General features: G+C 39.2%; 1 protein-coding gene and 2 pseudogenes across 5 annotated transcripts; 2 read left to right on the plus strand and 1 right to left on the minus strand.

Annotated features, from left to right (window-relative positions):
• Positions 1-11,715: 11,715 nt before the first annotated feature.
• Positions 11,716-118,081, plus strand: MICU2 (mitochondrial calcium uptake 2). 5 transcript variants are annotated; one of them, XM_024580827.4, is made up of 13 exons: positions 11,716-11,977; positions 12,628-12,687; positions 42,144-42,288; positions 68,072-68,103; positions 68,210-68,285; positions 86,481-86,528; positions 87,343-87,425; positions 101,233-101,295; positions 102,155-102,252; positions 112,146-112,317; positions 114,933-115,041; positions 115,613-115,767; positions 117,426-118,081. In XM_024580827.4, the coding sequence occupies exons 1-13, from the start codon at positions 11,756-11,758 to the stop codon at positions 117,528-117,530; spliced, it is 1,368 nt and encodes a 455-aa protein (XP_024436595.1). In that variant the 5' UTR covers positions 11,716-11,755; the 3' UTR covers positions 117,531-118,081. The 5 variants fall into 5 exon arrangements, with proteins under 5 accessions (XP_024436595.1, XP_045044076.1, XP_024436593.1 ...); XM_024580825.4 differs by having other exon boundaries at positions 11,717-11,977; positions 115,610-115,767; XM_024580828.4 differs by lacking the exon at positions 12,628-12,687 and having other exon boundaries at positions 11,721-11,977; positions 115,610-115,767.
• Positions 49,588-52,181, minus strand: LOC112323187 (small ubiquitin-related modifier 1-like; annotated as a pseudogene).
• On the plus strand, positions 87,433-101,226 carry LOC128780473 (large ribosomal subunit protein uL6 pseudogene; annotated as a pseudogene).
• Positions 118,082-144,179: the final 26,098 nt, after the last annotated feature.

Here is a 144,179-nt window from a genome sequence, read left to right on the forward strand (position 1 = left end):
TTTTGCATAAGTAAAGAAACCATTATCAAAATGAAAAGGGAACCAACTGTATGGGAGAACATATTTTCTAATGAACATCGCACAAATGTTTAATCTCCAAAATGTATAAGGAACTTATATGGCTCAACACCAGGAAAACAAATAATCCAATTAAAAACTGGGTAATGGTCTGGAAAAAATACTTAGCCAGGAAGGACATACAGATGGCCCAGAGACATATGAAAAGATGTTCAACATCACTAGCCATTAGAGAGCTCAAAATTAAAACCACAATGAGGTATCACTTCACACCTGTCAGAATGGCCATCATTAATAAATCAAAAAGGAACAAGTGCTGGCAAGGATGTAGAGAAAAGGGAACCTTAGTGCACTGTTGGTGGGAATGCAGACTGGTGCAGCCACTGTGGAAACAGTATGGAATTTCCTCAAAAACTAAAAATGGAACTGCCTTTTGACCCAGCAATTTCCACTGCTAGGAATATACACGAAGAATACTGAAACACCAACTCAAAAGAATTCATGCACCCCCGTGTTCATAGCAGCACCATTTAAAATAGCCAAGATTTGGAAACAGCCTAAGTGCCCATTAGTAGGTGAGTGGATAAAAAACTGCATACACCTACACAATGGAATACTACACAGCAGAAAGAAGGAAGTCCTATCTTTTGTGACAGCATAGATGGAACTGGAGACTCTCATGCTAAGTGAAATAAGCCAGCAAGTGAAAAACATATACCATATTATTTCACTTATAAGGGGAATGTAATGAACAAAATAAACTTATGAGCAAAACAGAACCAGAGGCATAGAATCATGGAACAGACTAACATTTGTAAGAGGGGAGGGAAAGGTAGGGACTGACTGAAAGAAGGTGAAGTAATTAGTCAAAGAACATATATGAAGAACCCATTGATATGGACAACAGTGAGGGGACTGATTATGGAAATGGGGGGCGGGCTGGGTTGAGGGAGCAAAGAGGGGGAAAGTGGGATAACTGTAATAGCATAAACAATAAAATATTTTTAAAATATACAAACACAAGCCTCTACAAATACATTTTTCAACAATATTCAATATAAAACTTAACAAAATTTTACTATATTTAGATAAACAAGCTCCTTTTGAGATCTGTTCATCTCAAAGAACAAAGCCCCAAACCTTATACAGTAAAACTTAGTTTTTCCTATCATAATAAAAATGACCAAAATAACAGTCATTCACTTATTAAATAGACTGACTGCCTACTATGTGCTAGGCATTGTTCTAGGAATCAGGGAGATAAGAGTACACAAAACAGGACAAAATAGTTGCCCTCCTGGAGCTAACATTTTGAAGCAGTGGTTCTCAACTGGGTGAGATTTGCCCCCTGGAGTACACTTGGCATGGCCTGGAGACATTTTTGCTTTTCACGCCTGGGAGAACGGTGCTACTGGCACCTAGTGGGTGGTGGTCAAAGATGCTGCTAAACATCTTGCAGAGCACAGGACAGCCCCCCACCACAAAGAGTTATCTGGCTCAAAGTGTTAATAATGTTAACATTCAAAAACCACCCGTGCTGAAGTTCGTAAGCTATCTAATATATAGTAGAATCCTTACAGTACCCTGAAGGGACCTAGAATGTGATTATGGAACACCTAGTAAACTAACAGCAAAGTAATCTAAGGACTGTCACGTGGAGTTGTGAGTGATACACCTTTCTTTCACAAAATGAGAGGTGTTCTATATTTGTTGCCCACTTCTACATACAAGTGGCTGTTAGTAATATACTTAATTTAAAAACATATTAATCTCTTAAAGATAAACGTGATTTTTTAAATTTTTATTGACTAAAGTTGCTTTCGAATGAAACTTTTGCTTAGAGAGTACATTTTGAAAACCAGTATTTGGAGGCACAGCTGACCCTTGAACAACATAGATTTGAATTGCACAGGTCCACACAGTTCAAGTTGTTCAAGAGTCAACTATATTTTAGATCTGCGGATGCAGAGTGCCAACTATAGTAATGCTGTCCACAGATTTTCCACTGCAAGGGACATCAGTGCCCCTAGCCCCTACATTGTTCAAGGGTTAACTGTATTTGCATCACTATAGGATTGGTTGCCCAAAAATGATGTGTGACTCAGAAAAACTTATATCTACACACTTCAAAACGTGAACCCTAAAATGCCTAACCCAGCTGAAAATCTTTGAATACTTTTGGTGAGTTTTAAACTCAATTATTTGAAAGAACAAAGAAATGACATTAAGAAAGTTGATGATTTCAGGAGCCAAACTCCCAACAAAAACTCCTCCTAACTGGTGGGTAGAACTGTAATATAAATATTATTTTGGGCCATGCAGTCATGCAAGCTACCTACTGCCTTCACCACACCCCACACCCTACACCCCATGCCAAGGACCTAAGATCACAGCTCATCTACAGAACAAATGCATGTGAGCAGCTGAGAGGAGCCAAAGGCTTGAGGAAACACCACTGGCTAGCAGCCCTATGGAGCGAGGGCAGAAACTGTCAGAAAATTCCCATTCTCACCATCACCCCAACAAATAGCACAAAGATGGTGACCTCTCACATTCCACACGAAGGCTCAATGTTCACACTGTTTCCTCCCTGTGCTTCAATCAACTCCCCCTGCTGGTTCTGGAAATGGCTCCTTCCAGCCCACCACCAGCCCAGCCCTGAAAAATGTCTAACACTCCCCAGGAGGCCATCAGAACCTCCAAAATGTAATTACAAAAGCCACTTGGCCCTGGTGTCCAAGTTTAGAGGGTCTGGGTGGAACAGGAAGAAGACCTGTCATCCTGCTCTTTGGTTGTCTCCTTGAAGACAGACCTTCCATACCATCCTTTCCCCCCCAGGCAGCCCAGAAGTAGTCCCATCACTCCATCTAGGCTGGCTCTTCCACAGACCAACACTCGTACACTGAAGCCCATGCTCATAGAAGATGCTGTTCTGCATGTAACTCCAAATTCAGGTGTATTGGCTCAACTTCTGAAGATGTCCACCACAGTATGGCAGGAACTAGCTCTCCAAAGCCACATAGTTCATGCACAGATCCTTTTGTGTCCTACTACAACATCCTGGTCCATTCATCTTTGCCCTCATGTGAATCCCACCCTCAACACCCAAAGGTGGCAAATGAAGGTGTCACACTCGAAAAGGTCACTGTGATCATGGTCAGGAAGACATTAACAAGCCAGACTGAATTCTTCAAGGCCATCTGCATCACCTGTGAGCCAAGTAGGTGGCAAGTGGCCAGCATCCCAGCGATCAGTCTACTTGTGTTCAGACTGCAGATCTGAGATCTGTCTACACTGTGAGTTATTGGGGGAGGGGGTCTCCTATCACACCTAGCTCCCACCTGCCTCACCATATTTCTAACACCCCTCAACATATTATGATCCTCTTTGTCTCTGGGAGAGCTTCTAAATGAGACCATCCTGATGTATTTTTCTGCATTCCTGAAGCACAGAACAAATTCAGAGCAACCCAATCAGAAGGAGAAAGAAGCTCTTCAGAGGAACACAGATACAAAGGGAAAAAATGGTGAGTACCTATCAATAATAACCTTAAATGTAAATGGATTAAATGCTCCAAAAAAAAGACATAGAGTAACAAATTATAGAAATGATCCCTGAAAGAAACACAAATACCATATGATCTCACCTATAAGTGGAACCTAATTAACAAAACAAGCAGGCAAAATATAACCAGAGAGGACCTAGGAACCAAGATGGCGGCGTAGGTAGACACACTGCACCTCCTCGCACAACCAGAACTGACAGAAAATCGAATGGCAAGGAAGTCCGACACCAAGTAGATAAAAAAGAAACATACATCCAGACCAGTAGGAGGGGTGGAGACAGGCACCAGGGCGCAGAGGACTCGTGTGGCTGTGGCGGACCGAGACTGGCGGAGTGTGGGATGAACGGGGAAGGCAGTCTGACCACTAGCAGATGCTGCAGCCCTACAGTCGCCCACAGATAAACTGAGAGGGCCAGACTCAGAGTGGCTGAGAACGAGGCAGGCAGAGCGGCGGGTAGCACCCCGGGGCCCCACACTCGCGCACAGATAAACCAGGACGAAAGGGCGGGGAGTGAAGCAGACCCCGTAACCCAGGGCTCCAGCGTGGGGAAATAAAGCCTCGGACCTCTGATTGAAAATGCCCGTGGGGGTTGGGGCGGCAGCAGGAGAGACTCCCAGCCTCACAGGAGAGGTTCTTGGAGAGACCCACAGGGGCCAAGAGCGTGCACAAACCCACCCACTCGGGAACCAGCACCAGAGGAGACCAATTTGATTGTGGGTAGCAGGGTGAAAGACTGAAATCTGGTGGAAGGGGAGCGGGCGCCATTGCTCCCTCTGGGCCGCTCCCCCATGTACAGCGTCACAGTGCAGCCACCAGCGTTACCCCACCCAGGGGAACACCTAAGGCTCTGCCCCTTTAAGTAACAGATGCACCAAGACCCCCCCCCCAAAAAAAAAAAAAAGGCCCAAATGACAGAACACTTCAAAGCTCCAGAAAAAAATACAACTAAGCGAGGAAGAGATAGCCAACCTATCAGATGCACAGTTCAAAACACTGGTTATTAAGACGCTCACAGAATTGGTTGAATTTTTCAAAAAGTAGATGAAAAAATGAAGACTATGCCAAGAGAAACAAAGGAAAATGTACAGGAACCAATAGTGATGAGAAGGAAACTGGGACTCAAATCAATGTTGTGGACCAGAAGGAAGAAAGAAACATCCAACCAGAAAAGAATGAAGAAACAAGAATTCAGAAAAATGAGGAGAGGCTTAGGAACCTCCAGGACATCTTGAAACCTTCCAACATCCGAATCATAGGGGTGCCAGAAGGAGAAGAGGAAGAACAAAAAATTGAAAACTTATTTGAACAAATAATGAAGGAGAACTTCCCCAGTCTGGCACAGGAAATAGACTTCCAGGAAGTCCAGGAAGCTCAGAGAGTCCCAAAGAAGCTGGACTCAAGGAGGAACACACCAAGGCACATCATAATTACATTACCCAAGATTAAAAAGAAGGAGAGAATCTTAGAAGCAGCAAGAGAAAAGAACAGAGTTACCTACAAAGGACTTCCCATAAGACTGTCAGCTGATTTCTCCAAAAAGACCTTACAGGCAAGAAAGGGCTGGAAAGAAGTATTCCAAGTCATGAAAGGCAAGGACCTACATCCAAGATTACTGTATCCAGCAAAGCTATCATTTAGAATGGAAGGGCAGATAAAGTGCTTCTCAGATAAGGTCAAGTTAAAGGAGTTCATCATCACCAAGCCCTTATTATATGAAATGTTAAGGGGAGTTACCTAAAAAAAAGAAGATCAAAAATAGGAACAGTAAAAATGACAGCAAACTCACAGTTATTAACGACCACACCTAAAACAAAAACAAGAGCAAACTAGGCAAACAACTAGAACAGGTACAGAACCATAGAGATGGAGATCACATGGAGGGTTGTCAATAAGGGAGTGGGAGGGGGAGGGAGGGGAAAGGTACAGAGAATAAGTAGCACAGATGATAGGTGGAAAATAGACAGGGGGAGGGTAAGAATAATGTAGGAAATGTAGAAGCCAAAGAACTTATAAGTATCACCCATGGACATGAACTATAGGGGGGGAATGTGGGAGGGAGGGGGTGGGGCAGGATAGAGTGGAGTGAGGGGGGCAGGAAATGGGACAACTGTAATAGGATAATCAATAAATGTATGTTTTTAAAAAGACTTAAATATAAGACAAGACACCATAAAAGTCCTAAATGTAAACATAGGCAGTAAAATTTCAGATATCTCATGTAGCAATATTTTTGCTGATATCTCCTTGGGCAAGGGAAAAAAAGAAAAAAGAAATAGGACTACATCAAATGAAAACACTTCTGCACAGCTAAAGAAACCATCATCAAAATGAAAAGTGAAGTGACCATATGGGAGAACGTAATTGCCAATGATATATTGGACAAGGGGTTAATCTCCAAAATACATACAGAACTCAAACAATTCAAAACCAGGAAGACAAACAATCCCATTAACAAATGGACAAAGGACCTGAACAGACACTTCTCCAAGGAGGACATACAGAGGGCCCAGAGACATATGAAAAGATGCTCAGCATCACTAGCCATCAGAGAGATGCAAATTAAAATCACAATGAGATACCACTTCACACCGGTCAGAATGGCCATCATGAACAAATGAACATACATGTGCTGGAGAGGATGTAGAGAAAGGGGAACCCTTGCACACTGTTGGTGGGAATTCAGACTGGTGCAGCCACTCTGGAAAACAGTATGGAATTTCCTCAAAAAAACCAAAAATGGACCTGCCTTTTGACCTAGCAATTCCACTCTTAGGAATATACACAAAGAATCCTGAAACCCCAATTCAAAAGAATTTATGCACCCTCATGTTCATAGCAGTGCTATTTACAATAGCCAAGATTTGCAAGCAGCCTAAGTGCCTATCAGTGAGTGAGTGGATAAAAAAAAAAGTGTGGTACATCTATACAATGGAATAGTACCCAGTAAAAAGAAAGAAGAAATTCCTCCCTTTTGCGACAGCATGGATGAAACTGGAGAGCATTATGCTAAGCGAAATAACCCTGTGGTAAAAGACAAATAGCATATAATCTCACTTATAAGACGAACCTATAAACAAAATAAAGTAACAAGCAAAACAGAACCAGAGACATGAAAGCATGGAATAGACTGACAGTGACCAGAGGGGAGATGGGAGGGGGATAATGGTGGAAAGAAGGGGAAGGGATTAATCAAAGAACATGTATGAATGATCCATGGACATGGACAACAGTGTGGGGACTAACTGTGGGAGTGGCGGGGTGGGCTGGACGGATAAGGGCAAAGGGGGAAAATCTTTAAGAAAAGATTGGGACATCTTTAAGAAAATAACAATTAAAAATTAAAATAAAATAAAATGAGATTTTTGTCTTAAAAAATAAATTATATGAAAGGAATAATATATTTCTGAATGCCCAGAATGTAAATAAGCACACTAGACTTTCATTTGTGCCTTCTATTTAGTCACTTACTCATTCATATATTCATTTCATTGAATATCTAATATGGGCTGGGCGCTGAGAAAATAGAAAAACAAGATAGCCTCAGCCAGAAGGATTCCAAACTGTGAAACACAATGTTTTTATTTATTTTTTTTAATGAATGGGTTTTTATTTTTTTAATTTTTTTTAAATATATTTATTGATTATGCTATTACAGTTGTCCCATTCCCCCTCCACTCCATACTGCCCACCCCCCTCCCTCCCACAATCCCCCCCCCATAGTTCATGTCCATGCGTCATACTTATAAGTTCTTTGGCTTCTACATTTCCTACATTATTCTTACCCTCCCCCTGTCTATTTTCCACCTATCATCTGTGCTACTTATTCTCTGTACCTTTACCCCCCTCTCCCCCTCCCACTCCCTTATTGACAACCCTCATGTTCTAGTTGTTTGCCTAGTTTGCTCTTGTTTTTGTTTTAGGTGTGGTCGTTAATAACTGTGAGTTTGCTGTCATTTTTACTGTTCCTATTTTTGATCTTCTTTTTCTTAGGTAATTCCCCTTAACATTTCATATAATAAGGGCTTGGTGATGATGAGCTTCTTTAACTTGACCTTATCTGGGAAGCACTTTATCTGCCCTTCAATTCTAAATGATAGCTTTGCTGGATACAGTAATCTTGGATATGAGTCCTTGCGTTTAATCTTGGGTAATGTAATTATGATGTGCCTTGGTGTGTTCCTCCTTGGGTCCAGCTTCTTTGGGACTCTCTGAGCTTCCTGGACTTCCTGGAAGTCTATTTCCTGTGCCAGACTGGGGAAGTTCTCCTTCATTATTTGTTCAAATAAGTTTTCAATTTTTTGTTCTTCCTCTTCTCCTTCTGGCACCCCTATAATTCGGATGTTGGAACATTTCAAGGCGTCCGGGAGGTTCCTAAGCCTCTCCTCATTTTTCCAAGTTCTTGTTTCTTCATTCTTTTCTGGTTGGATGTTTCTTTCTTCCTTCTGGTCCATACCATTGATTTGAGTCCCAGTTTCCTTCTCATCACTATTGGTTCCCTGTACATTTTCCTTTGTTTCTTAGAATAGGCTTCATTTTTTCATCTGGTTTTCGAACAGATTCAACCCAGTCTGTGAGCATATTGATAACCAGTGCTTTGAACTGTGCATCCGATAGGTTGGCTATCTCTTCGTCGCTTAGTTGTATTTTTTCTGGAGCTTTGAAGTGTTCTGTCATTTGGGCCATTTTGTTTGTTTGTTTGTTTGTCTTGGCGCGTCTGTTACTTTAAGGGGCGGAGCCTTAGGTGTTCACGGGGGCGGGGTAATGCTGGTGGCTGTGCTGTGACACTGTACCTGGGGGAGGGGCCGAGTGGGAGCAATGGCGCCCGCCTCACTCTCCTCCGGATTTCAATCTTTCACTCCGATACCCACAATCAAACTGGGCCACTCTGGTGCTGGTTCCCGAGTAAGTGGGCCTGTGCACACTCTAGGCCCCTGTGGGTCTCTCCCAGAACCTCTCCTGTGAGGCTGGGAGTCTCTCCTGCTGCCGCCCCAACCCCCGGGGGCGCTTTCAATCAGAGGTTTGAGGCTTTATTTCCCCGAGCTGGAGCCCTGGGTTGCGCGGTCTGCTTCGATCCCCACCGTTCGTCCGGTTTATCTGTGGGTGAATGTGGTGCAGCAGGGTGCTACCCGCCACCCTGAGTCCGGCCCTCTGGGTTTATCTGTGCAAATGTGGGGCCGCAGGGTCTGCTAGTGCTCGGACTGCCTGCGCCATTTGTCCCACACTCCGCCAGTCTCAGTCCCGCCACAGCCAAGCGAGTCCTCTCCACCCCGGTGCCCGTCTCCACCCCTCCTACCAGTCTAGATGAATGTTTATTTTCTATTTCCTTGGTGTCGGTCCCCCTTGCTGTTCGATTCTCAGTTCTGGTTGTGCGAGGAGGCGCAGTGTGTCTACCTACGCCGCCATCTCGGTTCTCTCAAACACAATGTTTTTAAATATGCCAAATGTTCTAATAGGAATATGCACCTATTTGAAGCTTGGGGCCATGACTAAGTAACATGCAGCGTTTCATCAACTGGCTATAGAAACTGTGTGAATTAAGCAGCATTTGTATAAACAACAGTACCATTTTACCTGTGGTCTATGGAAATCAAGAATAAGCTACAAGGTAAGACATTCAGGACGTCCAAAGGTACCCTAGAAATCCTATAAACAGCAGGACACAAAAACAAGCTAGATAGCAACAATCCAGAAAAGTAAAGCATAGGTCAAGAGGTACCAGTCAGCAGAGGTGAAAAATAGACCAGAGGTGTACAAGGTCAACCAAAAAATCCTCAGGTTAATTGGGCTAGTGATCTGGAATCGACAGCCAACAATCAAGTTCATTTGTGATCAGAAGGCAGGAGTGAGCCAGATCTCAACGAGGGTAAAATGACATCTATGGTGAGTCGACCATGTGCCAGATCACGTCCCATAGAATTCTCATTTAATTCCCCAACCCTAAACCATGAGAGTTGTTTACAATTGAAAAAACTGAGACTCAAAAATTAAGTAATTTGCCCTAGATTCCAGGAGTCAGGATTCAAACCCTGTCGTTTGGTTCACATATCTGTGCACAGTGAGTCTGATGTACTTCCTCCATTGGAAGGCACTGAAAGTGGTTTTCAGCAGCTGGGGAGAACATGAGGAAGTTCCAACTGCAGACTGATTTAGTCAAACTGGCTAAGAAAAAGGGAGCAAGAACTAAGAGTGAATTATGATAAAATGATCTGAGGAATCAAGCAGTCAAATCAAATTTAGTATGGCCCTTGTGTTCAGTTGGTTTTGCAAAACTTCAAGATGGTAGTGCTTGTAAGAAAGATCAGGACTCTTTTTTTTTTTAAGATATTATTTACTTATTTTTAGACAGAGGGGAAGTAGGGGAGAGAGGGAAACATGGATGTGTGGTTGCCTCTCATGTGGCCCCAGCTGGGGACCCAGCCTGCAACCCAGGCATGTGCCCTGATTGGGAATGGAACCAGCTATCCTTTGGTTTGCAGGCTGGCCCTCAATCCACTGAGCCACACCAGCCAGGGCAAGGTCAGGACTCTTGGCACCTTTGACTTTGGCTCTGTTTCTACATGCCCTAGTAAAGTTTCTAATGTCCAGGGACACTTCAGAGGCTGAACAAAGTTTTTGAAGTAAACTGACACTGAAAAGTAAAGACCAAAGGGTGAGGGTCAGAAGCAATAAAATAAAGCCACTATCTGCCTCAGTGAAATAGCTTCTTATGACCAATGGAACAACCAGGACTGAGGTAATGTTCCGACTCACACCGGGGAAAATATCTGGGTACCTGATGATGACAGGGACATTGGGTAGAGGTGCTCCTGCATCTGACTTGGCCCCAGATGGTATAATAGATACCATCAAACACCTCATCAGGACAAAATCTAAACTCAACATTCAATAAATAGTGATTGCCTGAAATAAAGAGAGTGGCTTTGTCTGGGAGTTTTTAAGAATATACTTCATCTAAATGAGATGGCTGGGATAGGATACAATTTGGAAAAAACAAAAAAACAAAAGAGCAATCGAGAATACAAAGATAGGTAGATACAGAGAAGAAACTGCTTGATGGTCACCAGGTAGGAGGAGGGTTGGGGAGTTAGGTGAAAGAGATGAAAGAATTAAGAAGTACAAATTGGCAGTTACAAAACAGTCAGGGGATAGGCAATACCGTCAATAATATTCCAGTATCATGCCAGGTGGGTAGTTGAAATACAGGGGAGACCACTTTGTAAAGTATATGATTGTCTAACTACGTTGTACACCTCAAACTAATACAAGATAATATTGAATATAAACTGTAATTGAAAAACAGTAATATTTTTTAAAGAATGTGACCCTACACTAATTTTTTTAGCTTTGCTACATTTTTGCAAGATGAACAAAGTTCTGGATATGGATGGTGTGATGGTTGCACATGAGTGTGAAAGTACTTAATACCCCTGAACCTTAGACATAAAATTGGTTAGGATGGTAAATTTCATGTTATATGTATTTTACCACAATTAAAAAATTGAGTTTAAACAAGCTAACTTAGATGCTTAAGTGAGTCAAGTAGAAAAAATTCTTTATATCAAGGGTGCTCACTAGAGGCCGGATAGCTTGATTCACAGTATTTTAAACGGCCTGTGCGACAGTACCTGCAGACTTCTGAATAACTGGACAGCTTTAAGAAATCGTTAATACAGGTAAGCTTGAGGCATGGAGAGCAAATGTAGTTCTTAGGAATATGCAGAGAATTGAGCTCTGCGTCTCAAACCTTTCAGGAATGGGTCCACTGTTAGAACGCGCCCGTCGGAGGCGAACTGCACAACTGATCACAATTACTATCAGATAATTTTGCCGCTTACTATGCGGGGCGGAGCCCGCAACCCGGATCCCTCAGTGACCAACAGGCGATATCTCGCTTACGGACAAGAGACACATCCTCCAGGGCACTTCCTCCACCACAGGGATCCGTCTAGCCTTTGACTGTAGTCATGCCTGGCTGTCCTGGCGCATCTCCAGGTCCATCGAACCGCGGCAGGCGGAAGCAGTCCCTCCGGATCCGCCCCCACCCCACGGCCCCAAGTCAGCCGCAGTGCTTGCAAGGTTCACAGCCGGGAGACTGTACGTTGGCCGCAGATCTCGCGAGACCCACGGGTAAGGGGGTTCTCGCGTGATAAGGCGCGGGCGCTTCCGCAAAGATGGCGGCGGCGGCGGCGGCGGCTGCTGCCTGGAGTTCTCGGCTAGCGGCCTGGGGCAGTAGGCTGCTGCGTGGAGTGAATGCGGGCCCGCAGGCTGTTCGGGCCTCTGGATCCGTGGCCGCGTCAGTGGCCAGCGTGGCGCTGACAGGAGCGGGAGTGGCGTGGTACCACGGACACGTGAATGTGGCGGGGCCGCAGGGCAGACTCACAGTCCTAGCGCAGGTAGGGAGGGGCCCTTTTCTTGGGCGCCACCGAGCTCCTCAGACGACGTGGCAGGGGTGGGGGGAGCGGGTAAGGTGCGGGCAGCTCCGGGAAGTGTCACGAGCGCAACAAATTCAGTGGTGATGGCAGTGGGCATGTCTTAGTGCAGCACGGAATTTGTCCCTTTTGCGTGGTGTCTGGTCCTTCCTTCCAGGTGAAGGAAGGGGTTCTCAGGGCCGCAGGTCGTTTTTTCCAGTTGCCCCACCCAGACATACCAAACCACGTACCAGCCTGGTACGACTACTTTGGGGAAATTGTCCTAATAGATGACTTTTATTTAATCGTAAAAATGTCAACCGTAAAAATTAACCGGGTGATAATTTCCAGATTTTATGATCAACAGTAAAGAAATAGTACGCTATCATAAACTTTAATGCTTCATTGGACCGTAAGCATTAAGTAAAAGACGTTTCTCCTAAAACCTGCCTGTGTTAATGGTAAAGATTAAGATCCCTAGTTTAATATGAAATTGTTACGTAAAACATTTGAAAATTTGAAAAACTACTTTTTAAATATTTTATGAACATTTTAATTTTAACAGGTTTTTGTGTGGGTTTTTTTAAATTAAAAGTAGTATTTTATTGTTTTTCTGTTCGTTTGATTTACATTAGGCCATTCTCATGAAAACTCCAGGAACAGTCAGATACAACAAAAGAGAGGAAACAGGCCTTGTGAGTTAAAATTCTTGACAAATGATATCCTTTACTTGTATTAAATTAAGATGCCACATAGGTGAAATGTGCGATGAATCTCCTGCATCCTTACACAAAATCTGATCACAGGTGCAGGATCTATCTTCTAGTGTTTTATGGCATTTTTGTTAGTTAATCTGTGTCAAGCAGTTTATTATTCAACATTGGTTTCTCTACCTGTATTCTCAACCCTTTAATTCATCCTGGTTAGGATGCTTAGGTTAATTTTCTCAAAGGAAACCATTAGTGCCTTGATCTGCCTAGAATTTAGTCATTCAGAGTCCTCTGTAGTCACACTCTGCCCTGTCACTACTCAGACACACTTTCTAGTCAGAGTGGATTCACCCGTCCTCAGAACAAGACTTTCTTGTTTTACCCCTTCAGCAATTCATAGTTTGATTTTGGTTCATTTGTCTCATTGCTTTTTTTCTGGCCCACTTCCAACCTGTTTATGTTTTAAATTCCTAATGTGACATTAAAAACTTTATGCCATTGTGGTAGTTTGAATTCTCCCTAGCTCCCTCCCCTTCTTGAGCCTAGCTAAAGGAATACAGAAAACATTTTATTATCAGTTTATTTTTACAAGATCAGTTGACACAGGGTTGCTTGATCTGCTGTTAGACAAATTTGAAACAGGGGTTCTCATTCTTTGACCGCCATAGTGACCTTGAAGATGACCACACATTCCTCTCGGCAGCAGTGGCTGAGTACAACAGAGATTTAGAGGCCTATAGTTTGAAAACTTGTCCTCAGGGACTGATCTCCACAATATATAAAGAATTCACACGACTCCACTCCAGGAAGACAAACAACCCAATTAAAAAATGGGCAAAGGACTTGAACAGACACTTCTCCAAGGAAGACATACAGAGGGCCCAGAGACATATGAGAAGATGCTCAGCATCACTAGCCATCACAGAGATGCAAATTAAAACCACAGTGAGGTACCATCTCACACCAGTCAGAGTGGCCAACATAAACAAATCCACAAACAAATTTTGGAGAGGATGCAGAGAAAAGGGAACCCTAGTGCACTGTTGGTGGGAATGCAGACTGGTGAGGCCACTGTGGAAAACATTATGGAATTTTCTCAGAAAACTAAAAATGGAACTGCCCTTTGACCCAGCAATTCTGCTGCTGGGATTATACCCTAAGAACCCTGAAACACCAATCCAAAAGAACCTGTGCACCCCAGTGTTCATAGCAGCACAATTTACAATAGCCAAGTACTGGAAGCAACCTAAGTGCCCATCAGCAAACGAGTGGATCCAAAAACTATGGTATATTTACACAATGGAATTCTACACAGCAGAGTGAAAGAAGGAGCTTATACCCTTTGCAACAGCATGGATGGAACTGGAGAATATTATGCTAAGTGAAATAAGCCAGGCGGGGAGGGTCAAATACCATATGATCTCACCTTTAACTGGAACATAATCAATAGAAGAGAAAAAGCAAACAAAATATAACCAGAGATATTGAAGTTAAGAACAATCTAACAATAGCCAGGGGGGAGTGGGGTGGGGACAGTGGGAAGAGGGGATTACAGGAACTACTATAATGGACACATGGACAAAATCAAGGGGGAGGGTGGAGGTGGGGGAGGGAGGTGGGTTCAGCTGGGGTGGGGTGGAGGGATGGGGAGAAAAGGCATACAACTGTAATTGAATAACAATAAAAATTTTAAAAAAAAGAATTACATGTTTATGATTTTTTAATAAAATATTTTGTAATACAAAGGGGCTGTTATTTGTGCTAGACCCCTGTATATAAAAATATTTTTGCAAACAACAACAAAAAAAAAACTTGTCCTCCACCTCATCAATTTTGGTAACACTTTCTGAGGAGGGGTCTGTAGTCCCTCCACCACTGCCACCACCAGTACCACTCTGGAGTCATGTGCATAGTTGAGAGTCATTATAGATGTATATAAAATCTTGGTATGATTTTATTTTATGTAGAAATAGAGGGTTTTTTACTTAGTATTGCAAGGTAATAAAACTTTCCTCATAATTGATTTATAATAATAGTGATAATGTCCTTCATTTTAATCGTCACACTAAAGTGATTTTTCCAATAAAAATAGTGATTTTATACTAACCAAATCCTACACTTTTCTGGTTCCCACTGTGACAAACAGCTCGCATTTAGAGAGTTAGTCAGGAATTCATGGTAGAATTCAAAGTCAAGAGACAGTAATTAGGAATTTTCCTCCTTTTTTTCCCTTTCTTCCACAATTACTGAAGTACCTACTCTGTGCCACACACAGCATGCAAATAGTGGGAAGAAACAGTTAAAGTGCTTCCAGTTTCATGGTGGGGAGGCAATTTTCACACAGTATGCTGTGATAGGTAGTAAGTGTAGATGCTGTAGGCACAGTAGAAGTACATCCAACACAGTGTTGGTTTCCTGAAGCACTGATGGGAGTTTGCCAGGCAAAAAGTATGGGAAGAATGTTGCAAGCGCTAGCATTGCAGAAGTCTGAAGGTAAGGGTTTTACTCAGTCAAAAGTGAGCTGTAAAATAACGAGGTTCAAGATGGGGGATGAGTGGTGGCAGGCAGTCAGATCATGAAGTTCCACTTAAGCCATATGACAGAAATGTTTATCTGAGAACAACAAGGAGCCATTATAGGGGTTCTTAACCCTCATGTGTCCCAGGTAACAAAATGACAGGTAACTTGCCAGCATATGGTCAGTAATAATCTCTGAAATGTTAGACAAATGAGGGAAAAAGAGAAGAGGGTACCTAGAAAAGCAGCTTCTAGGGAGACCAAAGTGAACATCCTATCTCCCCCACTGACTTTAATGTTGTCACTTTTTTTTCTTGAACTGTATTTAAGTGTGTTTATTTATGCTGACCTTGATACTGAAAGGATTTTAAATGGCTTAGAAAAATGCTACTGCAGGTTTCTGGCCAAAATGGAGGCATAGGTAGATAAGCTTTGCTTTCTCACACAACCAAAAGAAAGAAAACAACCAATTTAAACAAAAAAAAAAAAACAGAACTGCCAGAAAATTGAACAGTATGGAAGTCCGACAACCAAGGAGTTGAAGAAACATTCATCCAGGCTGATAGGAGGGGTGGAGACAGGCATCCGGGTTGGAGAGGACTCGCAGCAAGGCAGCAGCTGGCAGACTAGGCTGTTGAGGCAGCAGCTGGAGGACCAGGTGGTTCCACATTTGCATGTGGATAAAGCAAGAGGGACATCTGGGGAGCAATATAGACCACGTAACCCAGGGTTCCAGCGTGGGAAAAGAAGGCCTCAAAATATCTGTCTGTAAAAACCAGTGGGGATTGTAGTGGTGGGAGAAACTGCCAGCCTCACAGAAGAATGCATTAGAGGGGTCCACCAGGTCCTAGAATGCACACAAGCCTACCCACCCAGGAATCAGCACCAGGACAGCACCTGAAAGGGCACAATTTACTTGTGGGCAATGGGGGAAGTGACTGAAAGTGGAGCGAGAGCCCACAAGCAGCATTGTCCCTTCTCTGACCTCTCTGCCACATACAGCACCACAACAAAATAAAGTGGGTTGCCCCGCACTGGGAAAACCTAAGGCTCCACCCCTTTCAGTAAAACAGGAGTGCTGAGACAAAGACATATGGCCCAAATTAAACAAGAGACTAGATCTCCAGAAAAAGAACCAAGCAACAAGGATATAGCCAACCTGTTAGATGCAGAGTTCAAAACACGTAATCAGGTTGCTAACAGAAATGATTGAGTCTGGCTGCAACATAAAGGAAGAAGTGAAGGCTATTCAAAATGAAATTAAAATGTACATGGAACCAACAGGGAAGCGAAGGAAATAAGACTCATATCAACGATTTGGAACAAAAGCAAGAAATAAACATTCAGCTGGAACAGAATGAAGAAACAAGAATTTTTTTAAAAATGAGGAGAGGCTTCAGAACCTCCGGGACAATTTTAAACATTCCAACAACTGAACCATAGTGGTGCCAGAAGGAGAAGAGAAAGACCAAGACATTGAAAACTTATTTGAAAAAATAATGAAGGAGAACTTCCCCAATCTTGCAAAGCAAATAGACTTCCAGGAAGTCCAGGAACTCAGAGAGTCCCAAAGACGTTAGACCCAAGGAAGCACACACCAAGGCACATCATAATTACAGTAACCAAGATTACAGATAAGGGGAGAATCTTAAAAGCAGTAAGAAAAAAGGAGACAGTTACCTACAAAGTATTTCTCATAAGATTATCAACTAATTTCTCAAAAGAAACCCTGCAGGCAAGAAGGGGCTGGAAAGAAGTGTTCAAAGTCATGAAAGGCAAGGACCTAAATCCAAGATTACTGTATCCAGCAAAGCTCTCATTTAGAAAGGAAGGGCAGATGAAGTGCTTCCCAGACAAGGTCAAGTTACAGGAGTTCTTCATCACCAAGCCCTTATATGAAATGTTAAAGGAACTTATCTAAGAAAAAGAAGTTCAAAGGTATGAATGGTAAAATGACAACAAACTCACAACTATCAACTACTAAATATAAAAAAAAGAAAACAAAAAACTAAGCAAACAACTAGAACAGAATCACATAAATGGAGATCACATGGAGGGTTATCAGCAAGGAGGAAAGATACAAGGAATAAGAAGCAGAAATGGTAGGTACAAAATAGACAGGAGGTGGTTAGGAATAGTGTAGGAAATGGAGAAGCCAAAGAATTTACATGTACAATCATAGACATGAACTAAGGGGTAGAATGCTGGAGGGAATGGGAGTACCGGGCGGAGTGGGAGAATGGGGTAAAAAAATGGAACAACCATAATAATCAAAATATACTTAAAAATGCTACTGCAAGTTATAATTTTTTAATGAAGAGGAAAATAATAAATACCAGATGAAACTTTAAAAAAGATTAAAATGTATGCTGTGCGTTCCTGTATTACACATGAGATAAGTCATGAATTTGATTGCAAACTTTGCACTTTAAAAGTTCAAAGAGGAGAGCAGGCCAATTATATGCTTCATAGTACAGCTGTGCCATGTCATGACATTTGTGTCAACAGACCTCATGCACTACATAGCATATGGCCCAGGTGTGTAGTGGGCTGTATCATCTAGGCTTGTGTAAGTGTCTCTGTGTTTTTCACACAACTACAAAAATCACCTAGTGACGCATTTCTCAGAATGTATCCCTGTCATTAAGGGACACGTGACTAAAGTCAGTTGCTCAGAAGCATAACTTTGGAAATAAAACAGTATTTTCTTCTGTTTCATAGAGTATATTATAGCATTGTTATACTAAGTATAGCAAGAAGTTTTTATAATGTCAAAGTAGGACATTTGCGTAGCTCCCCAAAAGTAAGATAAGTGTGCTTACCATGACAGCGTAATCATGAGAAAACCCTTCAAGAAGGAGGGAGTACCCACTTAAGTCTGTGCTGAAAGTATGAAAACAGAAAACTGAGTTTGGGTTTGGCAATAGGGAAGTTGTTGGTGACCTTGTTAGAAATTTCAGTGAAATACTGAGGAAGGACAGCAATTTAATTGGGGTGTGTTGAGAAGAGACTGTGAAGGAAGCAAAGAGAGTGAACAGATACTCCTTTCTAAAAGTGTTACTGAAAAGGGTATTAAAAAAATACACAGTAAGCAGGAGACATGAGACCAAGGATAGGTTTTGTTTTAAAATGTGCAACAATAGAGGATATTCGAATGCTGATATGATGTGATATGGATGCAGAATTTGTTAGATCTGCGGGGTGGGTAATTCTTGTTTGTAGTCTTTATGAAAAGTTAAGTGGAGTCTGGTAAAAATGTTGAACTTTGATGGTAACAAGTTTTCTTCCTCCGTTATTGGAGTAAAAACAGAAGAGAATGGTTAATCCTAAAAAGCTGGCTCTAGACCTAATTCCACACTTTCCTTCCGTCTTTTTTTTTTCTTTTTCTTTAAAAAAAGGCTAAAAGAACCTGATGGCAAACTGCTCTGGAAAACCAGCAGGTAGAATCAGGACATGGGCTATCTCAGAGGGATCTGTAATGACAATGCTACTGGAGAAAAACATATAGAGTAGGTCAGAGGAGGGGATGACTTAACATTAGTGAAGAATGAGAGCTTGGAAACAATTGTGGTGAATGTGGGACCAATTGCCAAACACTTCTAATGGCTTGCTTTTGGTGAGTTTTTCCAATGTTGCTAAGAAGTATTAACTAACATTATTTTTAAGAAACCTTGATATTATTAGTTTAATGTGAGTAATATGTTGCATCATGGCACTAAATTTTTTAAAATTACGAAAATGTTAAGAAAACATCAAAGATGGTTTGCTTTTTTTTTTTTATTTGAGTTCACATTTGAACTCATTTTTTGTGTGTATTTTGTTTTTATTCTCACCCAAGGACATTTTTTTTTTCATTACTTTTAGAGAAAGAAGGGAAAGAGAGAAACTTTGACTGGTTGCCTCCCATACACACTTGGACTGGGGATTGAACCTGCAGCCTTTCCGTTACAGGATGATGCTCCAACCAGCTGAGCCACACCATCCAGGTTCATTTTCTATTTTATGAGTACAACCTGACTAAAACAAATGGTCACAAATTTTAAATGAAAGCAAGGAATGTGAACCATCATGCTTAACAGTCAAACAGAAATATATTAACTTGGGAAGTGATTTTACAAGTTTCATTTGATGTAGGAATCTCTTTTACTTTTTCTATTGCATATCAATGAAGAGCCTAAAATAATGCAATTAATACAATGGAGCTGTTTTGATTTGCTGTAAGAGCTCTAGACAGTTCATACAGTAAAAGTGACATTGCTATTATTTCCAGTTGTCTGACTATGTTTGTACTAATTATTTTTGTGAAAAGGATGGAAAAGGACACTAAGAAGACATTAGCAGAGGGTAAAACTAGAGCGTGTTTGAGTGTACTTAGATCAGAGTGTATTTGTGTGCATTACATTGCGTTGGGTTTCATTATAGCACACTTAAAACTGCTATGCCAAGGTCAGTAAACTTTAGAACAAAAGTTTAATAAGCAGGAAATGTTGTAAACTTAATGAAGACTAAAGCTTTGTTGCAACAGTAAAGCAAGAACACAAAGACATTTTTACACGTTTATTGCCTCAGGTAAAAATGCCTTCAGAAGCTGATAAGTGATGACAAAGCTTTGATGTTAATAAACCTAAATAGAAGTCAAAAAAATCAAAGTGTATAAATGGTTAGATTATGAAAAGAAAGAGGACAAAGTTGAACCCTGTAATTAGATGTAATTTGTACTTTTGGCATAGCTATTTGTCCTGCATGAATGAGAGGCTGTCTTTCCTTCTTTGATAGACGAATAGAACATATATATCCTTCTGGGGGCGGAACAAGAAAGAAAGAAACACATATTGTAATATAAAAGCAGGAGCATATTTTAGTCTTTCCTTTTACAATTATATTTGTTTAGCTGAAATCCAGTAAACTACTATTTGCTCTTATTCTATAAAACATATGTTCTAGTAGAAAATTTACACAAATCGATGCTTTTGTTCCTGTGAATTTTGGAGTTTTGTGAATTACAACATAGCATGAATAGCTTTTAAGTCACCAATAACAATATATGAACTTAAAAGTTATAGTTTAAAAACTGGTAAGTACTTGATGAACAAATAGCAAATATATTCTCTTAATAACCTACTCTCCATTAATAAAATTGTTAAATGTTTCAGATTATAAATAACTTCAATATAGAAATGATATTTAATGAATCCTGTATTTAAGTGCAGCACGGTCTATACAGAAAATTTTCATTGACCTCATGAAAGTCCCATGAATGGGTGGTGTGTGGAATAAAATTTGTGATTACTATTAATTAACAAATATGGATTTATAAAATCTTTATCCACTTGTATATGGTATGGTTTATGTGTTATGTGCTAGAAACATAAAACCTTTCTTATTACATATCAGTTACTCATCACTTAGCTGGTATGTGCCTTGGAACTGCATACCATTTTTTAAATTAGGAAAAATGAACTTTAAATAGGAAAGTACAATCTTTTTCCTCAAATTGTTGTAGATATTCGGTATACCTCATATGTGCTGCTGAAGTGAGCCCTGTTCTAGATATTCAAAGCAAAATATGGTTGACAGTATATCTGCTGTTTGGGAATATGATGTCATTTTTCTCATTTGCTGATATGTACAATTAGAAGATTGTACTGACAGGAAATTACAAATCGATTGGTTCCATGTTTTGTGCGTGTGCAGTGTCAATGCCAATAGATTAATGTGCACTAGTTTTTTTAATTCATTGATTTTTTTGTTTTTTGTTTTTTTAAGTATATCTTATTGATTATGCTATTACAGTTATCCCAATTTTTCCCCTTTTCCCCTCTTGCACAGTGTCCCCCTTCCCTCCAGCAATCCCCCGCTTAGATCATATGCATGGGTCTTGCATATAAGTTCTTTGACTTCTCCATTTCTTATACTGCTCTCTCTTTTTTTTTAACTATTATATTGTAGTTCAATTGCAGTTGTCTGTGTTTACCTCTCACCACCCCACCACCCCAGCCAAACCCACCTCCCTCCCTTGCTTCCACCCCCAATTCGTTTGTCCATGTGTCTTTTTTACTTGTTCCTGAAAACCCTTCCCCTCTCCCCTCATTATCCTCTCCCACCTCCCCTCTGGTTACTGACAGATTGTTCTTAATATCAATGTCTCTGGTTAGATTTTGCTTGCTATTTCTTTTGTTCACTAGGTTCCAGTTAAAGGTGAGATCATATGGTATTTGTCCCTCACTGCCTGACTTATTTCACTTAGCATAATGCTCTCCAGGTCCATCCATACTCTCGCAAAGGGTAGGAGCATAGTATTCCATTGTGTATATGTATCATAGTTTTTTGATCTATTCATTTACTGATGGGCACTTAAGTTGCTTCCAGCACTTGGCTATTGTAAATTGTGCTGCTATGAACATTGGGGTCCATACGTTCTTCTGGATTGGTGTTTCAGGGTTCTTAGGGTATAATCCCAGCAGTGGAATTGCTGGGTCAAAAGGCAGTTCCGTTTTTAGTTTTCTGAGGAATGTCCATACCGTTTTCCACAGTGGATGCACCAGTCTGCATTCCCACCAACAGTGTACTAGGGTTCCCTTTTCGCCACAAGGATTCCTCTCCAACACTTACTTAATTTTTTTATGATGGCCATTCTGATTTGTGTGAGTGGTGTCTCACTGTGGTTTTAATTTGCATCTCTCTGATGGCTACTGATGCTGAGCATCTTTTCATATATCTCTGGACCCTCTATATGTCCTCCTTGGAGAGTGTCTGTTCAACTCCTTTGCTCATTTTTTAATTGGGTTGTTTGTCTTCCTGGAGTGCAGTCGTGTGAGTTCTTTATATATTCCGGAGATCAGGCCCTTGTCTGAGGTATCAAATATCTTTTCCCATACGGTTGGTTCTCTTTTCATTTTAAAGCTGTTTTCTTCAGCCTTGCAGAAGCTTTTTATTTTGATGAGATCCCATTTGTTTATTCTTTCCTTTATGTCCCTTGCTTTAGGGAACATATCGGTGAAGATATTGCTGCATAGAATGTCTTGAGATTTTCCTGCTGATGTTTTCCTCTAGAACTTTTATGGTATCATGACATATTTAGGTCTTTTATCCACCTTGAATTTTTTTGTGTGTATGGTATAAGTTGGTAACATTTTGATGATGTTAATTCATCCAATCCATGAACATGGTACATGTTTCCATTTGTTTGTGTCTTCCTTAGTTTCTTTCTTCAGTATTGTGTAGTTTTCTGAGTACAAGTCTTTTACTTCCGTGGTTAGGTTTATTCCTAGGTACTTTTTCTTTTTGTAATGTCAAATGGGTTTTTTTTCCCTGATTTCTGTTTCCAATATTTCATTGTTGGTATACAAAAATGCCTTTGATTTCTGAGTATTGACTTTGTATCCAGCTGTTTTACCAAATTCACTTATTAGGTCGAGTAGTTTTTTAGTGGAGTCTATAGGATTTTCTATGTACACTATCATATCATCTGTAAACAATGACAGTTTTGATTCCTCCTTTCCAATTTGGATGCATTTATTTCATTTTCTTTTCTGATTGTTGTGGCTAGGACTTCCAATACTATGTTGAATAGGAGTGGTGAAGGCAGACATCCTTGTCTTGTTCCTGATCTTAGTGGGAAAGCTGTAAGTTTTTGTCCATTGAGTATGATGTTGGCTATGGGTCTCTCATATATGGCCTTTATTGTGTTGAGGAATGCTCCCTCTATTCCCACTTTGCTGAGTGTTTTCATCATAAATGGGTGCTGTACCTTATCAAATGCTTTTTCCGCATCTATTGATATGATCAAGTGGTTTTTGTCTTTGCTTTTGTTTATGTGGTATATTATGTTTATTGATTTATGAGTATTGTACCATCCTTGCATCCCTGGGATGAATCCCACTTGATCATGTTGTATGATCTTTTTAACGTATTGCTGGATGCAGTTTGTCAATATTTTGTTGAGGATTTTAGCATCTATGTTCATCAGCAATATGGGCCTGAAGTTTTCTTTCTTCGTTGTCTCTTTATCTGGTTTTGGGATTAGGATAATGCTGGCTTCATAAAACGAGTTTGGGAGTCTTCCATCTCTTTCGATTTTTTGGAGTAACTTTTAAGGATAGGGTTTAGCTCATCCTTAAATGTTTTGTAAAATTCTATTGTGAAACCATCTGGTCCAGGGCTTTTGTGTGTCGGGAGTTTTTTGATCACTACTTCAATTTCATCAGCTGTTATTGGTTTCTTCAGGCTTTCTGCTTCTTCTTCATTGAGTTTTAGAAGATTATATTTTTCTAGAAATTTGTCCATTTCACCTAGGTTTTCAAATTTCTTGGCATATAGTTCTGTGTAGTTGTTTTTTTTTAAGGGAGAGAGACATCAATTTCTGGAGAGAAAGAGAGAGTCTGGGACATGGATCTGTTGTTGAACTTGGTCATACATCATTGATGGGTTCTTGTATGTGCCCTGACTGGAGATCGAACCTGAAACCTTAACATGTCAGGACGATGCTCTAACCAGCTGAGTTACCTGGTCAGTGCCCACTCTTACTCGTTTAAAGACAAAAATCTTTCTCAGTTTAATTTGGTCATAATTGCCCAATAAGAGCCCCTGTGTCCTTGCTCTGTAGGTTCTTCTCTTTAGTTGTTTCTCTATTAAAAGCTGTGTGAGTATTTATTATGCTTACTGTGGTGGTTGCTTCCTTATATAGAGGAGGGCCTGGTGTGGGGAAGGCAGCCTATCTACTGTGACTTGAGGACCACATCAGAGTAAAGATACAGTAATACAAAAGTCAAAACTGTGCACATAGACATATAGGATTTAATTAAGACCAAGTTTTTATTTGGAATTTTTCTACAGCATGGGTGTCCTTTAGCATTTTGCTTTATTCTGGCTAGACAGCAGTTGTATATTCTTTTATTGTAATTAATCTGCTTTAGTTGGTAGAAAGTACAAAACATTTTTAAAGGACCTGGAATTAATAAGTTTCTCATTCAATACTTTGTCCTGTTGGAGACGCTATTTTTTTCCTTTTAAATTTTAAGAGACCTCTATGGCAGTATGTTGAAAATGGATTGAATCTGATATTCATCTCAGTTGTTTAAAGTTAACTATATATACTAATATGGGTAGCACTCAGAACTGGCGCGTTTTATTTTACAAATCATTTTAACATGTTATCACTCAGGATTGCTTGTTCATCTTTGTTACTTAATGTTTGAATAGATTGAGAATCTGTTTGAGAATGTGATAAAAAGTACCTACTCTCCCAACAATGTGAGTAACACACATTTTCTTTTCATGTAATTTTTGAGAGTTACAAACACCTGGGAGTACAACCATGTAGTGTAGGGTTAAGAGCCTCTGCTGTAAATTCTTGGATTACAGCCTTTGTCCCTTCTAGGTTCTTAATATTTATTCCTCACATTATGAAATGTTTCAAATGCCACATCTAAAGTCTTCTGGTTCACTGCTTTGATCACGTCATTATCCTCACATCAGATAATGTACGCTACTCACTTCTATTCTGACCCTTGTCTTTCCTAGCCCAGTGTATGTTCTGTTAGCCCTATGGTACTAGATCATCCTAGTAGTTAAACCTTTGTAAATGCCTTTGTTCTATTTCCACATCCCTCTCCTTATAATCATAAAGGTTCATCATTCAAGGGAGCATCTTCAAGTTTCTTCTCTTTACCCTCGCACCTGTGCATGAGTTGGGTTATTGAAGTTTTCAGAGCCTAAGGAGTCTGCCTGTAAATTCTTAGGAATGTTATTAATACTGGCAATAATACATAGTACATATATAAAGTTTTTTTATTATAATTTAAAGGTAAAACAATAGCCAAAAATATTTAGGAACTAAAGTGACCAAATCCATCCAAGTCTTTTAAATATTCAGAGTTACTCTTTGGGACTTCACTAGCAATTCAAATTTGGAGATTTGTGTTGCCTGATTCATTTCAGAATGTCAGGTTCTTTCTATTCTGACCTGCAATCTGTTCCTTGTTTTTCCCAATATCTTCCCAGGATTTAACTAGGATTATTCTCTTGAATAGACTTTTATATAAAGAGTTCAGGGGCATATTAATCACCAAATAAATTTTAGAAGAAAAAGAGTTCCCAAGGGCTTGCTCTATCCATGCCTGCCCTTAACGTAACATTGTAACAACTCAACTTATCATAAACTACGTTTTCACTGGTTTTGTTTCTCATAAAAGATCCTAAAACTCTCAAGGGTCAAGATAAAAATTTTTCTTTAACATGCACCCACAAAGAACTTCATATTTGGTACAGATCCCACTGTTGCCTAGGTACATGGTAACAATTATGCTAACAGTATCAGATTCATTGGCAGTTTTATACTGCTGATTTCTTATACTAGAAGGTTAAGATGCAGGAAGTCATTCCTCAGTTGACACCAACTGTTTTAAAAGACAGAAGGGTGATTAGTTAAAGGAGAAAACTGGCCATTAATTCCAGTAGTTGTGGCAATTAAAGTAGTAAAGTGGAAATGCCTTTTCAATTATTAGCAGTTGCTTACTTCAGTTATGTTTGGTGCTACCTTAAAGCAAAAAAGGGGAAAAAAAAGTTTAGTTTTTTCAGTCTTTATAGAGCAAACTCTATGTTGGAACCTTTTTTTAAACCTTTACTGTTAAGCCTTGCCTGGCGTGGCTCAGTAGATTGAGTGCCAGCCTGTGAAGAAGGGGGTTGCTGGTTCGATTCCCAGTCAATGCACATGCCTGGGTTGTCGGCTGGGTCCCTGGTATAGGTTGCACAAGAGGCAACCACACATTGATATTTCTCTCCCTCTCTTTTTCCCTTCCTTCCCCCCTCCAAAAATAAATAAATAAAATCTTTTTTTTATTCTTCACTGTTAAAATATATTCAGAAATTACTGAATGAGAGCATTAATATTTTACCATGAAATAATGTCCATAGAAAAGGTAAATACGGAAAGGAAGATTTTTGTAAATCCATGCCAGTCTGAAATGATTTGTTCGAGTTTGTACTTAACAGATACAAAGTAGAGCTTTGCTTGAACAGTAAATTAATTTGCCAAAATATATAACCATCTCTGTATATAACTTTGCTGTTTGTATTGTATAACCTACGTATTGCTTCTTTTACTGGTGATGTAACTAATAAACATCAACAGAAGCACAAATGACATGTATCTTAGCACCTTTGTTAGGAAACTACCCATTTTGTCAATACTGGTGAACTGTCTGGATCATCCCCTGCTCATTTCCTACAAATACATTTTAATTGCAAAATTTTATCCTAGACATACCATACTAAGATATGTCCATGAACTCCAAGCTACAGCCAAAAAAATCCATTAAAACTTAAGCCAAACATGGTATGAGGCTTGAAATTCATTAGATCATTCAGATTTACAGAAGGAGAGTATGAAGCAGCTGTGTGATCCAGTTTGTGAGATTCTGTGATATCCATGATTAGTAAAAAAATAAACCAGTATCCTTTGAAACAGTTAATATGGCCACCACCTGTTAATGGCTTTACCTCTTTACTGTTGTTATGAAAGCATTTTTTCATCTAAAGTAATTAACTACATTTGTGGTTACAATAAAAGGAATATAATAAAAGGGCCTTTATTTCTATTTGTGCATACTTCTTTAGTTTTGTTGAACATGGTAGAATACATACCTACCTCTGTAAAGGTATTTTAATAAATTATTGACAGGTTTTAAAATAGATAATCACAAAAACAAGAATTTGTATATTGGTTCACAGACTGAAATCTGTTGTTAAATTGTTATTTTGTAAATATCACACTGAGTTTGGAATTGATTCCTGTTCATAGAGTCATTCATTCCTTCACACTTTTAATTGCCTGCTCCCATTTTTTTCTTAACCATTTAGCAATATTAACCAGTAGTAGGCACTGGGGAGACAGAAAAAAGATACTTTCTTTTCTTGGGGAATTAAGAATCATTATGGCTTTAATAAAGTTCTGTCAGGGTTCTGTGTGCTCGCACTGAGAGGACGTCAATCCAAAATGGGTACTTTGGAAGAGCTAAAGGAGGTAATTACTAGAATTTTTAACAAATAAGTTAGCCAAACAAAAAGTGGGTCAAGAAACAACCAAGTGTATGACACCATCAGAAGCAGTAAATGGCTATTTAATCTGGCTTCTGGAAAGGTATACAGTAGTGATGCATATACTGGCCTGCAGTGTCAGCGGCGTTATGGATGAGACGAGACAAATTCACATGGACTACAGAAATCCTGTGGAGGAAAAAGGATGACATGGCCGCTCTCTCAGTGAAAGAGAAAGCCAGCCCCATCCCTTGCCTGGACAGGCTTTTATTGCTTTTTTTCTGGGCACATTACATTGAGGATGGTCCTCATTTACTATGCACAGGTTCGCTTTAGGTGGTTACCTTTTACAGAAAACAAAGGAGAGGATGTTACTAATTGCATCAAAAAAGAAGGATATTTGCAAATGTAAAGGGAAAAGTGGTTGAACTGGTTACACTCATCCTTGGGAGGTTTAGCATAGATTTTAGGAAGTTAAAGATATGCAGTAAACATTTGCTGCCTCAATTCAGGGTGAGGGAGTTTTAGCAAAAAACAAGTCTCAAAGCTACCTAGGTACAATGCAGGCCTGATTCCCCATTGGAGAACCTGTCCATGAGTGTGGGTCCTGTGTGCCAGACCTTGCTTTCTATTGGCCTTTCCAAGTGGGAGCTGGGCTATATCTCCCATGCCATGCAAAATGGTCTCATACAGTAGAATTTTATTGAAGCTCATCAGAGGTGGCCAGGTGAATACTGAAGCTAAGAACACAAGCAAGCCATCATGTTTACAATGTACAAAACTAAGACTGACATTACTTTTTTAAGATTTTATTTATTTATTTTTAGAGACAGGGGAAGGGAGGAAGAGAGGGAGAGAAACATCAGTGTGTAGTTGCCTTTCACACACCCTGAACTGGAGACCTGGCCCGCAACCCAGTCATGTGCCCTGACTGGGAACTGAACCAGTGACCCTTTGCTTCACAGCCCTACCCTCAGTCCACTGAGCCACAACAGCCAGGGCCTAAGTCTGACATTTAAATCAGTATTTGTTTTGTATAAAGACCAATTCATAAATATAATAGTATCAATGTAATTTTTAAATAGAAATGTAATTTTTGTTTTTAATAAGAAATTACAAATCTTCTTTATTCAGGCGTTTATTATCTTTCCATTTACCTGAAGATTTTTAATTTTTTTTTCCATTTGCCCTGGCCAGGTGGCTCAGTAGGTTGGAGCATCATCCCATACACCAAAAGGTTGGGGGTTTCATTCCTAGTCAAGGTACATACCTAGGTTGTAGGCTTAATCCCTGGCCAGGGCATGTACAGGAAGCAACCCATCAATGTTTCTCACATTGTTTCTCTCTCTCTCCCTTCTCTTTTTTTGATTTTTAAAACTTTTTAATAAAGATTTTATTTATTTGTTTTTAGAGAGAGGGAGGGAGAAAGAGAGGGAGAGAAACATCAATGTGTGGTTGCCTCTCAAGTGCACCCTACTGGGGACCTGGCCCACAATCCAGGCATGTGCCCTGACTGGGAGTTGAACTGGTGACCCTTTGGTTCACAGTAAAGCACTGAATCCACTGAACCACACCAGCCAGGGCCCTTCTTCTCTTTTTAAGATCAGTAAAACATATCCTCAGGTGAAGATTTAAAATAAATGGTTTCATTTTTGTCTTGGATAAAATTTCTCTTTGTATACAGGCAACATATACTGCCTTTTTAAAAACGTAGTTCTTGGAGGTGGGGGTAGTAAAGGGTAAAGGGGGTCAAATATATGGTGACGGAATAAGATTTGACTTTGGGTGGTGGGCACAATGCAATATACAGATAATGTAGAATTGTACAATTGAATCCTATATAATTTTATTAACCAATGTCATTGCAATAAATTTAATAAAGTAAAAAATAATAATTCTACTATTTCACCAAATTTTGTGTAAAGGGACTTGTGCTAGAGAGGCAGACTGCCTTCAGTATTCAACCACAAGCTTTGGAAATCTATCATTACCATGAGTGTCATGTAAACTGAGGAAGCATATGTAGGGGACAGTCTTTTGCTGAGGATTGCGGATAACAAAGTCCACATAGACCACAAAATGTGGGAGCATGGAACAGGGGATGAGAAGCAGTGCAAAATACTATGTAGATGAATCACTTTCCTTCCTCAATCCCAACTATAAAATACAGTTACAAGCAGCAGCTGTTCACCAGGAAAGGGGTGGGAAGAAGGAAAGAGGGGTCCTTTAATCCATCTCTTCTTTGTGCCACACTGTCATACAGTGTTAGATACAATATCCTAAGTATTAACCCTCTCAGTGGCCTCTGACAGCAGCACTTTATCAAGCTTACTAGAAGTTCTTAGTTCCAAGGAGACCTGTTTTGCATGGCTGAGGTTCCTAAAATCAGATCATAGCTTCAGGTCACAAAAGGTTCCTTGTTACTGCTCAGTTGCACTTCTCTTAGTGTTACTGCCACAAGAAGAGAGACCACAATCTAGACAAACTTGTGCCAGACCTGTTACTAGTGTTCTAGTTGAATTTAATTAATATAAACTTAAAAAAATACTCATTTTGAAAAAAATAAGTCAAAATGTCACAACTGATAAATAACATTTAAAAAATAATCAGAGTTTGGCCCTGGCTGGTGTGGCTCAGTGGATTGAGTGCCAGCCTGTGAACCAAAGGGGCACCAGTTTGATTCCCAGTCAGGGCACATGCCTGGGTTGCAGGCCAGGCCCCCAGTAGTGGGTGTGCTAGAGGCAAGCACACATTGATGTTTCTCTCCCTCTCTCTCTCCTTCCCTTCTATCTAAAAATAAATAATTTTTTTTAAATAAAGTAAATAATCACTTTGAAATTTATTATAGTGGGACACATGTTTGCTGAATGCTGGGTGCTCTTTTCATACTTCTGTCTAGCACTGACCACCTTCTGTTGTGTTTCCCCCACTAGAAAGAGAGGATCTATCCATTTGTGATTTTATCACTATGCAGTGCTTGGTTGTAGTAGACATGTAATATTTACTCAATAGGCTGATGTTAAATAGCTGTATGAAGGAGTGCACAAAGTAGTATTTACCTTCTCCCATGTAGAAAAATAAATTAAAGTAACTCAGTCATTTCTTAAGAAAAACATTATTTAGTTACGATTTCAAAAAATGATTTTGGTCAAACTTCAAGAGGGTATTGAGATTTTAAGTTAAGGCTCTAGTCTCTTTTTAATCACTTGAAACTTAATTTAAACTTTCTGTTTATAGCATAAACAAAAATTTATGTAGTTATGATGTAACCCCTAAAAGGCAATTTTGGAAGGATCAATGAGTGTCTGCTCAGTGACCTCAGCAGGAAAGAGAAAGCAGTTACTAGAGGAGAAAATGTTACTGCTTTACTCATCAGCATTTGACAGTGGCCACGCTTCCTCAGACAAAATACAAGAGTATTTTTTAAGAATTAGTATATATAACCATATTCCCTTTCCTTCTGCCCATGTAAGGGGAGCCACACCACCTTCCTTCCAGTCTCTGGAAAGCGGTCCAGATGGTGTCATCACTATATGACATCATCTTCAGAAGCTGGTCCTTGACTAATATGCTGTCTTTTTGTAGAATTTATCAGGAACATAGCTTATGCAGTAAATATTTCTAACTAAGTCTGGCAGTATTTTGTTTCATGCACAGTCATATCTTCATGATCCAGAACAAAATGGAAAAGTTCTGTGTAATGACTGAAAATTTTCAGTTGAACAGTTTTCTTTAAGAAGAAAAAATACTCTTTCAGTTACACCACAGAAAGTTCAAAGGCAACAAAGCAATTACATTTTATCCAGATTATTACAAATTCCAAAATAAAGAATGTTCCCAAATGAATAAGGTTTTACACATTTTTGTCTAATGTCATATATATAGGATATATTGGAAGAGTTGTAAGAAAGGCCCTTTGTTTTTCCACTTTTCTTCCTGAGAACATAGAAACCAAAGAATGTTCAACAAGAACAGTGAACTAACTTTTTCCAATTTGTCATTTCATGGATAAAAAGTAGAGACAGAATGGTGAAGCACCTGTTACTTTAATGGCCGTAAACTAGTGAAATGTTTTAACAGAAGTCATCAGCTTTCAAAGATCTCTTTTATCCAGTTCACATCACTCATTGCTCTTAATTCCTTTGTCACAAATCTCACTGCATTACATGTAATCCTGGAAATCCATGGAGCATTTTACATATAAGCAGAACCGTGTGAATGATTGTCACGTGCTCAGTACAACATAGTCCCAGTTCTCCTGCCACTCCTTTCCCATGTATTTAGCTGTAGGTGCATGTTTCAGAAGCACATAGTTGTGGTAATAAGAATTTGTGCACTCCCATAACTTTCCGTCTATAGGACCTCCCATTCAGTGTGTCAGGTTGTTCAGGATAAAGCTACCAGCAGGCCCCAAGCAGGCCTTTGATCTCCACTACTGAATTCCTACCCTTCATCCCTAGGAATTGGTTCGCAGGCAGCTGTTCCCTTCTGCCAGCCCATCCATTATTTATATGTGACAATGCACGTTGGTCCAGAGTAGCTTTGTGGAATCTCATCATTCGGGTAAAGGTGGACTATTGTTTAGTCCACTTCCACATGAATAGTTCTCTTAAATTGCAGGGAACAAGTTGGGGTGTTGGGGTGAGGAGGGACAAAAAGATACTCTTCAGCCTTTCCAGTTGAATAGCTCAGATATCCTGTCCCCTATACTGCTTTCATCTCCACATACTGCAGAAGGGTGGTGCATGTCTTGAGAATAATCTTAGAAATCCTGTGTCATTTATCCTGTGTCATTTTTTTGTATAAACTCCTTAGAACAGCTTTTAGATGGAATCCAGCAATAAAGGCATCATGATTCTAACCTTATTTAGGTTTTCTGAAAGAGACTAAAATTGACATCTTTCCTGGGGGTTTCTAGAATTAGTCAAACCTAGAGTACACACACAGAGGGCAGTGGCAAATGGAGTAGAAAACACAAATTCTTGTGCATTTCAGTAAATGTTTTTCCCAGTATATTTTTGAAATAGATGTGGATTTGCTCTTTCTCTTCCTGAAGCACATCAGTTATTCCTATGTTGACTCCTTGGTGTCTGTCATATGCATGGACATTCCTTTTCCTGATTGGTTTTTCTGATGCTTTTCTTCTGCCTTCTATGTGTTTTTTCCCTATCATACTGTCCATAGATTTTCTGCAATGTTCACTCTAATCTATACTGTTTCTTAAAGTTTTCAACGTTTTACAGTGGTATTTTTCCTTTTTGTTCATTTAGTTCAACCAACTCTCTTGTCAAATATTTCTGTCCTCTTGTACCTTATTTTTGCTGCCTAATATTATAAAGGCCATTGTCTCTTCAGATTCTTTTCTGTTTTCTTTCAGAATGTGATTTTTATTTTTACTTGTTTCCTATTGCTCTTGCATTCATCATTCCTACAGAATTGGCATAGGCTCAACATTAGTTTTTAAACAGATGTTCTAGCCAAATGTGTTATTTGCCAAAAATAGTGTGAATATATATCCTTATTTCCTCTCCATCTTGATCTAGGCACTCTTTATGGTATTAGTTTTGAGGGGTTGGAGAAAGAGCTGCACCAAAATCTTCTGCAGTTGGGAACATATCCATGTCCCAGTTCTACTCCAGAAGATCTGCCTGTTCTGTGAAGTCAGATTTATCCTATCCTACATTATGACCTTTGGGTTTCACTTTTCCCCCCATTTTGGGGTGCCTACCTTTTTGGGGAAATGCCCTCCTACTTAGTTCATAGGTTTTAGGATACTATGATCATGAATACAGTATATTGCTCTGCCCAACTAAGCTGTAATTTGCCAATGCTGGTACCACCTACCTTTGAAAGGACACAGGTGGGAAAAATGGATGGTATTGGGCCTGTAGTGAATGCAGCAGCATGTGATGGGAGATTCCAGTGCACATTCTGTACTCTTCTTTACTTGGACTATCCGTGCAGATTGAGAGATATCAATGACAGCATTACCAAACACATAGGAGACCTTTGTGGAAATTAGGAAAAAGGTACCCCCTCCTCAGTGCACTGGACTGCCATTTGCTAGACAGTTGTGTGTTGACCAGTGTGGAAGATGCTCCTTAGATTTCTGATCAGCGAGGTGGTTCATAATTTCATCCTTTCGTTCAGTATATGGCAGAAGAAAGTGGTTTTCAGTCATAGTGTTGTCTTAGTCATAGTCATAGTCATAGTCATAGTGATACTGTTGTCAACTTACCAGTATCCAGAAGGGCCTTCTTGAACAAGCTCAAAGTGGTAAGTTAGGAGCCAGCATCAGGATGGATATGTGGGCTTCTTTTTGGTTTTGTGTTTTATCAGGTGGTAAGATGGTTTGAAGAACTTTTCTGTACTACTCTCTCATCAGTTTAGGGTTTTCTTATGACCCTATGATTTTATTAAGACTTAACTGTCTCAGGAAGGTACATTTATACCTTTAGGTATGAGGAGGAATTAACATAGAAAAAAGGATTTCCCAGATTTTATTTTAAAATGGGTTATTATATAGATTGAGACTAAAATTCAAAAATGCAAAGGAAAAAAAGAAAACTTGGTCTATGCAACAGATCCCGTAATACCTGGAGATTCCAACTTTCTCCAGTACTGATATTTTTTCTATAGCCTTGAAACAGTCCTTGGTACTTACAAGGGTTTTAGACATTAATACTAACATTTATAATGAAGTTTATGACCTCAATAAATGGCTTAAAATTACAGTTTGCCTTAATGATACTTTTTATTTTTCAAAGGAATTGATTTAGACTTTGGAGATAATAATCATGTTTCTCCTTATATCCTGAATCCTCCAACCTATGTGTCAGCTTACCAAATTATTATTTGTATAGATGCTTTCCCTGTAATTGATACCTCATTATGACTAAAAGTACACTAGAAGTGAGTTCTCTTAAAAGTGTTTGTTAACAGATTCCAAAGTGGCTGCAGAGTAGATGGAAGCTGTGCCCATTTGCTCCTAGCCCCAAACCAGATTTGCAGCTAAATTGCAAAGCTAAAAATCAACTAAAAAATCAATGGAAGGCTAGCTTTTACAGAAGCAGCTACATAGAGACTGGTAGGAATGGCAGAGTGGTGGAAAGGGATAGCCCATGCACACAGGTGCCATGGTGGCTGAGAAGCTGGACAGATATCATGGCTGTAGAACTCCCTCACCCTAGGAGTGTGGGGTCTCAACACCAAGCAGGGATCCCCAACCCAGAGCAACAGAGATGGAAAGTAGAGCCCAATAGCATCTGGCAGTGAAAATCAGTAAGGATTCAATCCACCTGGGAGACTTAGACCAGACTCTCCCAGGAGTGAGCACTCATTTTTGTTACACACTAGCCTGGGGAGTTCAGGGTCCAGACTCCCAGCTACTGGCGAGGCCATGCTACTGTACTTGGGTCTTGTGGAGGAATCTGCTAGTTGCACCCAGCAATAACTTTGAGAGGCACTCTATTTTCTGGAGAGGCTTTGGGCGCAGACCCAGACAGTGACTAAACAGTATAGTTTGGGAAAGAGGACCAGTCTCCCCCACTTCAAGTGCACAATGGTACCCCTCCCTCCACCTGTTGAGCTACTCAGCCAGCCATGTTTTGCAGAGTTCTGCCCCACAGGGGAGCTGCACAGGGCTGGAACTTTGGGCCCTGTCCTGCTAGGAACAACTCCACCTCAGTGGGCAGCTTCTGCACAGTGTCTCATACATGGTGATCAAGGTTTACCATTGTAGTCACCCACCTTGAAGGGTTAACTCTACCCATTAAAGGGCCAACAGCATTTAAGCCTCAACTACAGCAGGGGTTGCACATAACCCACAAGAAACATTCCTGGAGCACAGAGCTCAAGTGATCTCGAAGATTGTGCGGCTGAGCCTAACAAGACACCTTCATCATAAAACCATCATAACAACTTTGGGAATCATAGCAGATCTACCTAATACAAAAATGGGGAGACAAAGAAAAATGCCCCCCCAAAAAGGAATTAAGTAAAATTGATGAAATGGAAGCAACCAAAATAACAGATGCAGAGTTTAAAATAATGGTTATAAGGATGCTCAAGAACCTTAAGGGAAGAATGGATGATCTGAGTGAGAATTTAAAGAGATAGTAAACATTAAAAAGGACATAGAAACCATAAAAAAGAATCAGTCTGAAATGAAGAACACAATATCTGAAATGAAAAATACACTAAAAGGAATCAACAACAGGTCAGATGAAGCAGAGGATCAAATCAGCAATTTGAGGACAAGATAACAAAAACACCCAAGCAAAGCAACAAAAAGAAAAAAAGAATTTTAAGAAGTAAAGTTAGAGGTACCTCTGGGATGACATTAAGCATAACAACATCTGCATCATAGGGGTATCAGAAGGAGAAGAGAGTGAACAATGGATGAAGAACCTGTTTGAAGAAATAATGGCAGAAAATTTCCCTAACTTGGTGAAGGAAAAAGTCACCCCCAAGTTCAGGAAACAGAGAGTTCCAGTCAAGATGAGCCCAGAAACCCACATAAAGACACGTCATAATTAAAATGATAAAGGTTAAAGATAGACAGACAATCTTAGAGGCAGCAAGGGAGAGATAGTAAACCAGGAGCTTCTGAGAGCTCCTACAAGGGAGCTCTCAGAAGGCTTCCAGGTGATTTCTCAACAGAAAACACTTCAGACCAAAAGGGATTGGCATGAAGTATTCAAAGTGATGAAAAACAAGGACATGTAACCAAGACTATCTACCCAGCAAAGCTATCATTTAAAATTGAAGGTCAAGTAAAGAGCTTCCCAGACAAAGGCTAAAGAGTCCATTACCACCAAACCAGTACTGCAAGAAATGTTAAGGAAATTGCTTTAAGAAAAAGAAGAGAGAGTAACATAGTATAAAGAAGAAACTGGCAATAAATAAATACCTCTCAATAATAACCTTAAATGAAAATGGAGTAAATACTGCAATCAAAAGACACAGTTTTCAATGAGATCAAGGAATTAACCAAAAAGTACCTGGAAACAAATGAAAATGAACACACAGCAACACAAAATGGATGGGACATAGTAAAAATAGCCCACAGGGGGAAGTTTATAGCATTACAGACTTACCTAAGAAGCAAGAAAAATCTCAAATAAACAATCTAACCCTATACCTAAAAGGAGTGGGAAAAAAAAAACAAAGCCCTGAGTAAGTAAAGGAAATAATCAAGATCAGAGGAGAAATAAATGACATAGAGACTATAAAAGAACAACACAAAAGGTCAGTGGAACCAAGAGCTGGTTCTTTGAAAAGATAAACAAGATTGATGGACATTTAACCAGACTCATCAAGAAAAAGAGAGGACCCAAATACATAAAATCAGAAATGAAAGTAAAGTAACAACTGACATCACAAAAATACAAAGGGTGGGATTGTAAGAAAATACTGTGAACACCTATATGCCCAAATAAAACTGAATACCTGGGGAAAATGGATTAAATTTCTACAAACATACACTCTTCCAAAAACTGAATCAGGAAGAATCAAAAAAACCTGAATAGACTGGTTACAATTAATGAAATTGAAGCAGTAAGCAAAAAAAAAAAAAAAACAACCTCCCAGCACAGAAAAGTCCTGCACCAGGTGGCTTCACAGTCAAATTTTACCAAACATTAAAAGAACAACTAACATCTAGCTTCCTCAAACAGTTTCAAAAAACTGAAGAGGAGGGAGACTTCCAAACTCATTTTATGAGGCCAGCATTATCCCATTCCAAAACCAGATAAAGACCCTACAAAGAAAGAAAATTACAGTCCAATATCCCTGAACGTAGATGCTAAAATCCTCAAAAAATATTAGCAAACCTAGTCCAGCAGTACATTAAACAGATCATACACCATGATCAAGTGGGATTTATCCCAGGGATGCAAGGTTGGTACAGTATTTGCAAATCAACAAATATGACATCACATAAACAAAATGAAGGACAAAAGTCACATAATCATATCAGTAGACGCAGAAAAAGCATTTGATAAAATACACAGTTTTTTATGATTTTAAAAAAAACTATCAAAAAAATGGGACTAGAGGGATCATACCCCAACATAATAAAGGCCATGAAAAACCTATAGCCAACATCATAGTCAATGAGCAAAACTAAAAGTGTTCCTCTTAAGTGCAGAAATAAGGCAGCAATGTCCATTTTCACCACTTTTCAACGTAGACCAGGAATTCCTGTCCACAGTGATCAGACAAGAAGAAATAAAAGCATCCAAATTGGAAAGGAGGAAATAGATTATCATTACTCCCAGATGACATGGGATTGTACATAGAAAACCCTAAAGACTCCACCAGAAATCTACAAGATCTAAAACTGAATTTGGCAAGTAGCAGGATATATAATTAATATTTAGAAATTGGTATTTTTATATACCAATAATGAACTATCAGAAAGAGAAACTAAGAAAACAATTTCATTTACTATGAACAACAATAAAAGTAAGGTACCTATGAATAAATTTAACCAAGGAGGTAAAAGACCTGTACTCAGAAAACTATAGGACATTGAAAACATAAATTGAGGAAGATACAAATAAATGGAAGCATATACCATGTTCATTGATTGGAATAATTAACATCATTAAAGTATCCATACTACCCAAAACAATATATTGATTCAGTACAATTCCTATTACTTACATATTTCACAGATCTCAAACAGGTGTTCCAAAAATTCATGTGGAGCCAAAAATGATGCCAAATAGCTTCAGCAATCTTGAGAAAGAACAAAGTTTGAGATATCACAATATCTGATATCATACTATACTACAAGGCCATTGTAATCAAAACAGCATGGTACTGCATAAGAACAGGCATATGGATCAATGGAACAGAATATAGAGCCCAGAAATAAGTCCATGCCTTTGTGGTCAATTAATATTTAACAAAGGAAGCAAGACCATACAATAGACTAAATGCAGTCTTTTCTTCAATAAATGGTGTTGGGAAAATTAGACAGGTACATGCAAAAACAGGGCAAAAGAACCATTAGCAATATGAAAAGGGAACCTGTTATATGGGAGAACATATTTGCCATTGATATATCTGATAAGGGTTTAATATCCAAAATTTATGATGACCTAATACAATTCAACACCAGGAAGACAATCCAATTTAAAAAATGGGCAAAGGACCTGAATAGACACTCCTAAAGAAGACATAAAAATGGCCAATACACATGTAAAAAATGCTCAAGGTCCCTCATCATCGGATAGATGCAAATTAAAATCACAATTAAATATCACCTCAGGCCTGTCAGATGACTGTTGTCAATAAATAGACAAACATCAAGTACTGGTGAGGATATGGAGGAAAGGGAATCCTAGTACACTGATGGTGGGAATGCATAGTGGGGTAGCCATTGTGGAAAACATAGTTTCCTCAAAAAATTAAAAATGGAAATGCCTTTTGAGTCAGCATTCCCACTTTTGGGACTCTATCCTAAGAATCCCAAAACACCAATTCAGAAGGATATATGCACCCCACATTCATAGCAGTTTTTTCAGTGGCCAAGATCTGGAAACAGCTCAAATACTCATCAGTAGATGAATGGTTTAAAAAGTTGTACATTCAAACAATGCACTATTTTTTTTTAAAGAGGTGGGGGAAAACCTTACCTTTTGCAACAGCATTGATGAACCTGGACTGGGATTATTATGCTATGTGAAGTAAGCCAGTCAGTAAAAGATAAATAGCCTGTGATCTCACTTATATGTGGAATCTAATGAACAAAATAACTGAGGAACAAAATAGAAACAGACATAAATACATAGACCAGACTGACAGCTGTCAGAGGGGAAGGGACTGTGGGGACTGGATGAAAGAATGTGAAGGGGTTAGCCAAAGAACATATATGCATAACCCATAAGCACAGACAACTGTGTGGTGATGGCCAAAGAGCAGGGGTTCGAGGATAGAAGGGAGGTGGGCAAATGGGTATAGCTGGGGACATCTGTAATTATGTAAACAATAAAAGTAAATAAAAAAGTATGTTAACCATATTGGAATGAATAAAAGATTTGTATCTTGTGGTCTAACTTTATTTGACATGTAACAGTATTTATGAAAAGCCCCAATCTATGTCTATAATTGACCATGAATAACACGGTTTTGAACTGCATGGGTCCACTTACATGCAAATTTTTTCGATAAATAAATTGTAAAACTTTTTGGAGATTTGCAACAATTTGAAAAAACTTACATACAAACCTTCTGCTGTAGCTTACTTTATTGTAAGAATACAGTGTATAATATAACACAAAATGTGTGTTAATCAACTTGTTATGACACCGGTCGATGATGATAAGTGATTGATGGACTCCTTTTAGTTAAAGTTTGAAAAGTTTATTTATTTATACAAAAATGATTAAAATGTTGGTAAAGGCAGTTTTTAATCATTCATGGAAAACTTAGATATTAGGAAATAGAAAAGCATTTGGAAATATACTGTATTTCTGTATAGATTATTTACTTATTAACAAATCTCAATAGATTACATATTAACAGTTATATAATAAATAAAAATATTCTCTGAGCTAATAATATACTGTCCATGTTCACCTTCTTTCAGTTCTTTAAATGTACTGTGCTGTCTTTCATATCTAGGACTTTGCCAGGGCTGTGATATTTACTGAGAAGACTCTTAGTCACCCTTCTTCCGTATCCTGTAGTATGCTTTCTGTAAATTTACTGCCAGGGTACTTAGGACATTCCAATATTAATTAATGTTCATCTTATTACTGTTTTCTTATAGTCACTTATATTGTTTTGTTTAAAAGTGATGCTATATCTTCCTTATGTATAAAATGTTTAGAAATTATTAATAAAATTCAGTTTTCTGATGACTAGGATGGATATGGACTCATATAATTAAAATATACCCCTTGAGTGGTTTTTGTTAGTAATTTAAGGGGAAAGAAAACAAAAGACATAAACAGACAAGCTCTAGAGAAGATGGGTACAGATCATTGTATCAGTGAGTGTTCCATATATACCCAGTATTCTGGTAGGCACAGCACAAAACACAAAAGAGTTATAAAGCTAGCTGCTCAAGAAAGTCACTGTCAAATCAGGAGAGAGAACTGAGATTAGCCAAAAAGGAGCTTTGAATCTACAGAGGTTTAAGCCACTATAATTTATTTTTCCCTATTTCAGCTCCAGTGTACACTCAATGAACATCATTTGTGTGAATAACAGATCAATAGTTAGTGTGAAAGGGGAGTGGTGTGTCCAAGGAAGGATTTTACCCAAGTCAGAGCAACACCTTAAGGAAAGCTACGAGGTCTGTCTGGAAAAAGTCCAACCATTATTAATATAAGGAGAACAGTTTGCGTGACATCGTTGTAACCTAGCAGCCAAGGAGAGTGGACTGGAATGCCCATGCGTGAACAATGATGACTTCACTGTACTAGTCAGTGGGGGCAGTAGTTGCTGTTCAGTGAGCATGTGTACTGTGTGGCCATTGCATTCAAAATAACTGAGCAAGTAGAGCAACGAATCTGCATCCAATTTTGTCTTAAGCTTGAACATTCCTCCACTGAAGCTCTTCATATGATTCAAAGGCCACAGTTGTGGGCAGCTGGTGATTGGCAACTTCATCATGACTGTGTGCCTGCTCGTGCATTGCATCTCATGCAGAGATTTTTGGTGAAACATCAAATTACCCAGGTGACTCAGCACCCTCTACAGCTCAGATCTGGCACCCTGTGACTTCTGCCTTTTTCCAAAACTAAAATCACCTTTGAAAGGGAAGAGATTTCAGATCATTGATGAGATTCAAGAACATATGACCAGACAACTAATGGCAGTTGGGAGAACTGTGTGAGGTCCCAAGATGCCTACTTTGAAGGAGACTGAGGCATCATTGTCCTATGTACAATGTTTCTTGTATCTTCTTCAATAAATATCTCTTATATTTCATATTACATGGCTAGATAACTTCTGGACAGATCTCATATCTAAGATAAGAGTATGGTTTTGAATTTCACAGCTGACACGTTCTATGTCAAGGTTACTATATTGATAGTATCAATATAGTATCTTGGTATCAGTGTTAACTAGTATGTCATCTTCATCCATTGTGCTTGGGATGCAATGCCCAGCCATGAGTAGAATAGTATGCTAGTTAAGAGATTTATCCTGATTCTGCCATTTACTTTACAGCTTTCATATCTAATGTAGTATCTATTCTTAAGTTATTGTGAGGAATAACCAAATAATCCATGTAAGATGATTAATTAGTACAGTGCCTTGCACATAATAAGTGTTCAATGAAAGGTTAGCAATAAGTATTTCAACATTGTCTCTACCAGAAATTGGGTCAAGATCTAGATCCTGTTGGCTGGGCTGCAGACTCCTACACTTAGCAATATTTTACCCAGTTTTGTTCTTTTCACACTTTTCACCATAATATAAATATATTTCTCAATATGCTATATTTTATCTTTATGAAAGCACAGTTTTACATGGTCTTTTGCCCACCTATCTCTGATCTTCTGCCATACTGTTTCTTGAACACACAAAGCTTATTTTTATCTTTACCTCTTGCTCAGCATGCTCTTCCTTTTGAGAGCCCCATGGCTCAGTAGCTGTACCTCATTTAGTCTCCTTAATGTCACCTCTTTATAAAGGCCTTTCCTGACTGTCCTGTGTAAAATATTATTCCTTATTGGTTTCTTATCCTACTTTTTCTGGAGTCAGATGTGCTACCATTATGCCACGAGATCTGTTATCCTACTTTGTATTTCTTCTTGGCACTTCTCACTCTCTTACATTATTCTACACATTTATTCATTAATTATAAAATTATTCCAGAGGAGCTAAGTTGGGGCATAATACATTGCTGTTATTTTTTCTGTTAGGAAAATGCTTCCTGTGGAAAGATGATGGAGAAGTTGTCTCTTCGTAAACAGCGCTTCATGCAGTTTTCTTCACTGGAACATGAAGGAGAATATTACATGACACCACGAGATTTCCTCTTTTCAGTAATGTTTGAGCACATAGAACGTGAGTTTTTCTTTTAATTTAAAACACAAATATTGGGGCTGAAAAACCTCTGTTTTTCATAATTGGTACACAGGTTTTCTTCATTTAATTATCATCATTCCTCATGCCGTGTATTTTCTTATTGTTTAGATGTTTCAATCATTGTGACACAAATACCATTAGACTTTTACACATATGTACTTATCTAAGAAATAGTTGTTTTGTATATGGGTTTTTCTAAATAGGAAAAGGAAAAATAGTTAAGTTTTTAATGTCACCAGATGATTTATTAATATAATGATTATTTTACCTGGTATATTAGTGTTTGGTGGTATTAATGTTTTAAATTGGGTAAAAAAAATGAAACTAGCGCAATTAAGAGGGTCACATAATGAAGTCATGAGGCCATCAGTTAAAAAAAAACCCTGAAAAAAATAGACTAAGAAGGAAAAATCCAAAGGCTGTAATTACATGAACTTCCAATTTTCTGTTACTTCAAGTAATATCAGAAAATCTTCATTTTATTATCTAAACTAGTCTCTTCTTTGCAGAGAGTCGATATGTCCCCATCCTTTGGGCCTTATATTCAAGGAGTGGTCTATGACAATTTCTTGGCCTCCTGACACTTTTTGAAGTGTGGTGGAAGTACTGCCCTCTGGGTAGCTATATATGGAACAGAGGAAATGGGCTAAGACAAAGTACTTGGACCCCACAAGCAATTTATGTCCCAAGGCATTCTTGAAAATAACAGCCAATTGGAAATTAATGGAGCTTAACATCTTCATGTGGTCAATGAAGGAGACCAAGAGAGTACCAAACTAGTGTCAACCCCATGACTGGGCATTTCCAAAGCTGTGCTTCCCTGAGAAACAACATCAGAGTAAACAACTATAGCCAAACACTAGTCAACTGATCAAGCAAATAGGAAGTCCTGTGGTGAGGGGGAAAATAGTTCCCAAAGTTGCTACTATATATTATCTCAAATATCCACTTTCGAAAAACAATGACACATGCAAAGAAACAGCAAAGTATTGTTCTACTAGACAAAACAGTCAACAGAAACTGCTTGTGACTACATCCAGACCTCAGACTGAGCAGAAAAAACATTTAAAATATCATTATATATATCCTGAGAGAATTAATCATTATTAATGATATAAAATAAATTATAATGATAATGTCACATCAAATAATATGAAATAAAAGATAGAAATTATTTTAAAAGAACCAAATAGAAATTCTAGAATAACTGAATTGGAAATTTCACTAAATGAGCTCAACAGTAGATTAGAAATGTCAAAAAAGAGTGCCAGTGAATGTAAAGACATATTGATATAAAGATTATGTAATCTGAAGAACAGACAAGAAAAAGACTAAAGAAAAATGAAGTCTCAGAAAAATATGGGACACCATTAAGTATACCAACCTATGCTTAATGGGAGTACCAGGAGAGGAGAGAGAAGGGAGCGGGGGCGGGGGGGGGGGATATTAGAAGAAATAACAGCTGAAAACTTTGAAAATTTGTTGACAAACACTGGTTTATATGTATTGAGCAAGGTCACCAATTTCCAAGTATGATAAACATAAAGAGATCCACTAACAGACACATCCTAGTAAAACTACTGAAATCAAAGACAAGGCGAAATCTTGACAGCAGCCAAAAAAAAAGAAATGACTTGACACTTACTAGGTACCCACTTAACATAATGCCTGACTCAGAAGAAACAATGGAGGACAAAGGCAGTGCAATAGCATACTTAAATGGCTCAAAGAGAAGACTACAGGCCAATATGGAGGTATAGGTAGATATACTTGCCTCCTCACACAACCAAAAGAAGGACAACAACAAATTTAAAAAGAAAAAACAACCAGAACTGCCAGAAAATCAAACTGGATGGCAGTCCGACAACCAAGGAGTTAAAGAAGAAACATTGATCCAGACCAGTAGAAAGGGCAGAAATGTGCAACCTGGGAGAAAGGAGGTGTGGCTAGGCACAGGCTAGAGGACCTGGCAGTTGACATGGCAGCTGGCGGACCAGGCGGTCCCACATTCACATACAGATAAACTGGGATGGACAACTGGGGAGCAAGACAGACTGCACAACCCATGGGGAATTAAAAGCCTCAAAATCCTGACTGGAAAAACCTATGGGGGTTGAGGTGGCATAAGAAATGCCCAACCTCACAGGGAGAGTTCATTGGAGAGACCAACAGGGTCCTAGAATGTACACAAACCCACCCACCCAGAAATGAGGACCAGAAGGGCCCAATTTGCTTGTGGGTAGCAGGGGAAGTGACTGAAAGCCAGCAGAGAGATGAGCAAACAGCATTGTTCCCTCTCACTCCCCTCCCCCACACACAGCACCACAACAAAGCAAAATGGGTTGCCCTGTCCTGCCTAATACCCAAGACTCCGCACCTTATGATGTAACAGATGTGCCAAATCAAAGAAACATGGCCCAAATGAAAGAACAGCTGGCTGGTGTAGCTCAGTGGATTGAGCACAGGCCTGCTAAACAAAGGGTTGCTGATTCAATTCCCAGTGGGGACACATGCCTGGGTTGCAGGCCAGATCCCCAGTAGAGAGAGCATGAGGGCAACCACACATCGATGTTGCTCTCCCTCTCTTTCTCTCCCCCTTTCCCTTTCTAAAAATAAATAAGTAAAATCTTAAAAAAAGAAAGAAAGGCAGAAAGAAAGAACAGATCAAAACTCCAGAAAAAGAACTAAGCAATGAAGAGAGAGCCAACCTGTCTGATGCAGAGTTCAGAACACTGGTAATCAGGATGCTCACAGACATGGTTAAGTATGGTCGCAAAATAGAGGAAACAGTGAAGGCTATTAAAAGTGAAATAAAGAAAAATATACAGGGGAACCAACAGTGAAGGGAAGGAAACCGAGACTCAAATCAGTAATTTGGAGGCAGAAGAAATAAACAAACATTCAACCAGAACAGAATGAAGAAACAAGAATTCAAAAAAATGAAGAGGCTTAGGAACCTCTGGGACAACTATAAGCATTCCAACATCCGAATCATAGGGGGACCAGAAGGAGAACAGCAAGAGCAAGAAGTTGAAAACTTATTTGAACAAATAATAAAGAACTTCCCCGATCTGGCAAAGCAAACAGACTTCCAGAAAGTCCAGGAAGCTCAGAGAGTCCCAAAGAAGTTGGACCCAAGGACGCACACACCAAGGCACATCATAATTACGTTACCCAAGATTAAATATACGGAGAGAACCTTAAAAGCAAAAAGAGAAGAGGAGACAGTTCCCATAAGACTATCAGCTTATTTCTCAAAAGAAATCTTGCAGACAAGAAGGGGCTGGAAAGAAATATTCCAAGTCATGAAAGGCAAGGACCTATATCCAAGGTTACTCTATTCAGCACAGCTATCATTTAGAATGGAAGGGCAGATAAAGTGCTTCCCAGATAAGGTCAAGTTAAAGGAGTTCATCATCACCCAGCCCTTATTTTATGAAATGTTAAAGGGACTTACCTAAGAAAAAGATGATGATCTAAAATAGGAGCAGTAAAATGGCAACAAACTCACAATTATCAATAACTGAACCTTAGAAAAAAAACAAAATGAACTAGGGAAACAACTACAACAGGAACAGAGTCACAGAAATGGAGATCACATGGAAGGTTATCAGCAGGGATGTGGAGGGGAGAGAATGGGGGAAAAGGTACAGGGAATTAGAAACATAAATGGTACGTACAAAATAAATAGGGGTAGGTTAAAAGTTTTGTGATTTGTGTGAGTTTTCTCTCTTAAAGAACTCACACGACTCCATTCTGGGAAGACAAACAACCCAGTTAAAAAATGGGCAAAAGACACGAATAGACACTTCTCCAAAGAGGACATACAGAGGACCCAGAGGTGTATAGGAAAAGAAGCTCAGCATCAGTAGCCATCAGAGAGATGCAAATTAAAACTACAATGAGATACCACTTCACACTGGTGAGAATGGCCATCATAAGCAAATCAACAAACAAGTGTTGGAGAGGCTGTGGAGAAAAGGGAACCCTAGTGCACTGTTGGTGGGATTGCAGACTGGTGCAACCACTGTGGAAAACTATGGAATTTCCTCAGAAAACTAAAAATGGAACTACTTTTTGACCCGGCAATTTCACTGCTGGAATTATACCCTAAGGATCCTGAAACACCACTTCCGATGAACCTATGTACCCCATTGTGCATAGCAGCACAATTTACAATAGCCAAATTTTGTAAGTAAGCTAAGTGCCCATCAGTAAATGAGTGGATCAAACAATTATGGTACATATACCCAGCTGGTGTAGCTCAGTGGATTGAGTAGGGGCTGTGAACCAAAGGGTTTCCAGTTCGGTTTCCAGTCAGGGCACATGCCTGGGTTGCGGGCCTAATCCCCAGTACAGGGCGCATGAGAGGCAACCACACACTGATATTTCTCTCCTTCTCTTCCCATTTCTCTAAAAATGAATAAATCAAATCTTGAAAAAAAACGCAACAACAGTACATTTACACAATGGAATACTACACAGCAGAAAGAAAGAGTTCCTACCCTTTGTGACAGTATGGATGGATTTGGAGAGCATTATGTGAAGTGAAAGAAGCCAGGCAATGAATACAAATACCATATGATCGCACCTATAGGTGGATCCTAATCAGCAAAAGAAGCAAGGAAGCAAAATATAACCAGAAACACTGAAATAAAGAACAAAGTGACAGTAACCACAGGGGAGGTGGAAGGGGATAATGGAGGGAAAGTGGGGAAGTGTTTTCAAGGAACATGTATAAAGCACACATGGAGAAAGCCAAAGAGGGGTAGGATCAAGGGTGGAAGGTGGGGATGGCTGCAGTGGGGGCAAGTGGTGGTGGGAAAATGTAGGAAACTGTACTTGAATGACAATAGAAAAAAAGAGAGAAGAAAAAAAGAATACTAAAAAAAAAAAAAAAAGAAAAAATCCCCAAATAAGTAGAAACAAACACAGTAGGGAAGCAAATTCAGTAAGAAATAGAAAATGTAAATAGACCCAAACAAGTATGAGAATGAATCTGTAAATCAAAAACTTTCCAAGCTTCTGCATGGCTAAAGAAAACAGCATTAAAATACAAAGGGAACCAACAGTATGGGAAAACATTTGTCAATGATACCTCAGACGAGGGTCTGATCTCCAAAATATATATAAAGAACTTACACGATTCCACTCCAGGAAGACAAACAATCCAATTAAAAAATGGGCAAAGGACTTGAACAGACACTTCTCCAAGGACGACATACAGAGGGCCCAGAGACATACGAAAAGATGCTCAGCATCACTAGCCATCAGAAAGATGCAAATTAAAACCACATTGAGGTACTATCTCACACTGGTCAGAGTGGCCAACAGAAACAAATCAAAAAACAAATGTTGGAGAGGATACAGAGAAAAGGGAACCCTAGTACATTGTTGGTGGGAATGCAGACTGGTGAGGCCACTGTGGAAAACAGTATGGAATTTCCTCAGAAAACTAAAAATGGAACTGCCTTTTGACCCAGCAATTCCACTGCTGGGTTTATACCCCAAGAGCCCTGGAACACCAATCCAAAAGAACCTATGCACCCCAATGTTCATAGCACCACAATTTACAATAGCCAAGTGCTGGAAGCAACGTAACTGCCCATCAGCAAATGAGTGGACTTAAAAACTATGGTACATTTACATAATGGAATTCTATGCAGCAGAGAGAAAGAAGGAGCTCATACCCTTTGACAGCATGGATGGAACTGGAGAGCTTTATGTTAAGTGAAATAAGCCAGACGGTGAGGGACAAATAACATATGATTTCACTTTTAACTGGAACATAATCAACAGAAGAAAAAAGCAGAAATATAACCAGAGACATTGAAATTAAGAACAATCTAACAACAGCCAGAGGGGAGGGGGGAAGGGACAGTGGGGAGAAGGGTTTTCAGGAACTACTATAAAGGACACATGGACAAAACCAAGGGGGAGGGTGGAAGCAGGGGAGAGAGGTGGGTTTGGCTGGGGAGGGGTACAGGGGTGGGGAGAAAATGCAGACGAATGTAATTGAACAATAATAAAATAATTTAAAAAACAAAACAAACCAAAAAACTTTCCAATAAAGAAAATCCCAGGACCAGGTGGACTTACTAGTGAATTCTACCCATCCTCCTCAAAGTCTTCTAAAAACTGAAGTGGAGAAAACATGTCTCTAGTCATCCTAAGAGACCAGCATTATCCTGACACGAAAACTAGACAAAGACATTATAGGAGAAGACAACTACAAGCCAATATTCCCTATCAATATTGGTGTAAAAGTTCTCAACAAAATTCTAGCAAACAGAAGTTAACAACCCAATAAAAGGTTTATATACCATGACCAGATGGGATTCAAACCTGGAATACAGGGGTGGCTAAGATGTAAAAATGAATCAGTGCAATACAGCACATTACTAGAATAAAGGAAATAATCCACATGATCATCTCAATGGAGAAGGAAGCATATGACAAAATTCAATACTCTTTTGTGATAAAAACAAACTCTAAATAGAAGTGACCTTCCTTTCCATTATTACGGGCTGTATGTAAAAGAAGAGCCTAACATCATGCTTAGTGGTGAAGACTGAAAGCTTCTACTGTGAGATTATGAACAAGAAAAGGGTGCCTGCATCTGCTACTTCTATTCAACAAGTCACTAGAAGTTCTAGCTACAGCAGTTAGATGAGAAAAAGATCTAAAAGTCATCCGTACAGAAAAGGAGCAATTATTTCTGTTTGTAGAAGACAAGATCTTATATGTAGAAAATCTTAAGAAATTAAAAAAAACTGTAAGAGCTAAAATATTAATCAAAGTTACAGGATGCAAAATCAACACACTAAAAGATGTAAAGGTAAAAAAAAGATCTAAAAGTCATCTAAATAGAAAAGTAGAATTATTTTTTGTTTAAAAATCCTCATCTAAGGATATGTTTACTGATTTGAGAGAGAGAGCGAGCAGAGGCAGAGACACAGACAGAGAGACAGAGAGACAGAGAGAGAAATCGATGTGAGAGAAAACTAAATTGGTTGCCAATAATGTTCCCTGGCCAGGGATTGAACCCACACCTTTTTTGGTATATGGATTGACTGTCCAAACAATTGAGCCACCCAGCCAGGGCATAAAAGTAAACTTATTTCCATTCATAGAAGACATGATTTTATAAGTAGAAAATCTTAAGAAACTCACAAAAACCATTATAGTTAATAAATTAATCAAAGTTACAGGATACAGCATTGACACACAAAAATGAATTTTATTTCTATGCACCAGCAATGTGTTCTAAAGCTGCCTGTGAGGTCTAGTTCATTTACAGTGTTGCTTAAGTCTTCTATTTATTTTCTGGTCTTCTACTTAGTTTTTCTATCTATTAAAGTGGTACTAGAGTCTCCCACTATTATTATTAAATTACTTATTTTCCCCTTCATTTCTATCAGGTTTTGCTTCTTGTATTTTAGGGCTGTTATCAGATGAATATGAATGTATATCTTGCTAAGGGACTGATCTTTTTCTTATGATAAAATGTCTCCAGTTATCCCTAGTAAAATTTTTTTGTGTTTTAAAATGTATTTTATTTGATACTAGTATAGCCACTTCAGTTTTCTTGTGGTTGCTCTTTGTACAATATATCTTTTACCATCTTTTTATCTTCTATTCATATCTTTGCATCTAAACTGTATCTCCTATTAATAGCATGTAAGTTGGATCCTATTATTTTTCATCTAGTGTGACAATTTCTAACTTTTGACTGGATTGATTGATGCATTCATATTTGATGCATCAAATCATCAAATGGGGGTACTAATGATGCTGGGTTTATGTCTGCCATTTCACTTTTTGTTTTTTTTCTTTTTTTTGGTTATTTTTACAAATATTTTGTTTATTTTAATAAAGCTGGTACAGACAAAGTCCATTTAAAACCCATATCTCAGGCCAAGAAGTACAAATAAAATAAGAAAGAGCAGTGTTCAGTTGTATACACTTCTGCATGAATAACTTCATTAACTGCTAATGAAAATTAGAACTTTTCTGGGATCTTCTGCCAAGGTTTTTCTTCACTCTTAAAATGCTCTCTCTTCAGTGAAGCCATCTTTGGAGTTATCTCGCCTCATCTGTCATCTTGACTTCAACCTGATATTCCTCTTCTTTTGGTCCAGACCTTCAGATTTTAAAAGTAGCTTCAAGTTAAGGAAAGGTCATTTTCCACAGTTCAGTGCTCTGAAAAACTTCCATCTCCCACTGAAAGTCATAGTCCAGGAGGGAAGGAATCACATGCTAGGATTTTGGGGCCAATTAGAAATGTCATTATGAACACTCGGATTTGGTCGATCTCATTTATCACAAGCCTGAAAATGTACAGTCCTGAAAAAGGTGGCCTCTCTGTGCACACATGTAATATTTAAAAAGGAGAGGGCAGTATGAAGGGGGCTAAGGTTTGACCACGAAAAATCAGCACAATGACAACAAAACGATAATGAATGGGCACTAGAATTCAAATCACCAGATGTTTTAAAGACATGGGGAGAGGGGCAGTATCAGTTTTCAATTCAATTTGGAACACCTTACCAAAAAACTATTTTCAAAAGTAAAAAAGGACTGAGAGCAGAGTAAATAAAATAAAAGAGTATCTAAACTGTTGAATGACCCTGTTTGCTCCTGATAAACTTCAGTCACATCTTCTTCCTCCATTCCTAGTTTTTTGGGAGTGTGATTATCAGTAATTCTCTGACTTTCAAAGAAAAATATGAGTGAATTCTTTGGAACTCCCTGTCTCTGACAGTATGATTCTTTGAGTTTCTTGAGATGTGTTGTCATTTTCACTTTGAAGTGAATCTCACTGCGATCCTATCCAATAACTTTGAGTTTAATGTATTCCTTCGTTCTTATGGCCTAAGTCCTCAGTTGAAGGTTTTGCCTCCTGGTCACACATGGTGACAGTGGCTTCACCTGGGGTCTCTGCACAGCTGAGGCCTCTGGTAGGCAGAACCTTGCTCAGGGGTTCACAAATCTGTCTCTGTTCCCCTTACTTTTTGTTTTCTATGTGTCTCGTTGTTGCTGTTGTTCCCCTATTACTTCTTAACTGCTTTGTTTATACTGAGTGTTTACTAGTGAAACATTTAATAATCCTTCAGCTATAAATCTGAGTTATTTCCTTAGTGGTTTCTCCAGGCTTACCATATACTTTTTAACTTACCAGAAATAGCTTCAGATTTATATTCAAGTCCGATGAAACATGAAAATGTTACTCCTACGTTTTTCTATTCCTTGCCCTCTTTTACACATCATTTTTATATATATATCATACCCATTAATGTTACAAACTCCAAAATGTATTGTTATAACATTGTTATTTCTTTACCCCAATACAGCTTTCCTCAAATCCACCTCTTCTGTGCTGTTATTAGCAAATATACATTTCTCTGTGTTATGGGCAAAATAATATACCTGTGATACATATAAAAAATGTATCATATGTATGTGTGTATCATGTATAATATGCATGAATGTATACTATTGTGCATTTTTAATTTTTTAAAACAATTTGAAAAGATTTTATTTATTTATTTTTAGACAGGGGGGAGGGTGGGAGAAAGAGAGGGAGAGAAACATCGATGTGTGGTTGCCTCTCATGCGTCCCATACTGGGAACCTGGCCCGCAACCAGGCATGTGCCCTAAATGGGAATTGAACCAGCAACCTTTTAGTTTGCAGGCCAGTGCTCAACCCACTGAGCCACATGGCCAGGGCATGTTTTTAAAATTAGTTAACAGGAGAAAATATAAACACTTACGCAATCTTTTAAAGTTACCTAATTACCTTTACTGATGTTTTTAGTGTCTGTGGATTCAAATTATTGTTTGGAATCATTTGCTTTCCCTGCAATGCTTCCTTTTGCATTTCTTGCAACATGAGACTACTAGCAACAAATTCTCTTAGCTTTTATCTGGAAAAGTATTATTTCACCTTCAAGTTTGAAAGGCAGCTTTGCTGAATATAGGATTCTTGGTTGACAGTTTTTCTCTTTGAGCAATTTATTTTAATGTATGTTTTATTGATTATGCTATTACAGTTGTCCCATTTTTTTCTCCACTTTTTTTCCCTCCATCCGCCCCCCCCCCCCGCACCTCCCCACCCCAGTTTTCTCCCGCCTCAATTCACGTGCATGGGTCATACATATAAGTTCTTTGGCTTCTCCATTTCCCATACTATTCTTAAGTTCCCCCTGTCTATTTTGTACCTACCACTTATGCTTCTTATTCCCTGTATCTTTTCCTCCATTCTCCTCCCTTCACTGATAACCCTACACATGATCTCCATTTCTGTGATTCTGTTCCTGTTGTAGTTGCTTGCCTAGTTCGTTTTGTTTTTGTTATTTTTTAGGTTCAGGTGTTGATAGCTGTGAGTTTGTTGCCATTTTACTGTTCCTATTTTTGATCATCATCTTTTTCTTAGGTAAGTCCCTTTAACATTTCATAAAATAAGGGCTGGGTGATGATGAACTCCTTTAACTTGACCTTATCTGGGAAGCACTTTATCTGCCCTTCCATTCTAAATGATAGCTGTGCTGAATAGAGTAACCTTGGATATAGGTCCTTGCCTTTCATGACTTGGAATATTTCTTTCCAGCCCCTTCTTGTCTGCAAGATTTCTTTTGAGAAATAAGCTGATAGTCTTATGGGAACTGTCTCCTCTTCTCTTTTTGCTTTTAAGGTTCTCTCCGTATATTTAATCTTGGGTAACGTAATTATGATGTGCCTTGGTGTGTGCGTCCTTGGGTCCAACTTCTTTGGGACTCTCTGAGCTTCCTGGACTTTCTGGAAGTCTGTTTGCTTTGCCAGATCGGGGAAGTTCTTTATTATTTGTTCAAATAAGTTTTCAACTTCTTGCTCTTGCTGTTCTCCTTCTGGTCCCCCTATGATTCGGATGTTGGAATGCTTATAGTTGTCCCAGAGGTTCCTAAGCCTCTTCATTTTTTTGAATTCTTGTTTCTTCATTCTGTTCTGGTTGAATGTTTGTTTATTTCTTCTGCCTCCAAATTACTGATTTGAGTCTCGGTTTCCTTCCCTTCACTGTTGGTTCCCCTGTATATTTTTCTTTATTTCACTTTTAATAGCCTTCACTGTTTCCTCTATTTTGCGACCATACTTAACCATGTCTGTGAGCATCCTGATTACCAGTGTTCTGAACTCTGCATCAGACAGGTTGGCTCTCTCTTCATTGCTTAGTTCTTTTTCTGGAGTTTTGATCTGTTCTTTCTTTCTGCCTTTCTTTCTTTTTTTAAGATTTTACTTATTTATTTTTAGAAAGGGAAAGGGGGAGAGAAAGAGAGGGAGAGCAACATCGATGTGTGGTTGCCCTCATGCTCTCTCTACTGGGGATCTGGCCTGCAACCCAGGCATGTGTCCCCACTGGGAATTGAATCAGCAACCCTTTGTTTAGCAGGCCTGTGCTCAATCCACTGAGCTACACCAGCCAGCTGTTCTTTCATTTGGGCCATGTTTCTTTGATTTGGCACATCTGTTACATCATAAGGTGCGGAGTCTTGGGTATTAGGCAGGACAGGGCAACCCATTTTGCTTTGTTGTGGTGCTGTGTGTGGGGGAGGGGAGTGAGAGGGAACAATGCTGTTTGCTCATCTCTCTGCTGGCTTTCAGTCACTTCCCCTGCTACCCACAAGCAAATTGGGCCCTTCTGGTCCTCATTTCTGGGTGGGTGGGTTTGTGTACATTCTAGGACCCTGTTGGTCTCTCCAATGAACTCTCCCTGTGAGGTTGGGCATTTCTTATGCCACCTCAACCCCCATAGGTTTTTCCAGTCAGGATTTTGAGGCTTTTAATTCCCCATGGGTTGTGCAGTCTGTCTTGCTCCCCAGTTGTCCATCCCAGTTTATCTGTATGTGAATGTGGGACCGCCTGGTCCGCCAGCTGCCATGTCAACTGCCAGGTCCTCTAGCCTGTGCCTAGCCACACCTCCTTTCTCCCAGGTTGCACATTTCTGCCCTTTCTACTGGTCTGGATCAATGTTTCTTCTTTAACTCCTTGGTTGTCGGACTGCCATCCAGTTTGATTTTCTGGCAGTTGCGACCATACTTAACCATGTCTGTGAGCATCCTGATTACCAGTGTTCTGAACTCTGCATCAGACAGGTTGGCTCTCTCTTCATTGCTTAGTTCTTTTTCTGGAGTTTTGATCTGTTCTTTCTTTCTGCCTTTCTTTCTTTTTTTAAGATTTTACTTATTTATTTTTAGAAAGGGAAAGGGGGAGAGAAAGAGAGGGAGAGCAACATCGATGTGTGGTTGCCCTCATGCTCTCTCTACTGGGGATCTGGCCTGCAACCCAGGCATGTGTCCCCACTGGGAATTGAATCAGCAACCCTTTGTTTAGCAGGCCTGTGCTCAATCCACTGAGCTACACCAGCCAGCTGTTCTTTCATTTGGGCCATGTTTCTTTGATTTGGCACATCTGTTACATCATAAGGTGCAGAGTCTTGGGTATTAGGCAGGACAGGGCAACCCATTTTGCTTTGTTGTGGTGCTGTGTGTGGGGGAGGGGAGTGAGAGGGAACAATGCTGTTTGCTCATCTCTCTGCTGGCTTTCAGTCACTTCCCCTGCTACCCACAAGCAAATTGGGCCCTTCTGGTCCTCATTTCTGGGTGGGTGGGTTTGTGTACATTCTAGGACCCTGTTGGTCTCTCCAATGAACTCTCCCTGTGAGGTTGGGCATTTCTTATGCCACCTCAACCCCCATAGGTTTTTCCAGTCAGGATTTTGAGGCTTTTAATTCCCCATGGGTTGTGCAGTCTGTCTTGCTCCCCAGTTGTCCATCCCAGTTTATCTGTATGTGAATGTGGGACCGCCTGGTCCGCCAGCTGCCATGTCAACTGCCAGGTCCTCTAGCCTGTGCCTAGCCACACCTCCTTTCTCCCAGGTTGCACATTTCTGCCCTTTCTACTGGTCTGGATCAATGTTTCTTCTTTAACTCCTTGGTTGTCGGACTGCCATCCAGTTTGATTTTCTGGCAGTTGCGACCATACTTAACCATGTCTGTGAGCATCCTGATTACCAGTGTTCTGAACTCTGCATCAGACAGGTTGGCTCTCTCTTCATTGCTTAGTTCTTTTTCTGGAGTTTTGATCTGTTCTTTCTTTCTGCCTTTCTTTCTTTTTTTAAGATTTTACTTATTTATTTTTAGAAAGGGAAAGGGGGAGAGAAAGAGAGGGAGAGCAACATCGATGTGTGGTTGCCCTCATGCTCTCTCTACTGGGGATCTGGCCTGCAACCCAGGCATGTGTCCCCACTGGGAATTGAATCAGCAACCCTGTGCTGGTTGTTTTTTCTTTTTAAAATTGTGTTTCTTCTTTTAGTTAGATACCTTCTTTTGGTATCTACCTATGCCTCCGTCTTGGCCAGACGTCAATTTGTAGGCCCTTTAAGGGAACTGCTTGGAACTGTAGCAGTTTCTTCCACCAACTCAGTCTGCACTGTTTTTGCAGCCATCAGTTACGGTACTTATCATCCTGGCACTGGTAAAAGGCTAAAGATTTGTACAATGTGAGAAGAAACCAGAGTATTATCTTCTTGGCTGGAACTCTGGGCTTGGGGTCCTGATGTGGGGCTGGGACTCCCGACATATCCCTCCCAAATTTTTATCCACCACTTGTGGATGTGGGTCTAGCCCGTTCTGAGTCTCCTCCAATTTTACTAGACTGGATGGACGTGGTTCCTTTATTCCATAGACTTCCATTCAATGCAATTTCTGACAGTTCTGAGTGATGGATGTTCTATATTTTAGTTGTAATTTTGTTGTGGTCATGCAAGGAGGCGAGCCATGTTTACCTATGCCACTATCTTGACTAGAAGTATGAAATACAAATTTTTTAAGACTTTTGAACTATATTGCCAAATTGCCTGATAAATGTACTAGTAAACTGCCTGCTAGGATGTCTGGTTTCTACTTTTTTCTTAATTGGAACATTTATCATTGATTTTTTAAAATAATAAATACTTTATTACATTTGAGGGGAAATTTCTTTTTCCTTTTTTTTTTCTTGCTACCACCAAATTAATTAAAAGAAAATATGCTTTGCTGTCCTTTCTAGAATAAGAGGAAGGGCCAAGCAATATTCAGTTTCAGTTAAGGCTGTCAACCCATTTTCTTATGTTTCCTTTGATCACCTTTTAAACCTATCTTATTAACTCAAAACTATGGCACAGAACTTACCGAATTTTCTTCTGCTATTTAAATTTCTTCCTCAGTAGCATCTCTGAAATTTTTTATCATAGATCCTTTTTTGGTTAGTACAATGAATATATAATACAAAAGGAGGTGTTTAGATTCTCTCCTTTTACTAGCTAAATAATCCAGAAGTAATAGCTTCTGTAAATCTTTTTCACCCATCAGATGGGAATAAGAACAGTATCTGCTTCAAAGGGTCATTTTGAGGATTAGAGGATTAGATGAGATGATTTATAGAAAGTGCTTAGAACAGTACATGTGCTCAGTAAGTCTTAGCTGTCTTATTGTGTTATTACCGTATTTTTCAGACTATAAGACGTATTTTTCCCCCAAAATTTAGGAGGAAAATGGGGGTGTGTCTTATAGTCCAAATGTAGCTTAACTGGCTCACTGTCCGGGGCGGCGGTGGAGTGGGGTTTTTTTTCCTGTTTTCTTCCTCTTAAAACCTAGGTGCGTCTTGTGGTCCTGTGCGTCTTATACTCCGAAAAATATTGTAACTCACTGAATTGTTCCTAACATAAAACTTGTTTAAAATTGAAATTTATGTACCACAAAAGTAATCATTTTTAAGTAATTTTTAATATATTCACAAGGATATGCAACCATCACCACTATCTAATTCCAGAACATGCCATTATGCCAAAAAGAAATCCTGTATCCATTAGCAGTCACTTTCCATCTCCCCTGCTCCTGCCCCCTGGCAACTACTAACTACTAACTACATTCTGACTTATGTATATGCCTATTTTAGATACATATATGAATGGAATCATACAATATTTCTTTTTTATGTCTGGTTTCTTTTCACTTAACAGGGTTGTCAGGGTTCCTTATAATAATAATGTTTTTTACATTCCCACCAACAATGTATGAGGTTTCCAATATCTCCATATCTTCCCCAAAACTCATAACTTTTCGTATTTTGTTTTTTATTAAAATAGTCATCCTAGCAGGTGTAACATGTTATCTCATGGTTTTGATTTGCATTTTGTGTTGCTACCCATATAACTGTGAATAACTAAATTAAATTGGACAATTTATTTTTTCCTATTTTATTTATTTTTTTTTGAGAGTGGGGGAGGGAGAGAGGAAGAGAGAGAGAAACATCAATGTGTGGTTGCCTCTCTCATGCCCCCTACTAGGGACCTGGCCTGCAACCCAGGCATGTGCCCTGCCTGGGAATCGAACTGGTAACCCTTTGGTTCACAGACTGGTGCTCAGTCTACTGAGCCACAGCAGCCAGGGCTGAATTGTACAATTTAAACAGATGGATTTTATGGTTAGTGAAATATATCACAATAAAGCTATAAAATACATATGTAAAAAAAATACCAGTTAATTGTTCACACCTGAAAATATTAATATTAAAATTATTATACTTTAGAAAAAATAAATGAGATACCAACATAATAAAAACATGACTCTTTACATGCTTTTCTAATATCAAAAAACTCCTGTGGATCTGGGCAGATAATAAATACCAAAACATTCATCCAGTGCAGTTCTAACAGATACCTTAATAGATTTTTAGGAACCGGTTTTTATGTCATCAAAAGTTTTAAAAGCACAGATTGGAGGTACATTCATTTGCCAAAAACTTAGCTGTGTAGGTCTTCAAGGTCTCAATAAGAAGTCTCATTCCCACTCCTCCAGCTGAACAGAAGATGAGCACCTGGGTAAATCAGACCATGAGTAAGATCTGCTCTCATAGCATTTGAGTACTTTGCAAAAGTATCAACATTTCTGGTCTCTACACACACAAATGTTTTCTACTCTCTGGGCTGTCTTGTATATACAGACACACATACCTATGATGGAGCTTAGTGAGGGTTCCCTCAAAACTGCAAGATGGCAAATAAGACTCAAATGTTCCCCTGGCTCATCACTAACCCACCCCCAACTGGGAAGTGTTTTTCAGTGTGAGAATAGGTTTAAAGCTGACAGGTCATGCTTTTCACTCTTAAAGACAAATTGTTCCTCCTTGATTGATGGGGGTGGTGTTCAAGAAGGATTGTTTCCCTCTCCCCTTATTTTCTTCATATTCTGCTTAAAATCAACTTGCTCACTGTTGTTCTCTGAATGATATAAAAAGGAATCATTAAAAAGAAGGGATGGATAAAGCAGAAAAAAACATTTAAAAATACTATTCTATAAATATATCATTCTTTCAAGCACAAAGCATATTATTACTCTTCTAAAAGCCTCTATAAAATAACTCTAAACTTGAGATTGTTTGGAATTTCATCAGTTTGAGCGTCTTTTGTGGGATTTCTGTGCAACAAATAAACCAAACAAAGTAAGTTAAAAGCATGAAATTCTTAAATGATTCAACTTGTCAGTAGACTTGGATTCTTTTTTCTGACATTGATATACATATGATTTCTGGTGTATTTTTGTGATTGTTGTAATAAGAAACTGGAAAAACTTTACATTTTTAAAAGGTCCTTTGTCACCAGTTTGTATCGTTTTAGAATATGGCATCCCCAAGCTGTTGACTAAAAAGTCAACTAGGTACTGCACCATGTAAAAGAATTTATTTGGGGAAAAAGGAAGGAGTGCAGTGTGGTAGATGCAGACATGGTCAGCCTCATGAAGAACTGAACCCGACATGGATGGAGGAGGTGTTTTACACTGGAAAGAGGGGGTTAGGGGCAGTACCGTTACAACCTCAGAGCCCTGTTGTAACCATAGTCATTCCTGTAGGAATGTCTACAAGACATGGCGTGAGAGCTCCCACAAGTCCTCCCAATTATGTCCAGAGTAAGTTCTCTGTCATAATTTTTTTTAAAGAAACCTTTTATAGGACCCATGGACAAAGCCAAAGTGGGTGGGATTGAGGGTAGGAGGTGGAGGGGGGAGAGTGTTGGGGGTAAAATGGAGATAACTATACTTGAACAACAATAAAAAAACAAAGAAACCTCTTTAAAATTTTTATTTATTGACTTTAGAGCCAGGTGGAGAAGGGTGGGGAGAGAGAGAGAAACATCAATTTGTTGTTCTACTTATTTATGCATTCATTGGTTGATTCTTGTATAAGTCCTCACTAGGGATTGAACCTGCAACCTTGTCATATAGGGATGATGCTCTGACCAACTGAGCTATCTGTTATAAACTTTAACAAAAGATTAGCCTAAAAAACTTGTTCACAGTTGAAGAATTCTCTCCCAAGATTCATTCCTTCACTTGTTTATGAAGCAAAGGCTGCTGCAAGAGTGACAAGCTCTAATTCCTGGTTATGAGACCCAGTTTTAATGGTGATTTGTAGATACGTGTAATCTTGGATACAAAGCAACTCAGATCATTCTGATATTTAATGCTAAATAAGTGTTTCTGGAGGTCATATACTGGAGGTCATAGGCAATTAGTAAGATATGGGCCTTCAAAAAGTTTTCAATCTCCTGATAGGGACTAAATAAGGCCTATCTTAGAAGTTATTTTGTAAGGTTCTATCATCAAGCTGTCTCCTCTCCTCCTTTTTACCTTCTTACTTAATGATGTTATTCAGTTGGTGATTTAGCTATTTCCTAAACACTGATTTCCATATGGGTTTCTGCAGACTAGACATCTAACCTGAATACCAGACCCATGAATCTACCTGTCTTTGGACATCATCTCTAAGAAATACCAGAGGCAATCTCTAAATGTGTATGTGTGGCAGATGCTCTGCTCTCCCATCCCCACTGCCACATGTACCCCTAAGCCTACCTTATCTTCTAGTCTCTCTGCTAATCAATAACAGCATCAAGGTCTCTATTCTTTGAAACTATTCCTTACCTAGCACAGTGCCTGGCACAAATATTTATTGACTAGATTAATAAATAAATACACCAATCAAAACAAATTATTATATAATAAAATGAGTCAGAATTCATTTATTAAAATTTTTATTGGATACACATCCTGTAACAGGCACTGTGTTACACCTTGGGGTTATAGGTGAATGGAAGAGATACTGTTACTGTATTAATGGAATTCACAATCTAGTATGAGTCTGGGTAATAGACTATCTTAAGTTTGGTAAAGCTTCAGCAGAGCTGTGGATGAGAACTGGAGTGTAATCAGGATTTCACAAAGGGTAGAGAAGAATGGATAAAATTTTGTAAGTGAAAAGCAAAAGGTAGAATACTCCATTGAGAAGATAAATTGGTTAAGGTGCTGTAGCAGATTGTACTTCCAAAAATGGCTGCAATAATATTTCTGGTCCCATAAACTCTTCCAGACTTTACCATCAAGAGGTGAAGTCTGTGTCCCCTCCCCTGTAGCCTTTCTGGCTGCCTCAACTCATGGAGGATGCATTATGGCACTTCTGAAGTTAGGTCCTAAAAGGCCATATGGCTATGAAGCCCTTGCTGATCTCATTCTCAGTGGTGAAAGATTGAAAGCTTTGCTGCTGAGATCAAGAACTAGCAAGGCTGTCCATTCTCAGCACTTGCATTCAACGTTGTACTGGAAGTCCTAGCCAAAAAAGCAAGCAAAAGAAATAGACCTGCAGATTTAAAAAGATCTGTCCTTTCAGAGACATGGTTACCTATGTAGAAAACCCCAAAGCATTCACAAATAATAAATCTACTAAAACTAACAATGAGTTATCAGGGTCACACAGGATACAGGATCTCTATGTGAAAATCAATTGTATTTCTTTATACTAGCAACCTCCAGCGAGCCTTAAATGTCTGCAAGCCCCAGCCTTCCACTTTGTCCTCCATGCTCTAGCAAATTACCTTATCATCAACTCAGAAAATACAAGTCATTAGATAGTAATTAACTCAGCTTCCTGACGCTAAAACTTGCACAGATGCTCAACCTCTCCTTCCTTCTCACCACAAGAGAAGAAAGAGGCAGACAGGACCTCCTCTCTTCCCATCTCAGAATTGATGTATATGCTATTCCCAGAATGCCATTAACCCCACTTCTCTGAGCTCATTCATACTAGAGTCTTGCCCTTATCCACAAGTGGATGCTTTTCAAGATCCCCAGTGGATGCCTGAAACTGGGGATAGCACCAAATCCTGTACGTACTGTTTTTCCTATACATGCATACCCATGATGAAGTTTAAACTGCTCTTGTGCTTTGGGGCTCTTCTTAAGTAAAATAAGGGACTTGAACACAAGCCTTGTAATCCCATGACAGTTGGTATAACATAGAGATGGCTGCTATGTGACCAACAGGCTGGTAGTGTCTGCAGCATGGAGACACTGAATAAAAGGATGTTTCATGTCCCCGACAGGACAGAGTGAGACAGTGTTAGATTTCAACACCAGTGTGAACAGCATACAATGTGAAATTTAGGAATTATTTACCTCTGATATTTTCCACTTAATAATTTCAGACCATGATGGATGGCAGATAACAAACTGCAGAAAGAGAAACTTCAGGGGATGGGGAGGGATACTCTTAATTCTTCAGGTCTTAACTTGAGCATCTCTTATTTAGAGAAGCTTTTCCTTATCTTCCCCTCTCCCCATTATTTGTTCTTAGCTGCTGTATTTACTCCTTTATATCGATTTTCAAACTAACTAAATAATTTGTTGTGTATAATATTCTTACTTTTCACAGTGCTTGATGTAGAAGGAAAAAAAAGGCACATTTTCTTTTTTTCCTTTCAAAAACAATTGAAATGTATCTCAAGGAAAGTTGACAAGAGGACAGTTTCAGGCATTTTAGGGGATCACCATTTATCTTCCTCTACAACAAGTACCAACCAGATGATACTTCTTTTTTTTAATATATTTATTGATTATGCTATTACAGTTGTCCCATTTCCCCCCACTCACTCCACTCTATCCTGCCCACCCCCTCCCTCCCACATTCCCCCCCTATAGTTCATGTCCATGGGTCATACTTATAAGTTCTTTGGCTTCTACGTTTCCTACACTATTCTTACCCTCCCCCTGTCTATTTTCCACCTATCATTTATGCTATTTATTCTCTGTACCTTACCCCCTCTTTCCCCCTCCCAATCCCCTATTGATAACCCTCCATGTGATCTCCATTTCTGTGGTTCTGTTTCTGTTCTAGTTGTTTGCTCAGTTTTCTTTTGTTTTGGTTTTAGGTGTGGTTGTTAATAACTGTGAGTTTGCTGTCATTTTTACTGTTCACATTTTTTATCTTCTTTTTCTTAGATAAGTCCCTTTAACATTTCATATAATAATGGCTTGGTGATGATGAACTCCTTGAACTTGACCTTATCTGAGAAGCACTTTATCTGCCCTTTCATTCTAAATGATAGCTTTGCTGGATACAGTAATCTTGGATGTAGGCCCTTGCCTTTCATGACTTGGAATACTTCTTGCCAGCCCCTTCTTGCCTGTAAGGTCTCTTTGGAGATCAGCTGACAGTCTTATGGGAAGTCCTTTATAGGTAACTGTCTCCTTTTCTCTTGCTGCTTCTAAGATTCTCTCCTTCTGTTTCATCTTGGGGAATGTAATTATGATGTGCCTTGGTGTGTTCCTCCTTGGGCCCAGCTTCTTTGGGACTCTCTGAGCTTCCTGGACTTCCTGGAAGTCTATTTCCTTTGCCAGACTGGGAAAGTTCTCCTTCATTATTTGTTCAAGTAAGTTTTCAATTTTTTGTTCTTCCTGTTCTGCTTCTGGCACCCCTATAATTCGGATGTTGGAATGTTTCAAGATGTCCTGGAGGTTCCTAAGCCTCTCCTCATTTTTCCGAATTCTTGGCTCTTCATTCTTTTCTGGTTGGATGTTTCTTTCTTCCTTCTGGTCCACACCGTTGATTTGAGTCCCAGTTTCCTTCGCCTCACTATTGGTTCCCTGTACATTTTCCTTTGTTTCTCTTAGCATAGGCTTCATTTTTTCATCTGGTTTTTGAACAAATTCAACCAATTCTGTGAGCGTCTTGATAACCAGTGTTTTGAACTGCATCCGATAGGTTGGCTATCTCTTCCTCGCTTAGTTGTATTTTTTCTGGAGCTTTGAAGTGTTCTGTCATTTGGGCCATTTTTTTGGGGGGGGGGTCTTGGCTCGTCTGTTACTTAAAGGGGCGGAGCCTTAGTTGTTCCCCAGGGCGGGGTAACGCTGGTGGCTGCGCTGTGACACTGTACATGGGGGAGGGGCCGAAAGGGAGCAATGGCGCCTGCTCCACTCTCCACTAGATTTTAGTCACTCCCTCTGCTACCCACAATCAAATTGGGCCCCTCTGGTGCTGGTTCCCAAGTGGGTGGGCTTATGCACACTCTAGGCCCCTGTGGGTCTCTGCAACGACCTCTCCTGTGAGGCTGGGAGTCTCTCCTGCTGCTGCCCCAACCCCCACGGGCATTTTCACTCAGAGGTTTGAGGCTTTATTTCCCCGTGCTGGAGCCGTGGGTTGGGTAGTCTGCTTTGCTCCCCACCATTTGTCCAGTTTATCTGTGTGCGAATGTGGGGCCGTGGGGTGCTACCCACGCTCGGCCTGCCCTGTTCTCCACCACTCTGTGTTCGGCCCTCTCGGTTAATCTGCGTGAATGTGGGGCCGCGGGGTCTGCCAGTGGTCAGACTTCCTGCCCAGTTCATCCCACACTCCACCAGTCTCCCTCCCGCCACTGCCACGCGAGTCCTCTCCGTCCCGGCTGCCCGTCTCCACCCCTCCTACCGGTCTGGATGAATGTTTATTTTTTATTTCCTTGGTTTTGGACTTCCTTGCCATTGGATTTTCGATCAGTTGTGGTTGTGCAAGGAGGCGCAGTGTGTCTACCTACGCCGCCATCTTGGTTCTTCCAGATGATATTTCTTACTACTCAAATATTCCAGCACAAGTAAACAAGCCAAGCCATATGCTTTGTTGAAGGAAAGTAACACCTTTGAATTTGTACCTTTTTCCTCTGGCTATCACTTTTATTAGTAATATTAGTTCAGTGTCATTTTCTGATTTGGTTTTCATAATAGTGACTGAATTCAACTGAGTATTGGAGTAATCAGCTTTGTCTTACACTAATTCTAATATTGATGCCAAGTTTCATATTTTTATGCAAAAGATATGACATGATGGAAGTGTCTGTTGTCTAATTTTTTTGTGTCATACGTCCACTTATCTCCAGTAAAATGGAATAGATTTAGATACCATTAGTAGTGTTTTTATAGTTAGGATTATCAAATAATTTGACTGGCTAAAGGCAAAGATTTATTTGACCCGTAACAATACTTAATATGTATTAATGCAGTTTTGCTTATTTTAAGTATTAAAATAGCTGTTTGCCTATAACAAAATGTGCTTGTTCCTGGTTTTACTTACGAAGTCTCTGTAAACATTAAAAAAAAATAAAAGTACATGGTAGAATCTTTAGAATAGATGGAGACCTTTAAAAACCCCCTCGGCCAAATTTTGTCCTGGTGCTGGGAGATCTGTACCTCTCCTACCAAGAAAAGCCTCAGTAGAGTGAAACCTTACAGCCTCAACTCTAGATCTACCGTTTTTGCTAAGTTTTTCCCCTTTCTGTTATTTCTATGTATTAGTGCGTGATATATGAAATAGCTGTGAAAATAATGACTGGATTTTGTTATGCATCTGTAAGTAGAAATAGCCAAAAAAAGAGAAGCAAGAGTCCACTTTCCCCCCACCAAAAAGAAAAAACAAAAACAAAACAGGAAAAGAAAAAGAAAAACCTGAACGAAAAACTAGATTATTTACAAATGGGATTTACCCCTAAATAGAAAAATGTGAACAAAAATATTTAGGTCTGTTTACTATGTCCTGTGTTGTTACTGCTCCTCATGTAGCAGATGTGTGACCATGGGCCTCTGAGTTGGTACTCTGGTCTCTCTCCTGGTACAGCCCAAGAACGGGTGGTATAAGACTGAGCACGCCTGGGTGAGACAACCACCTGCTGGAAAAATCCTACTAACCCCTTTTCTTACTCAGAGTAAAGTTTATTAACTTAGAAGAGAGAGGAAGTACAAGAGAATAGGTGTTCACTTCTGGTAGCTCTGTCTTATCTTTTTTAATCTAAAAATAAATTTTATGTAAGACAGTGCCCCCAAATTTTTATCAGCATAGATAATTTCTTTATCCATTTTCCAAGTATTGATTTCATTTTAAAAATATGTTTTTACAAAAGAAGCTTATTTTAAGTACATGGTTTTTCCATTTTGAGAATCAAATATATATAGAAGTACCCAGTTATAATCAAAAGCAAAAAGAAAAATAAACTGGCTATGATAATACATGCTTAGCTGTCAGTTCTGTGAAGCTTTCTGAAGTGTTGAAACTAGTCCACAGGTTCCTGCTTTAATGGAACTCAAGACATCCAATGCCTGTTTTTGAAAGATCTGTGCAACAAAGGAAACCCTGCAATGTCTGTATTATGACCTAATTCCTCTTGCCCTTTGCTGGGCGCTATCTGTTTTATTTGCAAAGTGGGGGTAATAATTTATTAGCCATGTTAAGGCAGGGGTCTCACTAAGGAGCCATTCTGAAATCTTTTCTAATTTTTATTCAAGTATTCACTCAACAAATATTTAAATGCTAAGCCCTGAGCTACATAAAGGTACAGGAGATATGGAGTATCTGCCTCAATAGGGTTTTACAAATTAGTTCTTAGCTGTGATTCTGGTGTTATGTTATTTGATTAGCTCGTACCTTTACGTTTTCTTTCACTCACATAGTATTAAATTTTATTGGCTCAGCTGTTTGGCATCAAGGCTACCAACTGCGGGGAATCAAACATTACCTTCCTTCCTCAGTTTCAAGTAGAAGGAGTTTTTTAAGCACAAAGATTCCTAAAAGGCCAGAAAGGAATCTAGCTGTGAAGTAGATATAAGATCCCTTAGGAATTATCTTACTTCTCAGAAATCATCAATACTTTCATCTCAAGATGTCACCTAAATGTCAGTTTTACTTCCTAGAACACTTCTTCCATTAGGAACAGTCTTTCTTTAAAAATTGATAAGACTGCCCTTAAATGTCTAAAAATGAAAGTGCATATGGTAATGAATAATTCGTGACACAACTTTAAGAAAAACGGTATAAGGCATGTGAATTATGGTTCCTTTTTTAAGTTAATGGAATACGCAAAGATAGAAAAACACGTGTACTACACAGTTTTCTGGGGTTTGTATCAACATCATATTACTACAATTCTGCATATACATTCACATGGACTCTTAGATTTGTAAAATAATCAGTAAGGTTTATCTATGTGATGATCTCATGGAATAGTACTTAACATTACAGTTTATAGTGTTCCTTGTTATTTGGTGACATGTGATAATGTCAAGGAATAAAAGTTAGCCCAGACTGGAATACCTAAGCTTACAAACATGGTCATAAGTGTTTCTAAAATTTATTATATTCACAATATTATGGTACAAAAATAAAATCTTGACAGTTTATAACATCAAGTAATAGAATTTATCCCCACTAGGTTTATAGTCCTAATTAAGCATCCAAACTCCAAAAAAGGTACATGTGAAAGTATTCATTTTTTTAACTTGTCATATGAATTTTCAGTGTACTGAAGGAACTTAACAGATGTTTTGAGAGCAATTGGAAGTTTGTGATGCACATGGCTTATGTAAGAAACAAAACAAGACCTTTTCCAGCATTGTTCTAGCTGTGTAAAATGACAGAGACTATGAGAATAAGTTCCAGCAAAAGAAACAATGTGATACCTTTAAAATTACAGTGGATAAGAGGAAAGTGTTGTCATCAGTAAAGAAAATGGCTGAAACCTGAAAGAATTTAAATCTCTGTTATCCAGTAGAAAAGTATTAGAAGTGACATCACCATAGAGTGGACAGTAGTGTTGGCTAGCCTTTTAAATTTGACTATAGAGTTCTAAGCTTAAGAGAACTTTTCAGGGTTCAAAAAGATAGCTTTATAAAACATGAAGCTGTATTTTTTTAATCAGTAAAGCACAAAGAGACATTTTAATAATTATGTAAACAAAAACGTGTTTGGCAAGAATTTATGATGCAGACAACTAAGGTAAGTCAAAGATACTTACAAGATTTCATGTCTGGATGGACCTGAAAGGTATTATGCTGTGTGAAATAAAACAAAGACAAATGTTGTATAATTACACTTATATGTGGAATCTAACAAAACAAAACAAAACAGAAACAAATTCATAGATACAGGAAACAAACTGGTGGTTTCCAGAGGGGAGAGGTTAAGGGGCAGCCAAAATAAGTGAAGGGGATTAAGAGGTAAAAGTTATGTAAAATAGAGCATGAGGAAAGTGGTCAATAATGTTATAAAAACTTTGTATGGTGACAAGGTAATTAGATTTATTGTGGTGATCATATATGTGTCAAATCACGATGATGCACACCTAAAATTAATAGGATATTGTATGCAAACTTTACTTCATGTGTCTGAGATGGGGTGAATGAAATCGAAAACAAGTCTTACAAAGAACCTGCAGTGTCTTTGTGTTCAGATAGAGAATTCTCTGGCTCATAACTTTCATTTAAAATTTTTAGCTAAAATTGCCAAACTTTTTTAAAAATAAATATTTAATTGTTTGTCTTGTCTTTTAAATGATTTCTTTCTTAATGGAAGTCAAGTTTGACCAAGGAATGTAGGTAGTAAGTAATGTTTTTCTTTGCTTTAGGTAAAACTTCCGTCAAGAAGCTGACAAAAAAGGTAAGCAATGTGTGTAGGGAGGGGTTCTTTTTCTAAATTTTCCTTATGATAGAAAATGAACTTTTATAAATTAAATTAAAATATTTTAATATGTGTATATTCTAAGGATATCGAGGATGTACTGGCAGCAATCCAAACAACTCGTTGTGGATCAACCTTTTTTAGAGACCTTGGTGATAAAGGTAATTGTGATTAAGTTTCTTCTTAAGTATTTTAATTAACTAAAGTATTATTAACAAATTATGGTATGAGGTTTGCAGCTGTGTGTTAGAGAATATATGGTAGAGAATATACATAGAGGATATTATAACACCATGTTATTTAATATATGTTTTAAGTCGTAATAAAATACTCATTAAGTAAGAAATAACTTTGTCAAACTCTTAGCAATTACAGATGAATTATTCAAGCATCAATTTTCATTAAGGCCAGGATAAAGGAGTAAGGCAGACTATCTAAAGTAACAAGAGAAGGCCTCACAGAATCCACATAAAAGAATTATCAAAGTTTCCACGATCTCACAACTAGCTAACAGTACTACATTATATTCTTGAAATAAAAAGATTTTACCCACCATGCATTATAAAAAAGGAAATTGTAAGTCATAGTTATTACGTGTTTTTTAAACCCAAGCAGGATTCTCAGTGTAATACCACCCTCAAAAATGTACTAAATATAGCCCTGACTGGTGTGGCTCAATTGGTTGGGTGGTGTCCCACAAAGCAAGCGGTCAAATGTTCAATACCTGGACAGTACACATGCCTAGGTTGTGGGTTCAGTCCCAGGTGAGGGTGCATGTGAGAGGCAGACAACTAAGGATTCAATCAATGTTGCTCTGTCACATCGATGTTTCTCTCCCTCTCTCCCTCCCTTCCTCTCTAAATAAATAAGTAAATATTTCGTTTAAATGTACTGAATATAAATTATAAGACATGTTTTAAGATATAAATATATTTTTATGACAGACGTGGTCATTTCTCTTTGGGGAACAGGGTTCTCAAAATTGCATTCAGTGGCAAGCCATATTTTGTAATGACTCCAATTATTTCCAGAGAAGCATAGTAACAGAATTTAATCATCTCTTCAGGTGGCTCCTAAAGATTTTTTAACAAATTTTTAAATACAATTATTTGAAATATTTCTTTCACATGCAGTTTTTAAACATTGCCATTTAATAGCATTTGTTTTACAATTAGATGTTACAAGTATGTATAAATTATTTCTCCTCTAAATATTCTGAAGTGTCAGTATTTTTTAGAAAGTATTTTCAGAGGACAGATGCCTAGAATGCTCTTGTACAAATAATCTTGTCTACAATCTATCTTGAGAGTGTAGGATACTCTTTTCATACTACCTTAACTGTGTTTATTCAAGCTTGTTGGGGACTGCTTTGTGTGGTTTCGGAGATTGCAGCCCCACAAGATCAGGCTCTGAAAGGGGCTAGTAAGTCTCCCTCGAAAAGCAGGTAATGCAGGTGGCAGATGACCCGACTCTAACAGTGAGGGTTCTGTGGGAATCAGCCCTGATAAATACATTGTATCCTTTGAAGCTTGCTCTGCTTTGCTTTGTATGGCTCTGTTGATATAAACAGGATGTTTTTAAGTTCAAGGCATAAGGAGTAAACTCCTTATCTCATAAAACACGTCTTAAAGACCATTTGGCGTCAGTATGACTAACAGACCCTGACCTATGACAAATCTCTGTGTTCCTTCGGTTGTTACCTATAGATAATACCTGTTTTTCTATGACTGTAGCCTTTTGACATTGATGAGCTATGCATGTATGCTGCATATATCTACACATTCCATTACCAATAAAAGCCATTTGGGAGAAGGGCTTGAGGCATTCCCCACTAGAGGGAATCGCCACCCCCTTTCCCACCCGAACAGCAAGATTGTGTCCAGGACGACTTATTTCTCATCCACAGCTGATGGGAGGAATTCTGCCGGATGGAGTTCCTCCCACACAAGCTTTTTATTTACATCAGTATTTCAAAGAAAGACGAGAATTTTCTCTTATAAACAGCTCCCCTGTGTAAAAGACATGGATGGACTTATGTCTAGAGAAAAGAAACATGAGGTCTTTTTTTGGCACCAAGCCCAGTTTAGTCTAGCACATTGGCCATTTCTTTACATTGCCATATTCCTTTGAAAATTAGAAAAAAACTATTGACATTTTTGTGATAGTCAAGGGATGAAATACTTTGTTACTTCAACTATTGATATTACAGTGCCTTCATATGAATACTGAATGTTTAAAAAAAAAAGCCTGAAGATTTACTGGAGGCTTTTTTATGAAAGAGAAGTACTCCTGCCCCAAAATATAAAAACAACAGAAAAGTTGGTGATGCAAAGAAAAACTAAGTCATTAAAAACATTTAAAATATACCTGAAGTTAGTTACAGCTAAAACACAGAAAACCTGAATGTAAATTCCTTACCTGCCTTGCTCTGAGTGACTGTGGTCCCGCATCTCTGCTTTATGTGATTGGAAGCCATTAGGGTGTGGTCTTACTCCTCTGCCATCACTTCTCTGTCACTTCTCCTTTCTGTACTACTATATTAGCTTTACTTCCCATTGTTCTTCCAACAATCTCTTTTTAGTATGTAATTTTTTAAATTTTAATTATCACACAAGGACATTTTATTCATTGCTTTCAGAAAGAGAGTTTCAGAGAAACATTGATGTGATAGAGAAATTTCGATTGTCCACCTCCTGTACATGCCTGACCAGGGGCCAAACTTGCAACCTAGCCATGTGCCCTGACCAGAATCAAACCCACAACCTTTTGGTCCATGAAAAAACACTCTAAGCAACCGAGCCACACAGGCCAGGGTTCTCTTTTTAATTTTTATATTAATCTTTATTTATCTTTTTTAAAATATATTTATTGATTATGCTATTACAGTTGTCCCATTTTCCCCCCTCACTCCACTCCATCCTTCCCCCATCTCCCTCCCACATTCCCCCCCTATAGTTCATCTCCATGGGTCATACTTATAAGTTCTTTGGCTTCTACATTTCCTACACTATTCTTACCCTCCCCCTGTCTATTTTCCACCTATCATTTATGCTACTTATTCTCTGTACCTTTCCCCCCACTCTCCCCCTCCCGTGATTGACAACCCTCCATGTGATCTCCATCTCTATGGTTCTGTTGCTGTTCTAGTTGTTTGCCTAGTTTGCTCTTGTTTTTGTTTTAGGTGTGGTCGTTAATAACTGTGAGTTTGCTGTCATTTTTACTGTTCATATTTTTTATCTTCTTTTTCTTAGGTAAGTCCCTTTAACATTTCATATAATAAGGACTTGGTGATGATGAACTCCTTGAACTTGACCTTATCTGAGAAGCACTTTATCTTCCCTTCCATTCTACATGATAGCTTTGCTGGATACAGTAATCTTGGATGTAGGTCCTTGCCTTTCATGACTTGGAATACTTCTTGCCAGCCCCTTCTTGCTTGTAAGGTCTCTTTGGAGATCAGCTGACAGTCTTATGGGAAGTCCTTTGTAGGTAACTGTCTCCTTTTCTCTTGCTGCTTCTAAGATTCTCTCCTTCTGTTTCATCTTGGGGAATGTAATTATGATGTGCCTTGGTGTGTTCCTCCTTGGGCCCAGCTTCTTTGGGACTCTCTGAGCTTCCTGGACTTCCTGGAAGTCTATTTCCTTTGCCAGACTGGGAAAGTTCTCCTTCATTATTTGTTCAAGTAAGTTTTCAATTTTTTGTTCTTCCTGTTCTGCTTCTGGCACCCCTATAATTCGGATGTTGGAATGTTTCAAGATGTCCTGGAGGTTCCTAAGCCTCTCCTCATTTTTCCGAATTCTTGGCTCTTCATTCTTTTCTGGTTGGATGTTTCTTTCTTCCTTCTGGTCCACACCGTTGATTTGAGTCCCAGTTTCCTTCGCCTCACTATTGGTTCCCTGTACATTTTCCTTTGTTTCTCTTAGCATAGGCTTCATTTTTTCATCTGGTTTTTGAACAAATTCAACCAATTCTGTGAGCGTCTTGATAACCAGTGTTTTGAACTGCATCCGATAGGTTGGCTATCTCTTCCTCGCTTAGTTGTATTTTTTCTGGAGCTTTGAAGTGTTCTGTCATTTGGGCCTTTTTTTTTTTTTTTTTCCCTTGGCGCATCTGTTACTTAAAGGGGCGGAACGCTGGTGGCTGCGCTGTGACACTGTACATGGGGGAGGGGCCGAGAGGGAGCAATGGCGCCTGCTCCACTCTCCACTAGATTTTAGTCACTCCCTCTGCTACCCACAATCAAATTGGGCCCCTCTGGTGCTGGTTCCCGAGTGGGTGGGCTTATGCACACTCTAGGCCCCTGTGGGTCTCTGCAACGACCTCTCCTGTGAGGCTGGGAGTCTCTCCTGCTGCTGCCCCAACCCCCATGGGCATTTTCACTCAGAGGTTTGAGGCTTTATTTCCCCGCGCTGGAGCCCTGGGCTGCAAGGTCTGCTTCGATCCCCGCTGTTCATCCCGGTTTATCTGTGCGCAAATGTGGGGCCGTGGAGTCTGCTAGTGGTCAGACTGCCTGCCCCGTTCGTCCCACATTCCGTCAATCTCCGTCCCGCCACGGACAATGCAAGTCCTTTCCACCCCGGCTGCCCATCTCCGCCCTTCCTACCCGTCTGGATGAATGTTTACTTTTTATTTCCTTGGTGTCGGACTTCCTTGCCGTTCGATTTTCTGTCAGTTCTGGTTGTGTGAGGAGGCGCAGTGTTTCTACCTACGCCTCCATCTTGGTTCTCCTTAATCTTTATTTATCTTACACAGCTTTCCCACTTATACCTGCTTACTTAAAATTTTCCCCCATCTAAAGGATGAGTGAAAATTATATTTCTGATTATACAAACTTGGGAAATAATTTCACATTTTTCTGAAGTCCTATAACTCTTACTATCAATATCTCTCAGCAGTAGGTAGCATTTCCTATAAACATTTGCATTTTAGCCTCCTGCTATACACAGCACCATCTATTAAGAATTCTTGCCATAACCATGGCTGGGTGGCTTAGTTGGTTGGAGCCTTGTCCCATACACCAAAAGGTTGCAGGTTTGATCCCCAGTCATGGTACATACCTAGCTTGCGGGTTTGATCCCCATATCTGAGCACAGCTCTGGATCTAACTAAGTACCAGTTGTTAGAAAATGTAGAAGTTATAGGAACATAAAATGACACCAAGAAGATACAATCATCAAAATTTTCTAGGCTATAATAAACCTTACAGGACAAATAACCAGGTTTCTTCAACAAATTAATTGAAAGGGGGAAAAAAGAGAAGGGAGAACCTATATGTCAAAAGAGATTTAAGACATAAGGAACAAAAGAAAAATTAAAAAGTCATGAATCAAGTGCACTATCGATAGTGAAAAGGCAACACACTGGATGAGAGAAAATATTTGCAGATCATGTATAGGGGGCTAATATGAAGGATATATAAAGGACTTCTACAACTCAACAATAAAAAACAAACCAATTTAGAAGTAGGCAAGCTGGAATAGATATTCTCCAAAGATATACAAATGGCTAGTTCTCACATGAAAAGATCCTCAACGTGACTATTAGAGAAATGCAAATGAAAACCACGGTGAGATGCCACATCACACCCATTACTATAAGGGAAAAAAAAGAAAATAATTATTGGTAAGGATGTAGATAAATTGTAATACTGTCACATTGCTAGTAGGGATATAAAATGGTGTGGCCACTGTGGGAAATAGTATGGATGTCCCTCAAAAAATTAAACATATTTCCATTTGATCCAGCAATTCCACTTGTGGATATATACCCAAAAGAGTTAAAAGCAGAGACTCAGGCTCTGGCCAGTGTGACTCAGTTGGTTGGATCATCGTCTTGTAGACCAAAAGGTTGTGGGTTCAATTCCCAATCAGGGCACTCACCCAGGTTGTAGGTCAGGGCACCTGAGAATGCAACTAATTGATGTGTCTGTTCCTCAACCTCTTCCTTCCTCTCTAGAAGCAATGAAAGTCTTTGGTTGAGGATTAAAAAAACAAGCAGAGACTCAAACAGCTATTATATTATTACACCATTGTTTGTAAGCAGCATTAGTCACAGTAGGTAAATGGTTGGAAACAGATGATAGATAAATGAACTATGGTCCATCCATAAAATGGAATATTATTCCAACTTAAAAAGGAATGGAATTCCAATACATGCTACAATATGAGTAAGTCTTGGAGACATTATGCTAAGTGAGAAAAGCCAGTCGGGGAAGGACATACTGTATGATTCCATGTATATGAGGTCCCTAAAACGGAGAAAGAATGTACACTAGACTAGCGATTTTCAACTGGTATGCTGCAGCAAACACATTGGTGTGCTATTAGGATTTTTAAAACATGCAATATGTGACTATTTAGTCAGGGGCACTGACCTCTTTTCCCTTCGATTATCAGGTAAAAAAAAATGACAACAGCCAACCCAATAGCCATCCAGTGTGAATGAATCAAAATTATACCTATGTTTTTGTCAGATCAACAAAAAAATTTTTTTTTGGTGTGTCACAAAATTTTAGTAATTAGTTCATGTGTGCCATAACATGGAAATGATTGAAAATCACTGGACTAGAGGTTACAGGGGTTGGGAGCAGAAAAGAATGGGGAATTCGTGTTTATGGGGTTTCTGTTTGTGATGATGAAAACATCCTGATGATAATAGTCACAAAACAATGTGAACTAACTTAATGCCTGGACTGTACATTTAAAAATGGCAGACCTGGCTGGTGTAGCTCAGTGGATTGAGCGTGGGCCTGCAAACCAAAGGTCGTCAGTTAGATTCCCAGGCAGGGCACATGCCTGGGTTGTAGGCCAGCTACCCACACATTGATGTTTCTCTCCTCTTTCTCCCTTACCCTCTTTCTAAAAATAAATAAATAAATAAATATCTTTTTTTTTAAATGGCCAAAATGGTAAATGTTGTGTACATTTTACCACAATAAAAGTGACAAGACCTATCAACCAAATGCAATGCAAGAACTTTCTTTGAATTCTGACTTGATCACACTTAAAAACATTTTTTCTGGACTTCGGGTCAAGATGGCAACGTAGGCAGACATGGCTCGCCTCTTTGCACAACCACATCAAACTTAACAACTAAAATATAGAACAGCCATCACTCAGGAACATCAGAAATCGAGTTGAATGAAAGGTCTGACAACTATGAAATCATGTTGAATAGAAGTCTGACAATTATGTAATTGAAGAAACCACATCCATCCAGACTGGTAAAAGGGGCATGGATGCAGAATGCGCTGGCCCTACACCCACGTAGATAAAAAATTCAGGAGGGATATTTAGGGAGTGAGGAGTCCCAGACCCACACCAAGTCTCCCACCTAGCCCAGGATTCTAGTCCCCACGTCTGGCTACGAAGGCCAGTGGAGATTGAATCAGTGGAAGACACTGCTGGAGCACTAAGCAGTTCCTCTTGGGGAACCCACACACAGACTCACCTACTCAGACTTGCTCCTTCTGAGCTCCACCAGGGTGGCAACTTGAAGGGCACCAGTGATACACAGGGAGACACAGAAGTGTCTGGCATCAGGGCAAGCAGAGGCCATTGTCCCTCTACTGAGCCTTCCCCTGAGAGAACCAGTAGGCTTGGTGCCATACCTGAGACTATCAACCTGGCTAACACTGTGTGAACCACCTTGGAGATCCACAGAGGCTCTAACCCACCTAACTTATAGGCCCACCCAAGCTGCTTTTCCAAAACAATGGCTGGTCTTGGTTCCTAAACCCTATCAAACAAGCAACAACTCCCTTCAGTAAGCCTTACAGCAGCCAGATTAGAGTCACAGTTTGGCTTCACCTGGGAATCTCCAATGCCAGGTGCTTCAGGCAAAACACAGGTGGGGGCTTACCTTGGCCTGCACCACTAGGGGAGCCCCAGGGCCAATGCATCCAGTGGACAGCTACAGACCATGTGGGAGCACTACCACCCTGCCCCTGCAGAGCTGATCCTCCATGGAGAGTGGAGGTTGATGGTCAGTGGTCACAACCAGTCCTTGCAGCCGAATGCCCTGAGGAAATCATCCCAATGATCTGCCAACAGCTACAAAGAGTACACTACAACAGGAGGGTGTACTCAGCCCACACACAGGGCACACCTCAAGAACCCAGCTTGAGTGATCAGGGAGGCTGTGCCACTGGACACCTACTACAGGACACCTACTACATTAGGCCACATTACTAAGACAGAGTAAAAACACCTCTACCTTAATACATAGAAACAAACACAGGGAGGCTGCCAAAATAACAAAACAAACATGGCCCAAATGAAAGAACAGATTAACACTCCAGAAAGAGGTGAACCTAATGGAGATAAGCAGTCTATCAGATGCAGAGTTCAGAACACTGTTTATAAGGATGCTCAAGGGATTTAGTGAGGATAAACAGCCTCTGGGACAACTTCAAGAGGTCCAACATTCGCCTTGTAGAGGTGCCAGAAGGAGAAGAGAAAGCAGGAAATTGGAAATCTAAAAATATAGTGAAAGCAAACTTCTCTAATTTGCTGAAGGAAATAGACATGCAATTCCAGGAAGTGCAGAGTTCCAATTATGATGGATACAAAGAGGCCCACTCCAAGATGCATCATTATTAAAAGGCCAAAGGTTAAAGATAGGGACTTTTAAAAGCAAGAGCAAAGAAGTTAGTTACTGGAAGGTTGCCAGATAGGAGATAGGACAGGGAGAATGGGTGAAGCCGTGAGGGGATTAAGAAGTACAAATAGGTGGTTACAGAATAGCCATGAGTATGGAAAGTACAGTATGGGAAATAGAGTAGCCAAAGAACTTACACGAATGAACTATGGACATGAATAATGGGGGTGGGGGCGAAAGCCTGAGGGAGTGGGGTGTGCTGGGTGGAGCGGGGCAAAGGGAGAAAAATCAGGACAACTGTAATAGCATAATCAGTAAAATATAATTTAAAAGATTTTTTTCTGAAATGGATGTTTGTAACATTGATTTTAGTTTGATGATATTAAGGAATTGTTGTTAATATTTTAGGTGTGGTAGATATATTTGTGAGAAGGGGATAGTCCTTTTAAAGATATACCCTGAATTTTCTACTATGAATAATATCATCTGTGGACTTTGTTCCAAATTAATCCAGTAGGAGGTGAGGGAAAGGAGGTAAGATATAAAGTAAAACAAGATCCTCCATGAATTGATAATTGATATAATCAGGTAATTGAATCTGATATATATATAGTTATTCATCTTACTATTCACTTTTTTATATAGCTGAAGTTTTCCATGATAAAGTGTTTTGTGTAGCTTATGATCCAGAGGGAAATTCTTTTTAGCTTATCAAGAAGCTGTGATTTGTAAGATATGTTTTCTCTATTATAGTAATTCTTTTCATGGCAAGCACATAAAACCTGACACCATTTACTTGAGCAGGAAAGGAAGCTGATTCTGTAACCAAACAGCTTGCTTCAGTGACTGCACAGCTTAATCCAGGGCTCAGGTGTCACCAGTACCCTTCCTTCAGACCTGCCAATCAGAGTCCATTCTCAGACTCTGAACATTGATCTCTAGCAGTTCCCAGACTCTGTCCATGATCTCACATCCTAAGTGAAACATTCTCACATCATCAAAGCCCAGGGAAAGATGAAGTGAATGATCCAGTCTTCTCTGTAGGAATCCCACTCTGCTTGACCTAGAGCAGGTCACAGCTTATCCCTGAAACAAGCCCCTGCAGCCAGACAAACAAACTATTCATTAGCATGGGTCACCACTGTGCTGTCCTAGCACCAGCTCTGCAGAGCACTGTGACTGACTACACCAGTAAGCCTATGCCTCGAAAGGGAGACATCATGGACCATCCCACACAAACTGCATGTTGGAGAGTGGGGAAGGAGTGATTGCCCAAAGAAAAATCAGTATGCAACAGGAATTTAATTATTTCAATTAAAATGATACAGTTTGACCCTTGTCTATCCAAATCTGTTATTCTACTACATTTGTAATTTTGCTTTACTTCAGATGTTAGGAGTAGTAAAATTTAAGCAGAAATTACACAGAGTGCCATAAAATAAAAAATCTAGTGGACATGTTATTTCCTAGCCAGCATCCACTATCCCCTCTTTACTAGTAATAATAATCTGATAAAAACTAGTATCTTTCTTTTTTAAGTGATAGTACTGTACTTAACTCTATTATAAAAGTTTTCCACAGTACCAAATGGGGTAACTTAAAGTGAAAATCTGGGAGGTTTTTTCTTCTTTTTATTTTATTTTATTGTTCAAGTACACTTGTCTGCCTTTTCTCCCCAGCTCTGCCCCCTGCCCCAGCGATCCCCAGCTTCCTCCCCTAATTCCACCCCCCTTGGTTTTGTCCAGGTGTCCTTTATACATGTTCCTAAAAACCCTTCACCCTTTTCCCCCCATTATCCCCTCCCATCTCCCCTCTGGTTACTGTCAGATTGTTCTTAATTTCAATATCTCAGGTTATATTTTGCATGCTTCTTTGTTATGTTGATTAGGTTCCACTTAAAGGTGACATCATATGATATTTCTCTTTCACTGCCTGCCTTATTTCATTTAGCATAATGCTCTCCAGTTCCATCCATGCTGTTGCAAGGGGTAGGAGCTCCTTCTTTCTGCTGCGTAGTATTCCATCATATAGATGTGCAATAGTGTTTTGATCGATTCATTTACTGATGACCACTTAGCTTGTTTCCACTACTTGACTATTGTAAATTATGCTGCTATGCACAATGGGGTGCATAGGTTCTTATAGATTGGTGTTTCACGGTTCTTAGGATTTGATCCCAGCATTGGAATTGCTGGGTCAAAAGGCAGTTCGATTTTTAGTTTTCTGAGGAAATTCCATACTGTTTTCCACAGTGGCTGCACCAGTCTGCATTCCCACCAGCAGTGTACGAGGGTTCCCTGTTCTCCACAGCCTTTCCAACACTTGTTTGTTGATTTGCTTATGATGGCCATTCTGACCAGTATGAAGTGATATCTCATTGTTGTTTTAATTTGCGTCTCTCTGATGGCTAGTGATGCTGAGCATCTTTTTGTATGTCTGTGGGCCCTCTGTATGTCTCCTTGGAGAAGTATCTGTTCAGGTCTTTTGCCCATTTTTTAATTGGGTTGTTTGTCTTCTGGGACTGTACTCATGTGAGTTCTTTATATATTTTGGAGATCAAACCCTTGTCTGAGGTACCATTGACAAATATGTTTTCCCATATGGTTGGTTCTCTTTTCATTTTAATGCTGTTGTCTTCAGCTGTGCAGAAGCTTTTTATTTTGATGAGATCCCACTTATTAATTCTTTCCTTTATATCCCTTGCTCTAGGGAACATATCAGTGAAACTATTGCTGCATGGAATATCTGAGATTTTGCTGCCTGTGTTTTCCTCTAGAACTCTTATGGTGTCACAATTTATATTTAACTCTTTTATCCACCTTAAATTTATTTTTGTGTTTGGTGTAAGTTGGTGATCGAGTTTCATTTTTATGCATGTAGCTGTCCAGATCTCCCAACACCATTTGTTGATGAGGATATTTTTACTCCATTTTATGCTTCTGCCTCCTTTTTCGAATGGAAATTGGCCATAAACACTTGGGCTTATTTCTGGGCTCTCTATTCTGTTCCATTGGTTTATGTGTCTGTTCTTATGCCAGTACCAGACTGTTTTGATTACAGTGGCCTTGTAATACAGTTTGATATCAGGTATTGTGATCCCTCCTGCTCTGTTCATCTTTCTCAAAATTGCTGCAGCTATTTGGAGTCGTTTATGGTTCCATATGAATTTCTGAAATGTTTCGTCTATATCTGTGAAATATGTCATGGGTACTCTAATAGGGATTGCATTGAATCTATAAATCGCTTTGGGTAGTATGGCCATTTTGATGATGTTAATTCTTCCCATCCTTGAGCATGGTACATGCTTCCATTTGTTTGAGTCTCCCTTAATTTCTTTCTTCAGTGTTGTATAGTTTTCTGAGTACAGGTCTTTTACCTTCTTGGTTAGGTTTATTCCTAGGTACTTTATTTTTCTTGTTGCAATAGCAAATGGGATTTCTTTTTCCTGATTTCTGTTTCTGATATTTCATTGTTGGTATACAAAAATGCCTTTGATTTCTGAATTTTGGCTTTGTATCCCACTGTTTTGCCAAATTCATTTATTGGGTCGAGTAGTTTTTTGGTGGAGTCTGTAGGATGTTTTATGTATACTATCATGTCATCTGCAAACAATGACAGTTTTGCTTCCTTCTTTCCAGTTTGGATGCATTTATTTCTTTTTCTTGTTTGATTGCTGTGTCTGGGACTTCCACTATTATGTTGAATAAGAGTGGTAAAAGTGGACATCCTTGTCTTATTCCTGATCTTAGTGGGAAAGCTTTTAGTTTTTGCCTATTGAGTATGATGTTGGCTGTAGGTCTCTAATATATGGCCTCTATTATGTTGAGGAATGCTCCCTCTGTTCCCACTTTGCTGAGTGTTTTAATGGTAAATGGGTGCTGTACCTTATCAATTACTTTCCTGCATCTATTAATATGATGATGTGATTTTTATCTTTCTTCTTGTTTATGTGATGTATTACGTTTATTGACTTACGAATATTGTACCATCCTTGCATCCCTGGGATGAATCCCACTTGATTTTGCTGTATGATCCTTTTAATGTATTCATGGGTACAGTTTGCCAATATTTTGTTTAGGATCTTAGTGTCTGTGTTCATCAGCAATATTGCCCTGAAGATTTCTTTCTTTGTTGTGTCTTTATCTAATTTTGGGATCAGGATGATGCTGACTTCATAAAAGAGTTTGGGATTTTTGGAATAGTCTCTGAAGGATGGGGGGTTAGGCTCTACCTTAAATGCTTTGTAAAATTCTCCTGTGAAACCGTCTGGTCCAGGGCTTTTGTGTGTTAGGAGGTTTTTGATTACTGTTTCAATTTCATCAGCTGTTACTGGTCTGTGCAGGCTTTCTGCTGCTTCTTCATTCAATTTTGGAAGATAATTTTTTTCAAGAAATTTGTCCATTTCACCTAGGTTTTCAAATTTCTTGGCATATAGTTCTTAATAGTAATTTCTTACAATCCTTTGTATTTCTGTGGTATCAGTTGTACTCTCTCCTCTTTCTTTTCTGATTGTGTTTATTTGGGTCCTCTTTTTTTCCTGATGAGTCTGCTTTAAGACTTGTTGATTTTCTTATCTCTTCAAAGAACCAACTCCTGGATTTACTGATCCTTAGAATACAGTTTTTAGTCTCTATGTCATTTCATTCTGCTCTGATCTTGGTTATTTCCTTCCTTCTACTTGCCCTGGGATGTCTTTTTTATTCCTCCAGTTCTTGTTGGTATAGTGTTAGGTTATTTATTTGAAATGTTTCTATCTTTCTTAAATAGGTCTCTATTGCTATGAACTTCCCTCTCAGGACTGCGTTCACTGTATCCCATAAATTTTGGGTTGTTGTGAGTTCATTTTCATTTGTTTCCAGATAATTTTTGATTTCTTCCTTGATCTCATTCTTGACCCATTCATTGCTTAATAGCATGTTATTCAATCTCCATGAGTTTGAGTGTTTTTGAGTTTTCCTTGAGGTTGGTTTCTAGTTTCAGCCCCTTGTGGTCAGAGAAAAAGCTTGATATGATTTCAGTTTTCTTGAATTTGTTGAGGCTTCTTTGTGTCCTATCATGTGGTCTCTTTAAAATTTTCCCTGTTCATTTGAAAAGAATGTTTAATTTGCTTCTTTGGGATGAAAGGTTCTGTATATATCAGTTAAGTTTATTTGATCTAGGACATTGTTCAATGCTGCAATATCTTTGTTGATATTTTCTTTGGAATGTCCATCTATTTTTGACAGTGGGGTGTTATCCCCCACTGTAATCGTGTTGCTATCAATATCTTTCTTGAAGTCCTCCGAGATTTTCCTTGTATATATGGGTGCTCCTATGTTGGGTGCATATATATTTACAAAGTTTATGTCTTCTTGATGGATTCTTCCCTTGAGTATTATGAAGTGACCCTTTGTTTTTATGGCCCTCATTTTGAGGTCTAGTACTACCCTGGCTTTTTTTTCCTTTCCATTTGCCTGGAATGTTTGTTTCCAGCCCTTCACCTTCAGTCTGTGTAGGTCTTTTGTTCTGAGGTGGGTCTCTTGTAGGCAGCATATGTGTGGGTCATGATTTCTTATCCATTTAGCTATTACATGTCTTTGGATTGGAACATTTAATGCATTTACATTTAAGGTTATTATTGATAGGTACTTATTCATTGCCATTTTATTTCATTCATACCTGTGTTCCTCTCTCTCATCTTTTTTTTTTTTCTTTTCTTAAAATGGTCCCTTTAGCATCTCTTGCATTGTTCGTTTGGTGGAGGAGTATCCTTTGAGCCTTCTTTTGCCTGGGAAGCTCCTTATTTGGCCTTCCATTTTAATTGAGAGGCTTGCTGTATATATATAGAAGTCTTGGTTGCAGGCCTTTGTTTTCTGATGTGGACACTGGCCTGCAGTGTCCACAGCATTGTGGCTGGGACGAGACAAATTCACATTGACTACAGAATCCTGTGGAGGAAAAGGGATAGCATGACCACTCTCTCAATAGAAGAGTGCCTCGAGCACCTCGGTCACTCTCTCCAAAGGAGAGCGCCTGGGCCCTTGCCTTGACAGGCTTTTATTGCTTTTTTCCTGGGCACATTACACTGAGGATGGTCCTCATTTACTATGCACAGGTTTGCTTTAGGTGGTTACCGAAAATAAAGGAGAGGATGTTGCTAATTACATCAAAAAGGAAGGATATTTACAAATGTAAAGGGAAAAGTGGTTGAACTGGTTACACTCGTCCTTGGGAGGTTTAGCATAGGTTTTAGGAAGTTACTTTAAAGATATGCAGTAAATGTTTGCTATCTCAATTCAGGGTAAGGGAGTTTTAGCAAAAAGCAAGTCTCAAAGAGACCTAGGTACAATGCAGGCCTGATTCCCCACAGGAGAACCTGTCTGTGGGCGTGGGTCCTGTGTGCTGGACCTCGCTTCCCACTGGCCTTTCTGAGTGGGAGCTGGGGCCACACCATGCAGGATGGTCTCCTATAGTTTTTCATTACTTGGAATATTTCTTGCCATTCCCTTCTCTCTTGTAGTGTTTCTGTTGAGAAAACAGCTACTAGCCTTATCAGGGCCCTTTATATATTACTTCTTGTTTCTCCCTTGCTGCTTTTAAGATTCTTTCTTTGTCTTTAATACTTGGCATTTTAATATGATATTTCTTGGAGTTGGCTTCTTTTGGTTCATCTCGATGGGACTGACTCTCTGTGCTTCCTGAACTTGCGTGGTTTTTCCCTCTCCAGGTTCAAAAAGTTTTCTGTCATTATTTTTTCCAACAGGATATCTATCCTTTGTTCCTTTTCTTCTCCTTCTGGTATTCCTATGGTTCGCATTTGTTGCATTTCATGTTATCTTGGAGTTCCCTTAAGCTATCTTCATATTTTTTGAGTCTTTTTTCATGCAGCTGCTCTACCTCATGTTTTTTTCCACCCTGTCTTTCAGCTCACTAATTCGGTCCTCTGCTTCATCCAGCCTGCTTGTAATTCCTTCTAGTGTGTTTTTTATTTCAGAAATTATATTCTTCATTTCTTCTGTTGAAATGAAGTTTTCTGTTTCCTTTTTCATACTGTTGTAGTTCTCACTCAGCTCCTTGTAGTTGTCTGTGAGTTCCTTGAGCATCTTTATAACCATTATTTTGAATTCTGTATCTGATATTTTGCTTACCTCCATTTCATTTAGCTCTTTTAATCAGGAGTCTTCCATGCCTTTTGATTGCAGGATCTTTTTTTGTCTCTCCATTTTAGGTGATTCTTTTTGTTTGTTTCTGTGCTTCCTGATGTTTCACTTTGTGTAGGGTGAACTTCTGTGGTAGGAATTCTGTTGGATTCAGTGGTGTGGTCTCTGATCTCCTTGTCTGGATGCTCTACGTTTGCCCTTTCTTATGTTTGTGTGGGCTCTCTTGTTGTACTTGGGTTTTTACCTTGTGGTGCTTCCTTTGTTGGTGCATTCTCTCCTCCGGCAAGTACACCAATGTTCACAGCTCCCACCTATTCTTGTATGTGATCAGTGTCAGGGGGTAGGCAAAATGGATTAAGACAGCAAGAGCATATTCTATGGGATTTAAAGTACCAGCAAGTAGAGAAGAGACAGGAGATTCTTTGGATAAGTACAGCGTTGACCATGATATTTCACCCAACGAGCCACTTTTTATAAAAGGTGAAAGAGAGATAAGACTCTTATTAGAGCAGAGAAGGATTGTGAGCTGTATCCAGAAAACAGCACGTGTGCAAGGTTACATGTTGAGATATAGTGAGAGTAAAGCATAGAAAGCAGGCATAGTGTGCGAGAGAATATCGTTAACCACAACAGTAATAAACCTCAGGGATAAAGTTAAATGGGCTAAGATCAGGGAGGGGTGCTATGTAGTATTTACAATTGCATGAAACAACAATTATTTACAATAGTACTGGAACAATAATATAAAATTATATAACATGATATGGTAAATAATAATATATGATAGATTTGGATAATAGTAACAGAAAGTACATGATCTAGAGTAGTGTGATCAAGAGTATTGGAACACAAGTGAAAGAATGAAAATTAAAATACATTATGAATACAAAACCAAGGGGGAGGGTGGAGAGGGGGGAGGGAGGTGGGTTCACATGGGGTGGGGTGGAGGGATGGGGAGAAAAGGCATACAACTGTAATTGAATAACAATAAAAAAATAAATACATTATGAAAGAGTGAATGAGGAAAACCAGTCAAACAATGCAATTAAACAGAATAAAATGAAGATAATTGAACAAAAAGGAGAAAAATTTAAAAATAGTAATAAAATAAGTAAAAATAATGAAAAAATAATGATAATACAAATATACAAAATGCTAAATCTATGGGATAGCAAAATGAAGTATGTCGCAGTTTCTCAGTTTTGGGGGTTAGCCTTGTGCTCCCCCTTTGGATCTGTCTCTAGACCTTTCATGACTCCAGGTCTTATTATCTCACTCGGGGGAAGAGAATAAAAGAGGGAGAGTAAAAAAAAAAAATTAAGCTTCCTGCTAACTTTAAACCCATTAAGCGAGTTCTGCTGGTCTTCCAGCAGTGAGACTGCCTGCTGGTCTGATGTCACAGGAAGAGGGGGGCTGGGCTTCGCTTTTCTCCCTATGGTTTTGCTAGGATGGGGACCATGTCTGGGCAGCAATATTCACAGTTGCCCAGCTTCCAACCCACGTCCCCCGTGAGCCGCTGGGCCCCCACTGTCCATCTGCACTAGTCCTGCACCATTAATCCACCAGTTCCACCAAGGTACCTGCGGTGTGCCTCCTCCTTGCTCTTTGTGAGCTCTCCGTGGCCGTAACCTACCGCTGGGTAAGCAGCTCTGATCTCATGGCATCACTCAGCCTCTGGGCGAGCAGCACAAGTCAAACTCCGGCAAGCGGACCAAATCAGCCAGGGGGGCGGGGCAAGTGGTGAGGCAATCGTCCACAATCAGCAGTAGGGTAGGCGGGGTGAATCAGCTGCCTGGCAAACTGCCCAAGTCCCTGTGGGCACTCAGCTTGAATCTACTGTCCTGCAATCAGCCCAAGCCTAGCGCTGGCACACAGCTCAAATCACCAGCTGCGAGGCTTTTTTTTTTTTTTTTTTTTTTTTTTTTTAGCAAAAGCTTGTTGTTTAAGCCTGCCTTTCTCAACCAGCACCCGGCTTTTCACAAGCCCAACTTTCTAACCAGACTGGAGACTATCCGGGTCAGGGTCCTACGTAGCCCAAGTCTTCTCCCTTCTCCAGGAATCACCTAGCTCTTCAATTTCTCTGGCAATGACCTAGCCAGCATCTGTAGTCCCAGTGGGTGTACACCACCTCTGTGTGTCTCCCACTTCATCTCTATTCCCCCCAGTGACTTCAAGCAACCAGGTCCCTCCTGGTGCTGGACTGCCCTTCCTGGTCTGGTACGGGAGGGAGCTGGTGATCTAATTCTTCTCCAGGTATCCTGCAGCAGGTGCCGAGATGAGGGACACAGCAGCCTAGGTCCCTGCTCAGATACCAGGGACCTTACTGTCCCACCGCTATCTCCTCACCATCTGTTTTTCAATGTCTTCTACAATTTTTGGCCTCCAAACTTCATATAAGCTAGGGTTCTGTTGGCTGTTCACTCTGTTCCTCAGAAGATCGGCTAGGTGTTCTAGCTGCGCACAGGGAGAACTAGTCTCTGCTCCCACCTACCTCAACGCCATCTTCTCTCTCTGAGAAAATCTACTTTTAATGAATTTTCCATATCTTGTAGTATGTATATGATTACTTCTGAACCATCTCAACCTTATTTTCCAATGTTTTTATTTTATGTCTTCCAGGATTAATTTCATATACTGAGTATCTCTTCTTGCTTACAATCCTCACTAGTAAGTATCCCACTTTTTTAACTCAACTATCATGTGGAATTCTCTATTCTTAAAAAAACAGTGGTTTGGAGGTTTAGTATTTATGTCTTTATCATTATAAATGTTATTGGTACCTTAGTTTCTATATTTAAAAACAACTCATCGGCAGTCTGCAGAATTCCTTACCAGTAGTCTTCACATGGTCAAGGTCATGAAAATCAAGGAGAGATAGAGAAATTTCCACAGCTTGGAAGAAACTGGGAGACAACTTAATACAACATAGTTTTTTGTATTTGATCCTAGAATAGGAAAAAAGAGCGTTAGTGGAAAAACTTGAAACCAAAATAAAGTCTGTAGTTACGTTAAAAATGACATACCAGTATTAATTTCTTAGTTTTGATAAACGTACTATGGTTATTAAGACGTTCGCATTAGCAGAAATAGGATGGAGAATATATGGTAACCCACCATACTATCCTTCTAACATTTCTGTAAGTCTAAAATTATTTCAAAATAAGTTTTTTTAAAACTCTGAGAAAGGAAAATAAAGAGAAAGGGAAATCAATATAACAGCCATGGTCTTAAAGGAGTATAAGAAAGCTAAAAAAAAATAAAGTTTTCAAATTACAGTTACTTTGAAGGGCAGCACACTTAATAGCAGAACGGTACATCCATGGAAATGTGTCAGCCTTTGAAGGTCGTTAACATAAGAAGAGAGCACTTTTTTCTGTCTTTAGGCACTTAGGTAATTTCTGTTGGCTGATTTCAAATTTGAAAATTATTAAATCTGCATGTAATTTGCATTTCAAAATATTCATTTTTCTCTTGATTGTAGAACCCCATACTGGGTTCCATGTTGCTTTTAAAATGCTGGATGCAGATGGTGATGAGATGGTTGAGAAAAAAGAATTTTTTAAGGTAAGTAGATTCTAGTGATTTTTGGTTTATCAGCACCTAGAAATTTGTGTGATAATTTTACATTTTCATACAATTCAAAACTATATCCACTGCTTATAAATCAAATATCAAGAAATCATTTATATACATTAAAAATACTAAACTTTTTGTATTACAGCCTTGAGGAAACAGTTAAGGAACAGAGCATAAGACTTTAAAAAGAAATTAGCTGAAGCATCTACATATTTTAGGGTTTTATTTTTATTTTTATTTTTTTAAATATGTTTTATTGATTGTGCTATTACAGTTGTCTCATTTTCCCCTCTTTATTCCCCGCTGCACTACACACCCCCTCCCACCCTCATTCCCCCCACTTTAGTTCATGTCCATGGGTCATATATGTAAGTTCTTTCGCTTCTACTTTTCCTGTACTATTCTTAACCTCCCTCTGTCTATGTTCTACCTACAATTTATGCTACTTATTCTCTGTACCTTTTCCCCTTCTCTCCCCATCCCTGCCATGATCTCCATGTGATCTCCATTTCTGTGATTCTGTTCTAGTTGTTTGCTTAGTTTTTTGTTCATTTTCTTTTTTTTATATTCAGTAGTCGATAGTTGTGAATTTGTTGTCATTTTACCATTCATAGTTTTGAACTTCTTTTTCTTAGATAAGTCCCTTTAACATTTCATATAATAAGGGCTTGGTGATAATGAACTCTTTTAACTTGACCTTATCTGAGAAGCACTTTATCTGCCCTTCCATTCTAAATGATAGCTTTGCTGGATAGAGTCATCTTGGATGTAAGTCCTTGCCTTTCATGACTTCGAATACTTCTTTCCAGCCTCTTCTTGCCTGCAAGGTTTCTTTTGAGAAATCAGCTGCTAGTCTTATGGGAACTTCTTCAGAGGTAACTGTCTCCTTTCCTCTTCCTGCTTTTAAGATTGTCTCCATATCTTTAATCTTGGTTAATATAATTATGGTGTGCCTTGGTGTGTTCCTCTTTGGGTCCAACTTCTTTGGGACTCTCTGAGCTTCCTGGACTTCCTAGAAGTCTATTTCCTTTGCCAGATTGGGGAAATTCTCCTTCATGATTTGTTCAAGTAAGTTTTCAATGTCTTACTCTTCCTCTTCTCCTTCTGGCACCCCTCTGATTCGGATGTTGGGATGTCTAAAGATGTCCTAGAGGTTCCTAAGCCTCTCCTCCTTTTTTGAATTCTTGTTTCTTCCTTCTGTTCTCGTTGAATGTTTCTTTCTTCCTTCTGGTCCACACTGTTGATTTGAGTCTCACCTTCCTTCCTGTCACTGTTGGTTCCCTGTACATTTTCCTTTATTTCACTTAGCATAGCCTTCAGTTTTTCATATAATTTGCAACCATATTCAAACAATTCTATGAGCATCCTTATTACCAGTGTTTTGAACTATGCATCTGATAGGTTGGCTCTCTCTTCATTGCTTAGTTGTATTTTTTCTAGAGCTTTGATCTCTTCTTTCATTTGGGCCATTTTTTTGTCTTGGCATGCCAGTTAGTAGTAAGGGGCAGAGTCTTAGGTGTTCACCAGGGGAGGGCAACCCATGTTGCTGCACTGTGACGTTGTATGTGGAGAGGTACAAGAGGAAACAATGGCGCTTGCTCCACTCTCTGCCGGTTTTCAGTCACTTCCCCCACTATCCACAATCAAATTGGGCCCTTCTGGTGCTGATTCCCAGTTGGGTGGGTTTGTGTACGTTCTAGGACCCCGTGAGTCTCTCCAGCGACCTCTCCTCTGAGGCTGGGAGTTTCTCCTGCTGCCGCCTCAACCCCCACAGATGTTTTCAATCAGAGGTTTGAGGCTTTATTTCCCTGCGCTGGAACCCTGGGTTGGGCAGTCTGCCTTGCTCCCCAGTTGTTCCTCCCGGTTTATCTGCACGTGAATGTGAGACTGCCTGCTCCACTAGCCGCCTCCTCGCTGGGTCCACCAGCCACCACCTTGCCACGAGTCCTCTCCACCCGGCTGCCCCATCTGCACCCCTCCTACCGGTCTGGATGAATGTTTCTTCTTTAACTCCTTGGTTGTTGGACTTCCATACAGTTCAATTTTCTGTCAGTTCTGGTTGTTTTTTGTTTTTAAATTTGTGTTTGTCCTTCTTTTGGTTGTGCAAGGAGGCACAGTGTGTCTACCTACGCCTCCATCTTGGCCAGAAGTCCAGGTTTTATTTTTATGATTTCAGCAAATGATAATACAGTAGAAAGGGCTTCATAGGTCTGTTAAAAATTATTCTTACACCCCCTCCCAAAGAAAGGGATAAGAAAAACAAAAACCTAGATCTTGATAAAAAATAAGGGAAAATGGAAAAGCCATAGTAGGTATAAATTTGGTGCTTATTTTCCAGGAATTTGCTAAGGCATATCTGAGAGGCTGAAAATATGTTTAAATGAATTTTCCCCAAGACATAACTCCAGGATACCCCACCAGTAAATTTCAGTTCATTCCAGGAAAGGTGATGGTAATATTAAAAATACCTCTGCATATAAACTGTTGGTTATGTGCCAATTAGGGGTCAGTTTTTTAATCTGCCAGAATACTTCATAGAAAAAATGTATGTCAGTTCTAGTCACCTATTTTTTTCTTCCAGTCTCCAGTGTACTAGGAAAACAGATGGTAAATCTTGTTAAAATTATGTATAAGATACAGAGTCTCTCCTTTACTATTTAGTGAAGTGGCCAACAGCCATATGTGGCTATAGAGCCCATGAATTACAGCTGTGACTGAGAATCTAGAATTTTATTTTAATTAATTTAAATTTACAAACTGACATTGACTTCAGGTGTTCAGAAATTTTTTTAATAATTTTTTATTTTTCAGTTACAGTTAACATACAATATTATACTAGTTTCAGGTGTATAACACGGTGATTAGACATTTTTATAACTTAAAAAGTGATAACCCCAATAAATCTAGTACCCATCCAACAATATATAGTTATTACAATATCATTGAGCATATTCCCTATGCTGTACTTTACATCCCCATGATTTTCTGTAACTACCAATTTGTACTTCTTAATCCCTCCGCCTTTTTCACCCAATACCCCTCCCATCTAGCAACCTCAAAATGTTCTCTGTATCTATGAGTGTGTTTCTCTTCCACTTGTTCATTTATTTTGTTTTTTAGATTCCACATATAAGTGAAATACGGCATTTGTCTTTCTTTGTCTGACTTATTTCACCCAGCATAATACTCTCTAGGTTCATCCATATTGTTGCAGATGGCAAGATTTCTTTTTTTTTTTATATAGCTGAGTCATATTTCGTTGTATATACTCACTACTTCTTCTTTATCCATTCATCTATTGATGGACACTTAGTTGCATCCATAACTTGTGTATTGTAAATAATGTAGTAAACATATGTACATGTATGTCTTTTTGATTTAGTGTTTTGGGTTTCTTCAGATAAATACCCAGAAGTGGAATTACTAGGTCCTCCTTTGTCTCTTGTTATAGCTTTTACTTTAAAGTCTATTTTGTCTGTTATAAGTGTTGGGCTACCACACATTTCTTTTTGTTTCCATTTTCACAAAATATCTTTTTCCATCCCTTTACTTTCATTCTGTATGTCCTTTGATCTGAAGTGAGTCTGTTGTAGACAGCATATGTAAGGGTCTTGTTTTGTTATCCATTCAGCCACCATATGTCTTTTCATGGGAGCATTTAATTCATTTGCAATTAAAGTAATTATTGATAGATATGTATTTATTGCCATTTTATTATTAATATTTTTATCTTTTTTTCTTTTTCTTAAAGAAGACCCGTTAACATTGCTTATAATCCTGGTTTGTTGGTGATGAATTCCTTTAGCTTTTTCTTGTCTGGGAAACTTTTCAGTCCTTTGATTCTCAATGATAGCCTTGCTGGGTCAAGTAATACTGGTTGTAGGTCCTTGCTTTTCATCACTTTGAATATTTCATGCCAGTCACTTCTGGCCTACAAAGTATCTCTTGAGAAATGAGCTGACAGTCTTATGGGAGCTCTCTTGTAGGTAACTAACTGCTTTTCTCTTGCTGCTTTTAAGATTCTGTCTTTGTTTTTAGCCTTTAGCATTTTAATTATGATGTGTCTTGGTGTGGGCCACTTTGGGTTCATTTTGTTTGGGACTCTCTGTGCTTCTTGAACTTGAATGCCTATTTTCTTCACCAGGTTAGGGAAGTAGTCCATCATTATTTTTTCAAATAGGTTTTCAATTCCTTGCTCTTCTTTTCCTTCCCACACCCCTGTGATACGAACATTGGTGTGTTTGACATTGAACCAGAGGCTAATATAGCCTCGTTAGCCTCATTTTTTTAATTCTTTTTTCTTTTTCCTGTTCTGATTGGGTGTTTTCTGCTTCCTTATCTTCCAAATCTCTGACTTAATCCTATGCTTCATCTCCTCCACTGTTGATTCCCTATAATGTATTCTTTATTTTAGTTATTGAGTTCTTCATTTCTGACTAGTTCTTTTTTATATTTTCTATCTCCATTTTTGTGTTTTCTCTGTCTTTGTTGAAATTCTAAGTTCCTCTACTCTACCTCTTAAGTTCACTGAGTGTCCTTATAAACAATGTATTCAGCTCTGCATCTATTAGATTGCTTCTCTCCATTTTGTTTAGTTCTTTTTCTGTAGTTTTTTTCTGTTTTCATTTGGGGCACTTTTCTTGTCTCCTCATTTTGACAGCCTCCCTGTGCTTGTTTCTATGTATTAGGTAGAGCTGCTGTGTCTCCTGGTCTTGGTAGGGTGGCTTTATATAGTAGGTGTTCTATGGGGCACAGCCTTCTGCGTCACCATAGCTGGACACTCAGGTGAGCCTCCATGTGGGCTCACCTTCCTGTTGCAATTGAGCCTTGTTTGCCACATTAGTGGGAAGGATTTACCCCCTAGCCCATCCTCCACTAGGTCTGGCTGCAACCATTATGGAGCACCTGCTGTGCAGAAACCAGTCCCACAGAGCAAGATTCACTTCAGCAGTGCTCTGGTGCCCACTGAGTCCTCCTTTGAATATGTTGTTCTTGAAAATGGTTAAGTGGTGCTTCTGCATGTCCCAAAGTTGTCCACCAGCTCTGGGGCCTCCCAGGAAGTTCAGGCCAAGGTTAACCACCATCTGTACCCTGCCCAGGGCCTCCCCATGAGCTACAAAGCGTTCTGTAGATGGATGCTACTTGTGTTGGGCTTGGAAGTGCCTGGGAGAGGCCAGGCTGTGAACCAGTGCTAACCGCCACTAGTGCCAGGCCTGGGGCCACTTAGCAAGAGGTATAGGACATGCTGAGACCAGATGCTGCTCATTTGAGAGATTTTAGGGAACTCTGCAGTATCAGCCAGGATAAGCTGTTTGAATGGAAAAGCCACTGGAAATGGTTTGAGCGGGCTCACAATTTTGGTGGTGCAGTGTCTCAGGAAGTTACCAGGGCAGTGAACGATGTTAGCAGGTTGATGGGGACTCAGATATGGTACCCACTTGCTGGCTTTGTCGGGGGAGGGCTCAGAAGAAGACCAATGGTCTCTGCCAGAATTTTTGTCTGGGAGAAGGCTGCCCTTCCAGTCCTTACCCTGACGCCAGACACTTCATTTCCTCCCCATATGTCCCTGGTACCTTTCAAACTGCTGCCCCAGCATTGGAGCTCAGAGAGAATGAGCCTAAGTCCACTGGGCCCTTTAAGTGGAACACCTGGGACTCCAGAAGCCCTCCATCTCACTTAGCCGTAATTCCCTCTGGTTTTCACAGCCAGAAGTTATGGGGACTTCACGGCACTAGAACCCTGGGGTGGAGGCTGGGTGAGGAGCTGGGGCCCCTCACTCTTCAGGGGTACCTTCACAGCTGAGATATCCCTCCCAATTTTTAACCGCCACACATGGGTTTGAGACCAGACCCTTCTGCTTCTCCACCCCTCCTACCAGTCTCAAAGTGTCTTCTTCTGTGTATACATAGTTATAGGACTTCTGTTCAGCTAGATTCAGGCTATTCTCAATGATGGTTCTGTAATTTAATTGTAACTTTGATGTGGTTGTGGGAGGATGTGAGTTGAGTACTGTGTTTACCTACTCCACCATCCTGACTGGAAACCCAGGTATCAGGAAATTAAGTATGTTTGAAACAACTTGGGTATGTGAGTTTACTTTTTCAATTGTAAATTTTATGAAATCTAAATAGAGATCAAGTATTTCCAATGAAATCTGAGTTGAGATGCCCTGTAAGTTTAAAATACACACTGGATTTTGAAGAAAAAAGAAAGGAATATGGAATATTTTTATATGGAATCCATGATGAAGTAATAATTTGGGGGTATGAATTAATTTCACTTTTTTATACATTTTGCTGCACTTTAAAGAAAATGAAACTGGAAACTACAAATGATGAATTATGTAGGCAAGGACAATAACAAGTTATTTCAGTCTAGTGGGCAGTTGTTATGGAGATAATTGCACTTCAGTGTTCCAAAAATCCATCTCTGGCCACAGTATGATAGGTGAATTAAAGAGGAGAAGCTGGGCTCTTTGCCACTCCTACTGCAAGGATGAAGACCATTCTCAGCAATTAGACTGTCAACATCATTCTGAAGGGGCGCATAGTTATTGTAAAGGGCCCCAGAGGCACTCTGCAGAGGGACTTCAACCGTATTGATGTAGAACTCAGTCTCCTTGGAAAGAAAAAGAAGCGGTACCAGGTTGACAAATGGTGGGGAAATAGAAAGGAACTGGCCAACATTCACATGATCTGCAGTCATGCACAGAACATGATCAGGGGTGTCACACTGGGCTTCCAAGATGAGTTTGTGTACGCTCACTTCCCCATCAACGTTGTTATTTGGGAGAATGGTTCTCTTGTTGAAATCAGAAATTTCTTGGGCAAACAAATATCTACAGGGTTCAGATGAGATCAGGCGTTGCTTTTCTAGTATCTCAGGCCCAGAAAAATGAGTTGATTCTGGAAGGAAATGATATTGAACTTGAATCAAATTTAGCTGCTTTGATTCAGCAAGCTAAAACAGTTAAAAAAAGGATATCAGAAAAATTTTGGATGGTATCTATGTTTCTGCAAAAGGAACAGTTCAGCAGGCTGATGAATAAGATCTAAGTTGTCCAGCTATAGAAACAGCAAGATGCCAAATGATTCCTCACACTTACTTGCAATATTCCTTACATTTATTTGTGTAATTTTAAAGATGCAATAAAAGCTGTGCATTGATTGGAGACTTTTTTCTTAAAGTGATCATTCTTTCAAGCTATTTGGCAAATAAACAGTTAAAGAAAATAAAAATAAAGAGGAGAGGCTGGAGACAAGGAGGCTCCTTAGGCTACACCTGGGACCTGGCTTCCAGGGGATTAAAGAAGTGAGGGAGAGAAGTAGTTAGCCCGACTACGAATGTTGACAGTACTAGTTAACAGAAGATTAGTTTCTACTGAGGATTGACACATCCAACTTAGGTTACATTATTGAATCTTTACAGCAATGTACAAAATAAGTAGTGGTGTCCCCAGTTTAAAGATGATGGCATGATTTGGTTCCAAATCGACCCATTTCTGCAGCCTGCTCTTGCCTCAACATCAGCCTGCCCATTTGAAGGAGAATTCAAAGCAATGGACTGAAAATGATCTTAACTCTGAGCTTGGAAACATTGACTTGACAAACTGGTAGGCCGACCCTGTAGAGATGACAAGTGTAGCAAGAAGCTGTCTAGAAAACAGTAACGTAGCCAGGGATCAGGAAACATTCTGATCATTAATCAAATAAAGCAATTTAAGCCATGAGAGTATGTGACCTCACCGGGGAGAATGTCAAGTGACCAGGGATAAGACCAGATTCTTGAAATAGTTTCATTTAAGAGTCCAAGCTGAGGCTAAGAAGCCCAAGGATGAAGTTGGGGAAAGGAAGGTAGTAAGCCAAGTACCAAAGAAGGGAGAGGACAGCCCAGGGGGTGTAGATAGTGGAATCTCAGAAAAAGAACACAATGAGGAGATGTTTCACATCACCCTCTTAAAGAACAGTCGTTAGGATAGAGACTGAGTAGAGAGCCCCTTAAGCTTTGTAGGTCATTGGGAGCCATTACAGAAGCTGTTCCAAAAGAGTACTGGTACGGATCAAGCCAAAACAGCTGAAGAGGAGTGAGCAGGAAGTACAAAATTGATAGCAATGGATAAGAATTATTCTTCTGAGATGTATGGTGATTAATGAAGGCAATTAATTAGATTAGTTTCAGGAAGGAAACATGACTGCACAAGTAGATCCTGAGATTCCAGTGTCATAAATCACAAGGTACCAGTAGAATCCACCTCAGTCCCCCTCAGCTGCAAGAACAGGAGATATTTAAGGTTACTGTTATTACCCCAGTAGAGGTTAATAATTATGAAAAGGCTGTGAATTCTCTTTGGGTTAATTAGCTGCTAGAGTTTGTTCACTCAGACCTGGAAAAATGTCCTGCTTTTATGCCTGGGAGTCATGAGGCATCAGAGCCTGCTGTCCACACATCCCTGGAATCCAAAAGTTAGAGGTCATGTCATGAAGCAGACACAGTAGCACCCCTGGTAACATCACGGGGGGCTTATCTCCAGGACCAGAGTTGTGGTGAGCTGTTCTAATGTATGATGGTAGCCCGGGGCCGAGTCACATCCTGCAGAGAAAGGCCACACACCAAATATGAAACTGAAAAAGGCAAGGAGTCTCCTACTGCAGTGGACACAGAGCTTCCTCCTACCTTCCACAGCCTCTGCTCCTGAAACTCTCAGGCACACCTACTTTAAATGTTTCTCAGATACTTGTTTTTAACAGAATAGTTTAAAATGCTGTATATATGGAATGCATTCTGAAATCTACAATTTTTTTCCTTAAATGTCTGAAGAAATCTTGGATGATCAAACCCCATGAATCAAGAAAACAAGAAAAAGAATATGTTGAGATACATCATGATTTTTTTTTTTTTAAGTTTAAGGTTCTAAAGGTCAACCGTCTATAAGAGGTTCTCTGTTCTGCCCTGTGTGGTTCAATTGGTTGGGTATCGTCCTACAAAGCAAAGGGTCACCAGTTCAGTTCCCAATCAGGGCATATGCCTAGGTTGCAGGTTCAGTGTCCCATTGGACATGTATGAGAGACAACTGATGGATGTTTCTCACATTGATGTTTCTTTCCCTCTCTTTCTCTGCCCCTTCCCCTCTCTCTAAAAATAAATAAATAAAATCTTTTTAAAAAACAAAGGTTCTCTGTGCTAATCTTAGAAACAACACTAAAAACAATAACCCATGGGCCCTGTCAATTTAAAATAGCATAGAGAAGAAAAAACAATGTTCACATTAGTTAAATAATTATTTCACATTCATGGTCTTGTATTAGGAAACCTAAGTATGTAGCATGTTGTATTTGAAATTTTATTGGAGGAACCAAACAGTTCTTTTCAGGTCAGAAAAACATATTTAAAGGCAGTGGGTGGGGGGAGGGGTGCAGGGGCTTATCTGACTGTTTCTCCAGTAAATTTTATTCATTGCTCTTCCTGCCATAATTGCTAGAAAAGTAATAAGAATTACTTTAATACTGAAAACATAGAACAAAGTGATTTGAACAGCAAACACAAAAGTCATGATAAAATATATTAAAATAAAGTCTTATGAAACTATCCTAAAATCTAAATTGATTGAGTTTGTTACTTTGGTGTTTTGTGGTACATTTGTGTTTTATTCATATCCAGATCTAGAAACTGTGTTGGTAAGTGTATTGCTTACTTCTTTACCCCAAGAATAAGTGAAGGAGCAACTATCTGTATATGCTGTTCCCTGCCAGATAATAATAAAGAACACCAGCAATGATCAGAGCCTGTAATAGTTGATTGATTTATATTTACCTTTATATGTGGCACACCTGCTTCTTTGGCATAAATGCCAGGGTTTTAGTATAATTTCTTTAAACAATAGACTGATGAAAGGTCTGTTTACTAGTGCAGATTTCTTCTTGGTGGTTCTTGGAATTGGGTTTTTTTTTTAAGATTCTATTTATTTATTTTTAGAGAGAGAGGAAGAGAAGGAGAAAGAGAGGGAGAGAAACATCAATGTGTGGTTGCCTCCTGAGCACCCCCCCTGGGGACCTGGCCCACAACCCAGGCACGTGCCCTGTTCTTGGTGGTTCTTTATTTCACATTGTTCCATACTGGTGGTATGAACTGTGCTTTTCATACAGCAGTGTTAAATTCTGCCATGGGGAATACTCCTCCTGGAGCTATTATTAAATAAATACAAAAGGCTTCCAGTAGAATTTTTTCTTCTTGATTTTGAGATACTGTTCTTCTGTCAGAATTTAAATTTCATGATCTGCAAATAAAAATAAGTTAAATCCACCCTACATACTTTTCTCCATTTTCAGCCTGAAATTGAAAACATGGATCCATGTAAACTTAGGCAGTACTTTTTTTAGACATTCAGAATTTGTATTCTTTTTACCACTTGTGTCTAACCAATTTACCTTCTTGCTGTTTGTCTAACAGAGCACCCCTGTTTCTACCAGAAACTTAGCTTTCCTCTCTACCTAAAATATCCTTTTCCCATGCCTTTGGTAGCTTTCAGTTATTCAGATCTCAGCCCCAACGTCATGTCCACAAAGAGAACTACCTAAAATAAGTCTGGGGGGGTGGGTAAGATTTTATTTATTTATTTTTAGAGAGAGAGGAAGAGAGTAAGAAAGGGAGAGAAACATGAATGTGCAAGAGAAATATCGATTAGTTGCTTCTCACACACCTCCAACTGGGCACCTGGCCCAAAACCCAGGCATGTGCCCTGACCCGGACTCAAACAGGTGACCTTCCTGTTTGTGGGATGATGCTCAACCCACTGAGCAACACAACCCAGGGCCAGAATAAGCCTATCTTAACAGCAGCCTCTCCCCAGCAGTCCTGAATCCTGTTACTCTTGCTTGCTTTTATTTATTGTAGTTACAGCACTTAATACTATCTAAAATTTCTTATTTGTTCACTTGTTTGTTATCTGTAGCCCATTAGAATATATAAGTGCAGTGAGAGCAAGGACAATGTCTATCCTTAACCACTGTATTCCCAACACTTAAAACAGAACTTTGGTCACATAATGTGTACCTAGTATGTTGCTATCATGAATCTACACCATGTACAGCTATTTTAGAAAGTGTCTTAGTAGAGCAGAAAGACCTTCTGGCATGAATGCCTACCTGGTCACAATGTGTTTATGATCTTTCAGATGGATCTGTTACTGCAGAACTAACTAAACAGTACTGTAATCTTCATAGTACACTAGAACCTGCTATAACCAGCTCCCCGAGTCCAAACTGAAATGTTTTAGGGAAGACTCTGACATGACAAGCTTTATCTGGCACTAAACCCATTGGATCGATTCAGGGCAGGCCCTTGTTCTAAATTCCACACCATGTTAGAATAAGCCAGTGTTATAATAACCCCCTAAAAAATTCTTATTTCAGTGGACTAATCTTATTTGCTATCTTTGTTTTGTTTATTTGTAACTATTTGACCATGACCATGTAAAGATTATAACAACTATGTCAAATGTCATATAATAAAAGAAAAATAAGTTTTGAATTTTCTCTAAAAATTTATAATCATTTCATGAATAACCTATTAATTTTATTTCTTTAATTGTTATACACATGATAAATTGAACCCTTGTGAACTGTTGGTGGGATTGTAAATTGGTGCAGCCATTTTGGAAAACAGTATGGAGGTACTTCCAAAAATTAAGAATAGAATAAAAAATATGTTACAACCTGGCAACTTTGGGGTACTTATCTGAAGAAATCCAAAAATACATATGCATCATCCCTGTGTTCACTGCAGCATTATTTACAGTAGTTAAGATATGGAAGCAACCTAAGTGTCCACCAATAGACAATTGTTTCAAAAATATATGGGCCCTGACTCAGTGGGTTGAGCATCATCCTGCAAACCGAAAGGTCACTGGTTCAATTCCTAGTCAGGGCATATGCCTGGGTTGCAGGCCAGGTCCCTGGTTGGGGATGTGTGAGAGGCAACCCAATCAATTGTTTCTCTCACAAATGGATGCTTCTCTCCCTCTCTCTCCCCCTCCCATCCCCTCTCTCTAAAAATACATAAATAAATTTTTTTTAAAGATATGGTGTATACTCTGGCTTCTCTTCAGATTATATAAATTTTTTCCTTAAAAAGATATGGCATATATGTGTGTGTATGTGTGTGTATACACACACACATATATATACACGGACACACACACATACCTACACTGGATTATTTTAAAATATTCAGCCATAAAAAAGAATGAAATCTTGCCATTTTCAACAACATGGATAGACCTAAAGGGTAATATGCTAAATGAAATAAGTCTGATGGAGAAAGACAAATACTTTATGATTTCACTTATAAATAGAATCTAAAATATAAAACAAATGAACAAACAAACAAAACAGAGCCAACCCATCAATGCAGAGAACAAACATCGTTGCCAGAAAGACAAGAATGGGAGATGGGTAAAATATATAAAGGAAATTAAGGAAAACAAACTTCCTGTTACAAAATAAGTTATAAGTAAGTAACAAACAGCATAGAGAATGTAGTCAGTAATGCTGTAATAACTTTCTATGGTGACAGAAGGTAACTAGACTTATCATGGTGATCACTTTGTAATGTATATAAATATTGAGTCACAGTGTTGTACACCTGAAACTAATATAAACAATATTGTAAGTCAATTATACTTTAGTTTCAAAAAAAAAAAAGATCCATATTACCAATATGAGGAATGAACAACAGGAGATAGCACCATTAGGGAGAAATGTTTGATATTGAACTTGGCATTATACAATTTGATTGTCAACTTAAAAATTAAAGGATAAAACAAATATAAAGCTTTTCAACTTTTTTCCCTATAAGAAGGGTTATATTGAAAAGTTTGAGGATTTAGAGAAATAAAGATAAACACTTGCCTAAGATAAACATAGTAGAAGCAGCTAAGTTTGAGGTAATTATTTTGGAATTTAGCTGCAGCAACTTTTAAACGTTTAACAAAGAAATAGCCCAGAAAAAAATGGGTGAAGGTTTATTTCCTAATTGATTTAAATTTATAGTTTGAGATTTTGTCTACATTTAATTTTTTTTTAAACTTATTTTCTTTTAATTTGCTTTCCACCTGAGGATTGGTACAAATGACTCCAAAAGGTAGGTTTTTAATGTACTCAGTGTCAGCGTTCTATTACCAATTTGTAATTGGTAGAAATGTAGGTCTTTAATTATTTTAATGCTTTATAAATGCATAAAGGGAAAAGGGAAAAATTTATATAAGTAGCTTTTTAAGAGTTATTCACTTGAAAATGTGGCCATAAAGTCTCAGTGATAGAGAAAATTATGAATAAAATTTCTCTCGAAGAATGAGAGTAATCATGAAGTTTCTATAGAATGATACCCTTAGAATATGTATATACTGGGGGGGGGAGGCAAAGATGGGTTTACAGTTGTGAGTACGCAAAACAAGTTTATTCTTGTATTATTATTTATTAATTATTGTATTATGTATCTGTATTACAACTGTAAACCTACTTTTACCCTGTATTAAGTAAGCTGTCTTTCTTTATGAGAAAAAAATGATCCAGAATGTAATAATAATAATGTTAATACTACTTGCATGTCTATTTCTCCTCTGATTCTTACATGGCCTGAAGAAAAAAATATAACATTAGGAGTTACAGTATAAGAATTTCAGTTAATATTTTTAAAATATCTAGTATATATTTTATAACAAAAACATAGCATCTTTTTTTTTAGGTTGCTTTGATAAACCCAGTAGACACACATCTAAATCATGTTTGCCATCTTTTAGCTGCAGAAAATCATAAGTAAACAGGATGACTTGAAGACAATAACTAATGAAACAGAATGCCAGGTATGTGCAGACAAAGTAAACATTTCCAAACAGATGATATTATATTAGCTTCTCTGTTGTGTTTGTTCAAATAAATATTCCCAAATAATTGGGAAAATTATCAGTAGCTTATTTTTTCTGAATATTTTAAGTAAATGTGCTCCATTCATATGGTGTAGACTTTAAAATGTTAACAAGAGTATGTATATAGGGTAGAATTTTCTTCCCAGTTAGCCCTTCTCCCTGAGCAATGTGTGCTTGTCAGTTTTCTGTGTGATCTTCCAGAGCTATTTTATGCACATATAAGCATATATATAACTAAATATATATATTTTTCCCACTTGTATACAAGCAGTAGCATACATACTATGCATTGTTCCACACTCTCCTGTTTTTCCTTAATACGAGTATCTTATTCTTTTTTAATGGCTCCATAGTACTTTGTTGTATGGATGTAACAATTTATGTAACTATGCCCCTTTTGAAAGATGTTTAAAAATATCCAGTGTTTGATATTACAAATAATGCTACAGTTAGTAACTCTGTGATTATATCATTTTATATATATGTGTGTGTGGATATATATGAGGGGTAACTTCTCAGAAATTCAGTTGATGGATCAAAAGGTATGAATATTTCTAAAATTTTGTTTACTGCTGAAGCCCACCTTAAGTATTTTGAGTATTGCAGCCCTACTTCTTTTCTTCTGCTTAAGCGAAGATGATTATAGAATTGTAATGCAAAGTAACAGAATGGCTACCTCTCTCTTTTCCACCTGTGTTGTTGTTACAAGAGTCTTTTGTGGATATTGTCCTGGGCTACAGGATCTATTTTTGTTCTTGGTTATAATTACCTGAAATTACTGTAACATTTTTTATAGGAACCAAAAGTGAAAGAACCTGAAATTAACACAACCCTTCAGATACGTTTCTTTGGAAAAAGAGGAGAAAGAAAACTTCATTATAGAGAATTTCGAAGGTAAATGCAAGTATTTATGTCAGGAAATTTTATAGGTAAGAACGGAAGAAACACCTGAGTATGGTTGACCCTTAAACAATGCAAGTTTGAACGGCATGGACTCACACATTGTTCAAGGGTCAACTGTACCTTCTTAGTCTTTAAAAAATTTACATGGTGATACTTGTCCTGTCCTGCCTTCTTTACAGAATTGAGTAAATGTAATAGTAAACTATAAAATACAAATTCTAATAATCAACTTTATAATAATCTAATAACAGAAAAGAGACAATCTCTAATTCATGCAAATATTTTCCTTCCTAATCTATTCTTTCCCCCAAATGAAAAATCTGAGTTGGACTTGGGCCCAGCTATTCAAATTCTGGAGGTTATTGACTGTCCCCCTGGTGGGAGAAATAGTCCAACCAAGTTTAGGGAAGAGCAGCACGAGACAGACCCACTAGGCACCTTCCTTCCTTGACCCTCAGACTCACTGCTGCAAATATTTTCAAGCTCTTGCTCTAGACCAGACCTGGCTTGGTGGAGGCTTCAGAAACTACAGATGACTGGCATGGGTCCTGGAAGTCTTCAGTTCCAACTGCAGTGCTGGGCATAAGGGCACAGCCTGCCCATGTCAGCCTCTGGGCTGCTGCTTTCTACCCATGATGAGGTAGAAGGCCCTCTGCTAAATTCCAGCAGAGTTGGGATTGATTGGGTTTCCAGCTCCAGGAATCTAAGTGATTAGCTGTAGCCAGTGTGCCCACAAGCCAGTGCTTGAGAGCTTCTAGCAGCCCAGCACATAGCCATGCTTCCCAGCTCATCAAGGCTGACGGAGTTTGCAGACAGGAAGATAATGGCCCGTTCACCCTGCCATCCCATCCCACCCCTAGCCAGTGACCCTTCATACTTGTCCTGGCACAAGGGCCAAAGGCCTGAGTTTCCACCCCGTTCCCAGCATCAGACTGGCTAAGACAGGGTTCAGAGCCTGGCACCCCTACTTGGTCTCTGACCTAAGGCAGTGTACTTAACCTTTTGGGGACTCAGTTTGTACAATATATATAATTTGTACAATATATATAATTTTTTTAAAGAAAAATCTGAGGTGCACCTGAGAGTTGGATGAGACAGCGTTTCTGAAGCACACAGAACATAACACGTGGTCAGCACTTAGAATGAATGCTGAGCTAATGTCAATTCTATGTCTGTCAAAGGCCTCTCACAGCTTGTTGCCCAGCTGCCAGAAGCTTCCTGAGGGCTTCTTTCAGTTTGGATTTCCTCAGCTCTCTTTCTCAGGTAGCTTCTTCAACATGGAGTGTCCACAGTCTCTTTTTCCTAACGAAAACTAATCAAAACTAAATTTAAAGTATAACTTTCTCAGTGTCTTTTTCTCCTTGAAATGACTACTTAAAATTCAAAGAGAAGGGTTTTTTTGGCAGGGGGAGGGGGTTAGGTTTTTTGTTTTTGTTGTTGTTTTGTTTTTTTTAATTAATTTATTTTTATGCAGTTACAATTGTCTGCATTTTCTCCCCATCCCTCCACCCCACCCCAGCCAGTCCGACCTCCCTCCCTGACCTCTACCCTCCCCCTTGATTTTGTCCTTGTGTCCTTTATAGTAGCTCCTATCGACCCCTCTCCCCACTATCCCCTCCCCACTCCCCTCTGGCTATTGTTACAGTGTTCTTAATTTCAATGTCTCTGGTTATATTTTGTTTGCTTTTTTCTTTTGTTGATTACGTTGTAGTTAAAGGTGAGATCATATGGGTTTTTTTTGTTTTTTTAAGTTAGAACACAGAACAGGACACAACTTTTACTTTTTTATCATAGATAGCCAATACTTTTTTATTTTGTTAACCAGTTTTTTAATTTGAAAATTCAGTAGTTTTAATCATCATTTAAGACAAAATTTTGAGGCCCTGGTCAGTTATCTCAGTTGCTTAGAGCATCGTCCCAATACACCAAGGTTTTGGGTTCAGTCCCTGGTCAGGGGACATACAAGAATCAACCAATGAATGCATGAATGTGTGGAACAACGAAGCAATGTTTCTCTCTCCCTTCCTCTCTAAAAATCAATAAAGCATTAAAAAATTAAAATATTAAGAATGTATATGAACTTTATGCAGGATCCCTAGTCTTTATAAGGCTTTCTAGAAATAATGCTAGCAATGGGATTAAACTTGTCAAAAAATGCAGTTACAGAGCAATAATAGTATACAGAGCAAAAGATACTGATGTCAAGTTTAACAAACAGTATTCCAGACTTCTTGTCATGCATTATTATTGTAGAAACTTAAATAAATTTGAATTCTTTGTTCACACAAAAAAATGTAGAAATTGCTTGGGCAAAACATTTCTTAGTAAGTGTAGACTTTTCACTTAGGAAAAAAACAATTATTTTAAAAGTCTGGCCCTCGTCAGGTGGCTTGGGTGGTTGGAGTATATCATCCCATACACCAAAAGGTTGCAGGTTCAATCCCCAGTCGGGGCAATGTAGGAGGCAGTTGATCAACATTTCTCTCACACATTGATGTTTCTCTCTCTCTCTCCCCCTCTCCCCCTGCCTCCACCGCCCCACCTCTGCGCCCCGCCTTCCTCTCTCTGGGATCAATAAACATATCATCAGGTGAGGATTTTTTAAAAATTTTTTAGTCTGTTTTGCACTCCAATAAATCAATAATTTCATTTAAATCTCCAAGTCAGATTTTACTCTACAAAATATTGATGTTTTTATCTAATTTTTCGCCCTGGCAAAAATTATCCCCCATCAAAGGACATGAGAAGAAACACCATCTCACCATCTACTTTTCCACCCTAAATTTTGATATACACTGACTGACAATTTACAGAATATTCAGTACTAAGTGAGTTTATTCTGTGGTGCTGCTAATACACAATTTAATCTAAGAAAAAAATTCTCAGGAATATTTTGTTTGCTGTCATTCTTCAGAATAGTTTAATCGATGTAATGATAGACTGTTGCTGTCTATAGGTAGTTAATTTTCTCAATTTTCCAGTCAGGAAAAGAATTCATATTTGCAAAATTGGTAAGAATTATCAACCCAATGTTGTCTGAACTCAGTGATTACTAAATAGATAAAATAATATGTTTTACAAGAAAAAACATGGCAGTGGGAGAATTACCAAGAAAAGAGGGTGAAAAGGTAAACAGGCAAAATTGTGAAGGCTTTTTAATCAGTGGTGAGGTGAGAAGGGCAGAGAACCACAAGAGTGCGGTGATGTCAAATCGAATAGATAGCTAAGGAAATGAAAGCAGGGAGGTCAGTTAGCAGCTGACTGGCTGATAGAGGAAACATGGTGGTGATTAGACTGGGGTTGTGGGAGTGGGAATACAGAGGAGTGGAGGAATCCGAGAGGTTATTTCAGGGAAAGAATTAATAGTACCTGGAGATGGGACAGCGTGAGTGGGGCAGAAGTCAGGTATTGCTGGTTTCTGAGTGGAACCAATGAATGAATGGGATGATGCCTATTCACTGAGCTGAAGAACACAAGTAAGAAGCATTTGAGGAAAGAATATGAGTGTAGCTCAGATATTGTCAGTGGGAGTAGATACCAGATTGCAGGGGGTAAGGAGAGAAATAACTAGTAACTCTTCCAAGAAGGTTGACTGCAAAAAAAAAAAGAAGAGAAAGCAGGCACTAACAGATTGGGAGAATATGAAAGTTTTTCCCCACATGTTAGATGATAATATAAAGAGGAAACAATACAGGAATGAATCAGAATGACCAAAAGAATAAGTTCCCTGCAGAAGAGGAAACACAGGAATAGAGGTGGAATTCAGTGACTGGTAGATAAGTTAGCCGTCCTCTTTTCTGACTGCTATTGCATTTCTGTAGTGATAGCAAGAAAATGAGAGAATTTCCTAAATAATGTTTTCTGACTTCTCTAGGAAGTTGGGGCAGGGTCATCTACCGAAGACAAACAAAGCCAATGGTATAGATTTGTAGAGGATGTGGAGGGCTTGAAATAGCCACTGTGTAAACTGAAAAAGAGCTTTCCATGTTGGCAGAGGCTGTTGGAAGGGTTGAGGGCCCAATAAAGGTGTAGACAGTGAGTTTATGTTGGTACCACTATGTGCAGCTATGGTATGGTTTCAAGTTACACTTAAAGAAGGCCATAAAAGCCCAAGGGGCTATGAACTTCCCTCTCAGGACTGCTTTCATTGTGTACCATAGAAGGAACTCTACCTTTTGCGACAGCATGGATGGACCTGGAGAAAAAGAAATACCAGTCAGAGAAAAATAAGTAAAATAAGCCAGTAAGAGAAAAAAAATACCACATGATCTCACTTATATGTACAATGTAATGAATAAAATAACTTTACACACAAAATAGAAACAGAGGCATGGATACATGGAACAGACTAGCAGCTGTCAAAGGTGAGGGAAGATGGGGATTGGTTGAAAGAAGGTAAAAGGATTAGTAAAAGAACATACATGCATAACCCATGGACGTGGACAGTGAGAGGTGTAGGGATTGCCTGAGGGAGTAGGGCGCTGGGTGGAGGGGGGCAAAGAGGACAAATATGGGACAACTGTAATGGCATAACAATAAAATATAAATTAAATATTTTAAGAACACTAGACATGCTTGGAAAGTAGTAGGTCTTAGTGTTTGAGGTTAGGCACACTTGCATCTAAATTCTACTTTCATCTACATGACCTTGAAAATACTATCTAAGCCACTCTAGTCAAGTATCCTACTGTATGACACTAGTACACAATCTATAGTATATGACTGTGAAAATTATGATTTACATTTTTTAAAAAATGCCCAAGGAACAAGAGAGCAGCCAAAGCAATGAAAATCTGAGTCTGGGCTTGAGTAGAATGAAAAGGGAAAGATAGTTGCAAAATGCTCATTGCCTTACCAAGCTACTGTCTTGTCAAGTACTTGCTTACCATGTGCCTGGCATGTGTTTAAGTGTTTTACATATATTGTTTTACCTATCCTGAAAACTTGGGACAGATAGTGTTCCCTTTGATAACTGGACTTGATGAAGTTAGGATACTTGGTCCAGGGTCATAGACCTCAGAAACTGGAGAGGAGATATTTATACCCAGGTTTGTCTTAAAGAGGTCACAGAGTTTCTAAAATAGTCCCACAGGTCTTTGGTGGGTGAGTAGGTGCACCACAGAGACAGGCACATTAAGTAGATACTAGCACATGTCAAGAGAAATTGAGCAGTTAATGAGGGAGCGAGCATGTGGATAAATTTGTGGTTTGGGAGTTGTTTTTAGCTTTGTTTTTTGTTTTGTTGTTGTTTTTACTTTTACAACTAGTCATAGGATTTCCCAATGACTAGGGTCCTATGACTAGGAACCACTTAGCCATTTAAATAAAAACTAAAGTATAATTTAAGTTCTGTCTCCTGGAATTTTGTTGTTTATTTTTTGTTAGGAAATCAACAGATAACTTAAATGTGAAAATTCAGTTCTTTATGTTCAGGGATGCTCAGTCTACTTAGGCAGCTATTGATGGTGTATACCCCTCTGTAACAGTGCCTCGGCTTTGTTTTTCCTGATTCCTTTTCCCTCTTCTCTCCTACTTTATTTAGGGCCTTTTCTTGTTCAGCTATTCATTCTTTTAAACTCTAATAATGGTTAGCCTTAGAAATAATGACCAGAAGTAATCCCTGCGTTTATTTCTGGAATGGTACTTTTGACCTCTTTTTTTCTTCAATAAATTTTCTAAGCTGAAAATAATTCTATGGCTTACCAGATATATTAGGGAAGTAGTTACAAAGGAAAGAAAAATGGTCTCAAGTTTTGATACCGATGTACTTTTTAGGACTGGGATTATTTTAATTTCTGAAATACCACTTACTAATACAGGGTGTTCTAAATTCATGAAGTTTTTTCATAAATGCCAAAGTAGTGTGCTGGTAAGTACATCTTATGCTCAGCTCTTAGAGAGAACCATCTAGACTGGTAACACTTAAGATTATTGGTGTGAATACTTCAGCAAACTGATCTCAAGCTGCCTCACACAAAGCAGAGGTGGACGACACATGCAGAGTACACGCCCACAGCTCCTGTGGGCCAGCTCCAGGACACAGGGCCTAAAACACCACCCAAGGAGAAGCAAAGTTTCCCAGAGCTTCCAGTTAGTCCACTAACTTATAAATTATTTAAATGTATTCAGAGTGTATCTGGTGGCCTTACATATTATAAATTCTTCAATTCATATATTATGTTCAGTATTCCAGATTTTCATATCATAACAAGATATACAGTAGACTTAGAAAGATTATTATCATATAATATACTTAGGTTCTTCAGACGTAGTATAATTAGTTCAAATGAAAGTAGCTTAAATCAGTCACTGCGTATTTTAACAGCAATTAGGTTTATAACAATTTAGCCTTCGAACCTAAAGAAAAAGGGAAGGAACCAGTTATTCATGTTCCTTTTTTATAAATATATTTTATTCATTATGCTGTTATAGTTGTCCCATTTTTTAATCCCCTTTATTCCCCTCTGATCTGTACCCCACCTCCCACCATCATTCCCCCACCTTAGTTCATATCCATGGGTCATACATATTAAGTTCTTTGGCCTCTCCATTTCCCATACTATTCTTAATCACCTCCTGTCTATTTTCTACCTACCATTTATGCTTCTTATTCCTGGTACCTTTTCTCCTATTCCCCTCTCCCTCTCCCTGCTGATAACCCTCCACGTGATCTCCGTTTCTGTGATTCTGTTCCTGTTCTAGTTGTTTGCTTAGTTCTTGTTTTTGTTTTTGTTTAGGTACAGTTGTTGATAGTTGTGAGTTTGTTGTTAGTTTACTGTTAATATTTTTTATCTTCTTTTTCTTAATAAGTCCCTTTAACATTTCATATAATAAGGGCTCGGTGGTGATGAACTCCTTTAACTTGACTTTACCTGGGAAGCACGTTATCTGCCCTCCCATTCTAAATGATAGCTCTCCTGGATAGAGTAATCTTGGATGTAGGTCCTTGCCTTTCATGACTTCGAACACTTCTTTCCAGCCCCTTCTTGCCTGTAAGGTTTCTTTTGAGAAATCAGCTGCTAGTCTTATGGGAACTCCTTTGTAGGTAACTGTCTCCTTTTCTCTTGCTGCTTTTAAGATTCTCTCCTTATCTTAACCTTAGGTATTTTAATTATGATGTGCCTTGGGGTGTGCTTCCTTGGGTCCAACTTCTTTGGGACTCTCCGAGCATCCTAGAAGTCTATTTCCTTTGCCAGAATAGGGAAGTGGTCCTTCATTATGTTTTCAATTTCTTGCTCTTCCTCTTCTCCTTCTGGCACCCCTATGATTCACATGTTGGAATGTTTAAAGTTGTCCCAGAGGTTCCGAAGACTCCTCATTTTTTTTTGAATTCTTGTGTCCTCATTCTGTTCTGGTTGAATGTTTCTTTCTTCCTTCTGCTCCAAACTGTTGATTTGAGTCCCGGCTTCCTTCCCTGTACTGTTGATTCCCTGTACATTTCCCTGTATTTCACTTTTCATAGCCTTCACTTTTCCCTCTATTTTGCAACCTTACTCAACCATGTTTGTGAGCATGCTGATTATCAGTGTTTTGAACTCTTCATCTGATAGGTTGGCTATCTCTTCATCATTTAGTTGTACTTTTTCTGAAACGTTGACCTGTTCTTTACTTTGGGCCATCTTTTTTTTTGTCTTGGAACACGGATTACTTTGTAAGGGGTGGGGCCTTAGGAATTGGCCAGGGCAGGGCAACCCAGGTTACTGCATTGTGGCACTGTATGTGGGGGAGGGGTCTGAGAGGGAACAATGTTGCTTGCTGGTCTCTCTGCTGGCTTTCAGTCACTTGCTCTGCTACCCACAGGCAAATTGGGCCCTTCTGGTGCTGACTCCCAGGTGAGTGGGTTTGTGTATGTTCTAGGACCCTGTGGGTCTCTCCAATGGACTCTCCTGTGAGGCTGGGAATTTCTCTTGCCGCCTCATCCCCCACAGGTTTTTCAGAGATTTTGAGACTTTATGTCCCTGTGCTGGAACCCTGGGTTGCGTGGTCTGTCTCACTTGCCAGTCGTTCCTCTTGGTTTATCCACACACAAATGTGGGACTGCCCGCTCTGCCAGCCAACACCCACCCACCCAGGTTCTCCAGCCACTGCCTTGTCACAAGTCCTCTCTGCCCCTGGCTGCCTGTCTCCGCCCCTCCTACCGGTCTGGATGAATGTTTCTTCTTTAACTCCTTGGTTGTCAGACTTCCATACAGTTTGATTTTCCAACAGTTACAGTCATTTTTTGTTTTTAAATTTGTTGTCCTTTTGGTTGTGCAAGGAGGTGAAGTGTATCTACCTATGCCTCCATCTTGGTCGGAAGTCTATTCCTGTTCTTATACCATGTTTTCTACTTCCCTATTTCATTGTACACTTGTTTGCAAGTAAAGCATTTTTTTAAGAATCCTAATAAGAAAAAATTGAATGTCACCACAGTACACAATACAACAAAGGATGAAGTGTATCAGTACATTTTGTTCAGTCCAAATTTGAAATGCTTCAAGTTTTAGATAAAAATCTAAACCCTAAAGGACACATAACACTGATAAGTATGTGTATTGAATACATTCAGATTCTGACCTACCACAGATAGAAGCCTAAAATTAAACTCCTTTCATGCTTCTAAGGTGTGGGGGACAAGTGGCAGCTCTCCTCCCACTGAACTGGACTCGACCTCTTTCACCACATGTGCATTCCCACTAAATTGTGACATGACAGAGAGTATAGATCATTGAACATGTGGAAAGGTGAGTAAGGAGTCTGCAGCATGTTAAAACTCATGGAGACAATCATGCTTTTCACATGATTTAGGTTATAAGTAAATCAGCATTTCTGTGTTCTTGTTCAAAGAAGGTATATTTTTAAACTGATATTCTTTCAGCTTATACATTTCTCAGGAAGCTGTTGATCACAGTTTGATCCAAGTGCTGTGTGTGTGTTCCTTTTTATTTATTTTTATTGTTGACACTATTACAGATGTCCCCATCCCCCACCCCCCCTCCACCCACTCCTCTCTCCCCTTCCCTCAGACAACCACCACACAGTTATCTGTGTCTGTGAGTCATGCATATTGTTCTTTGGCTAATCCCTTTACCTTCTTTCATCCAGTCCCCCAGCCCCCTCCCTTCTGAGAGCTGTCAGTCTGTTCCATATGTCCATGCAGTAAATGGACAAAAAAGCTGTGGTAGATCACAAAATGGAACACTACACAGATGTAAAAAGGAAAGAAATCTTAACTTTTGTGGATGGACCTGGAGATTATAATGCTAAGTGGAATAAGTCAAAGAAAGACATACACCATATGATCTCACTTATATGTGGAATCTAATAAATAAACTGACAAAACAGAAACAGAGTCACAGACCATTTGTTTTTATTTAAAAAAAAAAAGACTGTTAAGTCACATAGACATATGTTATTATCCAAAAGATTATAAAAACTTTCTGGTAAATCTGTGCTTTTGATGCAAAACCATTAATTATATTGATCAAATTTGGTATCTGAAAAATATAAGGAACCATCAGTTATGATTAACATTCTAAAAACAGTATCCCAACTGAATTTTAAGTTTCTCTGATTATAGATAACTTATCTATATTGGGAAAATGTTGTTTTCTATACATTTTCATTTTCTCTGGTTGTATCAGAGCAACATTTACTAATTTTTTAAGTCTAAGTCTGTCAGAATGTAGGTTGCCAAGTGGAATTTGCGCAAACAAACTGAGTATAGGGAGTCAGATTGAAGCAGGAATTGGACTCACCCAGCTGCTTGACACTCTGGTTCTTGCAGTCCTTGTCATGGCATTTATGCTTTGTGCAGCTCACAGAGGTGCTTGCACAGCCCCATTGATGGTGTGACAGTTGAAAGCCACTGGCCACTTCTGTCAGCTCTGTACTTTAACATTTAGGTTTATGGAGAATCTACAGACGGAGGTCCAAGAAATGGAGTTCCTTCAATTCTCTAAAGGTTTGAGTTTCATGAGAAAAGAAGACTTTGCAGAGTGGCTCCTTTTTTTCACTAACACTGAAAATAAAGACATTTATTGGAAAAATGTGAGAGAGAAGTTGTCAGCAGGAGAGGTTGGTATGTCTTTTTGTTATGCTTGTGATGAACATGAACTAATAATGTTAGGCATATTTATGTAATTAAATAAAGTGACTTCCAAACTAACCAAGATTGAGCTGCTCTCTATTGTTTAAGTATAAAAATAAGTACAAAAAGTGCAAGTTCTGCATATACTGTTTTCTTACTAATAAACTGTTAACTAAGAATCAGTATAGCAGCAATGAGTTTGGCATTTCCAGTAAAGTCATGGTAAGAGAGGAATGTCCACTGTCAATGCTGTCACTTCCTGTTGTTCTGGAAATCTTAGCTAGGGCAAATCTAGATTAAAAAGTATGAAAATGTGAAAGGAGGTGACAGTTATCTTTGGATATGATGTCATTATATGCCTAGAGAACCCAAGAGAATCAAATGGCAAAAACCATTAGAAACAATAAAAACTAAATTAAATGCCTGTTACAATGCTAATACTATATCAGAAGTAGCTGCCCTGTATAAAAATTCCAGGTCAGAAAATGTAGTACCATATGTGTGTGTTTATGTATGTGAAATACATGAAATGATAATTGCCAAACAGTTAATGTACAGTGGTGAGATTCCAAGAGATTTTTACTTTATGTATTAACTACATTATTCGAAAAAAAAAAATTTGAAATGTGCATGTATTTTCATATAATTTTAAAGCTATTTTTATAGTGAGGAATAAGATAATAAAATATAATGAAGATTGCATTTATAATTGCAATAGAAATATATAACAATTATAAATTACATATACGTGGAAACAAACTTTAAAGTTTTGATGGATGTAAAATAAAATTTTCTGATTGTAGAAACATTCTCTGATTGAATAGAAAGTCATAGCATTATAAATATAGTAGTTCACCTTCCTTTAAGTTAGTCTGTAAGTGGGATGGTCATACCAATCAGAACAGCCTGTTTACTGCAGTTACAAACTAACCCTGAAATGACTGTGGCTGACACAAGGAAGGCTTCTTTCTTGACCATGCCACATCTCCAGCATGGCAGGTGGGAGACCACCCATGTGGTGTAGGAAAAGAAAGGAGTGACTATGTTCTGGCAATTAAATGTTTTGTCCTGGAAACATGACCACCCTTGGCTACTTGGCTAGACTGATCACATGGCCCAGCCTAACTTCAGGGAGGCACGAAAGTGTGATCCTTCTTCTGTGCAGGAATTACGAGAAAACGAGCCACTGCCGAACACTACGGGTTTCAATAAAAAATGCCATGAATTTTATATAAAAAGAAATTTTGAGGAGGCAGGGAAATAGGATTTTCCTCAGTTTTTCTGTCAACCTAAAACTGCTCTAAAAAAGTGGTCTTTAAGAGAAAATGCAAAGATATTAAAATGTATCATCAACTATTGGTAACTAAAGCAGTTACAGTGATTTTGATAGACATTATCAGTTGACCAGAATATATAAAGTCCAGAGATAGACCCAAATACACATGCAAAATTTAGTATATGTAAGCTAATATTACAAATTAGTCGAGTAAAGAAGAATTATTAAATGGCATTAGGACAATTCACTGGCCATCTGAGAAAAAAAATAAAGGTTAAGTCTCTACCTCATTACTTTAAAGTAAATTCCAGATGGATCAAATAATTAAATTTAACAGAGAAAAAGGAAACTGGGTAAGAATACAAGAAAACTTGGAAACAGTCATCTTAGAGTGGGGTATAGCTGTCTTTCTAAGCAAACCCAGAAGCTTTAAAGAAAAAATTTATGAAATTACTACCTAAAATTAAAAGTCTATTGACTCCCCTTATCCCCCCCAAAATTATAATCAAAGTCAAAATTAAAAATTAACAAAATGAGGGAAAATATTGGGATCACATGTAATAGACCAATGTCTCTAATTTATAATGGGGTGTTAAAAAATTAAGAACTATGAGGGTCTGACATTTTACCCTATTAAATACATAATGCCATAATAAATGGCACAACGGGAATTTCAGCATAGGTCCATCTAACTCCAAAACTCGGTGCTATGTCCACTGATAAAACTAAGAAAAGCTAGGAGGTAGGCCACTTAACAGGATGTATTAGTATCCTCGAGCTGCCATTAATACCACAGACTGGGTGGCTTAAACCACAAACCAATTTTCTCAGTTTTGGCAGCTGGGAGTCAAAAGATCGGGGTGCTGGCAAATTTGGTGTCTGGTGGAGCCTCTCCTCCCCACACACAGAATGAAAATACTCTGGTGTCTTTTATCAGGACAGCAGTCCTATCAAATTAGACAACCCATCTCAAAATATAGTCACATTGGGGGTTATTCAACACATGAGTACTGAAGAGACAGAATCAGTCCATAACACAGGACAATCTCAAGTCTTAACACTGCACAACTCCGTCCACACAGTATGCAGTCTGCAATCACACCCAGTGCCCTGATAATAAAAAAAAATAGTTTTTATTATCTCTTGGGGTTCATCCTAATCTCTAAAAATCTATAATTTTGTTATTCTGCATCTCAAACTTTTTAATAGACTTGCTTGGAAAGATAGGAATTCATAAGCTTTATGATAGAAAAGAGGACTCACACTTCATAAGAGTATTTAATGTAACTACAAAATTGTAATAAAAACTCCCTTTTGTTTTATTAGAGTATTAGTCTGGATGAATTCAAGTCATTTTGTCATTTTACAACCCACTTGGAAGATTTTGCTATTGCCATGCAGATGTTTAATTTAGCTCATCGCCCTGTCAGACTAGGTAAGTTCACTGCATCATTTAATTTTTATTATCTCTTAAACTAGATGATACCAACCAAGGTGCCAGTTAGCAGTAAAAACAATGGACTGCCCTTTACTTAATTCATTGAGGTTATTTACAGCACAATACTTACATCTCACAATTACTCAGCTTGCTTTTACTTACTTTCTTTTCCCTGAGAGGGAGAAGGAAATGTTTAAATACTTGTGTTGGAAACATTGGTTAAAATAGCCACTTGCAGTTACCACATTTTACCATGTGTAATGCGCACTTTTTTGCCCAAACTTTTGAGAGAAAAATAAACATCATACATGCGTATAATGCACCTGTATGTAATGCGCACAAAAATGTGGGTGCGCATTATACACAGGAGCGCATTATGCACAGCAAATACGGTACTTTCATGGCACTTGTCAGCCAAATTTACATATGAATATATTTTTTTGTTTTACCGCCAATACAGTTAATAGTTAGATTTACTTGTAACTCTCAAATTATGAAAAATTAGATTAATTTCACTTAGACTGTTTCACATGGTGGATGAGTTGGTTTATGTTTTCTATTTTAGCAGAGTTTAAGAGAGCTGTGAAAGTAGCTACAGGACAAGAGCTCTCAAACAACATTTTGGACACTGTCTTCAAGATCTTTGATTTGGATGGTGATGAATGTCTTAGTCATGGAGAGTTCCTTGGAGTGTTAAAAAACAGGATGCATCGAGGTTTATGGGTAACAGATTTTGAGTTTTTAAGTAACATGTTGACATGTAATTAAATGGTGTTAAACCTAGAATTGGAGGAAATGTGTCATCTTAAATAGAGTTTGCATAATTTATAAAGAGATACCCTGACAGATACAATCTAACATTTTTCTTTGCCTTTTTTTAAAATACAAATTTAATCAGAAACCATTATTCAGAAATCATAGCCTAGAATTTACTTTGGGCTTTGCAATTAGACCACCTAGTTTCTTTTTTTAAGATTTTATTTATTTATTTTTGGAGGAAAGGGAAGAGGGGGGAGAAAGAGGGAGAGAAAAATCAGTGCAAGAAACATTGATGGTTGCTTTTCCTATGTGCCTCTACTAGAGATCAACCAGTAACTTTTTGCTCTGTGGGACATCACCCAACCGAGCCACACTAGTCAGGGCAAACACACCTAGTTTGAAATCCCAGCTCTATCAGCTATTAACTACCAAATCTTACAAAGCCACTTAATTTTTCTGAGTCTCAGATTTCTCATCTGTACAATGAGGAAACTAACAGGATCTACCAGGAAGAATTATTATGAGAATTAAGTGTAAAATACTTAGTATAGTAGCTGAGACACTTGCAATTGATGTTAGCTATTACCATTATTCACTCAAATTCACATATTGGCCTATATCTGGGACAGATCAAACCCAAAATTTACTTTAGATGAGAATCTGCTAGAAGCCCTCTCAGGAAGGCAATGTGCAGGTTGGAAACCTGGGTCCAGACAGGACCACATAGTAAGTAGGCAGTAAGGTTAGAACAGACAATGAGAGAGGAAAATATAGTGGGTTTACAAAAATAAATCTATTTATGACTTAGAGAAGCACATTCACATCCTGCCACAAACATTACTTATGGAAAATGAACAAATGTGATTTCCACTAACAAACATGTCTTACAAGCTTTGTAGTCATCCAACACCTCATAGTTAATAATCATATTACTGGAAATTAAACCAGTCTTTGCAGTTAACAGTTTAATATACCTAGAGTCTCTACCATTTCTCAGAAAGCGTTAAAGAGAAGAGCTAAAAATCAGCATTAGGAAACAAACATATACACAATCTGAAGTAGACTCTGCTTCACTGTGACGGGTTTCCAGCAGTGCTGTGCCCCTGTGCTCACCAGAGTCTCAGTATTATTGAACTTCTGCTTTCTCGATTAGAGAGAAATAATAACCACACAGTACTTTTTAACTCAGCACTTAAATGAATTACATTCTTAAGGTTTCTCATAAAATATATTGTGACCTGTAGTTTCTTTTTAATTTTATCTAAGGTTAAATCAAACTTTTAGGCTTATTTTTATTCCACATGTATTATAAAAGGAAAAATTATTAAATAATTATCTCTTAAAGCCAATATGAAAAAGAAGATCAACCAAAGTCTTCCCATTCTTATGAGGGAGGAATCTCCAATCACATATCCATTCCTTGGTTACCCTGTGGATATTCTTATATCACATTCACTTTTATCTTTTATTCTTATTGTACAGTTCTGTTGCAATCACCTGTTACAACATAATCCACCTCAAATATGTTTTGGAGGAGTGTGGAAAATAAACAGTTACAATGCACACATGAAATCATGTTTAACCTTCAAGAAAGCCCCTTAAGTTTTACTTTTGGTTAACAGGTATCACAGCAACAAAGTGTTCAAGAATACTGGAAATGTGTGAAAAAAGAAAGCATCAGAGGAGTAAAAGAAGTCTGGAAACAAGCCGGAAAAGGTCTTTTTTAGGAAAACATCACATGGGAATATTGCTCCAAATGTCAGAATTTGAGATTTTTTTAAACTACCAGATGTTTATCTTAAATCTTCACTGATTTCCTTTGTAATACAAAGATGCCTTGTATTACTTTCTGATTCAATAATTACTTAACAAGATTTCATTAACAAACTTAGTAAAAAGAAAGTACCCTTCTACAAAAGTAGATACTGGATTCTGTGAGAAGGCCTAAGGATGAAGTAATGCTTTGTACTATGATACAGTGGAAAACCTAGGTATTCACTAATTTCTTAGACACAATAGCACAATATGCTCTCTGGAAGGATCCACAATAACGTATAGAAACAAGTAATTGATATAAAGGCCAGTATCATTCTATAAGTCCTGATGTTCCTAGAAGAGCAAATTAAGTTAACATTTAAGGTTTTCTCATGTGTATCTTATATCACATAAACTTCTACATTTCATTTCAGCGAGCTGTATATTAGTTGTCTTTAAAATAACATGTAAATTCAACATTGGACGTAGAAACAATAAAGTATTTACAAAGATGCAAAAATTACTGAGGTGTGTTTCATTTTACATGTGTTGTCTATCATCCCTTGCCAGCCTAATTAGTTCATATTCTTAAAAACAATTGTAACTGGGAGAATCTTGATCACAAGATCAGGATCTCTTGGGATTTATTGGGTTGTAGATAAATGTTTAAAATGGCCCTAGAAATTAATTGGCACTAAATATAAAATGATATAAATATAAAATGACATCATTTTGAAACATACTTCTCAAATAAGTACTGCAAATATTGAAAACATGTTTGACTTCCTGAATAAATGGCTGATTTCAAGACTAGGGCAGGGAAATGCACAAGAGGAGCCTGGGGCACCTTATGCTTAGAAGTAAGGAAGTGCTCAAAAAATAATGGGGGACCTGTCGAAGGACAAGGGCCAACCTAAAAGAGGCAGCCCCTGGCCAAGTCTGGTACAATTTGAGCATCAAGGACATTAATGTGACTAGTGGATTTTAACTATTAGATAAGATACAGTACAATCTTACACTGAAAATTTATTGGTTAATAGGGCAAGGGAAACCTCCCCTTTATGATTGTTAAAGGGAAAGGCCTTGAAATATTTTAAATGTGCCTAATTAGAAGACTCTCTTTCTCTGATAGTTTAATGCTTGTGATTGACAAGTGGTAAGAACTTCATTCATTAATAGATAAATGGAAAAGCAAAATGTGGTGTTTATATATGATAGAATATATTCATCAATAAAAAGAAATGAAGTTCTGACACAGGCTACAACATGGATGAACTTAAAAACATTATGTTAAAATATAATCCAGACACAAAAGGACTAATGTTGTACAACTCCACTTACATACGTACCTAGAATAGGCAACATTCTAGAGACGGAAAGTGGATTCAGTGTTACCAGTGGCAGGGAGGAGGAAGACTGGGGATTTGCTGCTTAATTGTTACAGGATTTTAGTTTGGGGTGATGAAAAATTTCGAAAATAATGTGATGATTTTGCAACAGTGTGGATATAATTAATGCCACTGAATTGTACATTTTAAAATGTTTTAAATATCAAATTTGTATACATGTATAAATATATGTATTCATACATATGACAATTTTTGTACCCTTTATATGGGTGAACTATATGGTATGTGAAATACATCTTCATGAAGCTATTTTAAAAAGTGTGTAAGACTTCCTGCCAAGATGGAGGCATAGGTAGACATGGTATGCCTCCTCAAACAATCAAGAGGACGACAAATTTAAAAACAAAAAAATAACCACAACTGCCAGAAAATCAAACTGCATGGAACTCCGACAACCAAGGAATTAATGAAGAAACATTCATCCAGACAAGCACTGCCCACGACATTGTGGCTGAGACAAGACAAATTCACATGGACTACCCAGTCCTGTGGAGGAAAAGGGACGGCACAGCCACTCTCTCAAGGGGAGAGCACCCCGACCCTTGCCTTGACAGGTTTTTATTGGCTTAATTTGCATAGGAATACAGGGCGTATATGGAAAGCTCATCAATCATTGTCAGGCAGTAATACTCAAATAGATAACATTCAGAGAACTCTGAGGGCTTATTTTGAATCGGGGTTAGATAGCTAAAGGACCATAAAACTTTGGGGAAACAAACTCATTTCACGCTTGGACCCTTATCATTTAAATTGAGGGTATTAGCAAAGCACGTTTCACAGGATTTTATGCATTCATAAGGTTTTCTCATGTGTATCTTAAATAAACTACATTTCATTTCAGTGAGCTGTATATTAGTTGTCTTTAACATGTAAATTCAACATTGGACATAGAAACAATAAAGTATTTACAAAGATGCAAAAATTACCACCCCGGGGAACCTGCCCTTTCCAGCACAGGGTCACCTCCAGCATTGTTTCAGGCTTAGGTCGAGCAGGGGAAGTAAGGCAGCCAAGAAATTAGAGGAGACTTCTTGCAGACAGAATGAGGACTCGGGCCATGTCAAAGCTGTGGGGTGAGGGTCCATCACCCCTCTTCTCCATAGCCCCCCCAGTCCTCCCCTGACAGCCCTCTTGTGACTGTGTCTGTCTTAGGTCCTCCCTCCCTTGAGGAATCTTATCCATCATTGGCTAACCAGTCAAGCACTGGGGACCACGCAAGGTGAAGTAAAGTAGACAGAGGCGGTACTCCTGCCAGGGAGATCATCTTTGTCTCCTTAGTGGCTTAGGGTCTCAAGGTCTCTCACTCAGCCTTAGATATGGGGGGGGGTTATAGTCTCTGAAACAAGGACCAGGCAGGTCAGTTCCCAACAGGTAGGAGGGGCAGAGAGGACTTCTGACAAGGCAGTGGCTGGAGGACTAGGGCAGGTGAGGCAGCTGCTGGCAGAGGGAACAGTCCCACGTTTGTGTGTGGATAAACCAAGAGGAACGACTGGCAAGTGAGACAGACCACGCAACCCAGGGTTCCAGCACAGGGACATAAAGTCTCAAAATCTCTGAAAAACCTGTGGGGGATGAGGCGGCAAGAGAAATTCCCAGCCTCACAGGAGAGTCCATTGGAGAGACCCACAGGGTCCTAGAACATACACAAACCCACTCACCTGGGAGTCAGCACCAGAAGGGCCCAATTTGCCTGTGGGTAGCAGAGCAAGTGACTGAAAGCCAGCAGAGAGACCAGCAAGCAACATTGTTCCCTCTCAGACCCCTCCCCCACATACAGTGCCACAATGCAGTAACCTGGGTTGCCCTGCCCTGGCCAATTCCTAAGGCCCCACCCCTTACAAAGTAATCCGTGTTCCGAGACAAAAAAAAAGATGGCCCAAAGTAAAGAACAGGTCAACGTTTCAGAAAAAGTACAACTAAATGATGAAGAGATAGCCAACCTATCAGATGAAGAGTTCAAAACACTGATAATCAGCATGCTCACAAACATGGTTGAGTAAGGTTGCAAAATAGAGGGAAAAGTGAAGGCTATGAAAAGTGAAATACAGGGAAATGTACAGGGAATCAACAGTACAGGGAAGGAAGCCGGGACTCAAATCAACAGTTTGGAGCAGAAGGAAGAAAGAAACATTCAACCAGAACAGAATGAGGACACAAGAATTCAAAAAAAAATGAGGAGTCTTCGGAGCCTCTGGGACAACTTTAAACATTCCAACATGTGAATCATAGGGGTGCCAGAAGGAGAAGAGGAAGAGCAAGAAATTGAAAACATAATGAAGGACCACTTCCCTATTCTGGCAAAGGAAATAGACTTCTAGGATGCTCGGAGAGTCCCAAAGAAGTTGGACCCAAGGAAGCACACCCCAAGGCACATCATAATTAAAATACCTAAGGTTAAGATAAGGAGAGAATCTTAAAAGCAGCAAGAGAAAAGGAGACAGTTACCTACAAAGGAGTTCCCATAAGACTAGCAGCTGATTTCTCAAAAGAAACCTTACAGGCAAGAAGGGGCTGGAAAGAAGTGTTCGAAGTCATGAAAGGCAAGGACCTACATCCAAGATTACTCTATCCAGGAGAGCTATCATTTAGAATGGGAGGGCAGATAACGTGCTTCCCAGGTAAAGTCAAGTTAAAGGAGTTCATCACCACCGAGCCCTTATTATATGAAATGTTAAAGGGACTTATTAAGAAAAAGAAGATAAAAAATATTAACAGTAAACTAACAACAAACTCACAACTATCAACAACTGTACCTAAACAAAAACAAAAACAAGAACTAAGCAAACAACTAGAACAGGAACAGAATCACAGAAACGGAGATCACGTGGAGGGTTATCAGCAGGGAGAGGGAGAGGGGAATAGGAGAAAAGGTACCAGGAATAAGAAGCATAAATGGCAGGTCGAAAATAGACAGGGAGGTAAAGACTGGTGTAGGAAATGGAGAAGCGAAAGATCTTACATACACAACCCATGCACATGGACTAAAGTGGGGGAATGCTGGTAGGAGGGCGGTACAGGGCAGAGGGGAATAAAGGGGAGGAAAAATGGGACAACTGTAATAGCATAATCAATAAAATATTTTAAAATACATAAAAATTTAAAATGTATAATATAGGTGAGGTTAACCAGTGTATGATAGGTTAAAAAAAATGTATTTAGAAATGTCAAAAGCCAATCATATGAAATTCAATATCCTCCCCTCCACCTACAGCATTTTTTGATATATTTATTGATTATGCTATTACCCTTGTCCCATTTCCGCCCCTTCACTCAACTCCATCCTGCCCACCCCCTCCCTCCCACATTCCCCCCCTATAGTTCATGTCCATGGGTCATACTTGTAAGTTCTTTGGCTTCTACATTTCCTACACTATTCTTACCCTCCCCCTGTCTTTTTTCCACCTATCATTTATGCTATTTATTCTCTGTAGCTTACCCCCTCTCTCCCCCTCCCAATCCCCTATTGATAACCCTCCATGTGATCTCCATTTCTGTGATTCTGTTCCTGTTCCAGTTGTTTGCTTAGTTTTCTTTTGTTTTGGTTTTAGGTGTGGTTGTTAATAACTGAGTTTGCTGTCATTTTTACTATTCATATTTTTTATCTTCTTTTTCTTAGATAAGTCCCTTTAACATTTCATATAATAATGGCTTGGTGATAATGAACTCCTTTAACTTGACCTTATCTGAGAAGGCTGAGAAGCACTTTATCTGCCCTTTCATTCTAAATGATAGCTTTGCTGGATACAGTAATCTTGGATGTAGGCCCTTGCCTTTCATGACTTGCAATACTTCTTGCCACTCCCTTCTTGCCTGTAAGGTCTCCTTTGAAAAATCAGCTGACAGTCTTATGGGAACTCCTTTTTAGGTAACTGTCTCCTTTTCTCTTGCTGCTTCTAAGATTCTCTCCTTCTGTTTCATCTTGGGGAATGTAATTATGATGTGCCTTGGTGTGTTCCTCCTTGGGTCCAGCTTGTTTGGGACTCTGAGCCTCCTGGACTTCCTAGAAGTCTATTTCCTTTGCCAGACTGGGGAAGTTCTCCTTCATTATTTGTTCAAATAAGTTTTCAATTTTTTGTTCTTCCTCTTCTCCTTCTGTCACCCCTATGATTCGGATGTTGGAACGTTTCAAGATGTCCTGGAGGTTCCTAAGCCTCTCCTCATTTTTCCGAATTCTTGTTTCTTCATTCTTTTCTGGTTGGATGTTTCTTTCTTCCTTCTGGTCCACACCATTGATTTGAGTCCCAGTTTCCTTCGCATTGCTATTGGTTCCCTGTACATTTTCCTGTGTTTCTCTTAGCATAGGCTTCATTTTTTCATCTAGTTTTCGACCAAATTCAACCAATTCTGTGTGCGTCTTAATAACCAGTGTTTTGAACTGTGCATCTGATAGTTTGGCTATCTCTTCCTCGCTTAGTTGTATTTTTTCTGGAGCTTTGAAGTGTTCTGTCATTTGGGCCATTTTTTGGGGGGGGGTCTTGGCTCGTCTGTTACTTAAAGGGGCGGAGCCTTAGTTGTTCCCCGGGGCGGGGGTAACGCTAGTGGCTGCGCTGTGCCGCTGTACGTGGGGGAGGGGCCGAGAGGGAGCAATGGTGCTTGCTCCACTCTCCATCGGATTTCAGTCACTCCCGGTGCTACCCACAATCAAACTGGGCCCCTCTGGTGCTGGCTCCCGAGTGGGTGGGCTTGTGCACACAATAGGCCCCTGTGGGTTCTCCAACGACCTCTCCTGTGAGGCTGGGAGTCTCTCCTGCTGCTGCCCCAACCCCCTCGGGCGTTTTCAATCGGAGGTTTGAGGCTTTATTTCCCCGCCCCCTGCACTGGAGCCCTGGGCTTCGTGGTCTGCTTCGCTCCCCGCTGTTCGTCCGGGTTTATCTGTGTGCGAGTGTGGGGCCGCAGGGTGCTACCCGCTGCTCTGCCTGCCCCGTTCTCCGCCACTCTGAGTCTGGCCCTCTAGGTTTATCTGTGTGCGAATGCAGGGCACAGAGTCTGCTAGTGGTCAGACTGCCTGCCCCGTTTGTCCCACACTCCGCCAGTCTCCGTCCCGCCACGGCCAGGCGAGTCCTCTCCACCCCAGTGCCTGTCTCCGCCCCTCCTACCGGTCTGGATGTATGTTTCTTTTTTATCTACTTGGTGTTGGACTTCCCTGCTGTTTGATTTTCTGTCAGTTCTGGTTGTGCGAGGAGGCGCAGTGTGTCTACCTATGCCACCATCTTGGTTCTCACCTACAGCATTTTTGAAGAAATATTTTATACTGCCCTTTTTACTTTTGAAATGAAATTCATAGCTTTACACACATTTTTAAAAAATAACCTGAAGCATTAACTTATAAATTAAAGATTTTATAGTAAAATAGCATGTAATCAATACATGTATGTTTGGCCCTATACTAGAAGATCAAAATAAAACCCTATATATTTCTAAAATACTTCCTAAAGTCAATACCATCTAGGGTATACATAAAAATAAAGCAAGTAAAATCAGAAAACTTAGCCGTTAACAGGGAATTTGTAATTCACCAAGGGAAAGTGAGGTGGTGAGTGAGCAGGAGATGGATCTAAGTAGCTAAAGAAAACATTTGCTCACTAGTAACCAAAGAAATGCAAATTAAAACAACATACCAATTTTTGTGTACCAGACTGGCAAAAAATAGTAATTGGATGATACTGAATGTTCGAGTAGAGAGATGGGATCTGTCATGCACTGCTGGTTAGCAAACAGTCTGGCTGTCTTTAGTAAAATTAAGTGCACGTTCACCCGGTGACTCAGAAATCTCACTCTGAGATATATGCCCCCAAATAAACAAGCAAAATTTATATGAGGGCATGTACAAAGATGTTCATCCCAGTATTGTTGTAAATGTACATGCAAATTCTAGGGCAACCACCACTAAAGTTAATAAATTGAGTGTACTTTCAAAGGCTTCCCATAACTATCAAATACGAAGTCTACCATGGTTTCAAGGTCTGCAACTGCCTCTGACTTTCCAACCTCACCTCCTATCCTTCTCCTTGCCCAGTGACCATGGCCATCTTTTTTACCTGGAGCCACCACAACCTCAAGATGTTTGCCTTTGCCATTCACTTGACCTTTAATGTTGTGACCATGGGTCTTCCATAGGACTCATTTTTCCATGTAATCCAGCTCTCTGCTCAGTTACCCTTGTTAAAGAGACCATCACAGACCAATCCCATCCCCTTGTGATCTCTAGTCACTCTCCATCATCTTACTCTATTTTGTTATTCTTCATAGAACTTTACCATCGCCTAACAAGGTGTGTATGCATATAGATGTAAATATATGTATTGCCTTTAAAGCTTTATTTAAAAAAACTTTAAGGAACACCAAAGTAAGTGGAACAAAATGCCATTCTGTGTCAGTTCTCTACAAATTAATGTAAATGTAGAAACTGACTATTCAATATTCCCAATAAAAATTCTAGCAAGATTTTACTGTGGAATTTGAAAAACTGATTCTAAAAATATATATTAAGGGTCAACAATTCACAAATAACTAAGACAATTTTGAAAAAACTATTGTATTGACATTACAAAGGTATGTTAATTAAAAGAATATAGCATTAACACAGAAACAAATAGGCTTATTAAATAGAATGTATTCCGCAAATCCTTTTATATATGAGAATTTGGTCTATAGTTGAACTGGCATAAAAAAAATCGATGTTGATTGCAGTGGTGAGGGCGTGGTGGAGGTGGAAGAGAGTATCAGGGGGATAAATTGTAATGGAAAAAATACAACTAAAAAGAAAAAGAAAAACGTAAATGATAGCCCTCTCACGGTAGTTCAGTTGGTTAGAGCATCATCCTATACTTCAAGGTTGCAGGTTTGATTCCAGGTCAGGGCACATACAAGAATCAACCAATGAATGCATAAATAAGTGGAACAACAAATTGATGTTTCTCTCTCTCTCTCTCCTGCTGTAATGTCAATTTAATTTTTTTAAACCAATGATAAAGGATAGAACATTTGTTATATTCATAAAATTGACTCACTGTATAGAGAAAGATGACTGAGCTTACATCACATTACACAATGAACTCCAAATGGTCTGTAAAGCTAAATATTAAAAGCAAATCTATAATGATCAAAACAACTTATGCCTTCATATCAATTTTTGTAAAAAGACTTCTAAAAGTGTCATTGACCAACTAATTTCACAAACTAGTTGCAAGCTCTGAACTGCAACTTTTATTCTATCTCTTCTCGGTATATTTACATCCAAGAGCAGGATAGAGTTTCAAAGTGAGGTTGTCCAACCCTGTAAAAATAAAATAGATGTAGAAGAGGCTATTATATTAGATGTGGTATACATAACAGTGTCAACCAGTGGTCATTGGTGCTACTTTAATGCCAACTAGAATCTCCAATTTCGGGGTTCAGAGAAGAAAGAAACTTTATTCAGTGCAAAACAGCTCAATTGTGAGGAAGCCCAGGGGCCAGGCCCCTTTCTGGCTAGAGAGCTCTGCTCAGCTCTGTTCTGTTCTGTGCTACTCCACTCTGCTCTGGTCTGCTCCATTCTATGTCAGCCTGCTCTGGCCTGTGCTGCTCCCCTCTGCAGATTCACTCCACTCTGTTCTAGTGAGACATCTTTGGTGTTTCAGTTCAGCCAGGGAGACATATTTTTCAGTCTCCAGTGGAAAGCGAAAGTGTGCTTTCCAAGCCAGAGGGGAGCTGGCTTATATAGACAGAAGTCGCTGCTTCTAGTCCGATTGTTCTATACTAATGCAAATGAGGACTCCAAACCCTCACAATTTAATTTGTCCAAAGGCAGTGTCCTGATTGGTCAGAATAGAGCCAGTCTAGTTGGTTGGAGTTTTGCAGCTCCTATTGGATGGGGGCCATCTCAATCCTATTGACTAAAATATGATTCCAGGAATTCCTTTATAAGGGCTCGCTCAGATGGCAGCCGCACAGCTCAGGTAGGCAGTTGAGTGCAGAGGTGGGTAGTTCAGTGCAGGCTTCTCCCTGAAGTGCATTTTACATGACAGGCCTCTGTGTGGAAATGGTTGCTAGCTCTGTTCTTTGAAATTGGAGCCCAGTTAGTCAGCAGGAGTCCACCTTAGTAGATGTCTTCTTTGTCAGGGTTCACAACAGTATGTATTTTTAATTGGGTTATTATCTAGAGAGAGAATCCTATCTTATTACGATTTCCCTTCCATAAAAGCAGGACATTTTTCTTTTAAGGTGTACAACATGATGATTTCATATAAGTATATATTGTGAAATTACTACATTAAGTTTAAAATCCATCACCTCACATGTTTACAATTTTTTTTGCTTGATTAGAACTCTTTTCTCTTTTTTTTTTTGTTGTTCAAGTACAGTTGTCTCCATTTTCTGCACACCACTCCCCCCACTCCCACCTATCCCCACCTCCCACCCTCGATCCTACCCCCCTTTGGTTTTATCCACGTGTCCTTTATACATCTTTCTGACAACCTTTCCCCCTACTCCCCATTAAGCCCTCCCACCTCCCCTCTGGTTACTGTCAGTTTTTCTTATTTCAATGTCTCTGGTTACATTTTCCTTGCTTGTTTGTTTTGTTGATTAGGTTCCACTTAAAGGTGACATCATATGGTATTTGTCTTTCACCACCTGGCTTATTTCACTTACCATAATGCTCTCCAGTTCCATCCATACTGACAGGAAGGGCAGGAGCCCCTTCTTTCTTTCTGCTGCGTAGAATTCCATTGTATAAATGTACCACAGTTTTTCAATCCACTCATTTACTGATGGGCACTTAGGTTGCTTCCAACACTTGGCTATTGTAAATTGTGCTGCTATGAACATTGGGGTGCACAGGTTCTTTTGGATTGGTATTCAGGGTTCTTAGAGTATAATCCCAGCAGTAGAATTGCCAGGTCAAAAGGCAGTTCCATTTTTAGTTTTCTAGGAAATTCCATACTGTTTTCCACAGTGGCTTCACCAGTCTGCTCTCCCACCAATATAATTTTAGGACTGTATAAATATAACTACTCCTTAACTGTAAAGGAGTTGAAATTACATTCGGCCCTTTGAAGGCAACCACGAGGTTGATGTGGACCTCAGTGAAAATGAGTTTGACACCCCTGCTCTAATCATATGGTTAATTTCCCTTTGTTCTGATTTTCTGCACACCAAGCCATCTTCTTCCTTTTTAAAAAATATTTATTTATTTTTAGAGAGGAAGAGAAAAAAAGAGGGAGAGAAACATCAATGTGTGGGAGAAACAATAATTGGTTGCCTCCTGCGCACCGCCAACTGCACCCCCAACAGCAGACCTGCTGCAACCCAGGCATGTGCCCTGGAACAGTGACCTTTCATTTTGCAAAACAATACCCCACCTGCCGAACCACACCAGTCAGGGCAAGCCGTCTTCTGATAATCTATTTCCATATCATCTGTTTACAGGGAAGGAATACTCTGGTCCAGCCTACTTTTCCTGGCCATACAGTGACCTTCACATGGACCTTCCCATATGTACTCATTAGGACTATTGGACATAAGCAATAGAAAGCCATTCTCAGATAGTTTAGACAAAAGAATTTATTGGAAGAACATAAAGGTGTGTCACATATTTAAACTCTGGGAGGTGATCAGAGTAGAAGCTGGGACTTAGGAAAACTCCAACGAAGTACTTAAAAACTTGCACAGGTACCGAAAAAGGATTAACTGTACTCTCTCTGAAGTTCAAAACTCCTGGCCAAGATGGAGGCATAGGTAAATATGCTTCACTTCCTTGTTCAACAAAAAGATGGATAACAACCGATTTAAAACAAAAAACAAACAGAATTGCCAGAAAAATTAACTGTATGAAATTCCAAAACCAAGGAGCTGAAGAAAAAACATTCATTCAGACTGGTAGGAAGGGTGGATACAGGCAGTGAGGGTGGTGAGGACACCCTGCATGGTGGCAGCAGGCAGACTAGGCGGTCCTATTCGCATGTGGATAAACCGGGAGGAATAACTGGCAAGTGAGACAGAAAGCAAAACCCAGAGTTCCATCACTGGGAAAGAAAGCTTCAAAATCTCTGGCTGTAAAAAACCTGTGGGGGTTGCAGCAGCGGGAGAAACTGCCAGTATCACAGAAAGGTTCATTAGAGGGTCCCATGGGATCCTAGAATGTACACAAGCCCACCCACCTGGGAATCAGCACCAGAAGAGCACAGTCACTTGTGGGTAATGGGGGAAGTGACTGAAAGCCAGCAGACAGCCGAGCAAGTGGCATTGTTCCCTCTCTGAACCCTTCTCCACATACAGCACCACAGCAAAATGAAGTGTCACCCTAGTGAATACCTAAGGTTCCACCCCTTGCAAAGTAACAGGTGTGCCAAGACAAAGACATATGGCCCAAATGAAAAAACAGATCAAAACTCCACAAAAAGAACTGGTAATCAGGATGCCCACAGAAATGATTGAGTACAGCCACAAAATAAAGGAAGAAATGATGGCTATACAAAGTGAAATAAATCAAAAATATACACGGAACCAACAGTGAAGGGAAGGAAACTGGGACTCAAATCAATGATTTGGAACAAAAGGAAGAAATAAACATGCAGCTGAAAAAGAATGAAGAAACAAGAATTCCAAAAAATGAAGAGAGGCTTAGGAACTTCTGGGTCAACTTTATAAACATTCCAACATCCAAATCATAGGGGTGCCAGAAGGAGAAGAGGAAGAGCAAGACATTGAAAACTTATTTGAAAAAATAATGAAAGAATACTTCCCCTATCTGATGAAGGAGATAGAAACACAAGTCCAGGAAGCTCAGAGAGTCCCAAACAAGTTGGATCCAAAGAGAAACACACCAAGACACATCATAATTAAATTACCCAACATTAAAGATAAGGAAAGAATCTTAAAAGCAGCAACAGAAAGAAAAGAGTTACCTACAGAGTAGTTCCCATAAGACTATCAGCGGAAATGTTAAAGGGAATTATCATGACAAAAATGACAAAAAATTCACAACTACCAATAACCACCAAAAACAAAAACTAAGCAAACAGCAAGAACAGGAACAGAATCACAGAAATGGAGATCACATGGAGGGTTATCAGCGGGCTGGGGGAGGGGTAAGAATGGGGGGAAAGGTACAGGGAATAAGTAGCATAAATGGTAGGTAGAAAATAGACAGGGGGGATGTTAAGAATAGTATAGAAAATGGAGAAGCCAACGAACTTATATGTACAACCCATGGACATGAATTAAGGTGTGGGAATGCTGGAGGGAAAAGGGTACAAGAAGGAAGGGGAGAAAAGGGAAAAAAAATGGGACAACTGTAATAGCATAGTCAATAAAATATACTTAAAAAAACACAAAACCACAGTAAGGTACCACCACTTCACTCCTACTGGGATGGCTAAAATAAAAAAGGGCAAGTGTTGGTGAGGGTGTGGAGAAATTGGAAGCATCATTACATTGCTGGTGGAAATGTAAAATAGTAGAGCTGCTTTGGAAAAGTGTTTGATGATCCCATAAAATGCTAAATGTGGAATTATCATATGACCTAGCAATTCCACTTCTAGTTATATACCCAAGAGAAATTAAAACATTAAAAAACAATTCAAAACTCTTAGGAAAAGTGCTGACTGATTGGCCATCTGTATCAATTTTTATCCCAGTCCAACCAAGTGTGGTCAGAAAGGTCAGGTCATGGAAACTTCCATGACCCCACATAGTTGGATATGGCAGAGAAGGGTCCTTTTCTAAAAGAGGAAGGTTACTTCTCCCAGAAGAATGTGCAGGTGCAGGGCAGACACACAGCAGATTCATCCTCCCTATATTCAACTGCTATAGGCTAAGACCAGTTTAGAGATCTTCAGGGTTGTGCAGGGCAAACTTAGCACCAGAGGATCAGGGTGAAAGTCACAAGTTTCAGGAGAACTTTCAGGAAGTTGGCTGCCTGGCTCAAAAAAGGATACCGCTGAGCAAGTTGGTCCAAGAATTCTATATATGGAACTTTTTTTCACCAATACATTTGAGAGCATGCAATAAATTAATAGCTGTGTAAAAGACTTTGATTTGATTTGTATGTTTTTATTTTTTCCTCCTTTTACTAAGGCATGTTTTAGACTTTTATTTGGAGCCAGGAGGCAGATTTAGGTAATCAGAAAGTGTAACTGAATTAAGCTCCTACTGCTCACCCCATGACAGCCAATAAATCAGGTAACAAGGCCTTGGGGCAAGAAAAGCAACTTTATTTGGAAAGGCCACAAACCTAGAAGATGGGGAACTAGCATCATAAAGAAACATCTTAAGAAAGTACAGAATTCAGGCTTCTCTTATATCAAGGGAAAGGTGAAATGGGAGGGGCAAGAGGTAACTATCACAGACATTTGGGTGCCATCAAGGGTTCAAGGAGGCTTTGTTTTTAGTCTGTTGATGTGAGCCTGGTCAAGAGGTTAAACAGCACATACTTCTCTTATCTCCTCAGAAGGGGCAATTTTCTGGTAAGGGGCTGTTTTTGTAAAACTCTGCAAGAATTCCTCTAATGCTGCATGCAAGACTAAGCAGAAGCTATTAACTGAAAGGCCATAGGAACAAAGCATGTTTGAATAAGATGGAGTCAAAGGAGCTGAGCATTTTATTCTGTTGCAAGAGGAGCCAGCTAGACCTTATGCTGCCAGCACTTGGAGGGCTAGTTCTTCCTTTTCTAAGCCCCAAGATGTCCCATATTCCTACCATTCCTCACCTCTGCCCACGTGGTGATAAGCAGGGAGACAAGAAGAAAGACCTACTATGGATACCAGTCCCCTGAATCATTCTAATGGTGTGAAACCCTTCTCCAGGTTTCAAGCTCTCCGCCAACATCGTATGGAAGAGCAGAACCAATCTGTAAAGTGCACGTACTGAACAGATTAGCCAAAATGCAGGCAACTGGAGAGAGAAGTTTCATGCTCACAAGGAGGCATGCCTGACCTTTGTTCAACTCCATATTCTCTCTCCTCTCCTCTAAATTGTAGCGGTTAAGTGCATTTTAAAAGAAATTTCCTGATATTCTCTGCGGAAGTACAGGAAAACTGCAAAATCAGAGTTTGATGCAAATTATGAAAATTAGGAGACAAATAGACAAAGACAGCACATGACAGACAATGTATTAAGTTTTATTTGATGGAGATTGCATGTCCGCAAAAGCTGGTATGTAAATTCACGCCAATACCACCTCAATGCCATAGAGTAGATGAAATAAAAAGATGAGATGTAGTGAGAAAACCCATACTAAGAAAAATTGAAAGAACCCTGCAAATCACTGGTGATGGCACAACAGTTCATATAAATTAAAAGAACTAGTGCTCGCTTTCGCAGCACATGTATTTTTTATGACATTTTTATTTATTTTATTTTATTTTTCTAACTTTTTTTATTGTTCTTGAAGTACAGTTTTCTGATTTTTCCACCCACAGTTCCCCACCACTATAGCCCTTCCCACCTCCCTCCCATTTCCACCGCCCTCCCCCTTGTTATTGTCTATGTGTCCTTTATAATTGTTCCTGTAAACCCTTCATCTTTTCCCCTATAATCCCCTCCCCTCTCCTCTATGGTCATTGTCAGCCTCTTCTCAAATTCGTGGCCTTTCGTTATATTTTGCTTGTTTGTTTTGTTGATTAGGTTGCAGTAAAAGGTGAGATCATATGGTATTTGTCTTTCACCACCTGGCTTATTTCACTTACCATAATACTCTCCAGTTTCATCCATGCTATCACAAAGGTTAGGAGATCCTTCTTTCTTTCTGCAGCATAGAATTCCATTGTATAAATGGGAGCACGGGTACTAAAATAAAAGAATAAGTGCTGCTCAAATACTCCACAAGATGGCGATCTTGTTTTTCTAAAACATTTAATCTTCCTTGAGCAACACTCGATCTTTAACAGAAAAATCAAGCAAATATACAGATATTTGTTGAACATTTCAAAAATGACTTCCTTATTGAAGTTGTATGCTTTGGCCTCACATCCCTGAGCTATTCACCAGCTCCTAGGAAACTGAATACAGAGAGCTAATACATTTACCGTTAAAACGCGAAATTAGTGAGCATTTCATTGCTACATTCAGTGAGGAACGAAATGAATATTTGGGCTCTCCAGAAATAAACTCAAGTCTATACGGTCAATTAATATTTGACAAAGGAGGCAGGAGCATAAAATGGAGCAAAAACAGCCTCTTCAACAGTGGTGTTGGGAGATCTGGACAGCTACGTGCAAAAAAATGAAACTCGATCACCAACTTACGCCATACACAAAAATAAACTCAAGATGGATAAAAGACTTAAATATAATCGTAACACCATAAAAGTACTAGAGGAAAACATTGGCAGGAAAATCTCAGACATTCCACGCTGCAACATCCTCACAGACACATCCCCTAAAGCAAGGGACATAAAGGAAAGAATAAACAAATGGGACCTCATCAAAATAAAAAGCTTCTGCATGGCTAAAGAAAACAGCACCAAATTACAAAGAGAACCAACAGTATGGGAAAACATATTTACCAATGATACCTCAGACAAGGGCCTGATCTCCAAAATATATAAAGAACTCACATGACTCCACTCCAGGAAGACAAACAACCCAATTAAAAATGGGCAAAGGACTTGAACAGACACTTCTCCAAGGAAGACATACAGAGGGCCCAGAGACATATGAAAAGATGCTCAGCATCACTAGCCATTAGACAGATGCAAATTAAAACCACAATGAGGTATCACCTCACACCAGTCAGCGTGGCCAACATAAACAAATCCACAAACAAATGTTGGAGAGGATGCAGAGAAAAGGGAAGCCTAGTGCACTGTTGGTGGGAATGCAGACTGGTGAGGCCACTGTGGAAAACAATATGGAATTTCCTCAGAAAATTAAAAATGGAACTGCCCTTTGACCCAGCAATTCCGCTGCTGGGATTATACCCTAAGACCCTGAAACACCAATCCAAAGGAACCTGTGCACCCCAATGTTCATAGCAGCACAATTTACAATAGCCAAGTACTGGAAGCAACCGAAGTGCCCATCAGCAAACGAGTGGATCCAAAAACTATGGTATATTTACACAATGGAATTCTATGCAGCAGAGAGAAAGAAGGAGCTTATACCCTTTGCAACAGCATGGATGAAACTGGAGAGCATTATGCTAAGTGAAATAAGCCAGGCGGTGAGGGACAAATACCATATGATGTCACCTTTAATTGGAACATAATCAATAGAAGAAAAAAGCAAACAAAATATAACCAGAGACATTGAAGTTAAGAACAATCTAACAATAGCCAGGGCGGGGGGGGGGGCGGCGGGGACAGTGGGAAGAGGGGATACAGGAACTACTATAAAGGACACATGGACAAAACCAAGGGGGAGGGTGGAGGTGGGGGAGGAAGGTGGGTTCACCTGGGGTGGGGTGGAGGGATGGGGAGAAAAGTCATACAACTGTAATTGAATAACAATAAAAATTTAAAAAATAAATAAATAAAGTCAGAAATAGCAGAAAAAAAAAAGATACACAGAGGACAGAGAGAGGATTCTGGGATGTGGTAATGGTTTTGAAATAACTTTGAAACATAAGCAACATTTCAGAAGCATAATCTAATTTGGTTCTTATTTTCTAATTTTACATTTTATTATGGTGATAGAAAAAATTATCATAAACACCTTAATAGAAGAGTTGTAGTTAGTTAATATCAGAGAAAATATTGAAATGTACTAAATACATTTAAAAACATGACTAATTAGAATAGCATCATACTGGTACAAAGCTCAAGAGACAGATCAATTAAAAAAAAAAATATTTGGGCTCTCCTGGCAACACATTGTAATTGGGGTAGGTTATTACTTCAGCAGCATCAGAATCACACTTTATCAAAACCTGTATTATTCAGTAGAAGGAATCAAAAGCAGACTAGATGAGGCAGAGGATCAAATCAGCGAGCTGGAAGACAAGGTAGAAAAAAACACCCAGAAAGAGCAAGAAAAGGAAAAAAGACTCAGAAAGAATGGAGAGGTTTTAAGGGAACTGCAGGGCAACATGATACATAATAATATCCATATAATAAGGATACCAGAAGAAGAAGAAGAAGAGCAACAGATAGAAAACCTGTTTCAAAGGTAATGATGGAAAACTTCCCTAATGTGATGAGAAAAAGGTCACAGAAATCCAGGAAACACAGAGAGTTCCAATCAAGAGGAACCCAAAGAGACTCACTTCAAGACACATTATAATTAAACTGGTAAAATTCTAAGACAAAGAGAGAAGCTTAAAGGCAGCAAGGGAAAAACAGGAAATAACATACAAGGGAGCCCTAATAAGACTAGCAGCTGACATCTCAGTGGAAATGCTCCAAGCCAGAAGGGAATGGCAAGAAATATTCCGTGAAATATGAAAAACAAAGGCCTGCAACCAAACCACTCTATACAGCAAGGCTCTCAATTAAAATGGAAGGTGAAATAAGGACTTCCCCAGACAAAAGAAGGCTCAAAGAATACACCTCCTTCCAACCAGACCGGAACAGATGGTAAAGGGGGGTCTGCTTTAAGAAAAGGAAGAAAAGTAGTGAGAGAGAGAGGAACACAACATTGAAAGAAGTAAAATGGCAATGAATAAGTATCTATAAATAATAACCTTAAACATAAATGGATTAAATGCTCCAACCAAAAAACATACAATACCCAAGTGGATAAGAAATTATGACCCACACATATACTGCCTACAAGAGACCCACGTCAGAACAAAAGTCCTACACACTGAAGGTGAAGGGCTAGAAAAAAATAGTCCAAGCAAATGGATGGAAAAAAAGCCGGGGTAACAATATTATATCAGACAAAACAGATTTCAAAACAAGGGTCATAAAAACAGAAGGTCACTCCATAATACGCGAGGAAAGAATCCATCAAGAAGACATAAACATTGTAAATATATGCACCCAACATAGGAGCCCCCATATATACAAGGGAAATCTTGGAGGACTTCAAGAAAGATATTGACAGCAACACAGTTAGCGTAGGGAATTTCAACACCCCACAGTCAAAAATGGACAGATCTTCCAAACAAAATATCAACAAAGATATTGTGGCATTGAACAATGTCCTAGATCAAATGAACTTAACTGATATATAGAGAGCTTTTCTTCCCAAAGAAGCAAAATACATATTCTTTTCAAATGCACATGGAACATTTTCAAAGATAGACCACATGACAGGACACAAAAGAAGCCTCAACAAATTCAAGGAAATTGAAATCATATCAAGCATTTTTCTCTGACCACAAGGGACTGAAACTAGAAACCAACCCCAAAGGAAAAAACCCAAAACACTCAAAATCATGGAGACTGAATAGCATGCTATTAAACAATGAATGGGTCAAGAACGAGATTAGGGAAGAAATCAAAAACTTCCTGGAAACAAATGAAAATGAACTCACAACAACCCAAAACCTATGGGACACAGCAAAGGCAGTCCTGAGAGGGAAGTTCATAGCAATACAGGCCTACCTTAAGAAGATAGAAACAGTTCAAACAAACAACCTAACCCTAAGCTTAGAAGAACTGGAGGAACAACAACAAAGACAGCCCAGAGCAAGCAGAAGGAAGGAAATAACCAAGATCAGAGCAGAATTAAACAACATAGAGACTAAAAGCACAATTCTAAGGATCAATAAATCCAGCAGCTGGTTCTTTGAAAAGATAAGAAAATCGACAAGTCTTAAAGCAGACTCATCAGGAAAAAAAAAGGACCCAAATAAACACAATCAGAAATGAAAGAGGAGAGATTACAACTGATACCACAGAAATACAAAGGATTGTAAGAAATTACCACGAAGAACTATATGCCAAGAAATTTGAAAACCCAGGTGAAATGGGCAACTTTCTAGAAAAGTACAATCTTACAAAACTGAAAGAAAAAGAAGCAGAAAACCTAAACAGACCAATAACAGCTGATGAAATTGAAGCAGGAATCCAAAACCTCCCAACACACAAAAGCCCTGGACCAGACGGTTTCACAGGAGAATTTTACAAAGCATTTAAGGAAGAGCTAACCCCTATCCTTCCCAGACTATTCCAAACAATCCAAGAAGACCGAAGGCTCCCAAACCTTTTCTATGAAGCCAGCATCATCCTGATCGCCAAAAAACAGATAAAGATACAACGAAGAAAGAAAAACTCCAGGGCAATATCGCTGATGAATACAGACGCTAAAATCATCAACCAAATTTTGGCAAACTATATCCAGCAATACATTAAAAGGATCATACAGAAAAGTCAAGTGGGATTCATCCCAGGGATGCAAGGATGGTACAATATTCGTAAATCAATAAAGATAATACATCACATGAACAAAAGGAAAGATAAAAATCACATGATCATATCTATAGATGCGGAAAAAGCATTTGTAAGGTACAGCACCCATTTATGATTAAAACACTCAGCAAAGTGGGCATAGAGGGAGCATTCCTCAACCTAATAAAGCCCATATATGAGAGACCCACAGCCAACATCATACTGAATAGGCAAAAACTAAAAGCTTTCCCACCAAGATCAGGAACAAGACAAGGATGTCCACTTTCACATGTCCACTCCTATTCAACATAATAGTGGAAGTCCCAGCCGCAGCAATCAAACAAGAAAAACAAATAAATGCATCCAAATTGGAAAGGAGGAAGCAAAACTGTCATTGTTTGCAGATGACATGATAGTGTACATAAAACATCCTACAGACTCCATCAAAAAATTACTCAGCCTAATAAGTGAATTTGGCAAAACAGGGCTACAAAGCCAAAATTCAGAAATCAAAGGCATTTTTGTATACCAACAATGAAATATCAGAAACAGAAATCAGGAAAAAGAAATCCCATTTGTTATAGCAATAAGAAAAGTAAAGTACCTAGGAATAAATCTAACCAAGGAGGTGAAAGACCCGTACTCAGAAAACTACACAACACTGAAGAAAGATATTAAGGAAGATTCAAACAAATGGAAGCAAGTACCATGTTAATGGATTGGAATAATTAACATCTCAAAATGTACATAGTACCCAAAGCAATTTATAGATTCAATGCAATCCCTATTAAAATACCAAAGATGTATTTGACAGACATAGAAAAAACATTTCAAAAGTTAAATGGAACCATAAATGACCCCAAATAGCTGCCACAGTTTTGAGAAAGAACAAAGTAGGAGGGATCACAATACCCAATATCAAACTGTATTACAAGGCCACTGTAATCAAAACAGTCTGGTAATGACATAACAACAGACATATAGACCAATGGAACATAATAGAGAGCCCAAAAACAAACCCAAGTATCCATGCCAATTAATATTTGACAGAGGGGGCAGAAGCATAAAATGGAGTAAAAATATCCTCTTCAACAAATAGTGTTGGGAGATCTGGACAGCTACATGCAAAAGAATGAAACTCGATCACGACCTTACACCATACACAAAAATAAATTCAAAGTGGACAAAAATAAATAAATATAAGTCATGATACAATAAAAGTCCTAGAGGAAAACATAAGCAGGAAAATCTCAGACATTCCATGTATTGATATTTTCACTGATATGTTCCCTAGAGCAAAGGACATAAAGGAAAGAATAAACAAATGGGACCTCATCAAAATAAAAAGCTTCTGCACGGCTAAAGAAAACAGCATTACAATGAAAAGAGAACCAACCATATGGGAAAACATATTTGCCAATAATACCCTGGACAAGGGTTTGACTCCAAAATATATAAAGAACTCACACGACGCCACTCCAGGAAGACAAAAAACCAAACTAAAAAATGGGCAAAAGACCTGAACAGACACTTCTCCAAGGAGGACATACAGAGGGCCCAGAGACATATGAAAAGATGCTCAGCATCACTAGCCATCAGAGAGGTGCAAATTAAAACCACAATGAGATATCACTTCACACTGGTCAGAATGACCATCATAAGCAAATCAACAAACAAGTGTTGGAAAGGATGTGGAGAAAAGGGAACCCTAGTGCATTGTTGGTGGGAATGCAGACTGGTGCAGCCACTGTGGAAAACAGTATGGAATTTCCTCAGAAAACTAAAAATGGAACTGCCCTTTGACCCGGCAATTCCACTGCTGGGATTATACTCTAAGAACCCTGAAACAGCAATCCAAAAGAATCTATGCACCCCAATGTTCATAGCAGCACAATTTACAATAGTCAAGTGTTGGAAGCAACCTAAGTGCCCATCAGTAAATGAGTGGATCGAAAAACTGTGGTACATGTACACAATGGAATTCTACGCAGCAGAGAGAAAGAAGGGGCTCCTGCCCTTCCTGTCAGTATGGATGGAACTGGAGAGCATTATGGTAAGTGAAATAAGCCAGGTGGTGAAAGACAAATACCATATGACGTCACCTTTAAATGGAACCTAATCAACAAAACAAACAAGCAAGGAAAATATAACCAGAGACATTGAAATTAAGAACAATCTGACAGTGACCAGAGGGGAGGTGGGAGGACATATTGGGGGGGAAAGGGTGAAGGGTTTTCAGCAACAAGTATAAAGGGCACATGGACAAAACCAATGGGTAGGGTGAAATCAGGGGAGGGAGGCAAGGATGGCTGGTGCAGGGGAATTGTGAGGGGAAATTGCAGACAACTGTACTTGAACAACAATAAATTTTAAAACACACAATAAATATATTTGGAATTGTGAAAAAAAGAAAACAACCTGTGTTATTCTATGCACTCTGCTAGGTGCTTGTCTTCCTTCTCTGACCGTTTTCCTTCTAAGAGGATAAAATAAGAGAAAATATTTTGCTACAATTTGTATAAAAACCTGATTTTATATAGTATTTAGACAATCAGTGTTGGAAGAAAAAAGTATTAATTAATTACTCCTTTATGGCTTGGAGAATATTTTACAAGGTCTCCCCAACTACAACCCAAAGAAAATTAAAGGAATGCTCATTGCAGCATCATTTCAAATAATAAAAATGGAAAACTACATTGTGATATGGTTGTACAGTAGAATGCTAGAGAGCTGTTAAAATAATGAATAAATCAAGTCAAGTTCCAAAGTTGCCACGCTACTGTTTCTCTTTTCCACTCCCATACACATGTGCTTTGCGAAGCCAGGACAGGCCCCTACCCATTTCCCCTTGACTGAGGGCATGCTGTCCTATCAACGTCCCCAGTCACAGCCTCTCTCCAGCAGCAGTTGGTGCCAGTCTCCACTTTAGTTTCTGTTGTTAATGTTTTGACACTGCCAGTACCAACTCATTGGGTCCTCCTGCAAAATCAGCACCCACTGGCAGGCGCCTTCCCTGCACAAGATCGTGATACTCCCAACCTCTCCCTGTGCCACTGGCATTGATCGGGTGGTACCCCTTCCCTCCAGCAGGTGCTTCCTTGTCATTATCTCAGTGTCCCCTTGATTTTTCAGTTCTCTAACACCTGCTTAACCAATTCCTTGTATTAAATTTTCTTTGCTGAAATATGGACCCTGATTAATACAATGACTATATGCCAGGAACTACAAATACACAGAATAGATGGATAGGTGATAGCTAGACAGATATACATATACCTTAGAATATATATACACATATACATGTATGTATAGGTGCATACACACATACAAGTACATATGTACACATTTATACATACATACCTGTATATATATATACACCATATATAAAATTTCTGCTAATCTTCACAACGAATGCTATGTTATACAGAAGAAGACACTAAGTGTCTGGGAGCTTGATGATATATTCCACAATATTACATAGCTGACAAGAGATGAAGCTGAGATTTGAGTCCATATCACTGATACCACAACCTATCTTTTTTCCACTATGCACAAAGTCAACTTATCCCTAATAGTGTTCTGTATCATAGTTCAATACTTCATAATATAAGTAAACTGTAACACTATCCTAACCACCATATACAAGAGAATATAACTACCATACACAAGACTGCTTCCATGATTGAAGTTATGGAAACTTTGAGAAACTGTGCGAAAGCATGGACATCCCTAACTCTAGGTTACTTGTCATCTGTCAATTCAATTAATATGATTTAGTGCCTTTTATGTGCCTTCCAATATGCTGAGCTCACAATGGTCAGCAAAGCAGATAGTCCGTCCTTCAAAAAGCTTACAGTCTAGGGGAAGTGACTATCTTTAATTAAATATCATGTATAGGAGAGGTACCTGAGTGTTTTATACAGGGATTTTAGACAGGCTGCACGCCTACAGGGTAGTTCCAAATGCTGAACCCTACCCCCCACACACACACACACAAACATACAAACACACTCACTCAAGAGTTTAACATCTGCTCCTCTCCTGTCTGGAATGGCATGTACACTCTGCCTTTGTTGGCCAGGAACTTGTTAGTTCTCAATCCAAAGTGTTCATAAGGAGAGATCACAGCAATAGAGAGCAATGTCGATCAAAGTTTCCATGGTAGCAGCCACACTTACACTTTCCCTGCAGCCTAAATGCAGTCAGTAACAGATGGCCTGCACTCACCAATGGACAAGTGGCCAGGAAGCTTCCTAGGGGGGAAGACTTCTAGATGTGCAAACACAAATCTCACCAAACTCTTACTGTAATCAGAGTCAGGAATCTCTGTCGCCCTACCATGACAGCTAAATTTCTGAACTCTCTTTGTGGCTGCATTTTATTAGTCAAGAAATACTTCATTAATCAATTATACAGCAAAAGAAAAGAAAGACCTTGCAGTAGCCAAAGCCACTGATGGGTGTTAAACTTAGTGGGAGAAACTTTACAGAGACAGGATATTTGCATGGCCTCAGAGCACCTTCCCCCAGATACTTCCTAATTACTACTATTGTTTGAACAGATGTCCACAATTTCTTGACACTCCTCCCTCCAATTTAATTTAACTCTTCTCCGTTTCTATGTAGCTGTACTTTATAGGAGACTGTTCTGCATGGCGTGGGCCCAGCTTCCACTCGGAAAAGGCCAGTGGAAAGCAAGGTCTGGCATACAGGACCCACGCCCATGGACAGGTTCTCCCGTGGGGAATCAGGCCTGCATTGTACCTAGGCGGCTTTGAGAAGTGCTTTTTGCTAAACTCCCTGACCCTGAATTGAGATAGCAAACATTTACTGTATATCTTTAAAGTAACTTCCTAAAATCTCTGTTAAACCTTCCAAGGACAAGTGTAACCAGTTCAACCACTTTTCCCTTTAATTTGCAAATATCCTTCCTTTTTGATGTAATTAGCAACATCCTCTCCTTTGTTTTCTGTAACCACCTAAAGTGAACCTGTGCATAGTAAATGAGGACCATCCTCAGTGTACTGTGCCCAGAAAAGAAATAAAAGCCTGTCAAGGCAAGGGTCAGAGTACTGTTCTCTTGAGAGAGTGGTCATGCCGTCCCTTTTCCTCCACAGGACTAGGTACTCCGTGTGAATTTGTCTCGTCTCAGCCACAGCCCCGCGGACACTGCAGGCCGGTGCCTGCATCAGGACTTGGTTACTATTTTCTAGTGACTAGTGTAGGGAAAGAAGAAATTGTGAACTCACAGTGGAGACAACCCCTTACTCAAGTGATCAAGGCTGGTATATCACCAGTAAGAAGGCAAGTTGTATCATGTCCACCATGGCAGGACATGAGGAAGGGGGCATGGTCTCTGTGGTTTTCTTGTCCCAAATCCATACCCCAGTCTACTAACAAGAAAACATTAGACAAATGCAAATTAAGGGACATTCTACAAAATACCTGACTAGTCCTTTTTGAAAGTGCTTTTCCATGCAAAGCAAGGAAAAGACTGAGAAACAGTCAAGAGATTGGGGGAGACTAAAAAGATGTGACAAGTAAATGCCATGTGAGATCCTGGAACAGAAAAGGACATTACTGGAAAAACTGGTAAAAATCAGTCTGAAGTTTGGTTAAAAGTATGTAGCAGTGTTAATTTCTTAGTTTTGATAAATGTGTTGTACCACAGTTATATAAGATGTTAACATTAGGGGAAGCTGGGTAAAGGGTTCATAAGAACTCTTTGTAACTCTCAATGACTCTTTTGCAATTTTAAAATTATTTCAAAATAAAACATTTAAAAAGAAAAGGGGGAAAAGCCACCATAAACTGGAACCCATCTCTACTCATACTTTTGTGCTGTTTAAGCAATAAGGAATGTTGGGGGACTTTGTCACAAGTCCCAAGTCTGGAGGGAAGGTCGGACTTGTAAGATTTGGACCCAATTCCTTAGCAGCCAGGGCACACAGGATTCAGGGAAGGCTCCAGTGAGGCAGAGATGAGCCAGGTCTGAAGGGCCACCTGACCCTCTGGAAATACCAGGGTAAGAAGACACTGTGGCCAAGGAACCCTGTGCTGAGTTCAAGAAGAAAAGAAGCCATTAGGGGTTGGGAGGGAAGTGAGTAAGGGTGGCAAGCCTAGCGCAAGCCAGGAAGACAGAGCTGTGGAGATGGGAATGGAGGGTAGGAAGGCTATAGGGCTGCAGGGCCTTTGAAGCCCTCTGGCTGCATTCACATCATTTAAGGGTGTCAGGCAGATTTAATTTTCCAAAAGCTCACTCTGACCATGGTACACAGTTAAACAGAACACCAGCAAGAACAAAAGAGGCATTAGAGCCAGGATTTTGTCTCTGTTGCCCATGCTTATAACAGTGCCTGGCACAAAGTGGGCCATCAGGAAATGTTCGCTAGAGGAGTGACTAAAGAAGGAACAGATTTGTAGGATGGTTGGAGGACAGCACTGTCAGCATGGGGAGAGTAGGCAGCAGGCCAGTGAGGGGGACTCACAGGACACGTTAACGGAGTGCAGGACATGGACCTCTAATCTTGGTGATGCCTCTGCTTCTCCAAGCAGCTTACCACTCCCCTCTTTTCCCCACCCTGCTCCCTCTCCTTCTCTCTCCTCTGAGCCCATCATTAAAGAATGGAGGCTTGCAACTTTGCCTGGCTCATTTGTTTCTAAAGCAAGACACAGCTCTCTGAAGTTCTCGAAGATTATTTTTATCAGTAGAAATGAAAAACAGGGTTTTATGGGATTATTTTGTGTGTTTTCAGCTTACCCCCCCACACACTCTGACTTATTCAAAAGGGTGTGATAATACTCTATTCCTCCCCACTGCAGCAGAGAGCCAAGACAGAGGCCTGTCTCAGCACTTTTTTTAAAAGAGATTTTATTTATTTTTAGAGAGAGGAGAAGGGAAGGAGAAAGAGAGGGAGAGAAACAGCAATTTGTGGTTGCTCCTCGTATGCCCCCTACTGA

The sequence above is a fragment of the Desmodus rotundus genome, chromosome 3 (assembly GCF_022682495.2).
Source record: "Desmodus rotundus isolate HL8 chromosome 3, HLdesRot8A.1, whole genome shotgun sequence".
Lineage (NCBI taxonomy): Eukaryota > Metazoa > Chordata > Mammalia > Chiroptera > Phyllostomidae > Desmodus > Desmodus rotundus.

Coding starts and splice junctions, on each gene's coding strand:
- MICU2 (XM_024580825.4), top strand. CDS start 11,756: ATGGCGGCGGCGGCGGCGGCGGCTGCTGCCTGGAGTTCTCGGCTAGCG. Junction 86,529..87,342: donor CTTGCTTACAATCCTCACTA/GTAAGTATCCCA, acceptor TCTTGATTGTAG/AACCCCATACTGGGTTCCAT. Junction 115,768..117,425: donor GGATGCATCGAGGTTTATGG/GTAACAGATTTT, acceptor TTTGGTTAACAG/GTATCACAGCAACAAAGTGT.